Below are 144179 nucleotides of genomic sequence, written 5' to 3'. Positions count from 1 at the left end.
TTTGTAATATTCCTTGACCACATCTTTGGGGATGTGGACCTTCTGCTCCGCCGGTGGTGGCGCTCCCCGGTTCTCCGAGGGTCGAGCTTCTTCACTCCTTGCCTTGAGCTCGATTTCTTTCAAGCTGCGTTCGTGCTCCAGTTGAAGCTTTCGTCTTTCGTGCTCTCGTTGGAGTTTCTTCTCTTCCAGTTCGCCTTGTACTCGCATCTGTTCCACTGCTAGCTTCTTCTCAGCTAATTTTAACTCGCCCTCAATTTTCAGTTTGGCCAGTTCGAGTTCGTGATTACGACTTCTCTCTCTGTCTGCGAGTTCTTCCGGGGATAGACCCCCGTCTGGTACGTAGCTTCGTACCTGGTTGCTGCTGCTTTCTCTTGGGGAGAGTCCAGCTTCGTCATGGAGCTCCACCGCTCCTTCTGGGCGGGGGGCTCCGGATTCCACCCAAGCTTTCAGTGCCTTCTGCATATCTTCTTTGGTGTTGAGACCAGTGGTAGCGATTTTTAGTTCTTTGCAGAATTGCTTTAGTTCTTTGTGCGTGTACTCTTCCAGTTGTTCCGCCTGGAACACGGCACTCGCGTTGGTTTCTGTGAGACTCATGGCGTTTTCTTCTGCCGTCTTTGCCGGTAGTGCGTCAGCCGCTTACGGTACGATCTCTAGATGATGGGCCCGAATCCCGTCGCTGCCACCAATGTTAGAAGGCGATCCCAGGGGTGACGGGGAGGTCACCTGACCACCCTGAGACCTACCCTCGGGGTAATGTAGCCGGGCACTGGCGGGAGGCCCCTCAGAGGAAGAGTCTTGTATCTAGGATCGTACACACGGCACCACACGACAAAGAGACACCACACAGTAGGTTCTTGGGAACAGATCTTTTATCTACTCAACTACGTCGGATCTTTATGATCACCAAGATGGATATGTACAAATAGAGCACGGGCTCATAGAGTCTTGGTAGGGGAAAGGGGGTAGCGGGACAGTCTTTGGGGATCCGGATCAAATGCAGGGGCGTACCCAACGCACAGCTCACAATCCTCGAGCCGGGGGGATACGCTGCGGTCCAGCCGGACCAAGGGAGTCATTCGGAGCCGCGAGTCACTCAGCAGGGCCCAAGCACAAGTTCGGAGGTCTTACGATCTCCAGGGGAGCCGCGAGTCACTCAGCAGGGCTCAGCACCAGTTCGGAGGTCTTACGATCTTCAGGGGAGCCGCAAGTCACTCAGCAGGGCTCAGCACAAGTTCGGAGGTCTTACGATCTTCAGGGGAGCTGCGAGTCACTCAGCAGGGCTCAAGCACAAGTTCGGAGGTCTTACGATCTTCAGGGGAGCCGCGAGTCACTCAGCAGGGCTCAGGTGTTCCAAGGTTGCAAGGGAGCCGTGACCACGTCAGCAGGGCTCTCGTCGTTCCAGAGTCGAATCTGCCTGATAGTCCCAGAGCACCCCTTGTTATAGGTCCCCCCCTCTTTGATGTCCGGGGTCCGTGTAGGCAGGGGTCTTAGCGCCTGGGGGCCGCTCATTGGAGTTTCCTGCCGTTGTTCTTTGATCCTTTCAGGGCTGGGTCGGGAGGAGTCCCAGACACCCAGCAGGCATGGAGCCAGCCCTTAGGGAGGCCGGAGGGCCGATCGAAACCCATCTCCCGAGGGGAGGTCAGAGGTGCGATGGAAACTGCTCCTCCCTCTCTCACTCCATGGGAGCGCGATGTTCCCCAGCCGGGGCGGCGCCTCTAGGCCTGGGTTGTTCTGGGGCCGGGCGGCCATCGTAGGTGCATGAAGTGGGCACGCGGGCCCTGTGGTGCTGGGAAGATGGAGGGCACGGACAGGGAAGTCCGGGTCGGGTGTGTGTGGGCCCTGGCAGGCAGGACCGGCTAGGCCGGGTACTGAGGGACTGAATGAGGTGTACGGGTCAGGGGATGGGGCTAGGGGTCAGGGATGGCCATGCCATAAGGCCGGGTCTAACACGCGTCCCCCCCAGCTGAAAGCCGGAGAGAACTACCCATCCTCTTGGGGGTTCTCTTCGCTGAGGCGGAAGAACCGGGAGAGGCCGTCAGCGTTGGCGTGGTCAGTACCAGGGCGGTGCTCTACGGTGAAATCCATCCCCTGGAGGGAGATTGACCACCGCAATAGTTTGGGGTTTTCCCCTCGCATCTGCATGAGCCATCGCAGGGGGCGATGGTCGGTTTGGACTTTGAAATGGGTGCCGAACAGATAGGGTCGTAATTTCTTGAGGGCCCAGACTACAGCGAACGCCTCGCGCTCAATGGTGCTCCATTTCTGTTCTCTTGGTAACAGCCTTCGGCTGAGGAAGGCTACGGGCTGGTCTAGGCCTTGGTCATTCACCTGTGACAGGACTGCCCCAATGCCATGCTCGGAGGCATCCGTTTGTACCACAAACTCCTTGGAGTAGTCGGGGGCCTGGAGCACGGGGGCAGTACACATGGCCGCTTTCAGGGCATCGAACGCCTCCTGGCAGGCAGAGGTCCACTGCACCTTCTTGGGCTGTTTCTTGGACGTGAGTTCCGTGAGGGGACCGACAAGGCTGCCGTACCCCCGGATGAATCTCAAGTAGTAGCCGGTGAGGGCCAGAAAGGCTCGGACCTCCGTTTGGGTAGTGGGTGGTTCCCAGGCTAGGATGGCGTCGATCTTAGGCTGCAGAGGGGCGACCTGCCCGCTTCTGACCTGGTGCCCTAGGTAGACCACCGAACCTTGCCCAATCTGACACTTGCTGGCTTTTACTGTGAGGCCTGCCTGGCGCAGGGCCGTTAGCACCCTCCGGAGGTGCTGGAGGTGCTCACTCCATTCGGAACGGAAAACTGCCATATCGTCGAGATATGCGGCGCTGAACTTTTCTAGCCCGGCCAGGACTCTATTTACCAGTCGCTGGAAAGTGGCTGGGGCATTTTTCATCCCGAAGGGCATCACGCGAAAGCGATAGTGCCCATCCAGGGTGGAGAAGGCGGACCGCTCCTTGGCTCCTTCTGTGAGCGCAATTTGCCAGTACCCGGTGGTTAGATCGAATGTGCTGAGGAAATGAGCCGACCCGAGACGGTCAATGAGCTCGTCTGCTCGGGGAATGGGGTGAGCGTCAGCTCGGGTGACTTCATTGAGTCCCCGGTAGTCCACACAGAATCGGAGTTCTGGGGCGACACCGGGGGCCGCTGCTTTCGGGACCAGTACCACGGAGCTGGCCCAGGGGCTGTCTGAGGGTTTGATCACCCCCAAGATCAACATCTTCGAGACCTCGGCCTGGATGCAGGACCGGACTCGATCAGGTACTCGGTAGGCTCGTTGTTTCACCGGCGGGCTGTCTCCGGTGTCCACGTCATGGACACACCAGTCGGTGACTTTGGGGACGAGAGAGATTAAGTCAGGGAACTGCCCTAAGAGCTGGCGGCAGTCTTCGCGTTGCTGGGAAGTGAGGGATGGAGAGAGGTTCACTCCTTCCACGGAGCCATCCTTCTCCTCGGTACACAGGGGGTCAGGGAGGGGATCTGACTCCTCCTCGGCCCCGTCATCGGTGGCCAGCAGCAGACTCAGCTCCGTCCGCACGAAGTGGGGCTTGAGGCGGTTCACGTGAAGGACCCGAAGGGGGTCCCGAGGGGACTGGACGTCCACCAAGTATGTGACCTGGCTCTTCCGCTCAATGACTTTGAAGGGCCCGGTCCATTTATCCTGGAGGGCGCAAGGTTTCACGGGGGCCATGACCCATACCTGCTGGCCCGGCTGGAACTCGACCAGAGTGGCATTCTGGTCGTACCAGCGTTTCATTTCTTCCTGGCTCGCCTCCAGGTTGGCCTCGGCCATCTCTCGAAACTTCCTAGTCTTGTTTCGGAGGGTCAGAACATATCGGAACACATCTCGGGGGGGGCTCGTGGTGCCGCCTCCCACCCTTCCTTGACCAAGCTGAGGGGCCCCCGGACGGGGTGCCCGTAGAGTAACTCAAAGGGGCTGAGCCCCAGGGATTTCTGGGGGACTTCCCGGTAGGCGAACAAAAGGCAGGGGAGCAGGACGTCCCACTTGCGCCGGAGGGGCTCTTCCAGGCCCGCGATCATCCCCTTCAGAGGCCGGTTAAACCGCTCTACTAGGCCATTCCCTTGGGGGTGGTACGGTGTGGTGAACTTATAGGACACTCCACATTGTTGCCACAGGGACGTCATGTATTTAGAGATAAAGTTCGTCCCGCGGTCGCTTACGACCTCGCGTGGAAAACCCACACAGGAAAAGATCCCCATCAACGCCCGGCCCACCACGGGGGCGGTGATGGTGCATAGGGGAATGGCCTCCGGGTATCGGGTGGCATGGTCTACTAGGACGAGGATGAAGCGGTGACCTTGGGAGGTTGGGGGGTCCAGGGGCCCCACGATATTGATCCCGACCTGTTCGAACGGGGTATTGACGACAGGGAAGGGTTGGAGGGGAGCCTTGCGCTTTCCTCCACTTTTCCCACTAGCCTGGCACGTGGGACAGGACTTGCGGTGGGTTTCTACATCTGTTTTCATTTTCGGCCAGTAAAAGTGAGTCACTAGGCGACTGTATGTTTTGTCTTGGCCCAAGTGGCCTGCGAGGGGGACATCGTGGGCCAAGCCCAGGAGGAAGTCTCGGAAGCGTAGGGGTACCACCAGCACCCGGGCTGATCCAAGCTCCACCGACTTCTGCTCGCTGTACAAAAGGTCATTTTCCCAATATAGCCGGTGTGTTCCAGATTAGTCGCCCGTGGCTTGGGCCTCTGCTTGCTGCCGGGGTCCGACCAGGGAGGGACAGGTAGCTTGCTCTTGGCAGAACTCCTCTCGGGAGGGGCCCCCCGCGTGGCGCCACTGGGCAAACTCGGGCAGAACGCTCAACTCTGCGATCTGTGCGGGGTCGGGCGGTAGGAGTTCGTCGTTGGCGACAGATTCTCCACGTGGGGAGATGTGGGGGACCTCGGCTGGGACAATCCTGTCCTCGTTGGCAGGTGCGTCCTCGACTTCCCCAAGGGGGGGCAGTCGGGCCACCATGGATCGGGTGGTGGCGCACACCCACTCGGGGAGACCCATCATCCCTAGGTGGGCTTTGCGCTCGACTTGCTTCCAAGGGGAACATTCAAGGTCATTCCCCAGGAGACAGTCGACCGGCTGAGAGATTCTTACGGCTACTTTCAATTTACCGACCACTCCGCCCCATTCAAAAGGCACCAGGGCTACCTGACAGAGACTCTCTGTGTTGTCAGCTGCAATTACAGGGCAAAATATATTGGGGAGGATCTGGTCTTCGTGGACTAAGTGGCTGAGGACACCGGTGATGCTCGCCCCGGTGTCACGAAGGGCCTCTACCTGTTGGCCATTGATCGTCACTAGCTGTCCATATTTCTTCGTGTTGGAGGGCAGGAGGCTCCCAGGGACCATTTCTCTGTCTCCTAATGATACCAAGGCCATGGCGGCGGGTTCCCATTCTACGGTCTCCTCACTCTCCTCCCCTAGGGCTACATTGGCTATCTGTCTAGCTGGTGGGGCTGTAGAGGGGACGTGCAGGGCCATGGGGCATTCGGGGTCATTGGCGTAATGCCCGGGCTTCTGGCAACAGAAACAAGTGATGGTCACCCGGTGCCCCGTCTCACGGGTGGACCGGATACAGCTGGTGGGGGTGCCGGGAAGTGCAGAGGTTGGCTTTTCGGAGGACTGGACTGGGATTCCCTCTTCCCTCCCTGGTTCCCCCCCCCTCTCTGGCGGGGTGGTCCCTGACTGGTTCGGGGGTATTCTCCTACAGGGCCCCGTGAGACCCGGGTGTTGGTCCAGCGATCCGCCTCGACAGCCAGCTTCCTCGGATCCGTGAGCTTGCTTTCGAGCAGATGCTGGCGTTGCTCCACAAAGCAGTTCGCCGCCAGGTGTTCCCATAGCATAAGGTTGGTTAGTTCGTCCAGGGTGGTTACTTTGCTGCCCTTAATCCACCCGTCGAATGCACGGCTGAAAAAGTTCACATACTCCACCCATGTGGTGCCGGGGATCTTCTTGCAGTCCCGGAACCGCTGGCGGTACATCTCCGGGGTGAGGCCGTACCTTGTGAGGAGGGCCTCCTTCATGTGGCTATAGGAGGTCTGCATGGAGGATGGTAAGTCGAGCAGGGTGTCTCTCCCCTCGCTCAAAAATCGGCCCCACAACCCGGCCCCCCAATCTTTCTGCGGGACTCGGTGGGAGGTCATGGCGACCTCGTAGGCCTTGAACCATTGTTGAATGTCATCGTTTTTGTAATATTCCTTGACCACATCTTTGGGGATGTGGACCTTCTGCTCCGCCGGTGGTGGCGCCCCCGGTTCTCCGAGGGTCGAGCTTCTTCACTCCTTGCCTTGAGCTCGATTTCTTTCAAGCTGCGTTCGTGCTCCAGTTGAAGCTTTCGTCCTTCGTGCTCTCGTTGGAGTTTCTTCTCTTCCAGTTCGCCTTGTACTCGCATCTGTTCCACTGCTAGCTTCTTCTCAGCTAATTTCAACTCGCCCTCAATTTTCAGTTTGGCCAGTTCGAGTTCGTGATTAGGACTTCTCTCTCTGTCTGCGAGTTCTTCCGGGGATAGACCCCCGTCTGGTACGAAGCTTCGTACCTGGTTGCTGCTGCTTTCTCTTGGGGAGAGTCCAGCTTCGTCGTGGAGCTCCACCGCTCCGTCTGGGCGGGGGGCTCCGGATTCCACCCAAGCTTTCAGTGCATTCTGCATATCTTCTTTGGTGTTGAGACCAGCGGTAGCGATTTTTAGTTCTTTGCAGAATTGCTTTAGTTCTTTGTGCGTGTACTCTTCCAGTTCTTCCGCCTGGAACACGGCACTCGCGTTGGTTTCTGTGAGACTCATGGCGTTTTCTTCTGCCGTCTTTGCCGGTAGTGCGTCAGCCGCTTACGGTACGATCTCTAGATGATGGGCCCGAATCCCGTCGCTGCCACCAATGTTAGAAGGCGATCCCAGGGGTGACAGGGAAGTCACCTGACCACCCTGAGACCTACCCTCGGGGTAATGTAGCCGGGCACTGGCGGGAGACTCCTCAGAGGAAGAGTCTCGTATCTAGGATCGTACACACTGCACCACATGACAAAGAGACACCACACAGTAGGTTCTCGGGAACAGATCTTTTATCTACTCAACTACGTCAGATCTTTATGATCACCAAGATGGATATGTACAAATAGAGCACGGGCTCATAGAGTCTTGGTAGGGGAAAGGGGGTAGCGGGACAGTCTTTGGGGATCCGGATCAAATGCAGGGGCGTACCCAACGCACAGCTCACAATCCTCGAGCCGGGGGGATACGCTGCGGTCCAGCCGGACCAAGGGAGTCATTCAGAGCCGCGAGTCCCTCAGCAGAGCTCAAGCACAAGTTCAGAGGTCTTACGATCTCCAGGGGAGCCGCGAGTCACTCAGCAGGGCTCAGCACCAGTTCGGAGGTCTTACAATCTTCAGGTGAGCCGCAAGTCACTCAGCAGGGCTCAGCACAAGTTCGGAGGTCTTACGATCTTCAGGGGAGCTGCGAGTCATTCAGCAGGGCTCAAGCGCAAGTTCGGAGGTCTTACGATCTTCAGGGGAGCCGCGAGTCACTCAGCAGGGCTCAGGTGTTCCAAGGTTGCAAGGGAGCCGTGACCACATCAGCAGGGCTCTCGTCGTTCCAGAGTCGAATCTGCCTGATAGTCCCAGAGCACCCCTTGTTATAGGTCCCCCCCTCTTTGATGTCCGGGGTCCGTGTAGGCAGGGGTCTTAGCGCCTGGGGGCCGCTCATTTGAGTTTCCTGCCGTTGTTCTTTGATCCTTTCAGGGCTGGGTCGGGAGGAGTCCCAGACACCCAGCAGGCATGGAGCCAGCCCTCAGGGAGGCCGGAGGGCCGATCGAAACCCATCTCCCGAGGGGAGGTCAGAGGTGCGATGGAAACTGCTCCTCCCTCTCTCACTCCATGGGAGCGCGATGTTCCCCAGCCGGGGCGGCGCCTCTAGGCCTGGGTTGTTCTGGGGCCGGGCGGCCATCGTAGGTGCATGAAGTGGGCACGCGGGCCCTGTGGTGCTGGGAAGATGGAGGGCACGGACAAGGAAGTCCAGGTCGGGTGTGTGTGGGCCCTGGCGGGCAGGACCGGCTAGGCCGGGTACTGAGGGGCTGAATGAGGTGTACGGGTCAGGGGATGGGGCTAGGGGTCAGGGATGGCCATGCCACAAGCCGGGTCTAACACGCGTCCCCCCCAGCTGAAAGCCGGAGAGAACTACCCATCCTCTTGGGGGTTCTCTTCGCTGAGGCGGAAGAACCGGGAGAGGCCGTCAGCGTTGGCGTGGTCAGTACCAGGGCGGTGCTCTACGGTGAAATCCATCCCCTGGAGGGAGATTGACCACCGCAATAGTTTGGGGTTTTCCCCTCGCATCTGCATGAGCCATCGCAGGGGGCGATGGTCGGTTTGGACTTTGAAATGGGTGCCGAACAGATAGGGTCGTAATTTCTTGAGGGCCCAGACTACGGCGAACGCCTCGCGCTCAATGGTGCTCCATTTCTGTTCTCTTGGTAACAGCCTTCGGCTGAGGAAGGCTACGGGCTGGTCTAGGCCTTGGTCATTCACCTGTGACAGGACTGCCCCAATGCCATGCTCGGAGGCATCCGTTTGTACCACAAACTCCTTGGAGTAGTCGGGGGCCTGGAGCACGGGGGCAGTACACATGGCCGCGGATGTATGACGTTACAACGCATGCTTTTACACCGCATGCCGTTACAACGCATTTTTTACACCGCAAGATCTGTTACAACGCCAGCCTTTACAACGCATGCTTTTACAACGACGTACACTAGATGGAGTGCTGACATTAGAAATGTATAATTTACTATTCTAACTCCAGTCCACGTTGCAGTAGGGAAGGTGTTTGGATAGTAAAACTACACTATTTCTAATGTTAGCACGCCATCTAGTGCATTTCGTTGTAATGGCATGCGTTGTAATGGCATGCGTTGTAACAGATTTCGCGTTGTAATAGTTTCGTTGTAATGGTAGTGCGGTGTAAAAGTTGCGTTGTAAAGGTTGTTCACCCATGGCCGCTTTCAGGGCATCGAACGCCTCCTGGCAGGCAGAGGTCCACTGCACCTTCTTGGGCTGTTTCTTGGACGTGAGTTCCGTGAGGGGACCGACAAGGCTGCCGTACCCCCGGATGAATCTCCAGTAGTAGCCGGTGAGGCCCAGAAAGGCTCGGACCTCCGTTTGGGTAGTGGGTGGTTCCCAGGCTAGGATGGCGTCGATCTTAGGCTGCAGAGGGGCGACCTGCCCGCTTCCGACCTGGTGCCCTAGGTAGACCACCGAACCTTGCCCAATCTGACACTTGCTGGCTTTTACTGTGAGGCCTGCCTGGCACAGGGCCGTTAGCACCCTCCGGAGGTGCTGGAGGTGCTCACTCCATTCGGAACGGAAAACTGCCATATCGTCGAGATATGCGGCGCTGAACTTTTCTAGCCCGGCCAGGACTCTATTTACCAGTCGCTGGAAGGTGGCCGGGGCATTTTTCATCCCGAAGGGCATCACGCGAAAGCGATGGTGCCCATCCAGGGTGGAGAAGGCGGACTGCTCCTTGGCTCCTTCTGTGAGGGCAATTTGCTAGTACCCGCTGGTTAGATCGAATGTGCTGAGGAAATGAGCCGACCCGAGACGGTCAATGAGCTCGTCTGCTCGGGGAATGGGGTGAGCGTCGGCTCGGGTGACTTCATTGAGTCCCCAGTAGTCCACACAGAATCGGAGTTCTGGGGCGACACCGGGGGCCGCTGCTTTCGGGACCAGTACCACGGGGCTGGCCCAGGGGCTGTCTGAGGGTTCGATCACCCCCAAGGTCAACATCTTCGAGACCTCGGCCTGGATGCAGGACCGGACTCGATCAGGTACTCGGTAGGCTCGTTGTTTCACCGGCGGGCTGTCTCCGGTGTCCACGTCATGGACACACCAGTCGGTGACTTTGGGGACGAGAGAGAATAAGTCAGGGAACTGCCCTAAGAGCTGGCGACAGTCTTCGCATTGCTGGGAAGTGAGGGATGGAGAGAGGTTCACTCCTTCCACGGAGCTATCCTTCTCCTCGGTACACAGGAGGTCAGGGAGGAGATCTGACTCCTCCTCGGCCCCGTCATCGGTGGCCAGCAGCAGACTCAGCTCCATCCGCACAAAGTGGGGCTTGAGGCAGTTCACGTGAAGGACCCGAAGGGGGTCCCGAGGGGACTGGACGTCCACCAAGTACGTGACCTGGCTCTTCTGCTCAACGACTTTGAAGGGCGCGATCCATTTATCCTGGAGGTCGCAAGGTTTCACGGGGGCCATGACCCATACCTGCTGGCCCGGCTGGAACTCGACCAGAGTGGCATTCTTAGTCGTACCAGCGTTTCATTTCTTCCTGGCTCACCTCCAGGTTGGCCTCGGCCATCTCTCGAAACTTCCTAGTCTTGTTTCGGAGGGTCAGAACGTATCGGAACACATCTCGGGGGGGGCTCGTGGCGCCGCCTCCCACCCTTCCTTGACCAAGCTGAGGGGCCCCCGGACAGGGTGCCCGTAGAGTAACTCAAAGGGGCTGAGCCCCAGGGATTTCTGGGGGACTTCCCGGTAGGCGAACAAAAGGCAGGGGAGCAGGACGTCCCACTTGCGCCGGAGGGGCTCTTCCAGGCCCGCGATCATCCCCTTCAGAGTCCGGTTAAACCGCTCTACTAGGCCATTCCCTTGGGGGTGGTACGGTGTGGTGAACTTATAGGACACTCCACATTGTTGCCACAGGGACGTCATGTATTTAGAGATAAAGTTCGTCCCGCGGTCGCTTACGACCTCGCGGGGAAAACCCACACGGGAAAAGATCCCCATCAACGCCCGGCCCACCACGGGGGCGGTGATGGTGCATAGGGGAATGGCCTCCGGGTATCGGGTGGCATGGTCTACTAGGACGAGGATAAAGCGGTGACCTTGGGAGGTTGGGGGGTCCAGGGGCCCCACGATGTTGATCCCGACCTGTTCGAACGGGGTATTGACGACAGGGAAGGGTTGGAGGGGAGCCTTGCGCTTTCCTCCACTTTTCCCACTAGCCTGGCACGTGGGACAGGACTTGCGGTGGGTTTCTACATCTGTTTTCATTTTCGGCCAGTAAAAGTGAGTCACTAGGCGACTGTATGTTTTGTCTTGGCCCAAGTGGCCTGCGAGGGGGACATCGTGGGCCAAGCCCAGGAGGAAGTCTCGGAAGCGTAGGGGTACCACCAGCACCCGGGCTGATCCTAGCTCCACCGACTTCTGCTCGCTGTACAAAAGGTCATTTTTCCCAATATAGCCGGTGTGTTCCAGATTGGTGGCCCATGGCTTGGGCCTCTGCTTGCTGCCGGGGTCCGACCAGGGAGGGACAGGTAGCTTGCTCTTGGCAGAACTCCTCTCGGGAGGGGCCACCTGCGTGGCGCCACTGGGCCAACTCGGGCAGAACGCTCAACTCTGCGATCTGTGCGGGGTCAGACGGTAGGAGTTCGTCGTTGGCGACAGATTCTCCACGTGGGGAGATGTGGGGGACCTCGGCTGGGACAATCCTGTCCTCGTTGGCAGGTGCGTCCTCGACTTCCCCAAGGGGGGGCAGTCGGGCCGCCATGGATCGGGTGGTGGCGCACACCCACTCGGGGTGACCCATCATCCCTAGGTGGGCTTTGCGCTCGACTTGCTGCCAGGGGGAACATTCCAGGTCATTCCCCAGGAGACAGTCGACCGGCTGAGAGATTCTTACGGCTACTTTCAATTTACCGACCACTCCGCCCCATTCAAAAGGCACCAGGGCTACCTGACAGAGACTCTCTGTGTTGTCAGCTGCAATTACAGGGCAAAATATATTGGGGAGAATCTGGTCTTCGTGGACTAAGTGGCTGAGGACACCGGTGATGCTCGCCCTGGTGTCATGAAGGGCCTCTACCTGTTGGCCATTGATCATCACTAGCTGTCCATATTTCTTCGTGTTGGAGGGCAGGAGGCTCCCAGGGACCATTTCTCTGTCTCCTAATGATACCAAGGCCATGGTGGCGGGTTCCCATTCTACGGTCTCCTCACTCTCCTCCCCTAGGGCTACATTGGCTATCTGTCTGGCTGGTGGGGCTGTAGAGGGGACTCGCAAGGCCATGGGGCATTCGGGGTCATTGGCGTAATGCCCGGGCTTCTGGCACCGGAAACAAGTGATGGTCACCGGGTGCCCCGTCTCACGGGTGGACCGGATACAGCTGGTGGGGTTGCCGGGAAGTGCGGAGGTTGGCTTTTCGGAGGACTGGACTGGGATTCCCTCTGCCCTCCCTGGTTCCCCCCCCCCTCTCTGGCGGGGTGGTCCCTGACTGGTTTGGGGGTATTCTCCTACAGGGCCCCGGGAGACCCGGGTGTTGGTCCAGCGATCCGCCTCGACAGCCAGCTTCCTCGGATCCGTGAGCTTGCTTTCGAGCAGATGCTGGCGTAGCTCCACAAAGCAGTTCGCCGCCAGGTGTTCCCATAGCATAAGGTTGGTTAGTTCGTCCAGGGTGGTTACTTTGCTGCCCTTAATCCACCCGTCGAATGCACGGCTGAGAAAGTTCACATACTCCACCCATGTGGTGCCGGGGATCTTCTTGCAGTCCCGGAACCGCTGGTGGTACATCTCCGGGGTGAGGCCGTACCTTGTGAGGAGGTCCTCCTTCATGTGGCTATAGGAGGTCCGCATGGAGGATGGTAGGTCGAGCAGGGTGTCTCTTCCCTCGCTCAAAAATCGGCCCCACAACCCGCCCCCCCCCAAGCTTTCTGCGGGACTCGGTGGGAGGTCATGGCGACCTCGTAGGCCTTGAACCATTGTTGGATGTCATCGTTTTTGTAATATTCCTTGACCACATCTTTGGGGATGTGGACCTTCTGCTCCGCCGGTGGTGGCGCCCCCCGGTTCTCCGAGGGTCGAGCTTCTTCGCTCCTTGCCTTCAGCTCGATTTCTTTCAAGCTGCATTCGTGCTCCAGTTGAATCCTTCGTCCTTCGTGCTCTCGTTGGAGTTTCTTCTCTTCCAGTTTGCCTTGTACTCGCATCTGTTCCACTGCTAGCTTCTTCTCAGCTAATTTCAACTCGCCCTCAATTTTCAGTTTGGCCAGTTCGAGTTCGTGATTACGACTTCTCTCTCTGTCTGCGAGTTCTTCCGGGGATAGACCCCCGTCTGGTACGAAGCTTAGTACCTGGTTGCTGCTGCTTTCTCTTGGGGAGAGTCCAGCTTCGTCGTGGAGCTCCACCGCTCCTTCTGGGCGGGGGGCTCCGGATTCCACCCAAGCTTTCAGTGCCTTCTGCAGATCTTCTTTGGTGTTGAGACCAGTGGTAGCGATTTTTAGTTCTTTGCAGAATTGCTTTAGTTCTTTGTGCGTGTACTCTTCCAGTTGTTCCGCTTGGAACACGGCACTCGCGTTGGTTTCTGTGAGACTCATGGCGTTTTCTTCTGCCGTCTTTGCCGGTAGTGCATCAGCGTCTTACGGTACGATCTCTAGATGATGGGCCCGAATCCCGTCGCTGCCACCAATGTTAGAAGGCGATCCCAGGGGTGACAGGGAGGTCACCTGACCACCCTGAGACCTACCCTCGGGGTAATGTAGCCGGGCACTGGCGGGAGACTCCTCAGAGGAAGAGTCTCGTATCTAGGATCATACACACGGCACCACACGACAAAGAGACACCACACAGTAGGTTCTTGGGAACAGATCTTTTATCTACTCAACTACGTCGGATCTTTATTATCACCAAGATGGATATGTACAAATAGAGCACAGGCTCATAGAGTCTCGATAGGGGAAAGGGGGTAGCGGGACAGTCTTTGGGGATCCGGATCAAATGCAGGGGCGTACCCAACGCACAGCTCACAATCCTCGAGCCGGGGGGATACGCTGCGGTCCAGCCGGACCAAGGGAGTCGTTCGGAGCAGCGAGTCACTCAGCAGGGCTCAAGCACAAGTTCGGAGGTCTTACGATCTTCAGGGGAGCCGCGAGTCACTCAGCAGGGCTCAGCACCAGTTCGGAGGTCTTACGATCTTCAGGGGAGCCCCGAGTCACTCAGCAGGGCTCAGCACAAGTTCGGAGGTCTTACGATCTTCAGGGGAGCCGCGAGTCACTCAGCAGGGCTCAAGCACAAGTTCAGAGGTCTTACGGTCTTCAGGGGAGCCGCGAGTCACTCAGCAGGGCTCAGGTGTTCCAAGGTTGCAAGGGAGCCGTGACCACGTCAGCAGGGCTCTCGTCGTTCCAGAGGCGAATCTGCCTGATAGTCCCAGAGACCCCTTGTTATAGGTCCCCCCCTCTTTGATGTCCGGGGTCCGTGTAGGCAGGGGTCTTAGCGCCTGGGTGCCACTCATTGGAGTTTCCTGCCGTTGTTCTTTGATACTTTCAGGGCCGGGTCGGGAGGAGTCCCAGACACCCAGCAGGCATGGAGCCAGCCCTCAGATAGGTCGGAGTGCCGATCGAAACCCATCTCCCGAGGGGAGGTCAGAGGTGCGATGGAAACTGCTCCTCCCTCTCTCACTCCATGGGAGCGTGATGTTCCCCAGCCGGGGCGGCGCCTCTAGGCCTGGGTTGTTCTGGGGCTGGGCGGCCATCGTAGGTGCATGAAGTGGGCACGCGGGCCCTGTGGTGCTGGGAAGATGGAGGGCACAGACAGGGAAGTCCGGGTCGGGTGTGTGTGGGCCCTGGCGGGCAGGACTGGCTAGGCCGGGTACTGAGGGGCTGAATGAGGTGTACGGGTCAGGGGATGGGGCTAGGGGTCAGGGATGGCCATGCCACAAGGCCGGGTCTAACACCGACAATGGCAGTGTGGCGTTTCTGAGCAGCAGCACAGAGGGGGTGTGCAGCACCACCAGCTGCGCCCCGCATCTCAGACCGTGGTATGCCCACACCGTGCAGCCGATCGTGTCCACCCTAGATCGTGGTCTGGGCTGTGGTCTGCACAGGATTGTATTCAGCGTATATTGGGGCTGCTTGTTCGTGCTCCGGTGCCATATGTGCCATAAATTGCATTGGGTACATCCAGTGAAAACCAAATTGGGCTTCAGCACAGTTATAGTAAAGGTCCATGTCTGGAGTGCCCAATCCACGCTGTTCAATTGGTAGGGTTAAGGATTCCCAAGAGACCCTGGGTTGTTTTCCAGCCCAGGCGAGGGAGATCAAGTTCAAGCGCAATCTACGTATGAAGGCACTGCTGAGAGGGAGCAGAAGGTTAATGAACACATGAAGAACTTTGGGGAGGATTGCGGCCGCTTGAAGCGAGGGATCAATTCCGTGCATTGTGCAAAAAAGGTGCGCAAGTTGTGAGACGTAGGCCTACCAGGACAAAGCCACACTCGTCAGGCTGCATTATAAGGGGCATCATTGGGAGGAGTCCCGATGCAATGAGTTTAGCCAGGATTTTGTTGTCCAGATTAATCATAGACAACGGTCTATAGGAATCACATTTTAACTGATCTTTGACAGGTTTTAAGATCGTGATGATGAGCACTTCTCAAAGCGACATGTGAAGTACTCTCCTTTTCATCAATTCCTCATACATATTTATAAAGATGCAGTGCTAACAGTGATGCATATTCTTTGTAAATACAGGTGACAGGCCATCCAGGCCGGGGTCCTTATTCCCTGGGTAATGCGGGATGACCGTGACTGCTTCCTCCTCCGAGAACGGTTCGTCCAGATAATTTAAATGTCGGATCTTGAGCAACAGCAGCTGAGTTGAATCAAAAATATTGTTCATATCTGGAGGGGGCGTCTCTTTGACTCGCCCCATACAATGTGGAGTAAAAGGAGACTGGTTGCTGACTGACCAATCGCCACCTCGTTATCAGAGGTGCATGATTCACTGATATGATCTCTGGCCCAGGGCTTCCTGAGTGAACCTGCTAGTGTCCTACCAACTCGGTCACCCTCTCCATATCTTGTAGCACATGCCTTCTTCCTGAGGAAATGAGTCTCGCGTACGGCTGACTCCTCAAATTCCCCAATCTTGCCCCTGATGCTGCCAAGGATTTCATTATTGTTGGCGGCAAATAACTTGCTCTAAAGGCTTTGCATCTCCTCTTCCAGACACTTAGGTCCCCTGCAGTAAGCGTAGCACACCCGCCTGTTTTGCAAAGCATTCTCCCCGTATTACAGCTTTAAGCGCCTCCCAGAGCATGGAAGGGGACTCACCTGTGCCCATATTAAGCGTAAAGTACTCTATTATCACTGTCCTGACTGTTTCCCTGAATACCTGGTCTTGCAGTGTGCCCGGCGGAATACGCCAGCTGAACGCTCCACTCGGGTACTCCGGCAAAGCTAATTTGAACAGCAACGGGGCATGGCCAGACAGGGTTCTAGGTAGGCGTATGACAGTGGTAACCCAGGTGAGCGCCCCTCGGGGCAAGCCAATAAACAATTCTTGACCAGGAGGGGTGAGCGGAGGACACCCAAGTGCCCTCCTTGCTGTTTATGTTTCTACTGCACCAAATATCTACTAAGTCATTGTCAGCTATTATGGTGTGAAGCCGTGTCTGGTGGCTCAGTGGACTAATGCGTCTACTGCAGGGGCCTGTGTTCAACCTCATGGTCACAGGTTTAAATCCCGACGGGCCCACTCAGCCTTTCATTCATTTGAGGTCTATAAAATGAGTACCATTGAGTTGGATAACAAGAAACATCTATTATTCAGCACCAAGATACCCTTAGTAGTGAACGTGCACTCTACAAATACACATGTTATGTTAAGTTGTGCCACCACTCTTGGGTGAGGGCATCGTGCAGTACCCCATCTGTTTCTGCGTGGGTCCAAAACTACGTTATAGTCACCTCCCACAGAATTGCGCCCGGCCCTAAAGTGTCAATCAGCCTAGAAACCTCTCCAAAGAAGTCTGAGTCATGTACGTTGGGGCCATATATCAAGACCAACCTGAGTGGTTGTCCTCCCAGTGTTCCCACCAGCATGAGGTCTCTTCCCTGTGTATCTCAAAGAGCCTTTCGCATGTGCCACAGCAGCCCCTTCCATATAATAATGGCCAACCCAGCGCGTAGTTAGAATAGCATGCTATATGTTTTCCCCCAGTCATCCTGCCCGCAGGTGTGCACAAGTGTGTTCCATCAAGTGCAACTGCTGCAAGAAACAGAGGTCCGCTCCATGGCGGTGCAAATAGGCCACTACCAATCTCGCTTTCCATTTATCATTCAAGACCTGGACATTACAAGTTATTATTTTTAGTCGAGTCATTCTCTCACTTCGAATATCCAGATGCTCAAGAGCAATCTCTCATTCACACCTAAGAGCCAATCCCTAGGCACGTTAAGGCAGGAGGAGGCCAGCGGGATGGGGAGAAAGAAAGGGAAAGAACATCAAAAGAACATGTTAACCTCAATAAGAACCCCAGTATAAACCACCCCACTCCCACTACAGCTACACAAACCGGCTGAGTAATGATCCCTCAGCTCCAACACCACTGTCTGTGGCCAGCAATTAAACAAAAATTAGGAATCATCCCTGAGGGGGAACACTAGGTGCTCAGCCCATCCCAGCTATAGGTAGTTACGTGGCTGAACCAAGTGGAATCAGCAGGAAGACAGTTCCCCGCTGCGGATAAAGCAGACATCAACAGACATTTTAATAGCATTTAAGTAATGTGCTAAATAGTTACGTTTCTATGGATTGACAGTAGCCACCCCATGAGCACAGGTCTGGGCCCAAGTCTTTAAGGGGCTGGTGTGCTAGGTCCCTTTAGTTGTTGTCGATGATGTGGATATCAACCTCAATATCCTTCTCCGAACGCGGAGACAGTCCAGCTGTCAAATTTTGTGGCCATCTTTGGATCAGTAAAGTACAAGGTCTTGCTGGTGTGGAAAATGCGCAACTTCGAGGGGTATAGAAGAGAATATTTAATGTCCTATTTTTTGAAGTTGCCTCTTTACCAGCAGAAACTCTCGTCTAGCTGCCTGCACCGCCAGGGTGAAGTCAGGATAGAACAACACAGTGTTCCCTTGATAGACAACCACTTGCTAATCTCTCACCAACCGTCCCTATAGTTCCACGGGTGGTCAATTATCGGCCTGGCGGGAGTCCCCGGCAGGGGTCTCTGCCCCAATGTCCTGTGTGCCCTTTCCACAATGCGTACTGGCAACAATGAATTTCCATATAGGGATCTCAGCATTTCCTCTGCACAGTCCTCCACAGGTGTCATGGCGGTGGATTCTGGGATTCCCTTTAATACGCAGGTCGTTCCGCCTAGATTTGGCTTCTAAGTCTTTGTTTTTGTTTCGGATCACTTCCAGAACTTTTTCCATGCTGAACAGCTCTCATGTGTCCCTACTCCGTCATCCTCTAATTGAGAGGTGCGTTGTTCAAGTTGTTTGTTACGTTAATAATGACTGGCTATCTTGTATTTCAGTTGGCCAAGTCTATCCGAAAGGGAATCATTTTTATGGTGAATGGATGTGAGAGATTGCTTTGGGTCCTTAAACATCTCACGAATATCTGTCTCCTGTGAGGGCGCCCCTCCCGAGTCTGTCTCCTGCTGAGTCTCCTCCATAAGTGCTGTGCTTCTAGAAGGTTTGCGCTGTTCGAACACCAGCTTAGATTGTCGGGCGTCCGTCTTCCCCATGGTGGTCGAGTTCTCCTGCGCTCACCTCGGGCCACCCCGCAATAGTCAACCCGGTGCTCCTGCACTCTGTTATATCGGTTAGCTAGCTGGCTCCAGGTTCACCCCTCCAACACTTACACCCCTCCACGCACTGACCTGGCTCCCCAGTAGAGCGACGGGTCGGGCGCCGCCGCACAGATCTCCGTCAGTCAGACAAAGGGTCTCAGCTGCTGTTAGCCCTGCCTGCTTCTTCCCAGGCAGGGAGAAAAGCCTCAGCCCGCCAAGAGCTTAGGAGTCCTCTCAGTGAGGGTGGTACTCCACCCTGTTGTGGCGTTATGACATCAGGCCAAGGATGTCCTGTGTGGCTGCTCACCTGACCACCTCCAGCAGTTGACTGAGAATCTGAGGGCACTGACTCCAGCGTTGTTGGCATTTCTTTTCACGCTGGTCCTTTTTGGTACTCTGCATCCACCTCAGGAAGCCAGTGTGTCGCCAACTTCAGCAGGGTCATGGCTGCTGAGTTCTAAGGTCCATGTGCCGCTTTGATCCTTCACTTATACCTGCCGATGTGTCCTCTCATCTAGGCCTCTCTTCAGGTACCGCCTTCATGGACCCGGCCACCAATGTTCTCCTGCTGCTTTCCCTCTGGCCATGCCCCTTCTGATGGGTGCTCACACAGTGGTTATTTGCACTCTGTTGTGGGGTATTATTCCTGTCTAACTTTTATGTTGTTTTGGTGAGGCGGGTTAGGCTCTGCACAAGCGGTCCCGGCAATTGGGCCCGCTCCACTTGATCACCTGGAGTCTTCAGCAGGGGGAGGCTTATGGTTCTCTTCCACAGGCCTATTTACAGGTCAACTTGCAGCATCTCTCATTCTCCCATTTTGTTTTGGCCTGGCCTCAGCCAGCGTTTCTTGCTTCTCCAGTGAGCCTTGCAGCGCCTCCGATAATCAGAGTCTTCCTCTCCCGGTCCTTCATGCCTGCAGGGGAGGGTGTGTCACCAGTTATACCATCCCAGTTCTCATCACTCTGCCTGCACCCAGCCCGGGGCTTGCCGGCCGGTGCGTGGGCCCTCACAGATTCCCATATGGGTGCTCTCCTCCAGGTGTGAGCTACCTGCGGACTCAGCTCTGTGACGCAGTCCGCTTCATTGGCCCGGCGGTTCATCCCTTCAGGCCAGGTCACAGGTTCCCCTGTCTTGGGGTCCAGCTCACTCACTTCTTCAGCCTCCGCTCCCTCCCAGTTCCTCACTGCCTGCAAGGGGGATCTCACTATGCAATGGCGCCCAGGGTACTTTGCACGCTGTGCTCTTCCACCGACACAGGAAGTTCTGCCCGACGTCTTCCTCCGGTGCGGGGCTCACCGGCCTCTCTGCTCCACCTCGCTGGTTACTCGGTGGCCACCTCTAGAGCACAGACCTGCGGAGACGCCTTCTCTGGGGCTATTCTCCCCCTGGCACAGACTGCTTGCGGGTTCTGCTCCAGGCTCCAGTACACTTCGGTAAGCCTGTGGCTCCCCTCTACAGGCCGGGTCGCAGGTTACTGCTCCGCGGCAGCTGGTGCACTCGCTCCTCCAGCCTTTACTTCCCACAACTTCGTTCTGCTTTCAGGGGTGATCCCATTTCCCCCTGGCACTCAGGGTGCGCCGTTCGCAGGTCTCCACCACCATCATGGGAAAACCTACACAGCATATAACATCATAGGCCTCATTACTCCACCATGTTGGGTCATGGAGCTGCACAATTTCTTATCCCAGACCGGTGCTCAGCATCCCGGAGTCAGGCCCATCCGAGCCGCTGGTGTCAGCATAGCGTCCATCCTTCTGTTTGTGGCTGGAATGTCTGCCAGATGTGATGGATAAAATACGGATTGGCCGTCCAGCCCACAGAGCCTCCCAGAGTGGCGGCCATCTTGCGGCCAGGCTCTCTAGCAACCCCCCTGCAGAAGAAGCCTCTTAGCTACATTTTGAAGATTATTTAAATGCTGCTGTCACAGATTGACATAAAGAGCATTACAATAGTAAATTCTTGATAGTACTAAGGTAACTATTACTATTTGCTGCAGCGCAAAGGGAATTCAAGGAAAGACTTTCTTCAATGGTCTCAAGGTATAGAAGCAGGATAAAGTGACCTGAATAGTTTGGTCTCAAAAAGGTCAGCTTATCTTCTAACAGCACTCCTGAGTTTTTCTGCCATTCTAGGAGAGGCCTGAAGGGTTCATAAATTCTGAGGCACCCAGATAGGGGACAAGAGGAAGTATCATTACCAAACAGAAGAATTTCTATTTTTCCAGAATTAAGTTAATTAATTGAACCAGAACACAAGCAACCCAGAACTGGTTTTGCCCTAGTTATGGGCTCATCAGCCGGGTACAGCTTGGTTACAGTGACACAGTGAGCATGGGACCCATGTCTGGACATACTCATGCCACCTAGGGCGGTACATGAAACACACACAAGGTGATGGGAGGCTGCTTGCAATAAGCCTAACCAATGGCAATAGCTTGAGGTAGTACTCCAGCCCATCGTTCTTTTGCACTCCATGCAACCTCAGTTCGAGCTAGCCATATGCAAATCAGTCTTGACTGCTCCTCATGGACACATTCCAGCAGGGGCGGCTGGTTTATAGGGGCGAGATGGGCGTCGCCCTGCCACCCTGTGGGAGAGAACAAAATGCGAGATGGAACACCGAGCAGCTAGCAATTAATTGTGCTGGCTGCTCGGTGAACTAACATGTAAATCTGGGTTTTTGTTTGAGGGGGTGGGGGAGGATGACCCTTGGCTCTGTGCATATCTTGGCTGGGCGAAGATTTCTTCGACCTGCAGCCAGAAAGCAGGGCAGTGACGGTACACTGGTGGGCCTGGTCAGTGTATCACTGCCAGAATAATGTTTTAGTTTGGGCGTTATTCACGTAGCCAAGTGGGGGAGTCGAAAGATTACATTCATTTCAATGGCTGGGGGCCGGGCAGTCAGCTTAAACAATGTAGGAGGGGGGTGTGTCAGTGGCCTCCTTCTTCCACCAGCCCCAGCATTAGTTGTTCATTTGTAAAATGATTGGTGGGCTGGTGTCTGGGGGAGGAGTTCAAATCCAGTATTTTCCAGTTCCTTCCAGGCTTACGCCATGCTGTCTGCCGTCCAGTCATGCGAAGGAGCCTGGCACAAGAACGTTCCATTGGTGAGCAATTTATTTACTTACAGTACATTATATTGATTGAGAGAGACTGTTTTGAAATGACCGAGCCCTCTCCAAAGCTTTTATTCACCAACTGCTCTTGAGTGCTAGCTCTGCTGTCAGATCCCGAGATAAAGGTAATTTAGTTAAGACGCGTGTGTGTGAGGCCTTTCCTGTCAGAAAATTTGAAATGTTTAATTTGTGAGGCCTTTCCTGCCATGCGTCCTTGGGTTCTTTTTTGTGGTGTGTCTGTGCTGCATAGCCCCCCTCACATTTGCGTATTGAGCTTGTTTACATTATGTAAGTCAGAGCGCAGAAAACACTATGGGCATGACATAGGCATATATTCAATTAATGGAGAATATTTGCTGTAGGTCTTGATAATCCTTAACATCTTGGACCTTGACTTCTTTTGGCCAGGAGAAATGGCGCCCCCAGACCAGCATCATGCGGTAAGGCAGAGGGGTCGGGGAGGAGGCAGGGGCTGCCAGGGTCCCAGCACTGCAGGAGAGAGGGAGGAGGTGGGGGAGAGGAAGAGTATACAGACGGGAGACCAGCAGGAGAGACATAAATGTGGTAGTGAAAGAACACAAGAGTTTTGCAGAGAGCAGGCGAAACAGAGAGGCAGCGGAAGTGACTGAGAGAGAAGGAGAGTTGTAGGGCAGGGAGATTAAAACCAACAAGAGAGCGTGAGGGAGAGGAAAAAAGACGATAAAAGAGCACCTGACAGATAGGAAGAGAGGAGGAAATAGAGAGAGAGCGCAGGAGAGAGACAGGTACAATTGGGGTGAGAAGTGAGGGGACGGCGCGATAGAAGGAGAAAAAAGAGATAACAATTGAGGGAGTGCACGAGGGGGAGAGCGGGCAAGTAAAGAAGAAAACTGGAAAACAATATAGACAGAAAGGAATATATGGAGAGAGAAGAAGGAAGGCGGGTAAATCAGGAGAGAGATTAAAGAGCAGGAGAGTGCATGATAGAAAGAGGGATACAGAAACATCACAGCAAGAGCGTAGGAGAGGGAGCAGGGGCGAAAGAAGATAAGGCATGAGAGCGAGCAAGGGAGAGGTGGGATAACAGGATAATAACAAGAGGAGAAAGGACGCGAGATTGGTGAAAGAGAGGAAAGAAGAGGAGGAGAAAGTGGGAGATACGGCAGAACAGCCACTGAGGAGAGCAAGAGGGGGACAGGCTGCATGAGAGAGTGAACATGGTAAGAGATCACAAGAGAGCTGTGGAATGCAAAAAGACGGAGTGAGAACAGGGAGAGATTTGGGGGGATATTGTGGGCCATGCGTAGACCACAGGAGGGAGGCCGAGGGAGCATGTGGAATTGGTTTTGTTGACCTTATCATTAAAAGTTGTGTGGTAGAAGCTAGAAGGACAGGGGGAGGGTGTGGCCTAACAGCTAGAGTAATCAACCTTGAAGCTGGGGAACCAGGTTCGAATCTCGACAGGGACGCTCAGCATCCTGTGATTCTGGGCAAGTCACTTATTCTCCCCCTGCCTAACGAAAAAAAAGGAATGTGTCCATCTGTAACGCAACTGGTGTTCAGGTAAAGCACTCTGATACCTTTGGGTCTAGTTTGTGCTATTTAAAACCCTCCCACAAAAAGGGCATGGTTACTTTTATTCGCTCACAACATATGATAGACTTCTTACTTGGGATCAAATTTACATGCTATATCTAGAACTCTGGTGATGTAATGGGGATATGTGGATTTTCATTGTAGCCCGTCATCTAATGAGGAAAGGTGAGCCAGAGATGTGGACCACCCTCCATAAAACACTTATCTCCTTTGCTTTTCTTCGTGTTCCTGTGGATCTGTAAGATAGTGGCTTAATCAGAGTGGATGTGATTGGTACTGTTTTAAGTTCTTTCAGGCGGTAGCTGGGTCCTGGTCCTTTTGTTGGTGACTTAGAGAATCTTTAAGGTAATTTTGGCCTGTGACAAAAGCCATTGAAGGTTTCTGATTTGGAGGGAAGGCAAGTGCATGTTAGTGTGTCTGCTGTGGTCTATTGGAAAAACAAGCATTGGCAAAACAAACGTGTGGAAATGGCATCACCTGGGGTATTGATTTGTATTGATTGTATTAAAATATTTGTTTACAGCAAACTTCAGGATTACAAAACAATTTGGTTCATTTGTGCTTTGCTAATTCTGATATATTTGCAGAGTTCATTTACAGACATTTGAATTATGTTGTGTGTTAAAAGTATTTCCTTTCAAACCCTAGATTGAGTTTTCAGTTATTCTCTTTTAATATTTAAGTAATTTCATTTTGAGGTAAAACTCGAGACAAATGAAAAGCCACCATCCCTCAAACATTTTAAGAATGTGCCAGGTAAGCTCACAGTTTGACCTTGGCTGGTACACAGCTTTGCTTGCACACTGCTGTGCACACCATGTGCACAAATGCATTGCAATAATGTGCGGCCTGAAGGCGATCTTAGGTTCCTTCTTTGCAGTACCCTAATCTGCTGGGCCTGTCGGACCCATCGCAGCTTACCCTATCCCGCACTATTGTGACATAACCCAGAACGCATTGACTACAGTACCAGGAATTCAGAAAAACAGTACAGAGAAAAGACCGAATCTCCCCCATGTTTACCAGATGCATCCACGGGTCACAAGGGCGGCTACCCACCTTAGCTCATAAGGGTAGTGCCAAGTTCAAAACCTCTAAAGGGTCAGTATAGGGAAGAGCAATGTTTGGACCAGGCAGGTTGTTCAAAATAACTACCACCTCCAACACAAGAATTAGGAGAGCAAGTCAGGGCTGCAACCTCAGTAACTCCGACAGACTGTATGAAGTAAACAAAGGAGCTGAACCTGCCCGGGCTGTCAGAGGCACTGATCTGACAAATGACTGACACCATACCAACCCTGCCAGCGGCACAGCTCTGACATATGTCTGACACCATCTCATCCCTACCAGTCTATCAGAGGCACTGATCTGGCCACTGACTTTTGGTCTGTTCACCCTGCCTTCCCTAACGTCCTACAGTAGCCACACTGCACACATGGCATCAAGCAGTATAAGAGAGCCTCCACTTTTCATGCTGGCCTGTTTCCGTTGGTTGGGTGTGCTTGGCTTGGAGGTCATTTTGCAAGCAGACCAGTCTGAGCATTGGGCACATTTTTTATATGTCTAATATTTTCTTCACACTTGTGTTTTAAAATGCTATATTTGGATCCCTTTTTTAAACAATTTGCAGTAAAAATGTGGCGTAAAAGCCACAATTTTAATACATTTTTTTCAAAATTTCTTGCAGGAGCAGAACCCCTCCCCCGGAACCCTCCTTTTCAACTTTGAGCTCGCTCGCTCGTTATACTAGGGTACAAAAATTACGCCTTACCACTTCCAAAATCCACCAGCCGCCACTGCATTCCAGCCTAAACTGTCAAACCAGCTCCTCCCTGAACCAGAACACAAGCAACCCAGGACTGTTTTAGCCCTAGTTATGGGCTCATCAGCTGGGTACAGCTTGGTTCCAGTAACACAGTGAGCACGGGACGCACGTCTGGGTACACCTGTGCCACTTAGGGTGGTACACGAAACACACAAAAGGTGTTGGGAGGCTGCTTGCAGTAAGTCGAACCACTGACAATAGCTCGGGGTAACACTCTGACCCATTATTCTTTTGCTTGCCATGCCACCTCAGCTTGGACCCAGCACCATGCCAATCAGGCTTGACCCTGTTCCTCATGGAAACAGTCCAGCCCAAACTCCCAAGCCAGGTCCTCATGGAACTGGAACACAATCAACCCAGGACAGCTTTCTCCCTAATTATGCAAGACAGAGATGCGAATGGGTCTCATTACTGTAGGGGTGCCATTGTAGGATCAGCAGGGTCAGATCTATGCTATATTTTCAGGATATTCCGATGAAAAAATCGTATGTGTTTGGAATCTAAATGGTACTAATTTTCATTGCCAGTGGTTATTGTGACTATATGATGGGCCTGACTCACCTGTACCTATGTTGGACATCACAGTAGTACTGAATTAGCTGATGATGCTCAGGGAGTCAGTGCTGTTAAGTGTCAGTACAGTGTGTCAATAAGAGGAGGGTGAATATAGAAAGGGCTGCTACAAGTTAGGATTGTAGTTAGGTTTCCAGCTGTACCGATTTCCTTCGAATGGTTCTGCATTTCAGTGGTCTGTTGCCTGCCCCACACCCACCGGTGCGAGATACCAAATGACCATTTCTTTGATCCTCACTGATTGATGAATTCTAAATGAGGTGCAACACCCTCTCAGATGACAGATTTCTCTGCTCACATCAGCATAATTTTCAGGTGAACAGAAGCTAAGAGTAGTAAGCAATGGTGGGTGATGTCCCCCGGTACCTTCCAAAAAGATCACTACGCTCTGAGAAGAAACATCTCGCAATAGTTCCCAGAGTTAATCGAGTGCGGAGTGGTGGCCGTCGATTTTCCGCCATTGCGGCGAAATGTTGGAATCAGTAACCAGATCTTGTTCGACTGGAGCTTAACCACCATCGGTTCCGCAAACATCTGAAGACTCTGTTGTTCCCATAAATCTACTGGCTTGTTTCGATTTAGGCTCTGTTTCTAGCACAGGGAGGCCTTTGGTAGCCATGCGCTTTATAAGTGTATATTCATTCATTCATTCATTCATGTCATCTTGCTTGCAACCCCGTTGAAATGCCCACTTTGGTGGGTGTCTAGTCAGTGTTATTCTTAAAGCTGTCTTCACCTGAAATTAGTCTCTTCTAAGAGTTACTAACCCTTGAGATAAGGGAAAAAAGCAGAATGACATTACAGCCTTTTATAGGAATCCTGGGACAGTAGCAGGTTATTGTCTGGTATCCATGGTGAATACCATTATTTACCATTAATGTGCCATGGCCTCCAATAATATTTACTTCCAATTCAATAATCAAGGTACACCCTTTGTACTCTTGATCTCTCAGGGTATTGATAATGAGAAGCCGATGATGCTTCCAGACAGTAAATGGATTGTAATTTTAAAAAAATGATGTATAATGATCACACTTAATGAACTCAAATGTCCAGTCAGCTCTGTATCTTGTGAAGGGGCCAGTGGTCTGAAATGGAGAGGGATTTTAGGGAATGAAGCCACTCAAAACACTTAGTGACTCATGCCTCCCCTTCCCAAATAAATATCTTCAGATGTCTCCGCATGCACAACGCGTTTGTATGTATGTCAAGTGTCCTGTGAAGTGATAATGGAAAGCTAGCCACCCTTATTGTGGAGCATTACCGGTCAGCCTCTCTCCTGCATGACAAGCAATCTTATCAGGTGTCTTCAGCGGTGTGGACAGGAGCAGATCCTGGATGTGACAGGAAGACTTATGAGGTCTAATATTAAGACAGAGAGGCCTGGTGTCTGGAGATCGCTTGATAAAAATATATCAATTTAGCCTCTCAGGGTCTGGTGGTCAATATCCTTTTATCACTGCTGATTGATTTTCCCTTTTCTTTTAGTAAGGCTGGAATACCTTTCTCTTTTTCTCTTCTTCTTTCTCTCTCTCTTTCTTCTTATCCTTTTCTTTCCTTGTTCTCCTCTTCTTTCTCTCTTCGTTTTTCTTTTTTCTTGTGGGTCCTTTTATTTATCCTTTCTGTGATCAATTATTCTTACTTAAATGTAATACAAATGAAATGACATTATTAGGTTCTTATCTATCTGTTTTTATTAGGGTTTATCAATTATATATATTATTGCTTATATTTATTCTTTATATTAATTATTTATTGTTCAAGATGGTTTTTTTACGTATTACATGTTGTAATACCTTAATTTATACACTCTCTCTTAATTTCATTAAAAAAAATTATCAACAAAAAAAAAAGACAGAGAGGCCTGTGCCCAGACTCACTTTCAACCTCTGAATGTCTCAAATGAGTGCAAGGTCGAGTTGTCTCAGAGGGTGATCCCATTGAAATGTATGGGAGGCATCTTGCTTGTTTGGAGGGTGAAAATGAGTCCAAAGATTGTAACTTCCTCCTAATGGAGATGAGTGTAGAGGTATGGTGCTGACACCACCTACACATCGTCGGCCTCTGACTATTGCCTAAAAGGGTAAATTGATACAAGACAGGATTACAGTACCCTGAATTAATGTGTTTTTGAACAAAAGCACAGATCTGGATAGTTGATGTGTGTCATTGTGAGAAGGAGTCAGATCCTACCACGCTCTGTGTCTTGGTTCTGATATTACAGCATAGCCTGTGTTGGGAAGGACACATTTTTAGGTCGCGTTTACCAGACACCTTTTGCAAAAGACCTACTGTGGGGTTAACATAGAGCCGGGCACTGCTTACCATTGGTTGGCTTTATTATCACTCTCTGTTGCTTTCTTCTTACTAAATGGCTTTCCTTGTTCATCTTGTCGTTTTCCCTCCTGTGGAAAATAGCATCTTTAGCAGCCTCTTGACATGCTGGTTTGCGTCCTTCCACTGATCACTTTTAGGGAATTTATTTTTTATTTTGGGTTAAGCACTCCATCAAAGTGCATGAGTTTTCCCGCTTGCTCCCTCTTAGGTTTCTCCCCCCCCCCCGAAATACCTCCCATGCTCTGTGTTTGCTCTCTCTCTCTCCCTCTCTCTCTCTCTCCCTCTCTCTCTCTCTTTCTCGTGGCTCCTCGCTCTCTCCCCCAGCATCTTCCTCACCTCCATGTTGCTATATACTTCATGTGCTTCTCCTCGTTGCTTTCTCCCTCATGTGCTTGTCCCCAATCCCCGGTGTTGTTCTCTCTCCCATGCTCCATACCCACTATCCACTTCCCATTGTTTATTCCCAACCCACTTCCCCAGCCACCCCTACATTGCTCTATCACCTGGGGTATTCTTTTTCTAGATGTTTTTTAAATATTGTTTTTGATTGCTCAGGCAGCAAATTGCAACAAAAGTTATTTTTGTCTTTTTTATCGATCTATCTTAGTGGCATCCTTAATCTTAGATTGACCACTACAAAAAAAGAAAACGGTGCTCGTGTCATTTTGTAAAGCCATGCATGTGATGACCCATGTCTGCACCTACAGAATTATGCAACTGCCAAGTGAATGCATTGCAGCATTGCTAAAGCCTTGGCAAAGCCAATAGGCCCAGAAGGTGAGACTGTTAACTGTTAGCAGACTTTCTTGCTGTCTGTATTTGCTCTGTGCAGAGCCTTATAGCTGTCCAGATTCCCACCTATGTTGCAAAAAACATGACACTTCTTACCATCAGAACATCAATTCTATCACTGCTCTTTCATATCTGGGTTCCATCCTGAAGGCAGCAGTCTCAGTTAAAGCATTATGCACAGGTGCAGACCTACTTAGGCCAACCGTGGCAGTGTTCACTCTCTTTGTGGTTCCAACACAGACTAACATTCTAGGACATATGCTTGCAGTTTGCTGAATGATGGTAGTACTTGCCTCCTTGCCCTGTAGAACCTCTCAACTGCCTCTGGTACAGTAAATTATTAGGCCATTCTTAACATTCTTTTCTCAGTGATGCAGTTGGGAGATCTATTGAATAAGATGCAGTTTGTCATATGTTCAAATATGAATCTTCCCATATCCCTTGTCTTGTAACACACTGCTGTGCAGGTGATTCACCAAAACTCACTCCAGCGTGGGGGCAGACAGAGACCAAAGACACAATGGATAGTAGGATGCTATTAACCTGTTGGTCCGTCAAAAGTCTTCGCTCCGAATGGGGAGCTGGTCCATTCGTAATTCATCAATTACTGGCAATAGGAACCAGGCACGCCAATGGGTCCCCCCAAAGCGGTGCCCACATCTCGTAGGTGTAGAGTGGCATCAGCTATAGCTCCAGGTCTTAAAATCTCCGGGGCTCCAGGCGAGTCCCTCCTGCCGCCGCCATGCTGCACAGTTCTGACCCATCGGCCCTCCCTACACCAGAGGTCTCCCAGTACATAGGCCAATGTAGGCCACGGCAGGCACTGGGGAGAGTCAGGAAGCGTCTCTTGGTAGTGCAAGGTGTAAATAGGTGCTGAATAGCTCTGCCTCAGTCTTCTTATGGCCAATCCCCAGTACTCTGGCCTGGTCCGGCGAGGCAGCGCAGCTGTACCCAGTACTGGCACCTCTGGAAGAATCAGTCGTTTCAGGTCCCCAGAGGCCCTCCAGCAGTTGACCCAATGCGGGCCGTAGTAATGACCAGGAGGAGACGATCAGCGTCTCGGGGTGCCGCTGGCCATATCGCGTGGGCCCTGGTCTCCTTCCATCGACCTCACAGTGGTGTTTTTGCCGCTACCACTCCCCATGGCGGGCCATGATTGTTGGAGCAACTCTGACAGAAGGCCTGTCATGGCCACACTTCTTGATGTGCTCTATTGGAACATCCGTCTCACCAGATCTGCGCTGGTGTCGCACCATTCGCCTGCATTATCACGGGGGGACACCCACCGTTTTCTCACGTCCCAATGCTGGAACGTGCAGGATTCTGTAAGATGCTGTGTGCACCCATATCAAAACTTGCTACTGATAGCCTGTGGGTTACCAGCTCAGGTTAAACACACACATACCTAATACTCACCTGGGCCCAATCCATGCACACAAATGAGCTAGCAAATCCCGCTGATATCAATATTCGAGTTTTACCTGCAATTTAATTTCACTTTTACCAAGTCTTACCAATTTTTATCTCCTTAATAATCCTTTCTCGATGAATCAGGTTTCTGTGATAGTTTAAGGTAGAAAATGACATCTATCTAATACTCGAAATAATCACAACCTCAGAAAGTTTGAAAAACCTTTATCTAATTTAATAATTTTGGGAGTCAAAATCAATTACTGCTTAAACACATTATTACAAGAGGCAAAATGAAAGTTAAAATAAATATAGTCGTAATAATGATCAATGAAGACGGTACATGAAAAGGAAAAGAGAGAGAGAGAGAGCAGGTACAATGACAGTCTTCTCAAATTTATATTTACCTAAGGTGATAGATGAACCCAACTCTTTGATGATAAGCCAGATAGAATCTGCCAGGACACGATGCAGACAGACGATTTGGACAGATTCTAATCTGCGAAGGTGTCCTCTTCTAAGTGCAACGCCAGCGTCGCACCCCTCTCTGATACTACTCTCCTCGGGTGTCCCTCTTCCGAAGAAATTCCCTCTAGCTGATTAGATTAGCGATCAGTATCTCAAATTCTCGAGCAGAGTTTCTGGCAGCAGCAGGGTCTGAGACAGCGTCTCAGACAGAATAGCAGCATAAGCGTTGGGTCGGTGACAAGTCGGAATGGTGGATCTGACAAGTCTGACAAACTATCTAACTAACTTACCTTTTTTAAATTATTCTTTATTCATGTACCACCCCCAATGTATCCAAGTTTGTGTTTTCCCTTATTCTAATTTGTCAGGACGAGAGGTGAGTTCATCACACCATATTAAAAGCAATATTTTACTGTGGACTATTGTTCTATGTTTCCGCCCCTTAATTTACTTTCTCCTAGCTTTATTCCTTTCCGCATTTCACATTATGTTCAATAAGAATTTGCAACAATTATTTGTTTCAAGCTTTAGGTCCACAAGTTCAGCTTCCCAGGCAACTTCAGATTGAGGTGGCCTTGGATGTGATTCAAGTTCCTTCATGGGTTTCCGGCCAGTCTTTATGCGCGTGCGGGCTGGTCAGATGGGATAGGGATTTCAGTCACCCGTCGAGGCCCGAATAAGAACTAATAATAAAGTCAGAAAAAGACACGTCAGAATGAAACAATAAATGATTTTGTTGTATACCACTTATCTCTACTCTATTCCAATTTACTTATTTAAATCTTTCACATTAGTATTTAGTAGAACTTATGAGATTTAGTTCAAGCAGTAGCATATGCATTGATGTGTGAGTTTCAAGCAGCCATATTTAAAGCTATTGCGCAGCTGCCAAGTTTTCCCACCAAGCGACAGAATACATCATACTACGTAGGTGCAGTAGACGCATGCGCAATGAAGTTCCCGCGTTTTTGGCGGCCATATTAAGACACTTGGGTTACTTGTTAGTAATACACATAGAAAAGCTTTCCCTGGATACTGTATATCATGTTTAATGTTAAATTAGTATTCACAAAACAGGTTGATTATGCTGTTACACGTTATTTGAGAGGATTGTGTCTGAGTAAGTTTCTTTTATTACGAAACCTTGCTCCATTAATACAACAAGTCCTATGTGGCCACCATCTTGGCCGCAACCCCAGCACAGGTTGTTCTTAAGGTCTCTTCCCTTTGCACAGGCTGTATGCCTCAATTCCAATTATTTGATTAGTAATTAGGCCATTATTAGAAACTGGGTACGCCCCACCTCAAGGAATAATCACAACCCTTGTCAGGGTGAACACTTCAAATCATTAAATCAACCTGAGCTCGACCTAGCCTAGCCAAGGCTCATAGAATGCAGGCTTAACTTAGGGCAATGTGTAAAGTATTTATACAGTACCAAACCAATAATAAAGTCAAATGCAAAACAATTCAAATTAGAAAAATAGAGTAAAATGTAATGAACAAAATAACACCAAAATGGCAAACATTCAATAAGGGGAATTCAAGATATACATTTTTAAAGTTTGAAGTAGAAATAGAACCAAAAGGCACAAAAGGCCAATGATAGTCAATGGTTGCAGTAGATCATACCTAAGTGCCATTTAAGGCTAACTGTGATGCAGAGTGGGTCGGATACACCAACCAGGTTTGTCAGGGTCAGATATTTTACCTTCTGACATTGTCCTATAAGTACCGGCCACACAGGAGTACACTTCCAAAGGTTCCCAGGACCTCAGTGGAGGCATGTAGAGACTCACAGGGTGTCAGGCAGAGGCCAACAGCAGGGTCCAGTCAAAGTCCAGTTGCCACTGTTCAGCTGTGCATTTGCATAAATGGCATAGTGTAGCTTGTTATATCCCTGTTGCCTGACCAGGAGGTCAGCCAACTGACCCCTGCAGTACACTTCTTTGTCCTGGGTACAAGAGGGAGGAGGTCTAGTCCTTCAGGGTTCCTCTCAGTTCACAGGCAGCAGGACCAGTCCTTTTCTATTCTTCCTAAAGTCTACCAGTTTTCTGAAGTGGATGCCTGGGAATGCCACATTTATGCCTGACACTTGCTACTGGGTGAGGATTACTCCTGGCTCCTCCGTAAGCAATGGGGAAAGGTTGGTAGAAACAACCCTACTTATTATGTTCAGCTGTTCCTGTTTGCCCTGCTGCAAACAATCCCACAGTGCACCTGTTCCCTAAAATCCAAGGTGGGGAACCCTCCCTCCCTTATGCAGAGCCTTTGTGCCCACCCAGGGGTGTTGCCGGGGGTCCCTTCCTCTGTGAATACTCAAATCCAGTAGTGGGGGTAGTTTCCCTCCTAATGGGCTCAGTGCTAGCCATGCCCAATGTCTCTTCTTACATTTACTTGTGAAGCTGCAGCTCCTTTAAAAGTAAATGAAGTTCCTGGGCACAACCTAAATGGTCTTCCTACAAGGAGAAGAAAAACACATCCCCACACCAAAGCGATTGGCTCAGCTCTGGGAGCAGTTTTCATACCTCATTAAAGTCAAGTATTGCCTGGGCAGCTACAGTAGAGCTAATGCAAATTAGGCTACAGGAGCCTCAGCCAGAAAAATGAAACATTTCTCACATATATTACAAATCCAAATTTATGAATCAATTGGGCTTTTAAAAAATATAAATAATAGTATTTTAACGACCTCAGTAGCTGGTCCCAACCTAATAGCAAAATTAAAATTTAATATAGCTTTCCAGATTCGTCCATGGGCCAGCCACAGCCTTCCCCAGTGAAAGCAGTTTTTGGTCGCTAGTCACTATATGGGCATGTTAACCTTATATTTATGTATGTCCCTCTTTTAAACACCATGCACCCTACCCTGTAGGCTGCAAGGCCTACACACGGGGTGACATTAATACTTGAAAGGAAGTATTTTCTTCAGTCAAAGGTGAGAGGTGGGACTCTAGGTTTAAACTGCAGTAGTCAAGCTACAATGTTAGGTCTTAAGCCTGTTTTCCATGCCACACAACTGGATGGCACAATATGTGCAGTAGTCCACAGGTGACAAAAATGTTTCCATGCCATTGGTGTATTTCGGCAACATATACTATTGCCATATAGAAAAGTTAAATATATCAATTTGGAGTTAGCCAATGTTATTATGTGTTAGGGTTCAGTGTACATGTGCTGGGGTCTTATTAGCAGTGTCCCAGTACACAGAGTCTAAAACATCTGTAGTATCAGCCCCCAAAAATGGGGGTGACTGTCCAGAAAGAGGCGTTTTCTCATGGGCTGCAAGTGGCTTAATGTAGCAAAACAAGTAGTGCCAGAAATACATTTCAACCCATTGGAGCTTTTTGCAAAGATTAGAGAATGTACGTGCCTTCTAGTTGCAGGGTACCATAAGGGATTAAATAGTAAAGTCAGAAAAAAGGCATAAAGTGCTGGCAGTCTAAAAATACATTTCAATTCAGGTGCACTTTAAACAGATTAATAATTTAGAAGCAGGTGTATAACTAAGTAGACATGAGACCACTGGTGCAGGTTAACCCAGTCAACCGCACATCAGACACATTTTTAATTTCAGTGAACTTCAAACACAATCTATTGTGTAATGGGACTAGTACTGTAGTCCAGCAATTACATGGTGTCTCAGTTACAAGACCAAGCATCAAGCGCCTACTTCTGGAACAGCATAGCTACCTTTCTGAAAAGCAAACCTATCAATTTAGTTTTTATAAAAACACTTGTTATCATTATTTAAACCTGTTGGCACCAAATGCTTAGGTGATAAATTCACGCGGATTCCACCTGGTTCAGCTTCAGTTCATGGTCCCTTAATGTCTCTTCTAACTCGGTCTAGAACAAAAAAGTATAAACCAACAGCTTTTGTTCAAATGGGCATCTTTAAAATTCACTGCTATGGCATACCAGCAATGTTCTTTTTCAATTGCTCTCACAAGCTCAATTTTGTATAACTCATACATGCAAGTTATGCTACAAATGTACGGTTACTTCACGGGCACAACATTACATAAACTTTCAAAGTAGAAAGTCATGTCAGAAAATTTCTCGTTTTAAAATTGTTGTCTATTCTGTCATTATTATAAAATTCTGTTTCAAGCAAAGTTACCATTTTCAATGTATTTAGCTAATAAATCCATTGGTAACAATGGGATCCCAGATTACTCTGTCCTTTAAGGAGATTCACATGGTCTGCGAGTCAATAGCTTGGGAAAGTAAGAATCTCTACAGTATTTAATGTATTCACACGCTGGTATGTTAAACTCTTTTGTTAGATCTCAGGATTGACCAGTGCTTGGTAATGAGCTCTGACATTTCAAGGTGTTGAGGATTGCAGTGAATAATAATTCTGTTCAGCTCATTCCTAATTTCAACTTCTTTGTGATCAAACAGTAGTTTTTTTCCCTTGTTAATCCTTTCACTTTCTCAAATAGTTAATTGCTACTACAGATACATTTGGCCTTAGTTACCCATCAAATGAAAATGTTCATTATATGGGATGTCAAGACTGTACATATAACGTTTAATAAATAAATATTTCTTTGTGCAAGGTCTCTATAGCACTAACATGGCTGACTATGTGTGCTTGTCATTTCAGCCTCTTTTCTACTCCACAGCATTAGTTCACCCTAGAGACCATTGCTGCCCTCAGCCACAGCTTAAAGGTGGAGTAAATGTGAGTGAGACAAGAAAAGCCTTGAGCTAAATATCTGACTCTGAACTTAGGTTAAGCCCTTCCCTGTGAAGGAAGCAAAAGCTCTAAGCCATTTTCTTTTCGGTGAAGTGTGAAGTGATCGATCGAGTTTAAGCCACATTTCGAAATGGGAATTAAAATGTTTGTTTGTACCACAAATTTACTACTTGTTTCTTAGGATTTCAGTCCCTAAAAGGCTCAGTTGCATGGTGAACTGCAACAAGGCCTCTAACTCTTCTTAAAAAAAACACTATTTACAGATGACGCAGCTGGCAGCATGGGTTTCACAAAATATCTTGTCATCACAGTCCTAACACCTGAAAGGCGTGACGTGGCAAGTGTGAAAATTCATAGTTTTGCATATTTATTTACAGTAGCACTTCTAAATCCTTAGTTACAAGATAGAATAATTAAACCCCAAGTCACCTAATGCAGGGTGCAGTTGGTAAAACAGTGAGGGGCATATTTCTATTATATCACGCAGTGCAGCAAGTCACCTTGCTGGGCTGGGCTGTGTGATAGGGAAAGGGCAGGAATGCACTATACTCAGTGGCATAACGCAACTTGAGGGGGCCCCCCTGCAGGGTACATGGAGGGGCTCCCTCCGGAATCAAAATGGAGCTCTCCAGCCGAAGTGCAGTGCCCCCTGGAGGTTGCCCCCCCCACACCGCAGGGGCTGCGGGGGGCCTGTGTTACGCCCCTGGCTATACTTAACATTGTACAGCGCATTTCTGGCTTTTTCCTGCGCTGGCGCACAGTGTGCTGCCTAGCGCCAAAACGGGCATCCTTGCAACATGCAAGGTATGCCTACGTTGTAGGATGGTTTTCGTGCAGGAAGGGACACCTTCCTGCACAAAAGCAATCTGAGAGGCATTTTACTCCCTCTATGTGTGCTGAAGAATGCAGCACACATAAAAAGAGGAAGTAACAAGGAGAAATAAATATATTTCTCCTTGTTACGCCTCATTTGGTGAGGCATATGTTTTTGACACATTTCCAGGTGTACCCGTAATGGTAAATCTGGGAATGCATCAAAATCCATGGGAGGATGTGTGGGAACACCCACGCACCACCCATAGAACACCTTCCCAGGCCAGAGAAACGCAACTCAGCAATTTACTCTTTTTTTTGTGTTACTCTAGATGCATTAAGCCAGGCAAAGCTAAGCAAGGTGGCCTTGCCTGGTTGATAAATCTAATTTCAGAGTTGTGTCACTCCTGCACCACGTTGTGTGTTGCAAGGCGAGAGAACTCCTTCATAAATATGCTCCGAAGTGACCATTTTACATAAAATTTCATTGGTGCAAAATTGCACCCACATCCCTTTAGCATTGCTTTTTTTCTGCTTGCATAATATGGAATAAACAAAACTGATTGTAATTGAATTTCCAATGAATATACATTCACCTGTGTACATTTTGTAACAAATATACAACCCATCTTTTTCTTTTAAATAATTTTAGGTTTTTTATTACAGTTTTCCCTCACCAGAAAGCAATTCTAATTGAAGAATATATTTTACTGAAAAAAAGCAGCATCGTTTTCCCTAGTTCTTTACTTTATTCTTCTAAAACATAATGAACTTAATTTTCGTTAAACATAGTTTCATCTTCTTCATTTTCAAAGTTGAGGTAAATGCATCTGTTTTATCTGATAACTAAACTCACCAAAACAGAACACATTCAACTTGCTTCATTTTTTGAGGTGAAATACACATTTTTGTAATATGTCTTTCCTATTACTCACTCAGAAAATAACGCTGAAAAAGCTCACTTGCTTCATTTGTGCACAAGCAGAAAATTAATTTAGTCCGGCCGCCAGGGCTGATTGAAAGCTTCCCTCAAGGAATGGGGCACTTGAGGGCAATGGACAAGAAACAAACCTGTGCTAATCAACGCAGGTCTGCTGCAGATATCACTCTGCAAGCTGGGGGCTGTGAGCTATACCTGGCTGTGGCTCTTTTTCAATACTTTATATGAAGGAAGTTCTTGATTGACAGCGGAAATGTTTGATTTGTAGGCCCTATTGCCATGTGAAAATAAATTCAGCAAAATGCCTCTACCAAAAATAGAGCACACAGAGAAAACAGCTGCAGGGCTTTCATACCAACTCTTTATGAGCTTTTCAATATCTTCAATAATTTCCTGACTAGAGGCCTGCCTAAGATGAGAAAAAAGATACATTTGCAAGAACCTTACAGGGCCTTAAAATGCCAAATTTGTGGATTCCTATATGTTGTATCTACTAGAAATAAAACATTTTTATAGAAAGGAAAATTAATGTTGACGTGTATTATGAAAATGTCAAAGGAAAGTTAAAAGTTTTCAATGATCTGGTGCCAATCTTCCTCTAAGGAAATTATCATTTGAGTGGTCATGACATTGTTCCCTACAGTTTGGGCCTGAAGCTAGGAGGCAGGTAGTGCTGGAAATGAATGCAATATTCGGGCAGAAATTAGGGCTTCAGCCAGAGGGCAGCATCTTGATGACTTTATGTTTGCTGACAGTGCAGTAAATGAGGGGGGTTGAGCTAGATCTGGAACCTCTTATTAAACTGGACCTGGTATTCGGACGGCATCAGTGAAATGCCATACCTGCCCACCTTGTAATAATTCCCACAGTGTGATGGAGCACCTACGCGGGAGCTGGAAACCCACTCTGTTCAAGAGCTTCCAGCTCAACTTGCTTCTCACTGCATTACACTTCTTCTTCACAGGGTGGACCTGTGAAGAGTGCTGAACCCATATCGCACACAGAGGTAGGGTGGGACCTGCAAGAAATGAAATATGCTGACTTTTCTTTGCCAACCCGGACTTCTTCAGGGGCACCCACATATTGTCTGCTTTGCGGTCAGTACAACTATCTGCTGAGCACTGTAGTGCGGAGGATGGTCGGGCTTCCCAGTGCTCGCATGCACTCTTCAATGAAGAACAACACAGGAGACTGGGGTTGGGGGTGGGGGCAGACGACCACAGAGAACTCTGCCCCCTGGGGATAGTGGGAGGGTTAGCAGTCCAGCAACTGCCTCCTGGGGTTTGGGCTACATTAGAGCCCAGGGTAGCCCAAAAAGGTTTTATTAGGGGCAGTGGCTCTTTTTGGGCTCTCTGCCACCTTTTTTTGGTACAGATGACATGGTGGTTGGTGGCAGGGAGCCCATAGTTTTTGCTTTTTCTGTAGGCGAGGTTTTTCTTGGTTCCCCATTTGGTAGTGTTTCGGGGCTTTTCAGGATGGCAACAGCAGCGGAAAAAGTAGAAGAAGCCATATGGCTCCTGTGCGAAGCAGGGCACATGGACCTTGTGATACGTGTGGAAGAGGTCGAGAGTTCTCCCCGCCCGGCCCACCAGGTGTCCCAGCAGGTGGCCAAAGCAATTTTAGCCTGCTCCTCGCCCAGGAAAATGCATGCTGCAGCATCGCAGGAGAAACAGGTGAGTGTGAGGGGACACTTTGCTATGAAACACAACAAGGAGCGAGTCCACAGGGCACAAAGAATATGGAGGCAAGTGCAGGGGATGGCAGCAATGTGGCTCTGTCAGCTGCCGCATCCCTGGATGTGGGGGAGAAGAGAGCAACCTGACCGCACAGGATACATGTCCACGAGCTGCTCTAAGATTAAAGAACATGATGAGAGGCAGCCCCTCCCGCTGAGATATATGAAAGCAGTGGGGGCACTGGGGGCAGCCAGGGGATCATGAATATAATGGAGGAGGGCCCCAGTGAGCCTGGCCCCTACAGGCGAAATGGGGCCAAAGGGCCCAGCATACACAAAAATACAGGGGGTCTAACCTGGGACGGTGGGATTGGTTACAGCGTGCCCACAGGGGCTTTAGGCCCGGTGGGCGAGTGCAGGTCCTTGGGGGCTGAGGGGGTCTGATGTGAGGGGCTTCAGGGAAAGGAGCAGCCACAGTTTGAAGGAGGTAGTGGTGGGCAGGAGGGACACATGTCCGGGCCCCCCAATCAGGAAAGGACTGGCGTCTGCCCTGTTGGTGGCCATGCTGGAGTAGGGTGGCAAAGAAGATGAATAAAAGTCTGGGGCCTAAAGCGAGGCTGGCTGCAGTGGCGAGGTAGGTCAGCAGGGTGGAGGCCTTGGCAAAATGGGATGATACCTGGGGGGGTGCAGGCAGCAGTATGGAGTAGATGGGATGTCCATGGGTCCCTGAAGGAGACATAGACGGGGTCAGGTGGGTGAGGGGCATCAGCACACCAGACCTGTCATCTTTTTTGCAGGTTTCCGTATTTGGGAGACATGGGGTTTGCTCATATGCACTGAGGTGAATTGATGGCTGGGCCAGGTCGGTTCACCGGACATCAGCGGGGGAACCCTACGCAGCTGGCAGAAGTAGGTACGGCGGGTACTCCTCAGTTCCACCAGCACCAAGGGCACAGATGGTCTCCAGCACCTTCAGGACGACAGACAAATGAGTTGCATCAGCAGAGCTTTATGGTGTGGTCATAACAGCTCTTCTGAATGCCAGATGTCAGCCCACACATACGGCGAGTGCAACGGCAACACAAAGGAATATGAGTGCTGGCCCAAGTTGGAGAGGGATCGAAGACACCATGGGTGTGTTTATTTTGGATTATGAGGAGGATAGCCTTGAATAAGGCAGGCTGCAAGATGGGTAAGAGCAAGGGGGGATATGGGATAGAGACCGGGTGAAGAGATCAGCTAATGTGCTTGTCTAGGGTGTTACAGACAAATTAAACTATGTAAAGTAGGGAGTTGGGGACACGGTGGCCACTGGTGAGGCAGCAAGCATCTTCACAAGCACCAACCTTGGGTCCATTTAAGGGCCAGGAACCTGGAGGGGGTCTAGTTAATGTGTCCACAGGTGTGGCCGAGGGTTGCGGAACTGGGGGGGGGGGGGGGGTAGGCGAGTGGAAGCGAAAGGGTAGTTATGTGACCGATGTAGGGGAGGGTACGGATGAGACAGAAGGCAGCAAGACTAGTGAACAGGGGAAAAGGATTAAAGGTAGTGGGGGCTGCACAGACAAGTCAATAGTAGGGTGAGCAACAAGGACAAAGGCAAGAAACACACAGAGAACAAGGGTGACTGAAAGGAAGGGCTTGAGAGCAAGGGGCTCAAAGTTAAGAATCTGCCAAACATGGGGATGACACAGCCATTGGGGCGCACTTGATATTGGCAACGAAAGAGAAAATGTGGAAGGGAGAATATGTGGAGATGTTTAAGCTCCTACATCAGGAGCTGTGATCCAAGGAAGGGTCAAAGGAAGTGGAGTATGAGCTGGTCAAGTGGCCGAGGGTTGCCCTAACAATTGAGAAACTGGACCGCTGTAATTTTAATTTACACCAGTGTCTATTGTGAGAAGTTCTCAGAGCACTGGGTAGCGTTGTTTAAATACATGGACACAATGAGCAACTGACTTTTTTGGGGTATGCCAGGGCTCAATACGATGAGGAACTCTGCACGCACCTGGCATGGGATCCTGAGGCGAAGTGGGGGGGAACTTGATACAGACCTCTGACAACACACCATGGGCCACCTAAATTGGGAAAGATGATTTTCATAGCCAGTGGCTTGCTGATAGTGTATAGGCCTTTTCAGTTGCACCCCACATGGGGAGGGATGAGAATGATATCAAAAGGTCAAAGCAGGTCAGGGGGAGCATGCTGGGACTACAACAAAGGCATATGCATGCAGGAGTATTGCAAGTTTAGGCGAAAGTGCTTCAAGAGCAAGGGCAGGCATGCACTCATCTATTGTTTTGGAGCCGCAGGAGCGTACCAGAGGCAGAACACGGGACAGTGGCAGCCATATGTGGCCAGCCAAGGGCCACAGCAATACGCTTACAGTAATAGAGGGGGGCACAAGGACCTGGTGTGAAAAGTGCATACTCCAGTTAAGTTGTACAGATTGGAGTACCGAATGGATTTCTATAACTGACTGGAGGAGGCGAGGGTATTGCAGAGGGTTTCAGATGGTGGTTTTCAGTTGGGGGGCAAGGGCCCTCAGGTTCTAAGGTGGGCAGACAATTTGCAGTCTGCTAGGGGACACAGGCAGGCAATGCAGGAAAAACTGGATAAGGAGGTGGCGGAGGGCAGGATAGTAGACCCCTTTGATGAATGGCCAATGGCAGACTTGATTGTGTTGCCAATTGGTGTGGTGCCCAAGAAAGAGCAAGGACAATTTTGGTTGATCCAACATTTGTCTTGGCCCGAAGGCAGGTCAATAAATGATTTCATCTCCAAAGACATGGCAACGGTATCATACTCATCAGTGGACGTAGCAAAGTCCCTTGAGGTGGTGGCAGGACGGGGAGCACAAACAGCAAAATGCGATGTGAAATCGGCCTTTCAGCAGCTTCTGGTTCATTCAGACAATGCCCAGCTCCTGGGTATGAACTTTGAGGGGAGATGGTATGTGGACAAGGCTCTGCCAATGGATTGCTCAATATCCTGCATGCATTTTGAGGTTTTCAGCTCCTTTCTGCAGTGGGTGTTTACATGGCGTATGGGCAACACACTGATATATTACCTGGATGACTTCATTTTTGTGGGGAGATCCGACACGGCAGACTGCCAGCAAGTGCTGGTGAGATTCCAGGAGCTCATGGGTGACATAGATGCTCCATTAGCTCCAGAGACGACAGTGGGCCCAGGCACGGTGCTATCTTTCTTTGGGATTGAACTTGATTCTGAAAAAATGAAGGCGAGATTGCTACAGGGCAAAAAGGAAACAATGCAGGCATTGCTGGTGAGCATGCTGGCGAAAGAAAAAGTGAACTTAGGGAGATTCAAGTTTTGTTGCGACACCTCAATTTTGCATGTAGGGTGGTCAGGATGTTTTGTAGGAGGCTAGGCCTGGCACTCGCTGGTGCATTAATGCCACATCACCATTTTCACATTTCAGCGGGGTCACAGAGGACCTCAGGATGTAGAGGTTTTTCTTGAATTCCTTCAATTGGATTCTTTTGACCAGGCAAGAGGATCTGGTTTGAGAAGTGCAGATATTCTTAGATGCAGCAGGAGGCTTGGGATTCAGCTTGTTCTGGCAAGGTCATTGGTGTGTGGAGGAATGTCCAGCAGTCTGGAACACAGGGGGCTGGCAAGGTCATTGGTGTGTGGAGGAATGTCCAGCAGTCTGGAACACAGGGGGCAGGAGCATGGCGTTTCTGGAACTTTTTCTATTGCTGGTGGCAGTCACACTGTGAGAACAGAGTGCCGGGGTGGGAAAGGACAGTGGACATGGCAGAAAGGGGTCTGTCGTGAGTCACGATTGCAGGAAAACTAGCAGGGCTCGCCTTCATGGGAAAACTGTTGTGGGGATACACACCGTCAGCAGGGGCATTGGGACAGTGGATGATCAAAGTTTGGGCCAGGGAATGGAGTCTCTCGGGGTGCCTACAGAGACCTTTAACGTGGAGACTTTTTTGTGGCATGTTACACAGATTGCTTGTGATCTGCAGGGGAGCTGAGGAGACTTGTTTGTTCTCTCTTCTAATGTCCTGTATGTTCTTTGAAGTCTTTTGGTTGTTGGAGCTGTTGGTATGCAGGGGCTGGGGCTGGGTAATGTAGGGAGGGGTCTCAAGATGCAGGGACAGGGTGGAAGTATGATTGCGCAAATCCAAGACTAATCAAAGTGTGCAAGGGAAGAATGAGGTTCTTCAGGCTGTACCAGCAAAGAGCCATTGGCCAGTGGGTTGGTGCGATTTGTGGGCAGCGCACGCAAGGACGACCAGCAGTAAAGTGTTCAGGTGGCAGCCTGGCGCAAAAGTCACAGCTTTCCAACAACTGGCGTCATTGTGAAAAGCACTGGTGGCGCTAGGGATCACTCTAAGTGATTATGGGACCCACTCATTCATCATCGGCTACTGCAACTGAGGGGGGATTGCGGCTGGGCGTGGGAGGACATCATGCGATTGAGGCGCTGGTCATCCAATTGCTTTCAGTGTTATGTGCATGCAGTTGGGGAGGAGCGCTGTGCTGCAGGGCATCCTGTTTGAATATTTACTGCTGTTTTTCGTATAAGGCTTGGTTTTGGGTCCGGTAAAAAAAGAAGTGGCCATTTGGGTAGTGGGGCATTCGTTCATCAAATGGGCAGAGCGACAAGTGGCTCAGAGGGGTTATGCGGCTCAATTGGTTTTCATCTGGGAATGTTTCTGGTTACATGGCTGAGTAAAGGGGGCATGCAATGCTGTGATCTGACCAAGTGTTTAATGGCATGTTGGAAGGTGGCAAATGCTCGGATGTGTCAGTTCTTCACTTGGGGGAGAATTATCTTGTTTCTGAAAAGGGGTGTTGATGAGGGCTATGAAGTAAGACTTGTTGCAGATCAAGGCCCAGTCTTCAGGCTCTTATGTTGTTTGGACAGAGTCTGTTCCTCTCAGGCATTGAAGGGGTGCGCAGAAATAGTCAGCAGTGGACAGGATGCACAGGAAGATAACAGAGATGAGCCGGTCTTGCAGGGAAATTGGTTTTGGCTGCATCTGCCATGCGGATACAAGATACAACTATGCAGTTTGTCATGCATCTTTCAAGAATTGAAATGGAACCATACTTGTTGGAGTTGAAGGAAGTGTTGTCTAGAACTTTAAACATTCATAGGTAGAGTTAAGGGCATCACATAGACTGTCAAGGGGGGCAGAAAAAGTCAGCAGGCAGATTTTTTTCTGGGTGGCGGTGGCCTGAAAAGTTTGGCATGAATTTTGCATGAGTTGACAGAAGTTTGATTGCCATTGCCATACAGTAAACCACATGGAAAATGAGGGTAGGCAAAAAGTTCAAGTGCAGGGGTAGGACATTTAGTTGTTTAAGGGTTAATATAGGCATTTATAAGCTTTCGGGGGAAAGTTAAGGTTGGAAATGTTGAAATGAAATAAAATAGGAATTAGATAATTGAGGAGGGGCTTGTAGGTGTGACAGTAGGGGCCAGGGTAGGATATTGGATAGTTCATTTGATGTATAGCGAGGTTGTAGTTTTGTAAGGCAGTTTGCCTGGTATAAGTTGCAATGCGCACCTATTCCAATAAAGCAGCCCTTTTTCACACTACACAAGTGGTAAGTAATCTTTACTGCACCCTTCTCTCCCAATGCAGGTGCTTTCAAATAGGCAATGCAATACTCACACGAGCTGGGGCATTTCCCTTTTATTAATTCACCCTTGATATTCAACGTGAGGCGATAGCATGCCTTGGTGTGTGCACTAGGTCGTTGGGCATGCCCTTTTGCCATATTACATGCCTCCAAAACCTTCAAAGAAATAAGTAACTGACAACATTGACAACTGCAGTTCAACAAAGAGTTCAGGCTGTGGCCAGTACCGTCATGGGCAATGCTCTCCCTTGGTCAAACACATTGTCCTCGAGTTTCTTGGGCTTCATGATGGCAGGTCTTAGCTGGTAGGAATGACCTCAGGCAGCCAGGGGTGCAAATGGGGACTCAGATATCTTGCAGAGTCTGATGTCTCCCGGTTGAAGCGGCGTCACCATCTGTGGAGATGGGGTGGGCTTGAGAGTGCCTTCAGTCCGGGCAAGGTCGATACCATCTTCTGGTCAGGGTGTTTGGGTGTTTTGCTCACTCATTCTGGTTGGCATGGGGGTGCCACTTGGTGAAGGCAGACATATTCCTCATGGCAGATTCAGAGTCATTATTTGCTGTGACCATGGTGTCTTTTCTGGCAATGACTTGGAGGGCAGTCGAAACCTCCCTCCTGGGCGTCAGTCCTGGATGAGGACCCAGTATCCTAGATTGATGTCAGATTCTTTAGCTTTATGGGCATGGCTGGCTTTGTTATTGTTCTACATTCACCTTCGTTGCATGGGAACAGCATCCACAGGTTCAGAAGCCCAGACTGCAGCATGGGGTATGTTGTCTCGCGCAGCCCTCCCGTACAGTGCATCCACTGGTGCTCGCAGGGTCTTGCTGTGTGGAATGCGCCTCCATGCACCTAGGGTCTTATGAATGGCATTTTCTACATCGACGTGCTGCTCGCATGCAATTTTGATGGTCTTACTGAGCGGGCGTATTAGTCTCTCGACCTCCCTGTTGGCTTGGAGCCAGCAAGACGTGATCTTCCTATGGGATTGCAAGGGATTGCAGGTATTGTCTGAATTCCTGGTCATGAAAGGGGGGGTCCATTGTCACTCTTGAGAGTATTTGGGACTCCAAATGTTGCAGCTATCTTGTCGAGGCACTTTTTGGTGTGTTCAAACATGGCCACTTACAGTGCCTCCACTATGGGAAATTTTGAGAATGCATCTGAGACAACAAGCATATGTCGCCCATCTGGCACCGTCATTATTGTCATCTGCACCTGTCCCAGGAATACTGCGGAACAGTTTAAAACGTCCTTTCCCTCGTAGTGCAGAAGCAAGGAGCATTTGATTTCACTGTCAGTCTTTTTGGTGGCCTTCAAATCGTTTTTACCGTGAGCCACTCATGTGGGCCAATGGGGGTGACTGTCACAGAATCAGCAATTTTGCTGAAGGGAAGCAACAGATTTGAGGTGCCGCCAACAGTGTGAGCAGGCATGAGGTGCTGTGGTGGAGTCGAGGGAGGACCTTGAGATGTTGGAAGCATCTTGTGCGTTCTCATGCTGATTGGTGAGCCTGGCTTCGGGCAGTATGATGAGGGAGGCTGGCGGAGTCGAGGTGCCGAAGACATGTATGCACCATGCAGGAGCGTATGATCCTAGCACAGTTCCAAGTGATCAGGTCAGGAAAAATGGGCATGCATCAGGCTGGAGGGCGTGATCCTGGCATAGTTCCAGGTGGACAAAGCAAAACCAAAGGGGATGATGGACGGAATGTTGAACATTGCAAGCACTCACCCCCAGTCAACTGATTTGGGTTTAATCCATCATCGTTCTTTAGCTCACTCCGCCACCCCAGTTCAGACATGGCCATATGCAAATCAGTCTGACCCTGTGCCTCATAGGAACAGTCCAGCCCGAACTGCCAAACCATGTCTTCCCTGGACCGGAAACAAGCATCCTGGGACCGGTTTCTGGCTAATCAGCCGTCATCAGCCAGGCTAGCTTCAATACAGTGGCAAAGTGAGCAAGGGACCCACGTCTGGGCATACCCTGCCAACTTAGGGCGAACAAAGCAAAACCAAAGGGGATGATGCACGGAGTGTTGAACATTGCAAGCACTCACCCCCAGTCAACTGATCTGGGTTTAATCAGTTCCGGGTGGCTCATGTGGGGTTGGAAAGCAGGGGCTCGGGCTGGGTGAATGCTGCTGTCAATTGCTACTCCATGCCAGAGTGGGGGAGAGCCAAAACTGAGCCAGCAAAGGGGTCATGGTCGCTGAGGGCTGATTGATCTACAACTTTATATTTTTATAATAAAAAACAAAAGAATGTTATAGCAGACTGTTTCTCTTCTGTGGGTTTGAGAGGTTATCTTCCTAATAGGGGTTCTTCTCTCGTTTTTTGAAACGCTGAGGGCTGAGGGGACAGACAAAGGCCCAGCCGTTGAAAACAGGCACAGGAGAAGGCCTCACAGGTCTCGCAAGCAGGGCCGAAAGCCAAAGAGCTTTGGGGTGTGGTGTCCTCGTAGGCAGCATAATAGCAGGCAAGGCGTCGCTCATCCGGGGTGCTTAAGAGAGAAACTATGATTTGGAGGCAGGTTTTTGACTTTTCGAATCACTCCTACCCAATGCAAGACATATATGTGCGTTGAAAGAATGTCATTTGAATCTGTCTGTGTGAGTAAACAAACTAATAACCATATATATGACACTTGCTAATTAACTTTCCTTTATTTCATTTATTTTTCATCACTGCTCATCCTAATGTAGGGTGTCAGAGAGCTTTGCATCACACAGATAATCTACTGAGGCAATGAATCACAAGGTACGTAAGTCAATGTACAGGCAATTTTACATAAGGCAATGAGGGTTACAAGGTGTAGAAGTCACTTATCATCCTTATTGAGAGGCAATGCATTCTAAGAGTGCCTGTGTGAGGAATCACAAAATCAGACTTTAAAACGTCTGTAGGGTCTACAGAACACAGTGGTTAGGATTATCGACACTAAGAACTCTTTATCACAACCCAGAGCAATCTTTCTTTAGCACCCTTAGAATAATAACAGATTGGGGAAAAAGCAACAAGGGTCTCGCAGTTTGCATGCAGCTCCTTCATACCGGTTCACAACTCGCTCTGCTATATTACAATGACTGTAATTATGACCAGCAGGCAGCACAAGGATCTGCGCATTAAAAGCAGTAACCTACTGAGCTATCGACATAAAACACAAATCAGTGACCTGCATATTACACGTTGTTCTTCCAAACAGGCACATTAACACTCTATGTTATTGTATGATGAGTCAAACCTGTAACAAGTCTTCACACGGATCTCAGTAAAGGCATTAGCCACCATAGTTATCTTACCCTGATACTCTGGAATTTTTTGGCAACACAAAGATCTCTGCAGTAGGTGCCTTAAATCAATCCAAAAAGAAAGTTTATAATGCAGCCTGTCTGTGACAAATTAAGCAAATCAGAACACGTTTACTGTCACAATGTCCTGGTTGCCAATTTCTTTGGGACAGAGTTTTTTTTATTTTTTATAAATGTATAAGTTCACTGTCAGGCTCAGCTCCTCATGACTTCGCCCCTCGTGACTCTACCCTTTTTCTCCTCCACACCTTGACCTGCCATATATGGAATCCCCTAGTTCTGTTTTCATTTCTAACCTGGTTTGTTGGTGATTGAGGTAACAGGCAGCATCTCATAAGAATTAATGAAATATGCTATTGAAATCTGCTGTTGGGTAAGTGCTTCCCATTTCAAGTACACGTTTTGTTTGATTCTATAGAGAATGAAGCAGGAACATGCATCTGATGTCAGTTATGAATATATGACATCAACTGAACTGCATATTTTAGACCAAACTCCTTTTACCTAGTTACAACCTGACAAATGAAATATGGGTTCGTGGCTCAACTGATCAGGCTAAATCTAAGGGCAGATGTACAACTGTTTTTTGCAGTCGCAAACGGGAAATCGGCCCATTGCGACCGTAAAATTGGTCTGCCCCATGTACAAACCCTATTTTGCAAGTCTGTAACGTATTACTGACTCACAAAATAGGGCTTACGACTCACTATTAGGAAGGGGCGTGCCAAGGGCGTCCCTTCCTAATAGCGACTCGCACTGCAATGTAAGATTGTTTACCACCTGCTTCAAGTAGGTGGTAAGCCACTCACAAATGGGAATGGATTCCCAGGGGACCTCTTCCCCTTTGTGAATGGATGTGAGAATATTTTTTAAGAACAGACAGTGGTCCCACGGATCACTGCCTGCTCTTAAAAAAAATTCAACACAAACATTTCTTTTTTCTTTTTTAAATGCATCCTCTTTTTCTTTAAGGAAAATGGGCTGCATTTTTTTTTTTTTTAAAACCTGCTTTATTTAAAAAGCAGTCACAGACAGGGTGGTCTGCTGACCCGATCAGGCCACCATCCCTAGGAGTGCTAGCCATTCCCAATGGGGTCGCAAATTGAACCTGCCTCATGAATATTAATGAGGCATCCAGTTTGCAACCCCATTAGGAATCACAAAGAGTGTCTGTGACATTACATTTTGTTAGTCGCAAATTGAGAGTCGCAAAACAATGCAACTTGCGACTTGCAAATTGTAAGGGTCATACATCTGGCCCTAAATACATAATGCAATTTACAGCTGAACTCTAGTATCTGTCTAGAATGCTGATTAGGTAAGCAAGTAAAGTGTAAACGTCTCCCTCCACCTGAAAGTATTTGCATTCCTAATTGTCAAGTGCATAATATCCTTTTAGCAGCAACGACAGTCTTTGCCACTACTACTTGCCCGTTTCCACAGGTATACACAGAGCATGACTATCTTGCAACAGACTGTGAATGATACGCTTCCATCATCACATGAAGGAATGTCTTTCTTAGCTGTATTTATAGTGATGTCACTTACACCCAGTGGTAGAAGTGGGCAGGATCGGAAGGGTATGGCGTGCCCCTACTTTTAAAAATTATTTCAGTGTGTTTCCCTACTTCTTTCTTTTTAAAAAGCGTCCCGGGACGGCAAGAATAGTCCTACTTAAAAATTATAACTTTTTCATTCAGCTTGTGTGGTGCACAATGCACATCGAGAAATGCCTGTGCAGTGCCCACGACCTCCTCCCCTTCCCCTCTGTATCTAGGGGCCTGCAAAGCAACACTGAAAGGGCCATCAGTCTCAGGTTAGCGCAAACCGCTACCTCTGATGGCCCTGCTGCCGCTGTGATTCACACTTCATTTAGTGAGGACGCTGCCTGCCTGCCCCCACTGTGACCATTTCAATGGTCACATCAGGATGCTTTGGTGACCCCGCCCTTGACCTCCTTTGCCCTTCATCTTCGGGCTCAGGCAGACTGACGGACGCCACTTGGAAAAGAAGAAGAGGGATAAATCTGCTATCCACCCAGCCAGAACTGGAAAATAGGAGGATGGTGGCTGCTGTAGCAGTGGCCCTCCGCTGGTCGATGTACCCACAGTTGGACCCAGCCCCACTAGCCTCTACTGGAAATTCGTCTGCGTGCCTGCCCAGAAGTCCCCAGCCCCTCCTTTACAGCTCTGCTCTTTTCCCTACACTGGGTCCTGCAAGAGGAGCCTGGACTACCCCAGACCTACATGCTCTTAAATAAATATCAAGTAAGTTGAGAAAAAGAAAAAATACCCAGTGCATTTTTTTTTAAACAACTGAAAAATGTCAAATGTCTTATCAGCTGTTTTTCTTATGTTCTTTTTTTAATGTGTACCACTGCTTTGTCTGTGTTCAGGGATTTGATCTTTTAAAACAAGCATTCACAATGCAATAGGTCTCGCATTACTGAAAGTTTAATCTATTGGCGTTGCAAATAATAATGCACGCCAAAAGCTCAAACTTTCAGTAATGGGAGGCCTATTGCATTGCACATACTTGCTTTTCTAGGCACCTGAGGAGACTAAGTGATTTGCCCAGAATCATAGGATGCTTGAGCCTCCTGTCAGACACAAACCTGGTTCCCCAGCTTCAGTCTTGTAGGGCACCAAAATGGCTACTTCTAGAGTTGCTCCTCAGTAGCAGCCTCGTTCACTCTGAAGCAGGGTAGAGGTCAGATAGACAAATACTGTAAATACGAAAAATAATCAGTTTCCCAGCACGTGAGCTGTGCTATAGCAAAGCCAGCGTTGCAGCACCAGCCTTTGCTTCGTTGGTAAATTGCAACATCAGTTCAACTTGACTCGGGTACAAGTCAATATTAGTTGCAAAGCGCTTTATAACACTTCTGCCGTTTCTAAGCATTATGGGGCAGATTTATGACGACTGGCGCATCCCTGCATATCAGCAGGGATGCGCCAGTTATTATGCGCCACTGCTGCGCCACCATGGATGCGCCGCATTTATAATGCGGCGCACCATGGAGCAAAAACGGCACAGATGCGTGACGCATCTGTGCCGAAAAGTGGCGCATTGCTGTAGTTGCGTCGCAAGCGCGACGCAGCTCCAGCAATGATCTGGGGGGCCCTATTTTTACAATGCTGCGTCAATCCTTACGCCTGCTTCAAGCAGGCGCAGGGTTTTGACGCAGCATGGGCCTAAAAGTGACTGAGTGAAATCTTGTAGATTTCACTCAGCCACTTTTAGGAGGCGTTCCTGCGCCGGAACGCCCCCACCTGCCCTGGAACGCCTACATGTGGCGCAGGGCTTTATAACGTGACGCATCTCCCAGATGCGTCACGTTGTAAATACCCCGCACCATGGCGCAGGATTTGCGCCGCTGATGCGTCACAAAAGTGACGCAACGGCGGCGCAAAAGTGGCGCAAGTGCAACATAAATCTGCCCCTATGTATCCAATCTAGCAATACTCAAATAACCGACCTGGGAAGGATTAATTGGTTTTGCCCGCGTGATCCATACACATGAGACGTCAATGACGAGTATTAATTCACTGAGGTACGTTGGCACCTTAGAAATACTATTCATAGTGCCTGCTAGTTGTTTCAGTGCGCTTTGTATTGGTTACAAGGTGGAAGACATGCGTGGCACACCCTACCACAAGGGTTGCAAAGATACAGAAGAGCACATTTACTCAGGTAGAGAGGGGCACAGGGGTGGAGCTTTATTGAGAACCAGGTCAAGTGCCAAATCATGTGTAATTAACCTGCTGGACAATTGTGTACAGGCTTTGACAACATTTTACAGTGAACGATGCAGTGACGATCAGTTACAAATCCAAATTTGCACTAATAAATCAACTAAACATAACATTTTATTTTCTACTTTCTACCAGTGGTAGGGTCCAAATATTGGTACAAAAATTCCCAGCAAAACTACATGCCACTTGTGAAGATCACGAGGCCTGGTCCATAGTGTTTCGCACCTGTGCCTCTGCATTCAAGACAGCCAGTAAAGTGACTGTGCTGCCCCAGCTCAGGCCTGCAGCCAGTGCTTAATTTGAGCTGGTGGTTGCAGGTGCGGATACTCGGCAGGGTGGTTCCATGAGTTAAACACTCACCGCTGAGATCTGCGGGCCATTAGTCGGAACCACAGAAAGGCTAACTGAGACCTCAATCCTTCAGAGGATGGTAAATTAAATATCATTTCACAGGGTTACAGTAACATATACTGTTTACAATACTTGGAAGGGTGGGTTGAAACTTGCTATGAAACGGGTCATTACCCTTAAAATATGGACAATTATAGCACGGGATGTGATGAAGGCAGAGGAGAGTCGAAGCCACCTGCCTAATGTTAACTTCATTTTAAGAGCGACTCGTGGCTGAGAACGCTGAGGGGGTCCATTGAGACCCACCCCCACCCCCAAAAGGAAGAGTCTTGCCCATTTTATTGACCCCCTCCCCCGTTACCCACTCAATTCTCAGCGGCCTCGATGCCCTCACAGTCTCAATTAAGAGTCCTTCCCATGTGTGAATGGAGCCCTGAATAGTGAAGGGTGGCACACATAGAAGCAGTGTTTCCTTCTGCTTCCCCGTCACCCCTCTTCGCTTATGTTCTCTCTTGCATACCTACACTTAATTCTCCTCCTCTCCATCAGTGCTTCGAAGTGGCATAGTCAGCCATAAAGCTCATTCCCGCCACCAACTCCATACAGCCCTCGCCTATCCCCTTGAAGTGCTCTGAAGCGGCTAGCAGATGACTTTTACTTCTATGAGCTAGTGCATACGATGGCTCTTGAACGCCGTGATGCTACCCCAACGATCAATTTATTGTTTTACAAAACGCAAACTCCGCACAAGCAGGTCTCAGAGTGCTGTGCACAAGAGGGTGTTCGAACATAAGACAACTGTGAATTAACTGGTGACACAACAGAGCAGAGGGGATTGTTGACAATGCAATATCGGCCTTTGAGAAGCAGTGGATTCCAGAACAATGAGTGTAAAATCCTCTGTGTAGAGGATGCTGTGGTGCAGGGAGGGCAAACAAACTAGTTTATTTTAACAAACTGACTACACTGAACGGGGTACCTGTGCACCCTAAACTGGTAACACAGTGAATAACACAAGAGATGTGGGGTTAGACAGTGCCGCCGAATCTGGGACTAATAGAAAGGCCACGAAGAGGCAGAACACACAGCTCCTACTCTGTACAGCTGGGTGATCCTCTACCTTGACAAAGCACCGTATGGGTCATGCAGCTTCCAATCCATTTATGGCAAGCGTGTCTCTGAACCAGCGAGAGGAGAGCTTAGCCTCTGGCACAACACAGGAACCATTGCCTCAGCAAGGGTTCGGCTGCAAGTTACTCCAGCCTGGACCCAAACCCATCTCTGCACAATACAACTTCTCTTCAGCTCAAAGTCACAGGACTGCAGATCCGATGACTGCATTCTGCCTTTATTTCTATTCTGTACATCATGGCCCTAAACAATTTACAAAATTGTCTAGAAGTTAAAAAAACATTATTATATTGCTTGCTAGAAAGATTATGTTACAGGTGCCAACTTTAAAACATCTGCCAAAAGATTATGCATAGTAAAGCACAGGCAGGAATTGTACAGGAAGGTCAAAAGGGTAAGTGGCCCTGTGTGAGGGTCCTTATGAATAACATTAATGTGCTTACCTCAGAGGTCTACCCAGATGCCTTCTTTTGTGTACCAAACATGCTCATGTGTATCATTCAGGCAGGAACCCAATTCAAAGGATATTCAGGAAGAATCTGTATCTTACACTAACAGTGATCCATGACGTTTACATCAAATAAGCATACATAGCTGCAGAATTGCATTGTAAAAGGCTTTAAAGTAACTAGGCTGGACTGGCTGTTCCAGGCATCAGGTGTTTCCCAGGGGGACTAGAAGGGTAGGGGGTCAGTTTAATTAGTTGGGGGCCGGTTTTGTACAAGTGCAGGAGTTTTAAAAACCCTGCAAAGTTCTTTGTATATTCAGCAGATTTCGGTCAACAACAAAAGTGCCAAGATAACTCTGGTGATCAATGTATCTGCTGGAGAGAGATGGGAGCGTGTTTTGTCTAGTGGCTGTTTTGACTCATCTAAGGTAGCGCACTGGGGTAATATACCTACTGTAAAGAACTTGTACCATGCATATCAAAGAGTAATATTTTATGTGCATAGTTCAGTGGGTACTGCTTTGTGTTCACTTCCCGAATGAAAGAACACTTGAATACATAAGTACTATATTATGATTGAGCAGATAGCTGGCTGACATGAATATGAAGGAGTCCTTGTGGGTTTCCGTGAGTCTAGATTATCCTGAAGAGTCCCTTTCTCTTCTGAGCCCTGCTTAATACACATGTACAGGAAGGGCCCTGTATTCATGTCCTCAATGTTTGAGACAAAAAATACTCATGGATTTCTGAACAATGAGAGTAAAAGCATTAAGGTAACTTGTTGTTCCTGCTTATATTTCGTACGCTTTACATAAACCTGCATTCCCTATAAGTGTTTGCTTTTTCCTGAATTAAACCTCAAATAAACTTGTTTATCCATTGTTTGAATTAAATAACGTTATAAGCTGTAACTGGTCAGTGAAATGCCAAACGAACTAAAAATTGTTATGTTTTGCAATTTCTAGCCACACCCCTGACTCCGCCCACTCATCCACTCCTCGGATAGTCCAGCCCCCTGATTCTCCACCCACAGTTCCCCTACTTTTTTTTCCCCACTTCAACCACTGCTTACACTCTTGAGTTAAAACCAAAAGCAAAAAAATAATGTTTGAAATTATATTTGCACCAGTTTTTAGTGTGCAATTGTGCCCAACTAACACATTAATGTGTTTAAATAAGGGAGGTAAGCTGGCACTAATAGGTTGTGGAAGCACCCAGGTGCATATGTACAAGCCCCATCGCCATCACAATGTCACTTTCAGTGACGTTGTGGTGGCGATAGGGGCCTCGCCTTATTTACAAGGCATTGTTAAGCCACTTAACGTAGCTTAATGCTGCCTTTTAAATAAGGCAACCCTTTCACGCTATGCTTAGCGTAAAAGGGGTGGTCAGTGGGTGTTGCGGTGGTCGTTCCACCGCAACACCCATTGGTTTTGACGCTGCCCTCTGTTTCTAAGGGCAGCGTAAATAGGAGGCAGCGAAAAAATTAAGACCAGGGAATATCTGGTCTTATTCACAGGGACGGCTCCTCCATTAGGGCGGAGTGGCATCGCCCCACTGCTTTCTCGCAGTGTGAGAAGCAGAAACATAAAGTGGTATATCAAATACCATTTTATGTTCCTGCATCTCGAATTGCGAGAAAGCAGAAGAGTATGCCTGGTTGGGGACGGGCCGGTGGGCAGCTCAAGGAGAAGTGAGAAGAAGGGTATGCCTGGTTGGGGACGAGTGGCTTGCCCACTGTTGTGGGCCCGGACTGTTTGGTCGGCCCTTTGGGGCCGACCAAACCAGTCATGCACACTCTCCCTTTTTTCTATGTAGGCTGCATGCAGCCTACATAGAGAAAATGGCCCCCTACAGGCGCCCGGCTGGCCGCTGTCTGCACCATTCACAACGCTGCCATTGTAACATTGTGATTGGCTTAGGGCAGGGGAGGGAGGCTGCCTGTGGCTGCTTCCTGTTGGGAAAAAACGTCGGGACCCGGCCAGGAGTGCTGAAGCGGCATGGAGCAGGGCCAGTTAAAGTAAGTTTTAAAAAAACAAGCATTGGCATAGCCAATAGGTCTCGCCTTTGGGACCTTATAAGTGTTTAGCCATGCAGCAGTTGCATAACTAAATACTTACAAGGTCCCAAAAGCGAGACCTATTGGCTATCCCAAGCGGCCGTGCGGCCGCGAAAGTGATCGCGATCGTGTTCAAACATCAAAGCGGCCGCGAAAGTGAAAGTAATCGCGGAAAATCACGGCGCGCGCGCCCACACACATGCACTGTCGCTCTAGGCTGGCCTGGTAGCACTTTTTGGAGCCCTCTCAAAAAGTCTCGCCAGACCAGCGCATGCGCTGGGTCAGGCGAGACCTAAAAATGTTTAATTATTACACCCCCCCACTGCATCCCCCACTCCCCCCCCCACGCGACCCCTACCGGCGAGTCATGCCTGGACATTGAATGAGTAGCAGGGGTTGTTCCGGTTTGGGTGTGTGGTTGAACATTCAAACAAACCCTTAAACTCCCCAAAAATGATGTGCAGCTGGTTCATCTGGACAATTGTGTTACTGCCGCAGAAGAATAGAACTGCTTTGCTGAAGACCAACTGACTTTAAAAGCAATTGAGTGGAAGAGAAGGAATACAAGATTGGGTTTCCAGGTGGGGGTCAGTCCAGAGCATTGAAGCAGGATCCCGCGCAATGAATACTCTTAATTAATTGACAATGATTTTTAAAAAAAATACTCGTTCTTCAATTAAATGATTCCCTTCTAGTGATTCTTCAGTGGTGTGCGCAGCACGCTATCCGACTCAGTTTATAAAGCCTTAATAAATGGAGTCGGGCAGCGTGTTGCTTGCGCCACTGAAGAATCAGTCAAATGAAATCATTTAATTCTAGAATGATTTTATTTTAATCATGGTTAATTATTTAAATGTGAACGGGAGTGCACGACAGTAACTAATACAGGGTCGGACGCGATGAGGTGTTCTAAGTGCGTGCATGAATAACTAGGACATTTGGTGGTGTGTGAGCAATACAGCTCCAAGGGCCTCATGTAGGTAGCGAAATACCGGTCGGTAACGGCCGATTTTCGGTAAATATGCCGTTACCGACCGGTATACAGACAAGTGAGATGTAGGAGTCCAAAAACCACTTTTCGGTAAATATGAGGCGGTAAATACCGATTCATAGTTACCGAATTCTAAAATACCGATTCATATTTACCGAATACAGAATTAACGAATCGGTAAACATGAAGTGGTAAATATGAAGTGGTAAAAATTTAAAATGACATGTAGGAGCAGTCGGTAATTAAGAAATCCATTAAAATCGGTAATTAAGAGTCGGTAATTAACACGGACTAAAAGCAGGTGGTAACCATCAACAATGGATAAAAGCAAACCCAAAATTCAACAGCGTGGACAACATGGCCGCTATGTACGTCATTGCAAGGCGCCTACGTCTACAGGCAGCAGGACTGAGGGTGTGGCGACGGGAGGAACAAATCTACAGACAGCGCATCACACTATTCCAGCTGACTGATGCAGAGATACATGAGAGGTACAGGCTACACCCCGAAACAATCATGGACTTAATCAGGGACCTACACCCACTCCTGGACCAGCCAGTTAGAAGGGCGCACGCCATACCCCCACATGTGCAGGTGCTCTGCAGCCTACATCTGTTGGCATCCGGCAGTTATCAGGTGGTGATAGCTGCGGTGGGTGGGGTATCCCAAAGTTGCCTGTCCCGTTTCTTCAGGAAGTTCCTGGATGCCATGATGCAGAGAATGCACCACTACATAAGCTTCCCGAACTCACAGGCTGCACTGCAGAAAACAAAAACTGACTTTTATCACATGGCACAGTTCCCCCATGTCCTCGGCTGTATTGATGGTACCCACATCCCAATCTGTCCACCAGCAGATACAGAGCACATCTACAGGAACAGGAAGTCCACCCACTCCATCAACGTGCAGGTGATCTGTGATGCAGGGAACATCATCACAGATATTGTTGCAAAGTTTCCTGGGAGCACCCACGACTCTTACATCTTCCAGAATAGTGGGATATACACACGACTGAGTGCCGGAGAATTCGGAGAGGGATACCTGCTAGGTAAGTAACAGTGACGCCCCTTGAAACATGCAAACATAGTGTATAGAGGCATGTTACTGATGGTTCCCTTTCACCCATCCAGGCGACAGTGCATATGCATGCCGGTCATTCATCCTCACTCCCTACCTACACCCAGCTACCCAGAGTGAGAGACGATACAACGTGGCACACAAAACAACACGCAATGTGGTGGAGCGCACGTTTGGACTACTGAAGAGCAGGTTCCGCTGCCTGCACAAGAGCGGAGGCGCACGCCAGTACAAACCCATCACCTGCTGCAAGATCATTGCCACTTGTGCAATGCTGCACAACCTTGCCACGAAAAAAGGTACAGATGTGGAACTAACATATTTTGAGGACAACGAGGATGAGTCAGGCCAGCCAGAGGGCAACGCAGCTAGAGTGCCAACTGCAATCGATGGGAGAGAGAGACGAGCAGAGATCACATCCAACTATTTCTGAGTAAGTAAGGGGACACAGCGAGTTGTGAGCAGTCATGACGTAGTTTAATGTGGCACCACGCCATGAACACATGATCAGGCCAATCTGGCAATATATCATCTATACAAGGAGTATGTCCAGGGTTACGTCACCCATTGTGAAGTGGCTAGGCAGGGCGACATCAATGTTTGCGCATACGCGCTGCAGTGGTGGATTGCACGGCCTGTGCATCCTCACTAGAGCCAACCCCAAGCCGCCTGCTGCTCCTGCGTGTTTCTGGGACGGGGGGTGTGATGCTGCTGGTGGTGTCGATGCTCTCCGCAGGATCCCCTGCAGCAGTTGTCGACGCCTGACTCGTCAATAGCACCCCTAGTGCACTTGTCACCTGCACCATCCCCCGAGACAGGTCGCTGCAGCACTGTGTTAGGCCCTCCTGCATCGTCACAGAGCGCCGGCACAGTAGGGAAGTGGCAGTTGCCAGACGGTTGAGTGCCCTGCTGGTAGTGTCCCTTCTCTGGCGTTCCCGGCGCCGTGCTTCGATGTCAGCATCTAATTTGCTGCACAACTGCTGGATAGACTGGGACATGTCCCGAATGCCCGCAGCCATGCCGCCAATGTTTGTGTCCATGTTGACTAAGCTTGTCTTCATCACCCGCATGTGCCTCTGGACTGACATAACTGCCTTTGATTGCAGGCGCTGTTGCTTTAACATTTGGCCCTCGAGCCCCAAGAAGACACCATGGCCGTCAGTGGGTGCTGGTGGACTCTGGACACGCGACCTGCGGCGCCCTCTTGTTTCCGTCTGTGCTGCCTGTGAGGTGTGGGGCACAGTGGCATGGCTCCCTTCCTGGGGCCCGGTGCGGTCTTCAGGGCCCATGCTGTCGTCTGACGAGGTGTCCAAGGCTCGTAGCCTGGCTGCTGGACGCCTCCTCTGTCTCACGCATGCAAGCGGAGATGTGGCCGGTGAATCGAACATGAGTGGCGAGGCTGGCTCTGGTGGTGGTGATGCTGGCTCACGGTGAGGTGATGCTGGCTCTGTGTGCGGCGATGCTGGCTGTGTTGGTGGTGCGGCTGCCAGTGGGCCTGCTCCCCGGTCTGTACTTGTGCTGGCTGGAGGTGTTTGATGTTGCCGTGGTGCCGTCTCTCCTGCAGCATGCCCTGTCCTGCATGATGTCACATCTGTGGACAGAAATACAACATTGGCTCAGTGTCCCCGAAGGGCTGCATTGCAAGCGGCACAATAAATAATTTCACATTCCAACATGTCCCCTGTCTCCTTGTGCCTCGAGTGCGTGACATGCCTTGTTGCCCTGTAACATTTACGTCATGGTTAGTGTTGCCCTGACTACATCTCCCGAAATGCATTGCCTGTCTGCACTGACACGTGTGGACTGCAGTGTGATTCTCGTTTCACATTTGGGGGATGTGGGATGGGGTAGGGGGGGATACATTGCTGTGCTTTCGTCTTACCTTGGTGTGTTGCGGCTCTGGCAGAGCTGTCGGCGTCCCCAAGACCCACGACGCTCTCTTGCTCGATTGTGGCCGCCACCAGCTCCTCCAGTTCGGTGAGGGCAGGTGCCCTGTTGGTTCCACCTCCGGTCTGGCTGGCCTCCTTCTGGATGTCGCCCATCTTCCTCTTGGTTACAATCCTCAGGTCATACCAGCGCTTTTTGAGGACCTCAATGTCCCTGTGGGTCACTCCCACAGCATTGACCTGCGCCTGGATGGCCAGCCATATGTTGCGCTTTTCCACCTCAGGCACTTGCAGGGATTGCCTGCCGAACAGCTTCTGGTGCTGCTTCACGACCTCCTCCACCAGCACCTGGAGTTCCTTGGGGCTAAATTTCAGCTTCCTCCTCCTTTCCCCTCCGTCTTTCTGTGTTCTCTGGCTGGACATGCTGTTCGTTTACCCGCTCGCACATGCAACTGCTCCCTGCCTCTCCTCTGCACTCCAAGCCTCTCCAGGGTCGGCTAATTATGTCCACCTGCCTGGGTGTGGCCACTTCGGCTAATTGAGTACACCTGCCTGGGTGTGGGCAGTTCCAGGTTGGGTGGGCTGTCGTTGCACTGGATTCGCTGTTTCGTCAAGTCATGTGATTTTCTTTACCGACTCCGTACATACCGAATCGGTATTTTCCGAATCGGTAACTACCACCTCGGTATTTTGCGATTCGGTAACTTCCACCTCGGTATTTTCCGATTCGGTAAATACCACCTCGGTATTTACCGATTCGGTGAATTCCGATTCGTGATTACCGAATGTTACCGAATCGGTAACTGTTACCGAATTTTTACCTACATATAACTTACCGATTCTAATTTACCGATTCGGTACGGCTCGGTATTTTAGAACCGGTAAAATTTATTTACCTACATGAGGCCCCAAATGTTTTCGTTTTTCAAAGCCCACACTCTATACGTATTGCACTCTGGAGAGTGAGATTAGAATGAGTTTTAGTGGTGACCGGAGCAATACTGCGAGAGTGCGGGCATGATAAACTAAAGTATTTAAGGGCATATTATCAAGCACGGCGTTAAAATTATCGCCGCTTTAGAGGCAGAAAACTGCAGCTAAAGCGGTGATAATAGGCTTGATAATGTGCCGCAGAGAATTCCAATAGAAGCCCAGGTTGACACCAGAACATGGGCTTCTATGGGAATTCTCAAGGGAATACTAACAAGCCCATTATCTGCCGCTAAAGTGGTGATAATTTTAACGCCGTGTCTTGATAATATGCCCCTTTGTGGTATATTATCACCCCCCCCCCCCCCCACTGTTTTCGTTTTTCACAGAGTCACTCGTCTTGGAAGAGGTGTCAGTTCACACAGGAAGACGCATATAGCCCGAGGACTTCCTTTAATTAATTACTATTGTAAAGTAGACTCCCATGTTTGTGTTTTTCCCTGCACATTGGGGGATCTTTATTTGTTTCTCTTCCTTGGGTGGCCAGCATGGCGCTGCAGCCCCTTTGGCTGACGGGCCTCCATGTTTGCTAATGGGCCTAGTAGTAGTTGGTGGAAATAAAATCATTGCGATTGACGGATGAATGCAGGGAACGAGATAGAAGACGAGGGAGTCAACGACAGGATAGAGAGAGAAAAGAGACCCTCGCGGACTGATGCTTGTGTAGCACTTATGCCTAAAAATCAGGTGTTCCTAAGTGCTGACCGGGAACTTGGGGAAAAGAGGACATGAAAGTGAAGAAGTAAGGACAATAAAGGAAGAGGGAAGAGGCAGGATACTCTCATGTTGGTTGCTTGTCTAGCACTTATGCTAAAGCAAGGGCTGTTTCAAGGCGCTGAGGTAAAGCATAAGTGGAAAAGAGAGACCATGAGAGTGAAGGCAGGAATCATGTGGATAGCGACTGAGGATGGAAATAAGAACAAGCATTGGCAATGCCAAGGAACATGAGAACAAGCATTAGTAGTCATTGGCGTCACTCAGAGAGCAAGGGCTGTATAAGTTTGACAGAGCAGCCAACTAAAGCTGCCTGCCATCTCACTCCATTTCAATAGAGCGTCACTTCTCTAGTTCTGTTCTTTTAATTGACATAGGGGGATATTCTCAATAACGAGTGATAACCATCGCAAATGTTACTTAATGCAACCTTCAACATCGCAGTCCATCGCGGGAAATTTATGACGTGTTAACCAAGTATTCACAACACGGCGGTACCATGCGATAGTCTCCAGATAACATGTCAACAGACCGCGTTAAAATCAATGCCGCGCCGCAAAAATGCGAAACACGAACGCAAAAAAAGCATCGATGCCCCAAGCGCGATACCAAAATCAGCGAAAACCAGCGACAGGCCTGCAATTCCCACGCGTCATGTGGGAAAATGCACTATAAAAGCAAAAAAACAAAAAAACAATACAAACTGCGTAGCACCATGGATGCACCCGGACCGAGTGCAGAGGACAAGCCAAACTCCACAAGTCCCTCGGAGGACCAGCCAGGTGTTCAGGGAAGGGCAAGGAGAAGAGGAAGAGGAAGACGGGGATCAGTCCTCAGAAAGACCGGATCATCGTCACGGAGGTGATAGAACACCATCAACAACTGTTCGTCACCTCCACTGTGGCACTGGCAACCCCAACGGAAATATGGCAGTCCATCCTCACCAACGTCAATGCAGTCGGAGTGTCGAGGAGGTCAATGGAGAAGGTGAAGAGGCGCTGGCATGGAGTGCACAGCCAAACCGAGGAAAGCTCGCTGCTAACAGGAAGACAGCAAGGGCGACTGGAGGTTGGAGTCCTGCGCCACAGGAGGAGCTGGATGAGCTGGAGGAAATGGTGGCCACAGTCATCAGTGTGGAGACGGTGGCAGGAGTAGGGGGCATGGACACAGCTCGAAATGACCTGACCCAAAAGCAACAGGGTGAGTAACCACCAGGGACTGAGGGACGGGGGGAGATGGGCACAATGGCACACATGCACAATCATGTTGTGACGGTGTGAGGTGGGACCACGGACCAAACAATAGTCGGTCACCACTTTCTTCTCTCTCCCCACAGCCTCACGGGGACCAGACATCCAGCAGGTATTTGAGAGACGAGCCTGAGGCAAGCAAAGGGGACTGTTTCTTTAACTGGGCTGAGTTCAACCCAGGACCCGCTCCCTTCGGTGACGTCGGCCGTTTCACCGTCTGGGTCGCGTAGAAAGAGCACCGTGTGATTCCTCACACCCTTTTCCCTTTAGTGTACGCCTATTGTCCCTCCACCTGATTCCCCCCTATCTTCTCTTTTTCCCTGGGCCCTACCCGGCACCGGAGACGCCCTCGGAGACCGGACAAACTGTAGAAGACCCGGACCAACAGGGAGAGACGAAGCCGCTCCAGCCTGGATCCACGCCTCCCCGAACTCCCCCTACCGTACTACAGGAGTACCCCGACACACAGACGTTCCTTAAAAACAATAAAAGCCTACTTGAAAACCAGCCGTGTCCCCGTGCTTCACTCTGACCCGCTACACATGTGTAGCACACTGCACACGCACAATGACTGTGGAACATGTCCCTGATACACTTGCAACACTGCAGCACACATACAAACACCAAGTAGGCCCCCGTCCACCATGTGCCCATATGGGCCCCCTCCAAATCACCAACGACACAACCGAGCCATGCACATGTGATGAATCCAGAAAAGCAGCGGCTGTGTGAGTCACACTGACTATGCAAGTGACACTGCATGACCGATAGCATGGCAGCAGCCAAAATACATGACATGGTGCACGATTCGACATGGAGATGGCCCAGTGCGGATCACATCCATAAAGGAGCAGGTTGCACTCTGACATATCCACGTGCACCCACAACCGATGCCGTCCAATACACGCAGCAGACGAACAATTCACAAGGACACAAAATCTGCCCAAGAGCACATATGACCGCAAACATTTCAGCCCCCGAAAAGCACACAATTCAAAGGCACACCGCCTCAAAGGAATAAGGGTACACAAAATCAGAGCTGCAGGGGCAACTCCCCCACAATGCAACACACACACATAGCAATTACAGAACATCAGCAATGACGGCAATGTGGTACAAAGTGCAACACCTACACCACAGGAGAGAGGACACAACAGGTTCTGCTTGTGCGTAGTAACGTTCCACTCACATCTGGCATTGCCTGACACTGTGTGATGAAAATGTACGGGTACTACCACACATCCGTCATGTCTTCTAAAATCCTACTGTCTGCCATCAAATAGCCATATTCAACAAAACAGTCACAATGTGCCTTGTCATGCAGTCTGAATGTAAACATCTGCAAAGCGTCAACATACATGGAACACACTGTTAACCTGCATCTCCCCTTAACATTGCAGAGAGACAATCAATGCTTACAGCAGAGCAGAACACAAATCCCATCATTGACGATGTAGAGGACAACCTGCACATATGTCAAGACACCCTCCAACAGATAATGGACAGCTTCCGCACCCCACCCCCAGGAGCAGGAAAGGCCAGCTGCCTCAAGGTGACCCCACCACCTGCACAGACAACACAGCAGGAAACACACACCACCACAGCTGTCTTCCAGGACCCCCACGAACAATACATGGAATGTCAACGCCGTGTGTTGGGTTGCCAGGTGGAGTTGACGGACCGGCTACGGGTGGGTTTCAAGCTCGTGGCAGCCAAGCTCAGTGCCATACGTGGGTGTGTTAGTCCCATCAGGGACCACGTACAGTCCCTAACGGACACCCCCTGTCCGTACCATGCTCACCGACAAACCTTGGCTGACCTCGCTGGGGCCAGTACTCAGATACAGGAACTGTCTAGTCAGACAGGCGCCAGCGATGACAGCACAGAGTTGGCACAGATGCGGAGGACAATGGAGACCATGGAGCAGATTCAGGCTGGAAGTATGGCTGCCACGGCTGAACACCAGCGAGATGTAGCTGGGATCTTCCATGGCCTGCAGTTCATCATCTTGCCATTGCTGCCACTGAGCCAGTCCCAGATAACTGCAGCGGGAACTTTGACACACATATCTCCGACCTCTAATGTGTTAGTGGCACACAGTGATGCAGCCCCATCATCTTCGCACCCTGATGTGTCAGTGGCATACAGTGATGCAGCCCCATCACCTTCGCACCCTGATGTGTCAGTGGCACCCAGTAGTGCAGCCATTACACCACCACAGACACCGGACACACCGGACACAGAAGAAGTATCAGAGGAGTAAGATGTGGATGGTAATTACTGTGTGAGAATGGAGGTAGTAGCATCCATCACCGCCAGATGGCCTGTCCCTGCCTGGTTCTGCCCTATGCATCATGCCCTGGGACAACACCTTCCACTTACCCCCAGAACACCCTGCGACATCCACCCGGATCCCGACATGGACTGCAGCATCTTCACTGCTTGACAATTACACAGAAATCCTGCTGCCGACTGCAATCTCCCTCTTCCAAATCACTTTTCAATCCCCAAAGGACTCTGGTTGGCCCACCACTGGGCTTCCATGTTATGTGTGCGTGGATGGCCATGTACAGGTCCAGCTCCGTAATTCACCAGAATGTGAATAAAACATTTGAAATCACACAGATGTGTCATGACTATGTTGAATTGAATTGAAATTAAATTTATAAAGCGCAGCTCATGCCCGGAGGCGTCTTGGCACTACAAACAATCTAAGAACAGTAGAAACACTAGTACAGACGGCAATCAGTTTAGTTCATTCAGAGGGTTTGTGTGAGAAGCCAAGTTTTCAAACCTTTCCTGAAACTAATCAAGGAGGGTGCGATTTTTAAAGTAATGGGTAATGTATTCCACACCATTGCTGCTGTTCACTCATGTATGAAAGTATGGCTGGATGTAGGGACTATGATTGCACAATAAGGTACACCCTAGTGAATGACATCAAAGCGCATGTTTATCCCTGAGACACATGGCCAATTGGATGACTGTGAAGGTGATTACTAGCTGTGTCCCCATTGCACATTAACATCTATCTCACAACCCCCCAACGTGGGCACACGTCCATGTATTGAATATGGCTGTGTATAGGAATGACCAAATCGGTAGCAAGCCAGGAGTGGTGTCCTACATCACATGTGACAACAGAACTTCACGTCGCAAACCTACTCACACACATCTGTGTGGACACATTCTGTTATGATTTATGACATTGCTCCACATGGTCAGAAGTTGGACACCATACTCACATTGCTGAAGACAAGTACGTGCACAGGTCTGCCAGCAAGTATCCCAAGACAATGTCTAGCTCACAGAGGTGGAGCTGTCAAGAGGGACCCACCCCCATTGTACATCCATCAGTAAGACCCTGCCTGTGTGGGGACGATGCTCATTGTTGCACATGAGTGGTCAATCTATCAACACTCATCACAGTTAGACTCCAGTGAATTTGCGTAGACTTTATTTACATGTGCGTGTCAGTACGGACAAGGCAACGGCCGCAACATGCAGGGACATGCTTAAGACACTTACACGCGGCATGGGAACATGTCGAGGTGCAGGAAATGGGGAGGCAGAAATTAACACCAATCATTACGGATGGCAACGGTCTCAACCCACCTTGCCTTGCTGGATGAGTCATGTGTTGTTTGGCGTCTGCCCATTGCCCCATGTGAGGGGGCACGACTTACAGCCCATGGGGCCTACATAGTGCTCTGCCACCGGACTGTGTCTGCTCTGCTGACAGTGATCAGGTGAAAGGGTCCGACAAGGTCACATGTCGTGCTACATTTCCATGTGTGTGCTCTCCCCCCAGCAGTGTGTCCGAATTGGTAACGTTGCCAAATGATGCTCTGGTGGTCCGACCATGGAACTGCATCACCTTGCACAGGTGTGTGTACACGCGCGTAGTCCCACGCACATGCATTCAGAGTCCAGACAAAGGCAGGAATGTCCTCTGTTGTGGTGGGATAAGTGAGCATTCCCCACGATGCAACAAGGGTTTGGGACCTGTGCTGTGGGTGACAATCCGATGTGGCTGCAGAAACATAGTTACTCGTCCATGAATGCCAGCGCAGCTTCATGTGCAATGTGTTCCAATAGTATGTCGTTGTGGGGTTCAAGGAACACCAGGGTGAGCCAATCCATTAACTGGTCCGTGCAGATGTGCTCGTTCCATGCCGTTTCCCCAATCCGCAGCACGGCCCAATAGGGGAGCGCCTCGATGTGGTCACTGCACACAAGGAGTTGTGCAATCTCCCATGCGCAACTGCCAGCACATACGCCAAAGATCAGTGCATCCCATGCACGGCTAGCCCGGTGAAACTCCTATTCATGGGCCAACAGGGGTACACTGCCAGGTCATGATCCAATTCAGCTACCGTTGCGTTGGATAGGCAGACCTCCATGGGTCATTCGAATGTGTATGATAGACAGTGGAACCAGGGCTGGACGCAGGTGATGTAGGCAAGAAGGAAACTCAAACGGAAACTGATTTGACACACTGCCATTGGCAGGGATCCCAACAGATGCAGCATTCGTGCACGGTACAGTTCCACGTGACAGGGGTTGTGCATGTGCCTGGGAATGCCTGCCATTGCGTTTGTTGGGCTCGTGGCACTGGCACTCCTCAGACCGGCGGCAATTCGGTGGACGATATGCCACAGCTCTGGGCAATGAGTCGTATGTGTGTGCAACGTTTGGACGTATGGGTAGTTTTTAGCCAATGCGTGAAGGGCATCCCTTGCAGGTGTAGGTCGTGCAGGGACAAGTGTGTGTGGGGTGTGGGCACATTGGTGTTTCATTAGTGCAGTTCGTGGTGTTGTAGTCGTCAGAGGCTGGTATGGTATCTCACGCAGGGTGTGCGAGCCGCATTCAGGACCAAGGTCGGGGGTTCGATTGGCCCTCAGCCTTGTGTGTTGAGACAGAGGGGCTTTCATTCCTGATTTCAGTCTGGCTACTGCTTGCATTTCCTAAATGTGATGTGGAGTTCGCGCTGACTTTGATGCCAGGCCTGTGATTTTGGGTGCACAGATTTCGAGACACACGCAGCTGTTGGCATGTTTGCATGAGCCAAGGGCCCGATGAGCCTTGCGCTCCTTGTTTAATCTCTCTCTATCTCTCTCTCTCTTTCTTTCTCTCTCTCTCTTTCTCTCTCTCCCTGTCCTTTGATGAGTGCCTGACACACCTTCTTATCTTGGATATTGTCTTGCAGGCTGTGAGTCACGGATTGTCTAGGGATGCCCCGCCATGACTCTTCAAAATAGTTGTTTGGTGACAAAGTAGGATGTGATATTTTGTTTGGTCTTTCAATGGTGAATGTGTGGATCAGGGTGTCAGTGCTCACATGTATGTTGATTGTTGTGATGTGCGACATCAGGCGGGTGCTTTTGTTCATGTTTTCCTGCCGTTGTTGTGCAGTGTCTTGGTCCGGGGGAGGTGGGAGGTACCCGGGGTGGGGCCCGGGGGGTGTGGTCCTGAGGATGGTGGCGGTGGGTGTTGTGGCCCTCTTGGGTGTCCGACACGCATGTTCAGTGGCTCCATGGCATCTGTTGTTCTTCAGGTGTGGCTGTGGTCTGGGCTCCCTTTTCTGTTGCAGGCTGTCATCCGACTTTGCACCAGGTCAGAGCAGGTGTTAATTTGCTGCAACTAACCCGCCTTATCGCATGTTTCATGGTCTTTTCGCCGATGTGGCTGGTCGTTGAGAATGTTGTGGAGTGGTGTTGTTGTGGCTTTTTGCTCGAGAACGCCTGCTCTGCATCTCATTAGCGATAGTTGCCAGGGTCATCTGTGGTAATGTTTTTTGCGGCTGCTATTGCGGGTAAACTGGTTTTATGGGCTGTTCACATCAGCTTGTGAATGGGGTAAAAAATGTATCGTGACTTTGGCTGCGATACAGTGCCGTTAACTCGGCGATAGCTCCTTGAGAACATGCCCCTCTGTGTGTTATCATGGTGCTTGTAGTCCCGGTTTGGTTCCATTTACTTAGATGGACTGACACACACTCTCTAGAGTTGTGAGTGAAACATGCTCCCTTTGTTATTTTAACATTGTTTTCACATCATAGACAGGCGCTAAATCCTGAAGCATGCTTACAAATTGAGTTTCAAAACACATGCCTTCTCATAGGGTGCCCTACTGCCTTTTTATGTTTATTCCTTGCTGTCTCATAGTGTCCAGTCCAACAAATCACAATAACTTGTAACTTGTATTTCCTTAGTAGATTTCATTTTAAAGGTATATCAATAAATAAGGAAATATGTGAGGTACTCAGCATTCTTATCTCAAAGTTTGTTTTGAAGTTATGTGGTTTTACTAAATGAGCAGCTACCTACATCATTATCATATGAAATCTCTTTATTGATGTCATAACTGCACTTTCACAATTTTCTTTTAACCTTTCTGCTTTCTTCAATTTGCTTGAAAATACACAAATTGCCCACCCTTTTTTCAAAGTTTTGTCAGGGAAGAATCCCCGAACCCTCCTTATAGCGGTCATGCTCGTTCGCTACGCTCACTCGCCAAAGGTCACTCATCCAGAAATTTTACGCCTCACCACTTTCAAATGTCACCAGCTGCCTCTGGGTCTTAAGTTGGCGAAACAAGGAGAAATGCTTTATTTCTCCTCGTTTTTGCTGTTTCCATATGCTAAGTATAGCGCCAGCGCAGGGGTAAATGTAAGGCTGCACCATATTCTCGTAACTATGGTGCAGCCTTGCGTTTCTGAAGTGGCAGAGTGAGGCGTTAAGCCATGATGGCTTACACCTCACTCCAACACTTCAGTTGTAAATATCCCCCCCAGTCTGGTCCCTAGCCCTACCCCCCCCCCCCCACCCCAATCGAGTCTTTGACGTGGACTATAACATGTTGCGTTAATTACAAAAAAATTAATAAAAACATATACAGCAAACACAGAACTCAGTATTTTGACATTAAGTACAGCCAAAAATTAGGGCATCTGTGATTGAAAAACACTCGGGTACAGTGTTACATTTCCACTCCATCCTTCCACATTGCAGGCAAAACCACCTGCATGTTGGGGGAGGATGTCAGGTCACTGCCCAACAGGGCGCATGTGCTGGGTCCGCCCTCCATCCACCAGGTTAGGATTCCAAGCCGCTCACACTAATACCAGAAGCTAAAGACCCGTGCCCTAGCCACCCAGTGAGCCGTGCCTTCGACCAGCACACCTGTGGAGAAGTTTACACACAATGAAAATGCATGCTAACTTTGAAAAACGGCACGAGAGCAACTTATAGAGCTACATTTAAACCCAGGTAAACACAGTTTGTGCCTACTACACTCGAGTCTAAATTACCTGTACAGTGATAATGTACAAAGTCACCCTTACCTTAATCCTAATGTGCTATGCAAGCATCCATGGATTGCATCAAAAATAATTTACGCCTGCACAAAAATTAGTTTGCATACATTTTAGCACTTCAGTTTACACATGCACATCCACGTTTCTGTGATTTACAGGCCTAATCATCAGTTTGTGCACATGGCCTTTATTATGATTGTTACAGGTGAGACTTTTAAAGTTTTTATCAGTCAGTTCACATTTAATGAAGTTGCTCCTAATTAAGGATCTGTCTTGCACTAGATGAAAGTCGTTTTTACACCAACGGGCCGAGGCACAGAGTGAAACGGGAGCATAGTGGTGGAAGGGATCCACTGGTCTACTGATGATAGTGAAGCAGGAAGTGCTGCAAATAAAGGCAGCTGTGCCTGCGTGCGTCACGTCCCTTGAAGCAGCTGAAGTCAAGAAGAACAAAATTGCTGAATGGAGAGCTGTGTCCTGTGTCCAACCCAGGGGCCTACGCAAGCTAATGCGGGCCATTGGTCGATGCATGTCACAGCTGCTTCATGCGGAGACCTACGGGGTGACTGAAAGTAAGAAAGGAAGTGTGGTGTATGGAAGTCCACAAAGGAAGCGCATTAAAACTGTATAAAGTGCTGTCCACAAGCTGCGAATTGTCTTCAGAAGAAAATTTGTCACCGAGGGTGTCTAAATGAAGACAACAGTCCCGAAGGGGTGCATGTCACGTAGTGAGGTGTGGGGGAACCCACATGGGGAGCGCATTAACAATGGCGCATGCACGGGCTTGAGGCCACCAATAAACACAACAATTCTAAACCACAAGGTGAGGCAAAAGAGAAAGTACTGTGCTGAAACTAACATATATGGCCGATCGTGAGATGACCCATGTAACAGGGCTAGTCTCCAGGGCGTGCCCAAAATAGCAAAAGGAGGGACAAATGCAGTGACGGCCTGTGTAGTGCGTTTTACCGGGGAGGTGACGTGGCGCAGAGGAGGGGCAGGGTGGGGGGTTGCAAAATGCGGCAAACGGCCGAGTTCAGGCAAGCTACGAAAAAAATTAATAAAACGAATTTCGTTTTATTATTTTTTTTCGTAACTTACCTGAAATCGTCCGTTTGCCGCATTTTGCAACCCCCCACCCTGCCCCTCCTCTGCGCCACGTCACCGCCCCGGTAAAACGCCCTACGCGGGCCGTCACTGGACAAATGTAACCTATTCACCAACAAAAACAAGGACATTTCAAAAAGCACATGAAGGAACCAATCACAAGCGATGGGTGTGCTGAAACCCCATACAATAGATACAGCATGTCAAGACAGCACATGCGCTGCCTAGGCTCGATCTAAAAATATACATATAAAATGTAGTGTTTAAGAACCTTTCCCTGTGGAGCAGTTTACCAGATATGCATTTGACACATTAAAAATTATCCTGAATGTAAACATGCATAATTTGATCGCATTAAAAAGCACTACTTTATATTACTTGTACGTGAATAGCTCACAACTAAACTTTATACTTACACTATTTTGATAGCTGTCTCCACCCGTCATTAGGAAATTTCTTTGTAAGGCAACCCGTTTCATCGAGACCTGTGTATCTAAAATTTTATTAACTTTGTATTCTATAGTAGCAAATCCCGTTCCCTCATTTCTATACTAAAGTCCCAACTTTGTATAAGGCTTAATTTTTCAGATCTTTCTTTCATTAACAAACTTCTCCTATGTCACTAATCAGCTCCTTTAAGTAAGACTTGTTTTATAAGTGCTACTGAAATGATGTAGTTTGCCTTGTCTTGATGAAGTCCTGTGTACTGATTACCATATAGTCAATGTTGGACCTCGCTCTATCTGCAGGGTCACCCCCAAACTTTTTTGCTGGCTTTTAGGACTCTGTTGACTTTACCACTGCTAACCAGTCTAAAAAGTGCTTGTGCTTGCTCCTTTAATTATGGTGAAAATGGCTTACACCCAATTGGTTGATTTAATTTACTTGTACATACCTAGTAAAGTGGTACTACATGTACCCAGAGCCTGCAAACGTAAATACTACAAGTAGGCCTGCAGCACTTTTTGTGCCAACCACTTAAGTAGCCTTTTTGAACATGTTTTAGATATGCCATTGCAGCATGTGTGTGCAGTTTTAAAATGCCAGTTTGACCTGGCAATATACCCTTTTTGCTAGTCCTAACCCTTGCTTTTTAATACATATGTCACCTCTAATGTAGGCCCTAAGCAACCCACAGGGCAGGGTGTATTGTATTAAAAAAAGTTGCACATGTACTTTTAAGCTTTACATGTCCTGGTAGTGAAAAACACACAAATTCATTTTTGACTATTAAAAGGCCTGGTCTACCTTTCCTATAGGATAACATTGGGTTACCTTATAACTGACAACTATTGTTTGGGAGCAGGTAGGAATGTTATGTTGTGTTTCCGAGGAATTGTAATTCAAAACCCTATTTAATTTCCTGAGTCACATGATTAGAAATAGTTGACAGTTGGCTGTTGTTTATTCCTCTCAGATCGCATCACAATGGAGGGCCTGGGTGTTGGCACAATGGACCATCCTAACTTGACGGGGGGCGGAGCTTTCACCTACCAGACCTGCACTTCTAAGGCAGTGGTACCAGTTCACACACAGACAAACTGGGACCAGGGCAGGGGGGCAGGAAATTCCAGAAACCTCTGTAGAGGAAAAGCTCTAGAGGTTTCTCCCATTTCAAAGGGGGCACCAGGTATAATTATGGGACCATCAGACCCACTCTTCAGTGCACTCCTGGACTTGTGGATACTACAGAAGAAGGACTACCCTGCTGCTAATGGACTACCTTGCAGCGTGAGGCCTGTCCTGCTTTCTGAGAAGGAAGGCTGCACCTGCATCCTTCTTGTCAGGCTAAAGTGACTCCAAGGGTCAGTGGACTGGCCTCCTGTTTTGTGCTACAGACTTCTAGAGGCCTCTCTGCAACTGTCCAGCTGACACGCTGCAACTGGATCTGCCTGTGTCCTGTTGGTCTGTGCTGGAGTGAATTCCCGATTCCTAAGAGGTGCCTCTCAGATCCTGGACCCTTGGTGTGGCTCCCACTTGAAGAAAATGAGAAATCCTAAAGGTTTGGGCTCTGTGGGACTGTGAAAGGGTCTGTTCATGCCAAGAGCTATCTGCTCACACTGCTGCTAACTCAAAGCTCCGGTAAACCCAACGCTTCATGCTACAGCAACCAACAGCAATGACCAGCAACCCAAGATCTGCATATCACGCTAAAGCATTGACAGCCTGTGGTTATTCTAACATACACAAGAAGAACCCCGTCTAACCTTCCCAATTAATTGGCATGCATCCTAGAATCACATGAATGTGCAATAGGCTCAGAACAGTTTGTGTTTGAAGTATCAATTCATAGTTTTTATAACTTATTTCTCTATAATGGGGGAAACATCTCCCTTTATTATCATTCAAGAATTATCACATGAACAAACAGGTATCTAGAATGGTACAAACAATGTTAAAAATACACATACATATCTCTCACACTCTCAGAATTCTGTGGCTCTATATATAAAAAAGCAGCTTTTAATCAATCTCTAAGGTCTTGTTTAACACAAATGCTGTTATAAATAGAAGTAGTGATACTCAGTATTACATTTTTCTTATATCCTCATACATTACATAGATTGATACATCAAATCATCATATCTGATATAGACTCATGCAGTTTTAAATTGATCTTTTCAGTTCTTTTCCTTTGGGTTGTTCCGTAGAGAGAGTATTATTTTCTTTATTATATCACAATGTGGCTTAATAAATTATCATCAAGACTTTCCTCATGAGTGTCACATATTAGACCCCACTTAACATTCAAATACCGATGGGAAATGGAAGCCGACCCATGGCTATAAAGCAGAAAATAGCTAACAATCATGCAGCCGAAAAGAGCAGATGTAATCTCACTCAAAAGAGACTGAATTCACTGAATTTCTAATGATACACTTTATGCTTGCAGGTTCATAAATTCCAAGAACCTGAAAGGAGGACATGAGTGGGTGGGGGTGGTTGTCAACCTCCTCCACGTATATTCTGCAACACACTCTTTTTCTGAACTCTGTGATAACTGCCAAAGCTCACCTGCAGTTATTGCCAATGCTAACTTTCTAGTGAACATCTGCAACACCTGGCAATATCTTCTCGCTACAGCGACGACCATCCACGATGCCCGGCCTGCTTTTAATGCTACAGTGACGACTATCCACGATGCTGTCCATGCTCCTTGGGAGCTCCTCCACCTTGAATAGTACTCTTTGTGCTAGACTTTAGAATATAACTCTTCAGAAGGATAAAGTTGGTCTCTGTATCCGTCTCATGCTTTATCACCTTAAATCTTTAAAATGTCATATCACTGTTTCTACGGATTGGATTTTTGTTTTTTTGGTGTCAAATTATTTATTACATTTTGCTCAATATTGCTAGATTGGTGTATGATTTTTCTTCTGTTGTATTTTCAATTTATTGCTGTTTTTGGGTAGCATAAATAGTTTGCACATGGACTCTAAATTAAGCTAACTGTTTTTGTACCAAACTACCAGAGGGTTAAGCACAGGTTAATTCGGTGACTGTGGTTCATCCTTACAGGGATTGTGCCTGTTGTTAACACCCCCACCCCCAACCCCAACCAATAACCTAATTTCTCACAGTCATAATGTCAATTGTACCCCATTTGGGCTGAAATCCATTGGATCTTTTTGGGCCCTAAAGCACATAATCCAGGTGCTTGAATTATTTTCTTCTATACCAACCAAACTCTCTTTCTTCATTTTCTGCTTTGCAAATAATTGTTGAAAGATTTTCTCTAGCACTAGTGATGACTGGGTGCTGAGATGCATACATCTGTTGTTGTAGCACCTGTTAAAGCAAAATAAAACATTGTGGTAAATGTATTTCGAGACTGCCTGGTTCGATGGTTATTTTCAAATACATATCCTGTACATGTAATTTATCAGATGTGCCTCATGTACCTGAGAGTTTAGACGTGTAACAAGCCAGCTGTCAAAAATCTAACATACTTTCAAAATAATTGTGGAGTAATACATTTCTCCCCTTTAGTATATTCTTCAATTTTCCTTTTATATGGAACTTTGGAAGGTCTTGTTTTCTTCTTTCACTTCACATAATCAACAGTGATGGGGTATCCACATTACACTGAAATGCCTGATGCAGAAAAGTCAATGCGGCAGTTTATTGTAATTCCCACCATACCCCTTTTTGACGGTTCGATGGGCTTATAGCGATCATAAGTATGTTACTTATAGTGAATTGCTCCACTGCTGGATGTATAATTTGAGCATTCCCATACAAGCAGAGCCTGTCATTCCTGTACTAAAAGACTCTGGGCATATTTACAATGAAATGGCACAGTGCGCCGCTGCAAACAATTTAGCTGCGCTGAGTCATTTAAAAAATGCAGCGGTGCTCCATATTTACAAGAATATGGCGCAGCCCTGTGTTTTCTGTTGCGCCGGCGCTAAAAAGCTGCCTATCGCCAGCACATGCCCCCTCCACCTTGGTGAAAGGGTGCCTGCTTTGCAGGGATGATTGTGTTAGCCCAGGAAGGGACACCTTCTTGCACAAAAACAATCATTTTTGCCATTTTGCTCCACCGGAATTTCAGAAAACGGGATGCTTCGATGGTGCAATGGTCCTTTAAACACGCCCCTCTGAGTTTTTACTCATTACAGAGCCTTCCCAAGCTTATCAACTGAAACCGTTCAGTGATATGACTTTTTTCTTAATATAGTATAAGAAATGATAGATATTGTTCAGTAGTGTGATAAATAAAATGCTGCATTATCAAATACCCTATGCCAAAGCCTCCAACAAACTCAAGGGCTTGTTTATGGGATTTTGGCATAGGCAGCGCAGCACGACACCTTGCAGCGCTGCCCTATGCCATACAGAAAGGGCAGGAATGCACCGTACTTTAGCAATACAGTGCAGTCCTGTCGTTTCTCCCTGCGCTACCACCATTTCAGAAGCATAGTGTTAATGTAGGCACTCTTGCACCATGGTGCATTGGTGCCTCTGTTGCATACAGGATTGTTTTTGTCCAGGAAGGAGCACCTACCTGTACAAAAACAATACTAAGAGGCATTTTCCTCTTGCTGTGTGTACTGGAGAATGCAGCACATATGGAAGGAGTGAAAAACGAGAAGAAATAAACATATTTCTCTCTGTTATGCCTCATCTCAGGAGGCCTATGGATTTATCGCCTCTCCAGGGTTACATGTTTTTTCTAATTTGGGACAGCGTCAAATTCCATGGGTGTTGCATGGGAAAACCCACTGCAATGCCCATGGAAAGTCTCTCGGGAGCAGAGTAAGGCAATGCAGCGATTTGTGCTGCGTTGCCTGACTCATGATTTATGAGGCCACTGAAAGCCACACAGGGTGGCTTTGCATGGCTTCGTAAATCAGAATGAGAGCCCTGCATCATGCGTGTACCACTTTATGTGGTGCAAAAGTGACGTGGGCCCTTTATAGATAGGAATGTGCCCAGTTTCAAAGCCAGTCCACCAGTAACTTCACAATTTTTTTATGAAAATAAAGAAAGTAAAGGCGCTATGATGCAGTGAACGCTGGCCACGTCATAGCTCTTTTTTTTAACTTTACTTTAAGCCATGTTGCACAGCAGCCCGTGCTGCTGTGCAACATGTCTCGAAAGATTGATAAACCAATAGATCGCACATAAGCATAATCTAATGGCCTTGCAAATGCCTGGTATATTTCCTATTATCTTTTGGAGAAAAAAAAAGGAAACAGGTTCACAATACATGTGGCCATAACTTTTGGATCAAAAGTTGGCCTGCAGTTTACACTGGGCAAAAAGAAAAGTCTTGCTCTATGACAGACATGGGGGATCCTGTCAAAGACATATCGGTGTCAAGCTGCTGCGAGCTGGCACTGATGGGCTGCACTGGTTCAAGGCCTCCTTTTTTCGACTGTCCCCTGTAGCCAGGGAGCAGGGGGGTGGAGGGAGGGTGCAAAGGAGTGAGGCAGAGAACCAGATCAGTGGCAATGAGGACCCTGTTCCCAGACAACACCCCAGAACAGATTTATCAAAATGTCACACAACACAGCGCAGCAGTATACCTTTCTGCGCTAAGTTGCTTGACAGGAAGGCTCCATATTTAACATTAATGTCCCATTCCTGTCCTCTCCTTGCGCTGGCGTGCAATGTGCTGCCTAGCACCAACACATGTACCCTTGCACCATGGTGTAAGGGTGCCTGAGTTGCAGGCATAATTGTTTTTGTTCAGGAAGGGACACTTCCCTACATAAAAACAATCTTTAGAGATTTTTTTTCTATGCATGATACAGAATGCAGCACATGTAGAACGAGGAAAAACAAGGAGAAATAAAGATATTTTTCCTCATTAAGCCTTTCCTGGGGAGGCGTAGCATTTTGACTCATTCCCAGGTCTGCTACTTATGGTAAATTTGGGAATGCACCAAAATCCGCGGGTAGATGCAGGGAAACACTCATGCACCACCCATGGAATGCCTTCCTGGGGCAGAGTAGCCAAGGCTGCGACTTGTGCTGTGCTGCTTTACTTCTGATTTACCAAGTCACACAGAGCCATGCAAGGTGGCCTTGCATGGCTTGGAAAAAATCATTCTAGGTTTTGTGTCACCCTGCCTCCCTTTGCATGGCAGTGGTGCAGGGAGATTTGGGGCGCTGCCCCACGACAATTCCTCATAAATAAGGCCCTTAATGTGCTATATGGAAAGCATAGTCTTTGCAGATGCCATTGTGAGTTCCTGCATTCCTATTTACTTTTGAATTGGTATTAATAAAGTTTGAGTAATCAAATCATTTCATGCTTATGTGGTCACTAAATGAAATGGCTTGCATGTGTGGCTAGGCTCCTTCCTTCCAGGCATTTATTCTGTGTGTTTGGCAGCAGCCTGTCTAGCGCAGCTCTTCATCCTAGGCACATTACCACCCCTCCCACAAACACCCACCCACCCACAGGAAGGCCCTATCTTTCACTGACTCCAGCGATGTCTGTTCCGGTCTGTGTCCAACCTCCCTAAAAACAGATTCTGACAAGTACATCCATATACGCGGAGTCTGTAAATTATTCAGCTCTCACAGACAGAAGTGAAGCAATTCACGCTCATTAATTATGGAGGAACTCGAATCGATGATGCACCAGGTAAGCGTTTCCTGGCGTTGAAGGAGTGACTCTAGAAATGGACTTGCACGCCCGAGAAAAGCCTATTCTTCAAAACCTGCCATGCCACGGAAGTGTTTCACGCTGTGCTTAATTTGTAAAATATTAAGTGCCAGGGCTCTGACCAGGATGCCACTGCAGCTTGCACCACCCCTCGCCCCTGTCAACGCTGCCAAAACAACTACTAACCAGCTCTCTCACGTGTAAATGCGACAGTTCAGATTATTCCAGGTCCCCAAAGCTAAAGGAATGGCTGGGGAGACAGCTATTTGCAATTTTTAATGTACATTGTTTTCCTAAACTGTTACACTGCTCATCTCTAAATTACATGAGCAGCGCCACCTTGTGGCAGACTGCCCTAAGTGTGGTGTTGACAATTAGGTGCGGGTGCGAGCACCAGAAACCAATTAAGTGCCGGTGCTCAGCACCGGAAAGCACCGGCTCAAATTAAGCACTGGTTTCACGCAGCTCTACAGATGACTAGCAGCAAGAGACATCAACATAGCGTTCAGAGGCTTCAAGTGTGCTTACCGCCCACACATGAGACGCTGAATTTATTAGCATATGCTACCTTGACAACACAATCCCAGTGGTGCTGATGCCATTTTCAAAGTAGGGATGCTGGCCAGAAGCATTAGCTCATTTAAATCATAGGCGTTTTTCGGGAAAACCCTGCTGTTGGGGAACAAATGAACAGAACTCCTTCAGCAGGTGAGTGTGAGTAAAGCCCCCTATCGATTTCTGTAAAAATGTGACCCAGTCGCGCATTTTCGAGCACATATTTCTAAATTCAGGGCTAGAGGTTTTAGACAGTGGTGTGTAAGTGCATGAGGATCATGTAAATGGTATTGTGGTGCTAATAAATCATCAGAAAAAACACTGGAAACACAGCTTAGATTCTTACTTGGGAGGAATTCCATAGGACCATCTGAAACCTTGAATTGGGCTAATAGTAATTATTTCAAATAAATTCCAGCGCATGATTCCCCTTCAAAAATACATCAAAATTATTTTGGAGTATTTTGTTATACTTATGCAATAATAAATGTAACAATTTATTTTTCCAAAAACTTACTTCCATCCTTTATTTAAAAACATTAAGCACAGTGTATTCTCCGTTTCTTATCGTGTAACAAGTATTTAGTTTGCGTCAAATATTCTTCACTCTATTCAATATTACAATAGCAGCCAAATGGGTGCATTCAAATCTGCATAGCTTCATTTTTTGCACCAATGCAACGTTCCCGTAATAAGGGCAAAAAGATTAATCTTATTAAATTGTTAAAAATACCAACAATCGCAGGAGTACACCTTATGGATTATTACTGCAAACCTAAACAATTGTATAAAGCAATAAAAAAAAGGTTAGGGCCCAGACACTGGACACAGCTTTTTATCCTACTCAAACTGGCGCAGATCTCTCCCTATGATGGCACTCAGATTCATGCTCCCAGAGCTGTGAGCTTTAAAATGTACAGATTCATTTCAAGCCCTGCTCTCTATCAAACTTGGTTATTATGACCTCTGCATGCTATATTGCAGAGAATACCCTCAGAAACCTTTGCTTTATAAAATCCTGATTCTATTATTAGCTGAGTGTTTTTCAGAGAAAAATGATGTTGTGCCATTGACAGGTCAAACTAGAGTTGCTGTTCACGGAATCGGAGAGGGTATAAGACTCAGTTGAAAAAGACTGGAGTGACTGCTAGGTACAATTCATCAGTTTGATGTTGTGAAAATTCCACAAATGCTCAAAATGTTGTCTGTGAAAAATGTTGAGAGGTTTTGGGCCGTAGGGCACTGGTTTGAGCTGTAAATGTTTGGGGTAGGCATTTTCTCTTAGAGCCGGGCACCTTGCGGGTATTTAGCGTGACATTTGAATTTGACAGATACTCTAACATTGAGTTGTCATGCAAGGTATTTTAAAGTGAAATTTGTGAGGTTTCACGGTATTACACAACAGTTTTGTAAAATTTTGGTAAAAAATATACATAATTTTGTACACACTAGATGCCTCCTCTGCTTTTGTCTGTCACCCACTGCTGTTATCCGTTCAGGGTATATCCTTCACACCAGCTCAAGATTATATAGTAATATTCTGTGAGGGTTTGAGGAATTCATTTTTGCCCCCCTCCCACTAGAATAATAGAGGAGGGGCGTGAGTATGCACTTTATTTCGAATTAGCGTTGACTATTCTTAGGGGCTCATTTACAAGCCCTATGTGCAGCCGTAACATTACTTTTAATGACACTACAGCGGTTCACACTGCAGAGCCAGTGGTGGCTCCTAGGGAACGAGAGTGGGGGGTGGAGGGGGGTTAGAAAAAACAAACAAGAAAAGAAAACTTACCTTCAGAACACTGGCCTCCGCCTCTCTTCCATTCTCCCTCGGCTCCTGGCTCCCGGAAGCACCCAGGGTCTCAGACTCCTCTGACCAATCACAACGCTGCCTTACAGGTCTGAGCGCCGTGGTTCGGTGCTCAGAGAGGGACTGGAGGACTGGGCTTGTTCTCCACCCAGGCTGTAATGCAGCCTGGGTGGAGAACATGCAAAGTGCGCATGACGTTTTGGCCAGCCTAGGAGGGCCAGCCAAACTGTCATGCTCACTTAATTGCCCACCACTTCTCCCATTACTGGCTGTGACGACAGCCTAGCCCCACCCCACAAAACTGCAGCATTACAGAAAAATAAAATGATAATAGCGTAGAGTTATTATCATTTTATTTTTCCTTTCTTCACTGCTCGAAAAGAAGTGAGGCTACGCTCCTCTGCCTTAGCAGATGAGCCGCCACTGTGCAGAGCCATATCTACTAGGCCATGTAAAGCCTCCCTGCGTGGCTTTTCATGGCCTCGTAGATATGATGTGAGGCAAGGCAGCACAAGTCACTGCATTTCCTCACACTGAGATAAGGAGGCGGGCATATGTGCATTAAGGTGGGTGTTCCCACATAACACCCATTGCATTTGACACATTCCCAGATTTACAACCTCCTGTAAACCTGGAAATCAATCAATCAATCAGTTCTTGTAAAGTGCAATTTATCACCTGTGTGGGTATCCAGGGGCTGGGCTGAAGATCTCAGTCGAAGAGCCAGTCTTGAGTCCCTTCCTGAAATCTGCCAGTGATGCTGATGCCCGAAGGTGGAGAGGAAGGGCATTCCAGGATTTGGCAGAGAGGTGGGAGGAGGATCGTCCTCCTGTGCTGCAGTGGCGGATGTGTGATATTTGTGCGAGGGTGAGGTGAGTGGAGAGGAGACTTCTGGTTGGTTGGTGAAACTTCAGGTGGTGGTTCATGTATGCTGGTCCTTGGTCATGGAGGGCCTTGTAGATGTGGGTCAGAAGCTTGAATTGGCATATTTACTGGATGGGGAGCTAATTGAGGTCTCTCAGTTGCTGGGTGATGTGGGTCCTTTCAGGCAGGTTGTGGAGCAGTCTGGCTGCTCCGTTCTGGATCATCTGGAGTTTTCTTGTGAGTTTGCTGGTGGTGCCTGCATAGAGTGTGTTGACGTAGTCTAGTTGGCTGGAAATGAGGGCCTGCGTCACTGTTTTTCTGATGCTGATGGGAAGCCCTTTTAAGATTCTGCATAGCGTGCGGAGAGTGTGGAAGCACGCTGAGGAGATGGCATTGACCTCTTGTGTCATTGAGATTTCGCTGTCTAGGATGATGCCGAGGTTACGTGCATGGTCTTTCGGTGTAGGGGTAGGTCCGAGTTCCGATGACCATCAGGAGTCATTCCAGAGGGAGCTGTGGCTGCGGAAAATCAGCACTTAGGTTTTGTCTGTATTGTCTTTGGCTGAGATGTTCTTCATGTAGCTGCGGAAGTTGGCTTTAATCATGGTGGGCACAGCCGAGAGCGAGAGGACTAGCTGGGTGCACTCCGCACAGGAAATTATGTTGATGTTGTGGGTTCTGACAATGTCTGCTAGCGGCTTCATGTAGATGTTGAAGAGAGTGGGACTGAGGGATGAACCTTGTGGGATGCCGCAAATGATGATCTTGGTCTGTGAGGTGAAGTTAAGGGAGGCAGATGCTCTGTGTGTATCCCGTGAAGAAAGATGCCACCCATCGCCTTTACTCTCGACCTATTGTAGTCGGCTGAGAAGAGTGTGGTGGGAGACGGTGTCGAAGGCTGCAGAGAGGTCAAGAAGGATCAAGGCGGTTGATTCTCCTCTGTCGAGTAGGGTGTCGATGTTGTCTGTCGCGGAGCTCGGGGAATTCTCAGTGCTGTGCTTGGCTCTGAATCCTGATTGGAAGGGGTCTAGCAGGTTGTTTGTCTCCGGGTGTTCGGTGAGTTGAAGGTTGATGGCTTTCTCCAAGACTTTGGCGGCAAACGGAAGCAGCAAGATTGGGCGATAGTTCTGGAGGTCACTGGGGTCTGAAGAGGGTTTCTTGAGGAGGGGTGTCAACTCTGCGTGATTCCAGGTATCAGGGAAGGCGGCTGTGGTGATCAATGCATTGATGATGGTCGTGAGCTGGTAGGTGATTGTGTCACTTCCGAGGTTGAAGAGTCGATGGAGGCATGGGTCGGTGGGCACTCCCTAGTGGTGTTTATTAAGGCTGTAGTGTTTGATGTGCTGAGTTGTTCCCATGTGGTGAGATGGTGGTTGGCGGCTGTTTTTGTGGGAGTGTGGAGGCTGAGGATGTCGGTAGGTTGGGGCTCGAAGTTTATATATATGGTGGAGATCTTGTTGTGGAAGTGGTCTGCAGGAGAGCTGCAGAGTTCCTGTGACAAGGGGATCGAGTTTTTGGTGGTTGATGGGCAGCTGAACTCTCTGACGATGGCGAAGAGTTCCTTGGTCCGGTTGGAGTGGGCCTGATGCAGTATGTCAGGGCCTCCTTTTTCGTGACTTTGAGTTGGTGGTAATAGTTGTTGAAGGCAGACTTGAAGGTTGTTCGACCAGTGATGTTTCTTGTTGGTGCGGCATCTTCTTTCCTGTAGCTTGCATCTGCATTTTGTCACGCTGAGTTCTGGTCTGTACCAGCTGGCTCATTTGGGGGGTCCATATGTTCTAGCTGGTTTGGTGGGGGCGACTCGGTCGGAGGTGCTGGTGATCCAGGTGTTGAAGTTCTCTACTTCCTGGTTCCGGTTGTTTGAGACGTCGGGCTGGTTGTGCTGAGTGTGTTGGTCCATTGGTGCGGAGTGATCTTGGTCCAGCTGTGGGAGGGGGTGCAGTGGCGGTTGGGAGTTGTGCAGGGGAATCCAGCGATGGTGAAGTGTACGATGGAATGGTCCGACTAAGTGAGTTCAGTGGTGTGGCTGTATCTGATCCAGTTGCTAGACATGAAGATGGGGTCCAGCATGTGTCTTGCGCTGTGTGTGGGGTCTGAGACTAGCTGCGTGAGGCCGGAGGTTGTCCATTCGTCCCAGTAGGTATGTGAAATTGATGTCTGTGTGGTCATCCTGGTGAAAGTTTAAGTCTCCCAAGAAGATGTAGTGTTCGGATTTGATGGCAAGCGGAGTGATGAATTCTGTGATTGATTAGCTGAGGCCAATTCATGGTCCTGAGGGTCTGTATGTGACGGTGCCTTTGATGGTATTTTTGTCATCCCTGTGGAATTGGAAATTCAGGTGTTCCATGATTGACAAAGTTTTGTCTTCAGTGGATAGGAAGATGATTGATTCCTTGTGTACGATGGCGATGCTACCTCCATGTCTGCCTTTGGCATGCTCACTGTACACATCCACTGCACCGCCATGTGGCTGCCTCCATTAAATAGGTTGTGGGAGGGGTGCTGGGGAGGTGGGAGTCAAGAAGCAGGAAAGTGGGAATAGCGAGGGAGCAAAATTGGCGAGGGCAGAGGCTGTAGGGTTGAAGAGGCTAGGGCTCAGGGCCTGGTACACAGGGACCTGGGCTGTCGGTTAAATCTGCTGTCTGGCGTGGCTGTCTCCAGAAGTAGGAGCAGCCCGGCAGTCAGCTGTGCAGTGGAGGAGCAGGCAGAGACCATCAAAAGTCTACACCTCCCTGGGGTAGTGTAATGGTTGTTTTTGTGAAGAAAGGTGTCCCTTCTTGCACAAAAGCAACCTGATTTCAATACAGACACCCTTGCACCATGGTGCAAGCGTGCCTGCATTGGCCCTAGGCAGCCATTTGTGCGCAAGCACAGTAAAAAAGGTCAGCAATGCGCTGTATTCCATAGATGTGGTGTATTCCTTCCCTTTTCTTTTGACGTACGTCTGTGCAGCAGGAAAGATTGCTGAACTTCCCTAAGCCAAAACTAGGCAAATGAGGCCCTTAGGCTTTTTAAAAACCAACAGAAAGTACTAATTTTTCAAGACTTGAAATGGGTTTGGTGACCTACAGAATGTATTAACTACCTGACAGAGAAGTGCCCTTTGGTCACTTTTTTGGTGCGCCCCTAAGGCCTCCTTCTCCACAGATTCCCTCCCTAACACCTTCCAACAGTTCCACTAATCTCTCCACAGCGGCTCTCTCACATGCATCTCTTTTGTTTTATAGCACTACTCATATCAAGCCCAGGGTGTCAGAGCACTTTACATCACAAACGTTATACAGAGACAATGAATCTTAGTGTGTAAATCAGTCTATAGGAAATGTAACGAAAAGCAATGAGGAGTACCGTTCTGTGGTCTGCATGGAAACTTTCTTTGCAGCAGGCACATACTTTATGATGAGTCAAAACTGTCACTAGATAAAGCTTTGATCTCTCTCCAGCAGAAACATTAACTGCCTGAGCTATCTTGACATTTTTATGCTGGTGGCAAGGAAATAGCAGGTGATTTAAAAAAAGCAAAAGTAATTTCTGCACACAGTGCCTCTCCCGAAATCAGCGCCAGGCGCGACTGCACCGGTCGCACCGCCCTAAAGCCGGCCCTGACTGTGTCAACGCAACTCTCTGCAAGCAGATTCTGAAGAAATGGTGCTCTATGGATCTGAAGAATATCAATGTTCCGTTGCAGTGAAGATAGACAATACATTGACAAGTGATCTGCTGGTTCACCCAAGCACTGGTGCTTATTTCTCCAACAATCTCCTGTATGGTCAATTCTCTCTGAGTATGTGTAATAACTTCACAGGTGAGCACACACAGATACAACGAGAGGATCCATTAGAGGCCATTTTGTTTTCCTGAAAGCCCTGAGCAATCGCTAAACTTTTACCAAGATTGAAATGCTTTTTAGGTCTCGCCTGACCCAGCGCATGCGCTGGTCTGTCGAGACTTATTGAGAGGGCTCCAAAAAGTGCTGCCAGACCAGCCTGGAGTTACAGTGCATGTGCGTGGGTGCCGCGCTTTACCGGGATTACTTTCACTTTCGCGGCCGCACGCCCGCTTTGATGTTTGATCGTGATCGCGATCGTGATCACTTTCACTATCGCTGCCTCACGACCGCTTTGCATAGCCAATAGGTCTCGCTTTTAGGACCTTATAAGTATTTAGTTATGCAACTGTTGCTAAACACTTATAAGGTCCCAAAGGCGAGACCTATTGGCTATGCCAATGCTTGTTGAGTTTGAGCGTGAAAAAGGCAGGCCTCGTCAACAGCTAGCATTGCAGACAGCTGCCTTGGGCTAAGCCAGTCGCTAAGGTGCATTACCTGATAATAGGACTAAGCTTCAGGCGAGGGTCTCTGATGAGGAAGGAGGCCCTTTAAGGAAAGACATGTCCCAAGACAGAAGAGTTTCAATGTTATTAAAAAAGTCCACGTACCGATAGGAGAATTTTTTTTAATGTAATAGTGAGGATCTGTAATAGCAGCAATAGAACTGCTTCCCATGAAATTGCTTCCTACGAGAATTGTTTCTGTGTTTTTTCAGTTCTATCGGTTCCGTTCACACTCGATCTTTTAACAGACTTTAAGCTAAAGATACATTGGTATAACAGGATAAATGTCATTACTTTCAGTGTTTTAATCATTTTAAACGGACACTGACAAAGTCAACAGGTTTGGTTTTTGTAAAGTGCACCAGGAGGGGAGGGCCTACGGGCATCCTTCTGCCTCAGTGGCATACCTCTTAGTGCTCCCAGTGCAGCCACGCCAGAATGTGCCCGCCTAATGAATTGTGGCTTTGGGTATTCCAAGGGCCTCATTTATGGCATTTTGGTGTAGGGAAGTGCAGCAAGGAACCTTGCTGCACTGCCCTACGCTAAAGTGAAAGGACAGCAATGCACCCTATTTAAGCAATACCGTGCATTCCTGTCCTTTCTGCCTGCGCTGGCGTTTTGGCAGCCTAGTGCCAACGTAGGCAGCAGGCAGGATTGTAATAGTTGTCTTACGAGACGTTTTCCTCTTACTATGTGTGCTGCAAAGTGCAGCACAAATAAAAAGAGGAAAAAACAAGGAGAAATAAACATTTCTCCTCATTACGCCTCACCTAAGGAGGCATACAGATTTGGTGCTTCCCCAGGTTTTCATGATTTTGTCAATTTGGGGCAGCGTCAAATTCCATGGGTGTTGCGTGGAAAAAGCCAGCACAATGCCCATGGAGCGTCTCCCGGGCGCAGAAGAAGGGGACGTATTGATTTGCGCTGTGTTGCCTTACTCATGATTTATGAGGCCACTATAAGCCATGCAGGGGGGTATTGCATGACTTCATAAATCAAATTGAGAGCCCTGCGTCATGCATGTACCAATTTAAGTTGTGCAAAGATGATGCAGGGCTTTCATTGTTCCTGGTCCAACATTGTGTCTATTATTTCTGGAAGCCTGCTCTCGATTTCTCTATAAACACCATGAAAACCATGAAAGCGTTCTGGCGCATCTGACATGTACATTTCCCACGCGGTTCAGGGATGGTGGACGCATGCACACCGGTATGTTTTTATGTTCCTAGTTGCTTTGCCAACTTTACTCTTGGTCAGTTTGTCATTAGTTTGGGTCCCCTACTCAGGTTTGACTTAATTTTTAGGTATTTGGGGCAGATATTCAAGAGACCCTTGGTTTGTCTAAAATCTCTCGTATCACATAGTCTCTGATTTACTTTGAACTTGGGATTTACCCTGCATGCTCCTGTGATGTGGTGACTGTGTCACTTTCAGTTTTTTTTTAGCAGACTGTGGGGATACAGTGATATAAATTGAGGTCCTGGTTGACTGGGCTACAAGCCCTGGTCAAACAGTAACCACAATCCTAGTCAGGGTAAGTCACAAACACGCAGTAAATTAACCTATGCTCACCCTTTGGTAGCTTGGCACAGAGCAGTCAGGCTTAACTTAAGAAGCAATGTGGAAATTATTTGTTCAACACTTCAAGCAGTAAAACAGTGAAGGCATCACGCAAAAAGATTCCATAATAGGTTAGAGAAATAGAGCCTAATTAAAGAAATAAACAAGACCAAAATGACTAAAATTGAAGACGTTGAGATATGAACTTTGAAAGAAAAACTGAAAAATAGCACTTAGAAGCAATAAGCAATTACTTGGGATAGCTGGTTGCGTCAGACCAGGACAAAGTTAAAAGTTCAGGCTGACTCCGATGGAGCGTGGGCCAGATACAGGGAACCAGGTAGGCCCACTGAACAAAAGCACTTTGATCCTGACAGCATCGATGTTGAAGAAGATGCAGGGAGCAGCTGAAGCAATGAGTCAGTGTTGATCCTTGCAAACGTGGTGGTGCGCTGGTCCTGGGCTGTGCAACAGCTGTAATGCGTTGACTCTGATTAGCGCAGGGACTGCGATGCGGAGGTCTCGTCATTGTCAGCGCTGTCATTGACGGTGTTACGAAGACCTTGCATAGAGTGTTGTGCAGTTCTGGTTTAGAAGGCGATGCACCGGGTCGATTCACACAACAGAGGCAATGCACCTGCTCTGGTCACACAACAGAGGCAATGAGCTGGTTCTGATCCATGCAACAGTGTTGATGTTCTGGTTCGAAGTGTCCCGGACTGGGGTGTCACCACTTGGTAGGACAGACTCACAGATGGCAGAGTCCAGGTGCCTCAGCTGAAGAGTTGGAAGTATTTATACCCCTGAGACTTCAGATTAGGAGGCAAGCCTGCAAGCCCTTGGAGTCACTCTGGTTTCAAGTGATGCAAGTCAATCCCTTCTCACCCAGGCAGATGAACGGCAGGCAACAGGGCAGCACAGCAAGGCAGGAGTTGAGCAAAGCAGCAGACCGGCAGAGTGGCAATACTTCAGCAGCACAGCAGTCCTTCTTCCTGACGGAGTCTTCACAGGTCCAGAAGTGTACTGAAGGTATGGTGTCAGAGGTCCAGTACTTATATCCAGTGGTACATTTGAAGTGGGGTACACTATAAAAGAAGAGCTTTCAAGGGCACAGAAGTCCCCCCTTTGGCCCTGGCTCCAAACTCACTACAGGGGTGTGTGTGTGTGTGTTCACAGGACATAGCCATTTCAAGTGTAAGTTTGATGCTGTGTCCAGCTCCTCCCTCCCAGGATGACCCATCAAGTCACACCTAAGCTCCCTTTGTGTGTAGCTGTCTAGAGGGAATAAACAAAACAAAACCCAGCTCTAACCCAACCCAGACTGAACAGAAACAGGCAGCAGGCACCAAATGGTGAAAGTAAGAAAATGCCAGCTGTCTAAAAGTGCAAAAACAACAGCTGATGGACAGAATGTAGAACAATGTCATACTTTCACCCCAGTACAGAGATCTGGGCCTAAATCCATCGTTTGTTTGCTCACCATGCCATTCCAGTTTGAACCCAGCCATATGCAAATCAGTCTTGACCCTGTGCCTAACGGGAACAGTCCAGCCCGAACTGCCGAGCCAGGTCCTCCCTGGACTGGAAACAAGCATCCTAGGACCGGTTTCGGGGTTTCATCCCTCTTCAGCCAGGATAGCTTGATTCCAGTGGCATGGAGAGCACAGGACTCACGTCTGAGCATACCCGTCCCACTCGGGGTGACAAATGCAAAAACAACAGTTTGATGGACAGAATGTAGAACAATGTCATACCACACCCCAGTACAGAGCTCTGGGCCTAAATCCATTGTTTTTTTGCTCACCATGCCATTCCAGTTTGAACCCAGCCATATGCAAATCAGTCGTGACCCTGTGCCTCATGGGAACAGTCCAGCCCGAACTGCCAAGCCAGGTCCTCCCTGGACTGGAGACAAGCATCCTAGGACCGGTTTCGGGATTTCACCCCTCTTCAGCCAGGATAGGTTGATTGCAGTGGCATGGAGAGCACGGGACTCACGTTTGAGCATACCCGTCCCACTCGGGGTGACAAATGCAAAAACAACAGTTGATGGACAGAATGTAGAACAATGTCAAAAAGTGGCATTTTCAGAATTGCAATGTAAAATCTGGCTTCACCATAAGGTGTGATTTTAAATTGTGATTCCAGAGACACCAGACTCGGGGGTCTTATCTCTTCCCAATTGGAAATTACTCTTATGCAATGTAATAGGATAATCCGAATGTTATCCTCTGAGAGATATAGGCCTTGCAATAGTGAAAAACAACTGTGGGAGTTTTTAACTACCAAGACATAAAAAACTTAAAAGTACTCGTCCTGTCTTTTAAATACATCACACCCTGCCCTGTAGGTTATACAGGGCCTAACTTATGGGTGACCTATATGTATAAAAAGGGAGGGTTTGGGGCTGTCATAAGGGTTGTTTTGCCAGGTCAATATGGCAGTGTAAACTGCACACACAGTCTCTGCAGTGGAAGGCCTAGGGCATGGTAATATGGGCTACTTAAGTGGGTGGAACAATCAGTGCTGCAGCCCCACTAGTACCATCTAATTTACAGGCCATGGGTACTAGAGGTACTGCTTTACCAGGGACATATAGGTAAATTAAGTATGATAGCTGGGGATGAACCATTGTTACCATGTTTAGGGGAACGAGCACAAGCACTTTAGCACTGGTTAGCAGTAATAAATTGAACAGAGTCCTAAAGCTAGCAAAACAAGGATAGAGAGTGGAGGAGGTAGGCAAAATGCTGGCGGAAACACCACCCTAAGGCTGTCAGGTCTGTCATACAGGTTTGTGAATTGCACAGGACACTTTCAGAGTTTTCATTGATGCCTTACTTTATTTTTTTTATTTTTTTTAAATTCTTTTTATTTGCATTTTCAACAACAAAAACAATAAAATTCACTGCAGTATTCATAGGATATTGCATTGACGATTCAGCTCCCCGCCAACAGAACAACATCAATAGGATTGACAGATGCCAGCCCACTAGTGCTTGGTAAGATTCGCCTGGCCCATACGTCTCCGACCCACCTCCGTCCCGCGCAATTTCCATATCACAGTTGTCAACCTCCGTGTCTCATGCTCTATCTGGTTGCTGTCTTCGCCTAGTCATACTTAGTAAACAGCCCTGTGTTACAGTGCTTGAAGCGTTGTTTGCGCCAACCAGTGTGTGAAGGTTTCCCATATGTCCCTCGGCCGTGAGCGCACCGGCAAGAGCTCCCAGTATAAAGCGAGCTGTGTCTGGCAGTATACAGCGCTTTTAATCCATTCCCTAACGCTAGGTGACGTAACTGCTCCCCAGTGTATCGCGACCTGTCTTTTGGCAAGCAAACAGAGCATGGCCGGCAGCTTACGGTGTTTAGGCTTGATCATGTGTAAGATGCCCAATAGTGTAGTCTGCGGAGTGCATGGGATCAGTAGGCCAGTGATCGTACAAACTATCTCCATCACACTAGCCCAGAAGCAGGCCACTGTGGGACAGTCCCACGCCATATGCAAAAAAGTAGCTTCGCGCACATTGCAGCGCCAACAATTGTCAGTGTCCCTTAAGCCCATGCGATGAAGCCGGCCAGGGGTGCGATATGTCATATGTATGTATTTGAAATGTATCAGTCGGAGCCTATAATTGGGGGATAAGGTCTCAAGAAGTCTACAGCATATGTCCCAGCGATCATCAGTGATTTCGGCCCCCAATTCCGCAACCCACATACCGCGCGCCGTTTGGACAACGACGGGATGGCTACTTTGCATGCGCACGTACAAGCGGGAGATTAGTTTACGCCCCGAGTCTACAGTTAGCACATTTTCCAGGGCCAGCAAATCCGGCGGCGGTGCCGGAAACGTAGGAAACAGCTTTTGACATGTGTGGCGCAGCTGATAGTAAAGCAGCATGTCCAGCATTGTCGGGCCCTCCGCACCACACATCTGTTCTGGCGTGATGAAGGTATCGCCCGGGAAGAGGTCCCCTCCCGTGTGAAGGCCGCGTGAAGCCGCTTGCTCCCCGGTTTTCATGTGTTGCAGCGGGGTCCACATGGGATTACCGCGCAGGGGTATCGATTTGGTGTAAAGGAGGTCCAATTTGGCTCGACGTCGCAGCCCATCCCAGGCCCACTTAAGCGCATGTACCGGGTCTATTTCTGTACATCTCCTCTTGTGTGGCGTGTACAGGGCCGTGGCGAGCGGCAACGGGGCCGCCCTATCCGCCTCTATCGCCACATGTGGCTGAAACGGCGTGGGGTGTGCCCAGTAGTGCAAGAACTGCGCCTGTGCGCAGTAGGCATACAGCATGAAATCCGGCGCCGCCATGCCACCCTGTCGCTGTGGGAGAGTAAGGGTCTCCCAGGCTACCCTCGGCTGCCTTCCACCCCATGCCAGTTCTATCATCTGTGAGCGCACTTGGTGCAGATAACGCGCAGTTAGGGGAAGCGGGATGTTGACAAATAAGTATAGGAGCTTAGGTAGGATAACCATTTTGGCCACAGCTATTCTGCCCGCCAATGATAGGGGCAAGTGCTTCCAACGGCTGACTTTTTCCTCTATCCAGCTCTGCACCCGCCCATAATTTTCTGCCCATATTTGCTGCATGTCTGCGCTTATCCATATCCCCAGGTATCGCACCGGTCCGGTCGCCCACTTCAGCGGGCAGTCCGGAGTAAAATGAGGTGTCCCGGACGTCAGAGGCAGAATGACCGACTTCTCCCAGTTTATGGTCACTCCCGACAGCAGGCCATAGTTTATCAACTCTCTCGTCATGGGAGAGAGATTTTCCTGTGGGTCTACCATATATAGTGTAATATCATCTGCATACATAGAGACGGTCAGTGCCCGTGACGAAAAACCAATGCCCCTGGCCGCATGGTGCTGTCTAATACGGGCTGCCAGGGGTTCGGTGGCGATAGCAAATAGCAGGGGTGACAGGGGGCAACCCTGCCTCGTTCCCCTTCCAATGGCAAAAGGCACAGAGATAAGCTCATTTACTCTCACCCGGGCAGTTATAGTAGTGTAGAGCAATCTAATATAGCTAATAAAAGCCTCACTCACCCCCATACGTTGCAGCAAAGGAAACAGGCACCCCCACTCCAGGGAATCGAACGCTTTTGTGGCGTCCAGCAGCACCGCTGCGGCCCGTACGTGTGGGGCCTAATAGTGCAGAACCCCAAATAGGGTTCGAAGGTTGTGAGACGTGGAGCGGCCTGGTACAAATCCCGACTGGTCCGGGCGGATCATGAGGGGCAGCACTGGCTGTAGCCGCACCGCAAGCATCTTAGCAAAAATGTTCGCATCAAAGTTAATTAGAGACAATGGCCTATAGGAGTCGCACTTCTGAGCATCTTTATCCGGCTTTAAGAGGGCAATGATGATAGCCTCTCTCATCGACTCAGGGAGTATACCCGCTTCTACTGCCTCAGCATACACTTCTAATAGTCTGGGGACCAGGATATCCGCGTATTCCTTATAAAACTGCGCTGGCAGGCCATCGGGCCCCGGCGCTTTTCCAGCTGCCAAGGACCCTATTGCTTCCTTGACATCCTCTATCGCGAAGGGACGATCAAAATAACCTTTCTAGTGTGCATTGAACCAGATCAGCTGTACCGTGTCAAAGTAACTAGACGAGTCTTCCAATGGAGGTGCTCCCCGGGAACGGTACAGGTCTTTATAAAAAGTCCGAAACATATCTAGGATATCTGGAGGTGTGTATGCATGGTCTCCCTGCGGTGTTTCGACTGAGGTGATGTAGGGGGCAGGTCTTTGCGATCGCAGCAGGTGGGCAAGCGTTTTGCCCGGGCGATCTCCTTCCCCATATCGGCGGGCTGTCGCATGTTTATGCAAAAATTTAAGCTCCCTATCCGCCTCGGCCTGGTAGGCCGTGAGTTTGGTGCGCGTTTCTGCCAACACTGTCGCCGAGGGGTCCGAGCAGTACTGCACCTCCAGGGCATGTAGGCGGTCTTCCAGCCCCTTGAGCGTATTTCTGATGTCCTTCAATACTCTGGCCTGCCCCGCGATGCAGTGACCTCTGATCACTACCTTGAACGAATCCCACAGGGTGCCCACCGACGTCACAGAGTTCGTGTTCAGCTCAAAATAGTCGAGAATGTGTTGGTGTACTTCCTCGCGAAATACCTGGTCCATCAGGGCCTGCTCCGGCAGACGCCACGTGAAAGGTGTAATATATGGTTTGGGGACTTGCAGTACCAGTTCAACTGGGGAGTGGTCGGATAGGGTGCGCGCTCTGTGATGTACCCCAGACACCCATGCATGAACCTGCGGGGTTAAGAGCCAAAAGTCCAGTCTGGACCAGGCCCCCCTGTGCGGGGTGAAGCAGGTACCTTCCCTTACCGCAGGGTGTAACACTCGCCACAAGTCTAACAGATTATAGTCCTCCATTAGGCTACGGAGAAGACCCGCCGCGTGTGGGTGATGTGTGCGAGCAGCCCCCTCTCTGTCAAGCTCCAGTGAAAGCACCGCATTGAAATCTCCACCCCAAATGTATGCCCCCTCGCCCATTGATTGCGCCTTATGCCAGACGTGCCGGAAAAAATCCGGGTCGTCCGTGTTGGGGCCATAAGTGTTGATAAGTGTTAGCGGCATGTGAAATAGTTTCCCCAGCAGTATGATGTATCGCCCCTCTGAGTCGGCGTGTACCTTAAATATTTGCCAGGGCAGGCCCCTTCGAATCAGTACAGCCACTCCACGGGAGTAGCTAGAGCATCCGGAGGTGTGTATTTCGCCCCATCTGGCATTCCGGAGCCTCTCCCCAGCCACCTTCGTCAAATGGGTCTCCTGTAGGAAACATATGTCAATATGGTGTCTTGTCAAGTGCGCGTGGGTCAAGCGTATCTTGCGGTGATCATTGAGACCGCGAATATTCCATGTCAGGCGACGCAGCGCGGTCAGGAAAGTGTATATAGATGTATCCTACGCAGCGGAGTGGCTAACTGCGGCACCAGGGGTGGGGCACGGGTTAAGGGCCCTCGTGTAGTGTGTCTCGCACCTAACAGCAACATAGCGTCGGCTGGCGATAGCGCGGCATCATCATTTAGTTGTGTAGGAAAATGCTGCAGTGAAACAATGCAAGCCAATAATAAACATACCCCCCACCTCCCACTCCAACCCCCCAATCAGGTTGAGATCCATTAAGGTTCTGGTATCAGTATCATGGGAATTATCCCTGTGAGGGCGTAGGGTCACCGGCACACTTCCCCATCGTAAAAGGACAGGGTGGCCGAACAAGTACGCCTTCCGTGTTCGCAATCTGTCTAAGTACAGCAGGTCAGACCCCGCGCCTCTCCCCGTATATTTCTGGTGCTTCGACTAGGATCAGAAATAGGTTCTGCACCGTGTACAATTACCCCTGCCGGCCCTTCCCTGCATCACCTGTATGCTCCAGTCCCCAGGACAACAAAAGTCATTGAAATGTCATATACTCATCAGTCGAGCTGCCTGGTGTCCCTCTGCGCCGCAGGCGAGCATACTCCACAGAATGGTGCGCTGCTCTATTCAATGTTACTCAGCTGGCCCGCCGGGGGTGTCCCTCGATCGTCGCGCCTCTCACGCTGCGCCCGCTCTGTCTGTCGTGCAAATTTTAGCGCTTCCGTGGCCTCCGTGAAGATCATCGGTTTCCCCTTGTGCTGAATCCTCAACTTGGCAGGGTATAGCATGGCGTATTTAGTACCCACTTTTTGGAAGATCTTTTTAGCCGGTAGGAATTCACGCCTTGCAGCCTGTACAGCTTGTGTAAAGTCAGGATACAGAGAGATGGTCATGTTTTGGAAAGTGAGCTCACCTTTTTCACGGGACAGCCTCAAGATTGTGTCTCTGTAATTTAGAATGCGGGCAAGGATCGGGCGCGGCGGCGCCCCCGGCACTGGGCGCGGGCCCAGCGTTCGGTGTGCGCGCTCGACCAGGAACATGGCCGATAGGTCCGTTCCAAACAATTCTCGGAACATCCCCTCCACGAACTGCTCCATAGTACCAATGTTGGTGGATTCCGCAATCCCAATAATGCGAACGTTATCTCTGCGGGAGCGGGCTTCCAAATCTTCATTGCGGCCCCGTATCACTTCCAGGACCTTATCCATGCGGAGCAATGTTTCCTGGGTGTCGCTGTGGCTTTCTTCCCATTCAGCAATCCGCGCCTCCGCCGCTGCAAGTCTTTCCTCGTGCTGATCGACTTTGTGCGAGATGCCGTCCATTCGCTGAGCCATGGAGTCAAGTTTGCTGTCAATCTCCTTAAGGCAGCCCTTAAGGTCTCGAAACATGCTTTTTATGTCGTCTTCCTGCGTGGGTTCCATCTGCGTTTCAGGAACCACCGTCTGCGACGCCGTTTCCATCGCAGTTTTCTGGGCACTCTGTTTCTCAAAATGCAGTCTTCGCTGCTTGGCGTCCGGCTTCCCCATGCTTCCGCGGGGGAATCACCTCAGGAGGGTCCCAAGGGGGGGGATGGACTCGATGTGTCGCTTCAGGCTCCGGCCCTACACCAAATCCGCGAGCCGCGCAGGCCCTCGATTTGCACCTTCACGTGGCCATCCGTGCAGCCCTCGCCGTGGGCGCAGAGCCCCCCAGCCGGACAGGCCCAGCAGGACAGCTGCGCGCTCGGCCCGCCGGCACAGGCTGGCTCCTTTGCCCCCGGTATGGAAACAAGTTCAGTGCGGCAGACGGGCAGTCCCTGCGCGGATGTTCCTTCGCCCCCGTCCCGCAGCAACAGCGCCCTTCTCCCCGTCAGCAGATGCCCGTGTCCCAGGACGGGTACTTTCGTGGGTGGTCAGCCAGGTTCCGCTCGCAAGTAGGGGCCGATCGCTTCTTACCCCCAGAGTGTTGTATTCACTTTCTCCCGTCAGCGGGAGTGTCCGTGGAGTCAGCAGAGCAGGGTGCCTCACCGTCCGCCAGGCCCCCTCCGCTCGGTATGCATCTTAACACTCTCCCTCGTCGAATTCATGCGTCAGCCAGCTCTCAGCTTGTGAGGAGTCTCGTCGCAGCCGCTCGATCAGTACAGGCAGGCCAGTCCCAACTCCGCCAGTCGTCACGGCTGCTCCTCCTCGCGCACCAGGCCCCCGGCCTCCGACCGGGGACTCGCGTAGCGGAGGTGGCTGCCCAGCGCGGCGCAGGAAGACCGCAGGCACAGCGAGGGGCTACCGCGCCGGAACTCCGCCACCAATCGCGGCCGCGAAAGCTGTCATCGGGTCACAAGCGGCCGGGCTCCTCCCGCCGCATCTCTCCTGCACGGAAAAAGAAGGCATGATACGGATGGGCCGACGGATTCTGTGCTCGGCCGGCAGAGCCCCGTTATACGGCGGCCATCTTGCGGCTCGGCTTGGCCACGCCCCCCGATGCCTTACTTTATTTAATTTATTTTTGGCACAGTTTTTGTCTCACGCTTGCCCTTATGGACTAACCTTTGGTGTTGCAATATACTTAACCCCTTACAATTTGTATGTAAACCCATTTGGAATTTTTTACGCACTTGGGTTTGTTGACCCATTTTTTTCCTCTTTAAGTGATATATGTTTCAGTTTCTTTCCTAGGTGTTTATAATTTTGTAAGACATTGATTGTCTGTTCCCTTGTGGCATTAATTGCTGTGGTTCCCTGTTGCGTAAGGTGAACTTAAGTATGGGATCTAAGATGGTTTTCTTATCCTCTATCTATCTCTGTTACATTCTGGCAATCCTTATTTAATTTAAGTTGTTGAATTTTCTGTCCTGAGGAAGACCCCATCAAAAAACCTTTTAAGGTCAAAACATTGACTTGTGCATCCTAACCACTCTTGCATTAAGTATCTGGACCTTGTGAAACAGTTTCAGTCTCTTATTTCTTGATAGGGTTGTTAACCCTGTAATTCATTTCCAGTTGGCTTAGATATTTTTCTTCTTTTGTTATGTGCACTGATGTTTTATAACACATCTTTGCACCTAGTCACTTTCACTGCACTGTCACTTGTAGCACCTTCTCATGCTTTGGAATTGCCACCTTCTTCATGCAATGCTATGAATATTTCAATCAAATTGTTATATCATTTGTTGTCTTAGCAGGTTTTTGATTTGGTTACTCCCTGTGTATGTATTTAATATCTTTAAATGATTCCCAATGGAGTATTGTTCTACTTTCGTGCTGATTTATCAGCGCTACGGGCACTAAATTGCAGATAAAGTGCATATTTTGTTGGCGGAACTTCATGGTATCTTATAGAGTTTATATGCAGCTCCACGGAATGTTCTATTTATGTTAGGTGAAAATGAAGATCTCCACCTGCCATCAATTGTCACATCTAAATGTGTGAGGAATACATGATGATTTTGTAACCTGTAATAAATACTTAACTCTTTAAAGAAATCATGGGCCCAATTCACAAAGGTAAACTTAGACCTGAAGGCTAAGTTTAGACCTGAAGTCTAATTTTAAACCTGAAATCTAAGGTCCCGATTCACAGAGGTAAACTTAGATCTGAAGTCTAAATTTAGACTTCAGGTCTAAGTCTCCCTTTGTGAATTAGGCCCTAAGTCTTGACAAAAGATTGTTGTCACTATAATACCAAAATACTTGCCTGTTTGAGAAACTGATTTCCGGTCAAACATGCATCATGAAAATTGTGCTTAATGGTTAAATATTTACTGTACCCAGAAGGAGGTTTATGTGGCAGTTTTTTCTTTCCTTCAGAAACCAAATCAAATAGAATCAAATTTTATTATGCGTAATTAGTAAAATCATTGCATATAGTACCGCCTCTCTACACAGGAGAAAAAAAAATGAGAAAGTTTAAAAAATACAAATAAATCTTGCATAGAGTAAAAAACTTGTAGCTTAAAAAGAAATGTGTAGCAGAATAAAATCACAGTTATACAAGGCGTCAAGGGTACTAACATTAGAGTGTTACAGTTTCTTTAATTTCTGGTCGGTACTTAAGAATTTAGTAAACTGAATAGTTCAGGATCATGTCCACAGGGTTAAAAAACAGGTAAGGACTGCTTGTCTGAATGAGCGACTGCTGCGTTGGTGAAAAGCACTTCTGTGGAGCTCTCTCCTGTCCTTCAAAAGGTCTGGGTAAATACAGAGCAGATGAACCGAATGCAGTTTGGCAGACCTGCATAAACAACATTTGCTGCCTTCTGTTTTCAGAAACCATGGCAAGTTGTGCGCGAGTGCAGGCAAGTATTCAAAAGAATAAGTCATTACGTTTTATTTTATTGACACAGAGTATCCAGAGTCAAGATATTGCTGTGGGTTAAGGATTTTATACTTGTTTAATACCATCCAGTCATGCAGTGGTGGCTCCTCCGCTAAGGCGGAGGAGCGTCGCCCCAATGCTCAAAAGGAAAAATAAAATGATAATAACGTATCGGTATTATCAATTTATTTTCCCTATTGCAGTCAGTGGTAGGGCGGGGCTGGCCAGAGCAGGGGAGGAGTGGTGTGTACTCCCTAAGTGCACATGAACTGTTTGGCCAGCCCTCTTGGGCCGACCCAACTGTTCATGCGCACTTTGTGTGTTCCTACCAGGCTGCATTACACAGCCTGTTCAGGAACATGCACAGGCTCCCTGTTCCAGTTTGGGTGCTGATCCATGGTGCTCAGGCCCATCACAACGCTGCATTGCAGGGTTGTGATTGGCTCTGGGGAGCCTGTCTGCCCGGGTGCTTCTTGCTGCCGCCGGCCGGGACAGGAACATGAAGAGGATGAGGACGGAGGAGAGGCGGTTGCCGGCCGTTAAAGGTAAGTCCTTTTTTTTGTACATTCATCCCCCGCCGCACCACCCCTGTCTGGTAGCAGCCGCTACTGCAGTCATGCAACCCGTTTAATAATGCTGCCTTGTCCTCAGCAACAGACATCTTCTTCAATAAGCTATTAATGGTTTTTTAAAAGCAGTGTAGGACATTGATAGTGCCCAGAATGGTTGCATCCGAAGATCTTGTATAGCAGAATCTAAGTAACGCATTGCGCGTGTGCTTGGGCCATTTGCTGCCTCTACCTATAACATTTTGTTTAAGGAGTTGTCATTTGGCATCTTCAGTCTGTAGCAGTATTTAATGTAGGGACCTTGGCTGACAATGTTTGTTTTGTTAGCCTGAATTCCAGGCGTATCTGGGATCGAGTAGCATTTTTCGGTAAGTTAAAAGGGTATCTGTAGGTTTACGAGGAGATTAGGGCTCCACGTCCCGGCCAGGGAGGACTTCCCTGCCATATTTTGAAGTTGGGAGGAATTTAGCTGAAATAATGTTTTGCAGAGGTGCCAGACTTGGGCCTCTCAGGATTGTCTGCAAAGTGTGGAAGGCTGATGTTAATGCGTTTGCCTTTCCATAACAGCTCTTGCTTCCGGTGTTGAAAGGAGCCTTTTGCGCCAAATAATACTCTATTTATACTCGATCACAGTTTCTAGTGGTTGGCCATCCAGGTTCCAGGTGTAATTTCCCTTTGTTTTGTTGTTGATGGCCATGATCCTAGTTTTTTCTGGTTGATACCATGTTGTTTGCTATTGTATAAGGATGAACGTCATCGATCAGATTCTGGATACCTAAAGAGGATTACATCATCTGCATGCGCAAGATTTTAAATGTGCAGCCCTTATAATTTTGTCGGGTGTGAATTTACTGCATCCAGTGCCAGGGTTCTGTCGGCCAGAAATAGATTGAATATGTAGGGTGCCAGGACACACCCTTGGTTCAGTCCCTACTGTGTAGTGATTTTTCTTGACAGGCAGAAGCCATCTCCTATCTTAATTCTAAGCCAAATGTTAGTATATAGTAACTGGTTTGCTTTTAGCAGGTAAGGTGGAATATGCCATTGTGCTACTTTGTTCCACAAGATGTTACCCTGCACACCGTTGAAAGCCGACTTGAAGTCAATGAAGCAGAGACACAGCGGCTGTTTCTTTTTTTGCATTTGGTCAGATATGAGAGTGAGCGCCATGATTTTGGTTGTTTTACCAATTCTTCGGGTAAAGCTTGTTTGATTCATCGGTATAATTGTTTTGCCCTCCGCCCATTTTGTTAGTTCCCCTAATAAAATTCCAGCAAAGTACTTAGTTTTAATATCCAGTACGACTATAAGATGATAGTTGGCAGGTAGCTACCAATCACTTTCTTTATAGATTGCGTTGACTATTGATCTGCGCCAGGGTTCGGAATGACCTGTGTCTGTATGATATTGAGCCATTTTGGCAGCCCAGTGCTCAGAGTTGATTTTGTAAATGGCCTGCAGGATTCCATTAGGCCCTGGTGCCCCATCTCAGTGGCCCATCTGCATTACTTTAACTATATGTGGCAGTGGAAAAAAGGCAGACCTCCATTGTCTATGGGGTTGTTATTCCCTGGATATGTCAGAAATAAGTATCTTCAATGAGTGGTGTGCTGTCTTCATAGTTTTTAGGTCTCACCTACGTAGCGTGCATTGCAATCGCTTCGGCTTTTCAGCCGAAAACGTGCACGCATTGCATTGCCTTTAATGGCAACGTGTGCACGTGTGGCTATTACCTTACGGGAGCGAGCTTCACACCATATGTTTGTAATTAACTTACAAACACATGGTGCCCCTGGCTCGCTCCCGCAAGGGAAATTCTTTGTGTGCTGTCGCACTCCCCCATCCCTCCCACTTTTAGCACGAGGCGCTCAAGCGCGCTTGTTTTTATTTGTTATTCACTAATTTCTTGGGATAAGAGGCTGCGGAAAGGTCTACCAGTTTTGGTCACAGTGGACCATTTCAACATCTCATTAACTCTGGGTCCGAACAACACAGACACCAATCTTTGGGCATTTGGAGCACATTCTCTTATCTCCGGACAAACCAACCCCCATTATGAGCATTCCCTGCTTTCCCAGCCCCAGCGGCGCCCCTCCCCGCAAACCAAGCTAAACTCCTTCTTCTAAGTCTCGCAGGGCCCAGGACGTGACTGAGGAAAAAGCTTGCTAAGACTGGATTTCTAGGCATGTTTTAAATGCAAAATATATTTGTTAGGTAATCATTTTTTATGCTTCTTTTGCTCCAAACATATGGCTATCCGTGCCAGCAATCACACCGCAAGTTTATTGGCACTGGCATTGCACGCCGTTCCTGGTGTTTGAGGTCATTGCAGGAGGGATGAAGGGGCCATGCTCTGCTCTCATACAGCTTAGCTGCCTTCTGAGGGGTGTCTGCAGCCCTTCGCATGATGCCTGTTTTCTGCATCACGTTTATCATGTTGTCTGAATTGGAAAGTTAGAGAGTGTCCCTAATAGAAGCAGCCTTTTGTGAAGTGGAAGGGCCTCCTCATTAAAAGTATTGTATTTTACGCTATTTACTTGCATTTTGCATAGCACTTTTAGGTCCGATGAGGCACTGACTCACGTGCACTCCTCACGAGTAGTAGCAGTCCTGTTACTGTCCTACCTTGGTAATTACGGAAATGCAGAAGTTCCTGTAGTTTCAAGAAGTATTACTTGCTGCCCTGCACAGAAGTGCCGGGTCTGTTGCCTTAGGAGCAATCTAGCCTATAAGTGGTATGTTTTACCCATCACCTGTCTTGCGGGATAGTGTGAGCCTAGACCCTAACCCTGAAGTGATCAGCGTGGCCAAGAGCCAGTGCCCTTCCTTCCCTTAGGAGCACGGTGTGTATAGGTAGCAACAGCACACACTCCATGCCTCTGCTCCAGATCGCTTGACCATTCTTCCACAGGAACAGTGAGGAGCCTGAGGTGTTAGACGAGCATCTCGCCAGGATGCTTTCGGGCTGCTAAGAGGTAGGAGATAGTAGTGGCAGCGCATAAACGAGAGAGCAGGAGTACTTGCCAGCTCCGTCACTGACACCTCGTATGATTTGAGAGCCTGACACATTTGCATCTGCAGTCATCCAAAATGCTGATTTTGTTCCTTGTATGCCCACAAATGCTTCTCTTTTAAAATTATTTTCCTTCTCATCTATAAAACACCATGTGGAGCCTCAGAACCACAACTACTGCCTGTTAATACTACGCAGGAAAGAGAAGTTCCTTCTCCTACCATCAGAAAGGTGGGTGGGTGAGCATTGTTTACCACCAAGTGCTTTTGTGGGTGGTAAATAAGGCAATGTTTCATTTTCGAAAGTAGAGGCGGTTGTCTGTCCCTGGCCAAGGCATCTTCCTCCTCCGTGCACAGAAGGAGATAAATGCCCTTTTAAGCGTCGGCTGTCTCCGCCTCCTCCCACACCTCCTGCGTGAGGAATTCTTCATATTTCTGTAATCTGCTACCAGGCAGCTGTTACTTGTCGGGGTGTACAGACATGCAGAAAATGCAGTGCAGAGCGGCGTTATTACATCTCCTCCCACTAAAGACCAAGGGATAAAGGGTCGAACTGTCAAAGATCAACTCTAGATTAAGAAGTACCTCTTGAATCTCTTGAGTGGGGCCTTTCTCTGGACATGGGTGCAACTTCAATAAGTGAAAAACAAAAGATCCTATTTTTCTAATAAGGAAATAACATCTGTTTCCTCATTGCCATGGCATCCTCTAGGCACTTGTAAACTGTTTTCGCACTTCAGTGTTGACGCAACATTGGTTACTCCATCTGCACCTGGCTGTCCAGGAAAGCACCCCCTGTGTTTCCGGTCTGATAGAATGCTAAGGGAGTAGACCTACATCAGGGCTGATGGCACAGCAAGCGGGGGCTCCTACATCAGGGCTGATGGCACAGCAAGGGGTGGCTCCTACATCAGGACTGATGGCACAGCAAGGGGGGGCTCCTACATTCAGGGCTGATGGCACAGCAAAGGGGGGCTCCTACATTCAGGGCTGATGGCACAGCAAGGGGGTCGCCTACATTCAGGGCTGATGGCACGGCAAGGGGGGGCTCCTACATTCAGGGCTGATGGCACACCAAGGGGGGGCTCCTACATTCAGGGCTGATGGCACAGCAAGGGGGGGCTCCCACATTCAGGGCTGATGGCACAGCAAGGGGGTAGCACCTGCATTTTAAGTATTGATGCAGAACAGCTGACAGCTCCTGCATATTAAAATCCCAAACTAGGATTGTAGATGGCTTTCAGTAGTGACTGCACACACATAGGGACAGTACCCTCATTTTAGCATTGATGCCCGATCAAAGGACCACGCTTGTATTTAATTCTGAAATTAAGGGAAGTATACATGGTCCCAGGACTGGTCACACAAAAAGTTGTAGTGCTAGCATTCCAGTATAAATGACACATGAAATGACAGCCCCTACCTTTAGTACTGAGTGCATGGGGATTGTAGATGAACTTTACAGTTGATAACATGCCAGTATCGTCCCTAAGTATATTCCATTACTAAAGACTCATTAAGTAATGACCTTGCTTTATAGTGCTGAAGAATTAATTAAACTTCAGTATTTATGGTATCCCCATTTAACTTGTAATGCAGTCATATAATTTGTGCCTCCGCTACTATGATTTCTCAGTAATGTTTCAGACACTCCCCACACACCTTCCTCTCTTGCTCAAAATCAGAAGTGGACCACTCCTGTGGTTTGTGCTTTACAATGACCCCTGATCGCTAGACTTGTCCTTTTGCTTATCTGTACGCTACCACTGCGTAGTTCCTATGAGCATACTTGTGTGTAATTCCATCGGTCAGTTCTGGCTTAACTTCAGATTGCATTATGGGACTTGCAGTTCACATTTTAGGCATGCGATTCCTGGCCTGAAAGAGCTGATGGCTAAAATGTCAGGACAGGCTGCCACATAATTCCACACCACACAATTTAACGCCACACAAATCCACAGCTAACTAATCCAATCCAACCCACATAATTCAACTACACACCACATACATACACTTCATAACACATAAGTAAAAGACATTGCCATTGACAATGCCAACAGCTCTAAAACAAACAAATGCAAGACCGATTGCATTTCCAATGCTTGTTTTTTATTTATGCTGATGCAGCAGTGACATTTAGCATTGAAGAAGAACAACTTTCATACCTCCATAAATAATGAATCAAAGAGGTGTGCATTGTAGAAAAACAACGAGGGTCGACAATCATTGAAGTTTTATATAGGGAACAATCAATCTCCTTTCTGATGAATTTCGAAAAGAGCATTACCACATAATATAACAAGCATTGGCATAGCCAATAGGTCTCGCTTTTGGGACCTTATAAGTATTTAGTTATGCAGCACAATATCCTTGGCGCAACAACATCAACTGTTGCATGGCTAAATGGCTAAAAACGTATAAGGTCCCAAATGCGAGATTATTTGCTATGCCAATGCTTGTTATATTGGGTATTGCCGGTGGCAAGGAAGCTTGCAGGGGTCTGCATGGCCCAATCCCAGAAGTTTCATTGAAATGTTAGGTTAGATGGTCCGCCCAGTGAGCCTCAGAGATGTTAGAAGTGTTTATGGAGTTAGGGGCTCTATTTATAACACTCACCAGCCTCCAGAAGACCTTTAGTCTTAATTTTGTTGCAGTGAAAGCAGTCTTTAGCCCAAAGGCCTACTTCATCATTGTCCTTTCGTTCCATTGCTGTCTTTTAAATGAAATTGTTATGTTGCGCAGGTTAGTAAGTTGTTCGGGTTGTTTGGGCATTTGCTCAATATAGGCAATACTTGATTAAGTTTCTTTTTTGCAGACATACAGGTAGCTACAGCTTTTTGTCCATGGCCCTGACTCTGCTGACGGGGGTCTAATGGTCCTTGGTCTTGCTTAACTTGTATTCCTATCTAGGAGTTGGTTCATGAATAGTTTACAGTTTTCAAAGGTGATAGCTCCTCTCTTTTTGGGCAGGTTTCTATGGCCTGTACTGCTGTTGTTTCTATAGACTAAATTGTGGCTTCAGTCCATTTTAGTTTCTTATAGTTTACTGAGTACATGATGCTAGGTTAGTTATTTTTCTGGCAGTGCAAAATTGGCTTGACTGCCACCTCGGTTACCTGCAGAAAGTGATCGCTTACCAACCTATCTCTAATTTAAAAATTACTTGACTTAAAGAATTAGCGCCAGTGTGACTATTGGAGAATCTAGAATCGAATGCGAGGTTGATGGGTGATGAGACCGTGCGAGGGCATGTCAGCCTGGGTTCTGCTGTTTATTACTCTCAACCCGAGATGTTCTTTTTCATTTTCGAGGTGTTTGCCCTTTATGTCTCCTGGCTTAGCTTGCCAAGTGCCCTGTATGGAGATACCCCATTGCTGGCCCTGGCTGGAGTGTTAGAAATTAGAATGGCGTCAGGTTCTGTATTGTTAATCAATTACGTTGAAGTCCCCCATGATTCCGATTGCTGGCGCTTGTGTTTCCTTGCTCTGTTCCATACTTAATGAGATTAATGTATTTGTAAATTCTTGTTTGGACACAGTGTCTGGTTGAATGCAAACGTTGATAAGTGATAGGGTGGACTTTTTTTCTTGCTTTAAGTTCCTGAGAGATACCGTCAGTATGTTTGGATCATCTTCAAGCAAGATTGCGCTGTCAGTTTTTAATGCAAATGCTATGTGGGTGGAGAGACCCCCCTGTGGGCCGGCGTACGTCTGTGTCTTACCTGCTGTTTTATGGAATTTAAAGAATCCTGGCAAAGGGAGTGATACAGTTCACCAGGGGGCATATTATCAACGGCCAGCGATAATTATCGCTGGCCGTGCTTAGCGATAATAATATGATCGCAGGCTATCTCTGGAATGTATCGCCCTGGTAGCGCGTTATTAACAACGCGTTTCTCCAGGGCGATAAAAATTCCTGAGATAGCGAGGTTATCACCCTTTTGCAGGGAACATCGCTGGTTTTCCAGCGATGTTCCCTGCAAAACGGCAATAACCTTGCTGATACGACCCACAGTGTCGCATCAGCATAATCCACCCCCTATGTTAGGGATGGCTAAGTCAGGATTTTAGCAGACGTTAGATTTTGGCGCAAAAAAAATCTAACGTCTGCTAAAATTATGTAGGCTGCCTTGTAAATATTGCGATGTAAACATCAGCGATATTTGCAAGGTAGTCCATCCAGGGTACGCCCAGTAATGCCCACTTTGCATCTCATTGGAGATGCAAAGGGAGGCGTTGGGAAAAAGGGTGCTAACATGCGAATATGCATGTTAGCACCCTCTTGTAAATAGGGCACTGGTTTTATCTCTGCCTTGTAAATATGCCCCCAGGTTCCTTACAAGAGCAGTCGCGGCTCCTGGAGAGAGTGCTGCAGGGCGGTGGGGCGGGGGAGGGGCAGGGTGGGGGGTTGTAAACTCCAGCATAGGGCCGACCGGAGTTAAGTACATAAATAAAATAAAACAAATTACATTGCGCACGCTACAACGCCATTTGAGTTGCAACGCACGCATGTAATTCGTTTTATTTATTTATTTATGTACTTATCTCCGGTCGGCCATATGCCGGAGTTTACTACCCTCCTCCCTGCCCCTCCCCCGCCTCGTCCCACCACCCAGCACCACTTCCTCCAGGAGCTGCGACTGTGCAAGAATACTATGCACAACTTCTTCCAGTAGTTTATTAGTTCGGTGTCACCAAATTTTGTTGCATAGGCCGCCTATGTTCCAAGAGCAGATTCTCATTTGATTCTGGAATTAGGTGCTTGGGGCAGAGACTGAGGGTCATATTTGGGAGCCCCTTGCGCCACCAAAGTGTCACTTTTTGTGATGCTCTGGTGGCGCAAACCTTGAAATCATATCTAGGAGGCCATGCAAAGTCAATTTGCTTGGCTTTGAATGACCTCATTCATATGGAGTAAGGTAATGCAGTGCAAATAGCTGTGTTGCCTTACTCTGCGCTCGAGAAGCATTCCAAGGGTGTTGGAATGTAAACCTGGGGATGCGCCAAAACCTTACACCTCCAGAGGTGAGGCGTAACAAGAAGAAATAACTTTTTTTCTACTCGTTTATTCCTCTTTCCCATGTGTGCTGCAGCAGCACACATAGAAAAGCAGCACACATAGAAAGAGGAAAACACCTCTCAAGATTGCTGACAACACAGGCACTCTTGTACCGTGGTGCAAGGCTGCCTGCAATGGTGCTAGGCTGCCGAAACTGCGAAAGCAATAGGGGAATCGACAGGAATGCACCATATTGGATAAATACAGTGAATTCATTTCATTTCACTTTGACTTAGGGTAGCTACGAGAGTAGACTCATTCAAATGGCTTGAGTTGGGAGGCAAAAATTTAACCAATTCGATGTGAAGGAAGCTAGTTTTAAAAGTAATGGCATTGCGTGATGCAACCTCAGTATGTTGCCTCGATTTAATGTGTCAAAGCGATCTCCCTCTGGATTGGAATTCAGTACTAAAAATGGTGCTGCCCTGGTTAGGTTCTGGCTGTGTGTCTGTCGGAACCTTTTTGAATTTAGTTTCATCCTTGGGTCCTTCTTCATTACAAATATTCTGTGGGTTTCCCTTAATGCTATACCTTGGTGTTTTGTCATGCTGTGCGGACAATAGAGTGCAGTTTGCCAGCTGAATTCCTGAAGGTGATAGGGACACGCATTTACCTGGGACCACTAAACTGACAGATTGAATATGATTTATTTTTGTACTGTCCTTTAGATTACATCCATTCCCAGGCCAGATGGTTCTCTCCTCCACACACTCCCCTGGGTGGAAAATGGGAGCATTCAAGGGCAGTGCCTAGAAAACTTAACTCCGTCAACTTACTGGTAGATTGTGTTGGGAGGTGTATTTCTGGGTGCTTCTATCAATCAATCAGGATTTGTAGAGCAAGGTTGCTTCACCCGTCTCGAAGCGCTGCGGGATCATGCTGCCTGTTCCTATTGGTTGAACAGCCAGGCCTTGAGGTCCTTCCTGAACTACTGGAGCAATGATGAGGCGCTGAGGCTCTTCTACAGTCATGCGAGGCTTCCCTAGTCATTGCTATGGCCTGATCCAGTATTTGCACAATGTCTTTCTTCACAAATATTGGAACGAGCTCTCTGTTCAGTGAGTCTATGCCTCTGTCTTAGTCATATGACACTCTGCGATGAGGAACCACATTCATTGTCCAAGTGCGGCTTTATTTCCCTTGTTGCCTGGTCCAGTTTCTATCAGTTTGACAGTTGAGGTGTACAAATTGTTTGTGACATGAAGATTGTTATTATTCTCGCTTTTCGTTGCCTTGTTTTGCCTTTTGGTTATTAACCTGATAAATGGCGAATTAGGTGATTCCAATTCGTGATCTTTTCGTCCTTGTTTGGTGGGGCCAAATGCAGTTGAGAAGCCTCCTTGTTATGTTCAGGGATGTGAAGGGGATGTTTTTCAATAGGAGGGCAACATCTTATCTGTTTGTTTATCAGAAAATCCAGGTTTCTAGTATTTATAGCTGTAATCACTTTCAATCCATGTGTTCTAATCTTGTGTGAAGTCTTTCTTTGTTATCGATGAATCTCCAAATGCTTGTACTTTTTCCATACAAAATTCTTTATTATTTCTGTTTCCAATCACCTCTTTTGAAAGACCCAGCCAAAGCATTTCGTCCCTCAAAGGTACTTCATCGGGGCATTTACACGCGGTTTCATTTTCATGGTGTTATTCCTTCTGAGTACATAATTTCCCATTCATAAATCACGTCACTTTTCTCTCCTGTCGGCTAGCGTGTCTTCCGCTGTTCTTTCGAATCGGAAATATTTTGGAAACTAAGGGGCAGATTTATGTTGGACTTGCGCCACTTTTACGCCGCCGTTGCATCACTTTTGTGACGCAGCGGCGGCGTAAACCCTGCGCCACGTTGCGCCCTATTTACATCATGACGCAGCTATGGAGATGCGTCACGGTGTAAAGCCCTTCGCCACATGAAACCTGCGTCAGGTTTCATGTGGGTGTTTCTACGCAGGGGGGGCGTTCTGTCGCAGGAACGCCCCTGAAAAGTTTCTCACTGAGTCACTTTTCCAACGCTGATGCGTCAAAACCCTGCGCCTGCTTGAAGCAGGCGTAAGGCTTGACGCACCACGTTACAGATAGGGCAAGTTGGAAGAGTGCTGGAGTTGCGTGTTGCACGCAACACTACTCCAGCACTGCGCCAACTTTACACCCCAGATGCGACACGCATCTGTTTATTCCTGAGCCATGATGCGCCGCATTATAAATGTGGCGCATCATGGGTGGCGCAAGGGTAAACTTGTGTGTCGCATCTTTCCTGGCGCATCCCTGCTGATTTGCAGAGATGCGCCAGGCAACATAAATCTGCCCCTATGTGTCATTTTTGCACCGCCGGTGCGTCACTTTTTGTGACGCACTAGTGGCGTAAAAAGTCAGCCTTGTTGCACCATATTTACAAAGTGACGCATCTACCTAGATGCGTCACTTTGTAAACCCCTGCGTCACATTATACCTGCACCAGGTATAATGTATTCAGGGGGGGGCGTTCCCACGTAAGTAAGCCTCGTAGAAGTGACGCAGTGAGATCTACGAGATTTCACTGCGCCACTTCTAGGGTACAAATGCGTCAATATCTTACGCCTGCCTCATGGCAGGCGTTAGACTGATGCAGGCCCTTTCACATGGGGCTTGCCCCATGTGAAAGGACACATTGCTGGAGTTGCTTCACTTTTCTGACACACTCCAGCAATGCGTCACTTTTGCGCCTATAGATACGTCAGAAATACTGACGTATCTAACTCCTTGCGACATGATGCGTCATACTGTAAATATGATGCAATCATCATGTCGCAAGGAGGGCGCACTGAGAAGTGAGGCATCGCTGCTTTCACGCAGCGATGCGTCACTTCTCATAAATGAGGCCCTATGTTTGAAGAGAAGTTTCATTTGTTTTTGTACAGTTCTATTTGGTTACAAGTTGTGTCCTTAATAGAGGAGGTCCAGGTCGTGGCTGGTGTTTTTTCTGTCTGTCCTCTGCTATTTTACGTAAGGGTCTATTTTAGGCCTGGTTTCCAATGTCTTTGGAGGGAGATATTGCGTGAAGAGTTGAACCATGAACCATGAACCAATTAGCATTGGACTTAGATATTATCTGACCAGCTGATATGACCTGAAGGACATAGACAGTGCAGGTTTATTTTATCTTTTTGATTAAGGCCTCAAAAGATGGAGGTAACGTGCATAATTGATCAATTGCAGGTGAACAGGAACACTCTGGCTGGTTGACTTCAGCATCAACCTGTGCATGGCTTATTATCTTGTTCAGATCTTCTAGCTTTGATTCGATCTCTGAGCCAAAGACAGCTAATGTGCTTAGGAGACCTACATGCGAATCTATGTTTTTTAGGATTGGTAGTTCAAGGTGTCAACAGACAAGTGGAAAGATTTTAACAGGATGCTCCAGGTGTCTCTGGCCATGTTAGTTGAGCCACTCACTTGGCTTTGAGTTGTTTTAGTATCCGTGGGCCCAGAGGAAACCTTTTTGTAAGCCTTTTCGAGGGCCTGGGGTTATCACAACGTCTGTGGAAGTTGTGGTGCTTGCTGGATTGGCAACCCAAGACTCGGCTCCCCAACTGTGGATCCCAAGAAGAGGTGGGGGAAGGGGTGGCCCAGCCAACTCTATGCTGTGGGTGAAAATAATTGGCTGCAGCTTTCTCATTGACCATCACAATGTAATCTCTCGAGGAAAGCTCTGGTGGGTTTTCCTTGCGTTTGAAGTTAATTTTCAGGTTCTCACTATCTGCCCTTTCATCTTCCAATTGGCTTGGCTCTATTTGTTCCTGCTCTTCTTCTCTAGCATTAAATTGTGATGGGGCTAGGTCCATGGTTTGAGATGGATGCCTTTTATGTTTGATTGCTGACACAGGTTCACCCGAAGTATCAGGCACATGCATCAAAGTAAAAACCGTTCGCAAAGGGGCAGATTCTCAGAATCTGCCCCTTTGCGAACGGTATTTTTGCATTTGGGTTGCATCATCCCAAATGCAAAAATCGCAATTTAAGGAATCTCTAAATTGCGATTCCTTAAATGGCGATTGCATTTAAGGAATCCCAAATTGAGATTCCTTAAATGCAATGCATTAAAGTTAAAAAATTTGCGATTTCGCTAATAGGGGGAGCAAATTACCATGAAGTTGAACTTCATGGTAATTTGCAAAAACTTTGAAAAATGCACTTTTGTGCATTTTTCAAAGTTTCATGTTGAGCACACACATGCCCTTAGAGCATGTGTGTGTGCAACATATGTGCACAGATCAATTTCAGGGGTGCAATAGGGTGTCATTTTGACACCCTTGCACCCTTGAAATTGCATGAGCAATTTGCGAGTACCTACTGGTACTCGCAAATTGCTCATGCAATCTCCAATTCATTCCTATGGGCCTGGAAGCCCATAGGAATGAATGGGACGGCATTCCTTAATTGCGACTCGCAATTTTCGAGTCGCAAGCAAGGAATTTGTAGGAATCGCTATTTTTATAGCGATTCCTACATGCATAGGCTTTTGCAATTCCTTAATTGCGATTCCTTAAAAATCGCAATTAAGGAATCGTAAAAGTCTTTGTTGATACATGTGCCAGTACGTGTTGAAACCATTTCAATTGATTTCTGCACCACACCGGATGACTGTAGATTTTCCATGAACGTTTTCCTCTGGATACTTAGACTCAGCAATTGATTCAATTGGCAACATGTAGTGAGCGGAATGAGCGATTACTGGTTTTGATCTGGTTGAGTTTGGGTCAGTTAGAGTGGCCCAGTCATTCGGCATGGTATTAGCTGTGCACGCAATGCTCGGGTTCGGGTGTCCATTTGTGATGGGGCTGATTGGTGAAATCCCATAATTGGATGAGAAAATAAATGTCAGAGACAGGCTCCTGACAAAAGATGTACTTTGAGGGGGGTCTAGCATTTTTTTCAAACATCTGGACTAGGGGTGAGACCGCCAGCAACACCTATAACATAGCAAACACAACTACTAACCATGAAATCCTACAAGTGTGAAAATTCAGACTATTCCAGGCACCCAAAGCAGTAGGAATGGCTTGGAAGGCAGGTAATAGCCATTTTACGTTATATTGAATTAATAAACAACTGTTGTTGTTCTTATCTCTATATTAGACAATCAGTGCCGCCATGTTGGAGACCGTTATAAGCACCAGTGTTGACAATTAAGTACCAGTGCCAAGCACCGGAAACCACTGACTTAAATTAAGCACCAAGTTTTTGTCCTTGCTTGCTACTTGCCGGCCGCTTCGGCCTGTTCCCCTGCGTTGCGGTGTTCCTCCCACGCTCCAAAACTCGACCCCATACCAAATGTTTCAACAAGCATTCCAATATAAAATACTGAACGCCGTCTAGCCAAAAAAGTTTAAAGGTGTATTTTTCTCCCCAGGAAACTTGAACTCCTGTGACAGTCCAAGCCGGCAATCCGCCCCTACTGTTCAGGATCGTGTTCCTGTTTTTTCCCACAGGGCTGTTACTCACCTGCTGACAGTGATAGTTGGTCTTCACTCATCAATCACAAAAAAGAACCAGAGAGGGAAAACATGGCGGCCGGCGATTAGCAGGTCGCGGGTGCACTCCCGGGACGTCCGTGAAAACTTTCACCTTAAACATGGGATTGTGAGCTGAGCTTTGCCTTTAGAAAAAAGATGTCTTACTTTGTCGGCTAAAATACTGCAGAATTAGTTTTTACCTTGCTAGTGTCCGGATTAAAGTTTCTAAAGCTCCTGGGTCCTTGACGTGTGAGGCGGCGTCTCCTGCATTAACACGGCGCCGGAGCGGGTGTGGCGTATAGCGGCCCTGGAGCTCCGTAAGGGGAGAGGAGCCGTGGTGAAAATCTCCATCCGGAGGATCGGCGGCGAAGGCTTGCGCGGCGCAGAGGACAGCGGCGTCAGTAAAGGGGGAAATGTCTCCTCGGCTAAGGTGGGCCCCACAATTGATTACGCGCCCAGTCAAGTTCCCAGCGGAGTGAAAGTCTCTGCGCTCCAGCGCCAGCTCACCAAAGGCATCGCCAAGATAACCAGTGGAAGGAGGAAAGGGGCTTTCGAGGGACACAGATACGCCCTACGAAGTACAATAAAAACGGAGGTTAAGGAGGAGAGCTGTGTGGCAGGTGGAGCCCAGCAAGATAGGGGGACATCCTGTACATGAGGTAGGGAGGAAAAGTGCGAGATAGGTGGAAAGGGGGAGAAGGGGAAGGAGGCGGGGAAGGCTGAGAAAGTGGAGGAAATAAAAAAAAAAGGAGCAATGGAAGGGGTTTGTGAAACCACACTCAATACTGTTAATAAAACGATTTCCCTCCCCCATGTCAAAACATAGGAGAACATCACAAGATCCCCTTCAAAATAAAAAATTACAAAGTCGCAAGGTTAAAATAACTCCCTCGCTTAGAACCTACTTTAGTGTTCTTCCAATTTTTTTTATTTTGGGCGAGAACTCCATGGCGGGGTCAAAGAATAACCTGGTGAAGCAAGTTGAGAGTCATTCAACCTTCTCAGAACAGCCCTGTTTAGAGGGGAAAAAGCACGAAGTAGGTGGGCTGCAAGGAAACTTTGAAAATGATCTGAATAGGCCAGCTACTATTCCTGATCAGGGCTCTAATACCCCGGGTAAGGGTAAGGAGGATCTATCAGTGGGCGCGCTTTTAGCTGCACTATCGGACGAAATTAGAACCAGATTTGAAACATCTGAGTCTAATCAGCTAGAGATAAAAAAAGCTTGCGAAGTGATGGAGAAGAAGATCGACGATCTCAGCTGCAGAACAACAACCCTAGAGAAGGAGGTCAAAGACCTTAGAGAATTAATGCAGGCAAACGTCGCGGAGATCGTCAAACTAAAATCTGTCGAAAAGGAGAATATGGACAGAGTGGAAAGGTTGGAAAATTTCCAGAGACGGAATAACTTAAAGATTTTGAAGGTACCTGAAGGTAGAGAAGGGGACGATATTAAATCATATGTTGTAAAGCTGATCAAGAACAAACTCCAGCTGGAAGAGTCAGAGGAGGAAATAGCAAGAGACCTTCAACGAGTCCATAGGGATCCCTTCAGACTCAATCCAAACAGGGTAAAGCCCAGAAAAATCCTACTAAACTTTAAAACCTATACATTAAAAGAGAAAATCCTCTCCAAAGCCCTGGGGTTGAAATCAATGGAGGTGGATGGAGTTAGGTGTGAGATAAGATCAGATGTTTCTGCTACCACCTCAAATAGACAATGGGAGATGGGACAAAGGATAGATAGTTTGAAACGCCTGGGTGCGTCAGTGCAGTTAAGATTCCCTGCCTACCTAAAGGTTATGCTTAATAACAAGATGCATATCTTTCATTCCGTAGACAAATTAGATGACTTTATCAAAAGCTTCCAATCAGGGAGTTAGGTTGTTTTTTCCTTATATACTGCGATATTCCGATAGGAGCCACGCTTATGGGTACAAGCTAAGGTGATTTAAGTTTATAAATTTGCAAATTTTTAGGCAATCTCCATGTCTCTGAAATAATTATGTAATTTTTTTCTTTTCTTGTTCATTTCCCTTATACTCATTCGTCCCCGGGGGATCACCCATATGGCCATGAGCCATGCAATAGTTGGGGTGGGTTTTCCAGGAGGGGGGGTGGTTTGGGGGATGCAAGGGGTGGGGAGCAGTGGTTAAAAAATAAAAAAATAAAGATCCTCAGACGCCTCAAAAAAAAAAAAAAATGTGTTCTTTAGAATTGATTATTCTTGCCCTTGTGATTCCTTTTCTTTCTTCTTTCTTAACTTAGATGGGTGATAAAAGAGGAGAATTAGTAAAAATTCTTTCATGGAACATCAATGGTCTCAGGGTACGAGGGAGAAGGAATAAGCTACTACAGTATCTTAAAGACTGCCCAGCTCAGATTATTATCCTACAGAAGACACACTTACCTCATGGAGAAGGTTTAGATCTCTTTGGGCGCCAAAGCTGGATTTCTCAAGTAGCTTGCACATCGCACTCAGCAGTGACAAAAGGGGTTGCTATTTTAGCAAAAAGAGGGTCGCAAGTGGTGTTTGATTCCCATATTTCAGACAAAGCCGGAAGATGGCTTCTGGTTAAGGCAAAGGTTTCAGGCTACCCTTTTACTTTAGTGGGATATTATGGCCCCAATCAGGATGATGTCTCCCCTTTGGGAGAGCTATTAGCTGAGTTAGTGGATTCTTTGGATCCTATCATTATGGCGGGAGACTTCAACGCAGTTTTAGATCATAAGCTAGATAGGACTTCATGTAGAAGAGCTCGTGTTAATCTAAAAATGTCAGCCCTTATTAAGCAAATAATGTCCCAATTGGGACTTTGTGATATTTGGAGGCAGAGGGCGGGGCAAAGAAAGGGTTATACATTCTATAACCAAAAATACAGGCATCAGTCTAGGATAGACTATTTCCTTATTGATAATAATCTGTCTAAATTGATAAATAAGGTTGAACATGTGGGTGCTCATCTGTCCGATCACTCGGCTGTGATTCTACATCTAGAATTACATGAGAAAGCCTCTCAATCCAGGTGGACTCTGGACCGTACTATTTTACAGGACGAAGGTATAATAGCAGCACTGTCCAGAGAAACGGAAGAATTTTTTCAATTTAATCAGGGGTCTGCCGCACACGGAATAATTTGGGACGCTTATAAAGCCTTTCTCAGAGGCAGATTAGGTGCAATAGCGGCTGGAAGAAGGCGTTGTTATTTTCCGGAGGTAGCAGCATTAGAGGAACAGCTTCGCTCTCTAGAGAAAGGTCTGACAGATCCTAGGACAGATGAAGAAGCTCGGGAGACGTCATCACAAAAAGTGCAGATAGTTAAATGTGAAATAGCGATAATTTTACATGAAAGGGTGAGAAGAAAGTGGGAGGCAAGTAAGCTAGCTCATTTTGAATACAGCGAAGGCTGCAGCAAGCTGCTGGCCTGGAAAACTAAAAAAGATCTGGCAAGGAGTAGAATTGATCAGATCAAATGTGATAGTACAGACGGCCTCATTAATGATAATAAAGGGATTGAACAGGCTTTTCCCAAATATTACAGTAAGGTATATCAAGAGGATGCGAAACCTACTTGAGAGGAGGTTGGTGGTTGGTTGGGTCAGAGCTCGAGAGTGATCCTTACAGAGGAAAAGAATAGGATTTTAAATCAGGAAATTAAGGAAGGGGAGATTAAACTGGTATTAAAACAAGGAAAGAAAGGGAAAGCTCCAGGCCAAGATGGCCTCCCCCTTGAAGTTTATTAAGTATTGGCAAACACACTAATAACCATTCTTTTGGGTCTTTTTAATGATTTTTTTGTCAATGGGGCAGTTATGCCTCCTTCTTGGAATGAGGCAATTATTTCCCTGATTTTGAAGCCCGGCAAATGTTCAAATAGCTGCGATTCGTATCGGCCGATATCTTTATTAAATTGCGATTAAAAGATCTTCGCCAAGATACTGGCCGATAGGTTGAATGGCTCCATTGTTGAATTGATTCATCCAGACCAAAAGGGTTTTGTACGAGGAAGGTTTTTAAAGGAATTAACTTTTTCTCTGATAGGTTCAATAGATCTGGCATCTACCTATGGTTTACCACTCGCGGTTATAGCTTTAGATGCTACTAAAGCTTTCGACCGAGTTAATTGGGTCTTTTTGCAGTCTGTGGCTGAATCAGTGAACCTGGGCAGAAATTCCTGCAGTGTTGGAAGCCATATATAGGTCCCCCAAAGCAAGAGTATTGGTTAATGGCTCCCTGACGGACCCAGTTTTGATTAGCAGAGGCACGAGGCAGGGGTGTCCCTTATCTCCACTCCTATTTAACTTATATATAGAGCCTTTGGCTACGAAAATCAGGAATGACCCCGAGATTATACCTTTCCTTTTCTCAGGGTGGAGCAGGAAACTGGGTCTATACGCAGATGATATTCTTATTTATACAATCAACCTTCAAAACACCTTAAGTCGCGTCCTGGAATTAACAGCAGATTTTGGGAAAGTGTCGGGGTACGATATAAATAACAGCAAGACTGAAATCATGTCCTGGAATTTAGAATCCAGGGAAGTTCCTATAAAAGAAGCAATGAGATATCTTGGAGTTATAATCCCACACGATATTTCAAAACTAATGAAAATTAATTTGGAAAAGGCAAAAAAAGATATTACTGGGCTTTTAAAAATGTGGTCACATCTCCAGCTTACACTACTAGGCCGAATTAATCTAATAAAAATGATGATAGTCCCCAAGCTAACCTTCTTGTTTGACACTATTCCTCTCCCCTTCGATAATGAGTTGCTTAAAAAACTGCAAGGTCAAATTAGTAGTTTTATATGGGCAAGTAAAGGACCAAGAATAGCCTGGATGAAACTAAGAAGGAGGGTAGAGAAAGGGGGCCTAACATTGCCGGACCTGCTTTTTTATTCCTGGGCTTTCTTACTAAAAAATGGGAGAATGCTATTAAATACACCTACACAATCAGAAATAGGGAGATTGTTGGGTGTTATGTCAAGACAAGAGCTAGGAGGCAGCCAAGGGTTTATGTGCAAGTATGCAGACCCTAAATACTTCAAGAAGGTTAGGTTGAAGATCCTTAGAGGCCTGGCTGAGACCTGGTATAGGGTCAGAAGAGCTCTTAAGATCCCATACTATAGCTCTAGGGCTCTTATCTGGGACTCACCAGGCTCACCGGGATGGACAAAAGATGCTTTGGCGAGGCCTTTGAGAGAGGCAGGCTTAACAAGCTGGAACCATATTATATTGAAATCGCAACTGATAAGCTGGGAAATGTGTAATCTTTTGTCGAACCAACAAGTATCCAGATTTAAATATATACAAATACAGAGCTGGTTCCAAGATGTAAGCACGGGGATAGGAAATACCAATGAACTGGAGGACAGACTTTTGGACGAGACAATTACTAAAAAAGAAGTGGCGATGATTTATTGGCTGCTGGTTGAGATGGAGGATGGTGTTTTTACATTACCCACAGAGCTTTGGGGAGGATGCTTGCAGGAATCTTCGTTGGAGAAAAAGTGGCAAGTATCTATGTCTATGCTTTTTAAACTTGTAAAACCCGCACACCTAAGGAGAAATCCTATTTTCTCCATCCACATAGCTTATTGGTCGCCACAGAGGCTGTCAAAAGTTGGGAGAGGAGGTGTTGTTGCCTGCCCAAAGTGTGGAAGTCTGAAAGGAGATGACGTGCATATGTTTGTGGACTGTCCAGAGATTCAAAGATTCTGGGCTGACATGAGTAAGGCTCTATCTACTATGATCGGCTTTGACATCAAGGTAAGCGTTCTGTCGATTATATTTGGCAGTGAAACCGCTCTCGATGGAGCCTCAGGGGATAAGGCAAGGCTGTTTTTTTATTCCATGCTACTAGCACGCAGAGAAATATGCGTCCCCTCCCAGGTTTTTTGATTGGCTATCTTCCGTCAAATATGTGGCCAGCCTATTTATGAATGTGTTTAAAAAACATAAATTTTGGACCCCTGTTTTTGAGTGATGCGAACAACAAACAAATGCTGTTATCCAATGATTATGCCTATCTGCCGGTACGGCTGGCTTGGGTGTTTTCTCTCTTTCTTCCTGGCTGCCCAATCAGTGCTTTGGCATATGGGGGCGACAGAGGAGTGATAACAAAGGAGATGTGGCAGGAGGATGGCTCTTCTTCTTAAACCAGGGCGGAAACAATTATGAAGCAGGCGTCTCCTCCCTCCCCTCCTTCCAGCATAATTGTACAAAAGGGCAAGATATTCTCCATTTTACTGGTGCAAGTGGAATGTTGCCTTTTCTTGTTTTAAGAGGCAAATGAGGATAATAAAAAAAAAAAAAAAAAAGAACCAGAGATGCAGGTTCATGGTGCAATATTCTAATGCTGCCAACGCACCTCAGAATCTGCCAGGGTAGTTCCAGGCATTTAAACAGCTCACCAGACTATTCGTTCGCGGAAGGAGATGTCCAATGACAGCTTATGCTGCCTTGTTTTTGTAGGAGTGTGCAGCAGCTTGGTATGCCATGAAGAAACTGACTGGCACAATCTATCTATAGCTTTTTGTACCCTGCTGCGGTGGTATTCCATCACCAGAAACATGTTTTGCATGCTAATCTGGCATACTATCCGCTGCAACACTTTTTCAAACATGTTCTCAGTAACAATATCTTCCTAGAAAAAAGACTTAGTTATGCTTAAAATTTTAAAAAAAATTATATTCTAAAGGATAATGTCCTTTTTATGTAGCATTAAAACCTTGGGCCATTATAAGAGTGCAACAGTATTAATGTCATCAACTTAAGCAGGATGAAACGTTGAGTGAGCCCAGCCGGGTTTCAAATATGTCAACAGTCGAGCAAGAGGTAAAGTGATGTAAAAGTTAGGGGTTAATATCACCTAAGGCAATGGGATTCCATTTAAAGGACTTCGGAATGATGAAAGGTTGAAGCGCTTGCCTGAAGTTGAACCTGTGACCTGATGGTTGAAAACTAAGAGACTTATTTACAAGAGGCCTGAGCCACAGGAGCGTCACTTTTTTTGACCCTTCGGAGGCGCAAGCATCTCAATCATATCTATGACACGACGCAAAGCCACCCTGTGTGGCTTTGCATGGGCTCATAGATATGGAGTAAGGCAACGCAGTGCAAAGTGCTGTGTTGCTTACCTCTGCGTCAAGGAGGCATTCCATGGGCACTGCGATGGGTGGTACCACACAACACCCATGGATTTTGCATTTGCACTAGATTTAAAAAATCACATAAACCTGGGGCAGCACCAAAACCATACGTCTCCCTTGAGCAGGCGTAATGAGGACATTTATTTCCATTTCTCCCCGTTTTTTCCTCTTTCCATGTGTGCTGCATTCTGTAACACACATAGAATGAGGAAAACGCCTCTCTGGATTGTTTTTGTGCAGGAAGGTGCCTGTTCCTGCTCAAAAACAATCTTGCCTGCACCATGGTGCAAAGGTGCTTATGTTGGAGCTAGGCAGCAAATCGTGCACCGGCGCTGGGGTAAAGGACAAGAATGCATCGTATTTCATAAATACTGTGCATTCCTGCTCTTTCACATCGGCGTTGGGCAGCGCACTAAGGAGCATATCAGCAACACCCGGCGATAATTATCGCTCAGCGTTCTTAGCGTGAGGATAATTATCGCCGGCTAGCGTGGATTTTTATCACTGAGATAGCGTGCTATTAGCAACGCATATCTCCTCAGCGATAAAAATCCTAGCGCTAACTGCCTAACGTGAGTTTATCGCTGGAAACCCAGCGATAATCTCACGTAGTGTGGCATTAGCTTGCTGATAGGGACTCACAAACTTAGCCATGATATCCGCCTTCCATAGGATATCATGGCTAAATCAGTCCTGAAGCAGGAGTAAGGAAAGTAGCGATAACAGGGGTTATCGCTACTTTTCCTGCCGCTATGCTTCATAGCGTGGGGCTTGCTGATAGGAGAAATGTCGCTTTGCATCTCATTAGAGATGCAAAACTGGGCGTTAGGAATCCCCACGCTTAAGCAAGGTTTCACGCGGTTAGCGTGGCCTTGCTAATTAGGCGGTAAAATTATCGCCGCTTTTCGGCCAAAAACGGCCGCAAAAGCAGCGATAATTTTTTATCGCCAGCTTGTAAATATGCCCCCATATGAGGCCCTAAGATCTTAGCAGTGACCGCATAAATAGCAAAGCTGGGAACCCAGCAGAACCACATGAAGGCAAAGATATATCTGTGTAGCAGGCTCATTCAATCACTGTTGAATCAGGTAGCCTCAACAATGCAAACAATCTTATATTATAAGATGTATGACTGGTCCCCAAACTTCAGATAAACTTGTGTTAAATACTTCACCACAACCTGCTTTTAAAGCACACTGCAGGATCCAGTAACAGTAGTCAAGTGTTTCTCCGATTCTCTTGTGGCTGAAGAGGTCAGTGCCCAACACAAAGCGATCAGTGAGCCGAAGCTGTGGTTAAAGTTTCTGAAATGCATCCTCGCCTGCCTCCATCTGACAGGGCGAGCCACAGACAGCGGCGAGGTCACAGGTCCGAGCAAGCAAGGGGAGCAGAGCTGCGGGCAAACTGAGATTATAAAGGAGGCGATCTGACCCTTCCCATAAATGAGAGCTGCTGTGCAACATGCCTTGAAGAAGAAAAAATATTATCAACGCAACAATGTTCCAAGGAGATTATTAACAAAGGAAAAATGTATCAGAGCACAACCCATGCATACAACAAAAGAAAATGTAACCCAACTTGGATTTAAAAAAAAATCTTTTTCTTTTGGTCTATCCATGGGTTGTGCTTTGATACATTTTGCCTTTGTTAATTTTCTCCTAAAAACATTGTTGCGTTAATATTATTTATTGGCCCCAGGTTCTGGGGAGTAGAGCTGCCCCTGTTTGTTTCAATTATTGAAGAAAAAAAGGCACTGTGATGCAGCCAGTGTTTACCTCGTCATAGCGCTTTTTTTGAAGTCATGTTGCACAGCAGCCGGCGCTGCTGTGCAATATGTTGAAAAAAATCGGGGCAGGGAAGCAACATGAGGGAAGTGCGGGGGAGTGGGGAGTGGGAGTGGGAAGGGAGCACCAGATGAGGGCAGCAACATGGAGAAGAAATGGGTTGGAGGGGAAAGAAGAAATAGTACCTTAATCACATGGCAAGCAGCAGATGGACACAGATTAAGTTCAACCAACCTGTTCTTTTGCCATGTTCCACACAAAGGAATGGAAGTGATGCTTGGCCTGTGCTGGCCAATTAGGAGACTTCAAAAAAGAGTGACACTGAAGTCAACAAATGGTAAGCAATGGGAGGGCTCCAAGCCTTTTATTATAAACAATCGTGTTTCGCAAGCGAGAGTGCATGCGCTGTTGCAGGCTCAACATTAAAACACAAGACTCAGGCTTGCAATCTCCATGTACTAGGCTGATGCATTATAGAATAATTATAATGCTTCACATTCCACCTAAACAATGTTAGGTGTCAGGAATTGTACGCCACACCTAGGACCTAGATTGCAAAATAGTCAGCGCTACAAAGACAACATGCAACAGATGCTAAAGGGGAGTGGGCAAAGGGACAAGCCTTAGATAAGTGACAGAGCTATTAGAAAAGAACAAGATTAAAATATGTGTATTCAGCTCTTTATGGGTGAATTTAGGTATTTCCAGGACACATTGCAACTGTACTCAGGTGCAGATTTATCAGTGTCATGCAGCACAGCAAGACACCTAGCTGCGCTGTGATGCGTGACAGTGAGAAGGCAGGAATACTCTAAATTTTACATTATACGGCACATTCCTTTCTACGCGCTGGCGCACTATGTGCTGACTAGCTTTAACGCAGGCACCCTTGCACCATGATGCAAAGGTGTCTGTGTTGCAGGCAGGATTGTTTTTTTGTGCAAGAAGCTACACCTTTCTGCACACAAAAATTATTTGAGGCTTTCTCCTCTTTCTATGTGTGCGGCAGAATGCAGCACACGAAGAGAGAGGAAAAAACAAGGAGAGATAAGGATATATCTCCTCGTTACGCCTCCTCTGGAAAGGTATAGCATTCCAAGGTCTACCACTCATGGTAAATCTGGGAATGCACCAAAATCCATTGGTTGATGCATGGGAACACCAACGCTTCACCCATGGAACGTCTCCCTGGGGCAGAGCAACGCAAGGCAGCGACTTGTGCTGCCTTGTGTTGCTCTGGATATACCATGCTGTGCAGGGCCATGCATAGTGCCATTGCGTGGCTTGGTAAATCTCATTCTGGGTTTAGCATCGCCCTGCATTATCTTGCCTAGTGCAAAACCTTTGATGAATACGCCCCTCAGTTCTTTTGAATCACTTTTTTTATGTAAAAGAGACAAGACATGACTATCAAAATATCTCAGAGCATGCATGGCCAATTGATTCTGAAAGAAGTTTGGGGCACAGAAACTGCATGATGAGGAACTTTAAACACTGTGCTTGGTGAGTGTAGGGTGACGTAGACATATATATAGGGTGAATGTGGTTAAGATAAACTGTGCGCTATACATGTAGGCACTGGGGTACAAGAACTGGTAGAGGAGACGATTCAAGATTTTGAACATGGCCGTGGGTGAGGGAGGGATCCTAAGTCACACATGAAACTTGGATGATGGTATCCCTTCTGAGTAGATCAGACTTTCATCACCACCGTCTGATAAAAAGAAAGGCATTACAAGCTTAAAAAGATTAAAAAACAACTATTGCCAGCACCAGTTCAGAACTATCTGCAGTTTCAGGACTGCTCATCTGACAGGCAAGTATCAGGTAGATTGCTGTAGTCAAGGGACAACCATCACAGTGCTGGTTACATAATAAAGTTCAGAATGGTAGCCATACAAAGTGTCAGATTGTATGTATATTTTTAGACCAACAGCACAAGTGGTGTGCTTGCAATAGAATGCAAAAAGATCAATTGATGGACAGAATGCTGAACAAAGTCATACATTCATCCCACTACAGAGATCTGGGCCTAAATCCATCCTTTTTTGCTCCCCATGCCATTCCAGATTGGACCCAGAATGCAATAGAATGGCATCCTAGAAACTTCAGGCAGTTGCTTTAATTCTTCCTGCATTGATGTCCCATCCACAATGCATAGCAGCCAATGTAAACCTTGCTACATTGCGTCACCATCTCCCTAGAGCTTTCTCAAAGTATGTCATGGCAGCCCACTTTCCCTTAGAAAGATGACATAAGTGATGGAACTTGGAAGGCATAATTAGTAAAACTGATCTGGATAGAGCAACACATAATTCCCTTTGAGCTGGCATTCTGTAACTTTTTCCAATTAGTGTCAGCCATCAGGTTACTGGCACAGGGAGACCTTCTGGAATTATTTCGTTTTGAAATATATCCATTTAGATGAATTTAAAGATTGATTATTCTGTTTTCCTTTCACAATAACGTCGTGCTCCCTGGCCGCTGAACTTCCTGTTTCAAGCCCACTGATTTGTCCAAGGTCTAGTCGGCATCTGCAGATCTTCCAACGTGTCCAGCATGTCACTATAAAAGGTCAATTTCACGAGGAGAGGGTCCCAAGCAAGGACATGGCATAGCCAGTGCTTCATTTGTAAAATATTAAGTGCCAGGGCTCTGACTAGGAGGCCACTGCAGCTTGCACCACCCCCCGCCCCTGTCAACGCTGCCAAAACAACTACTAACCAGCTCTCTCACGTGTAAATGCGACAGTTCAAATTATTCCAGGTCCCCAAAGCTAAAGGAATGGCTGGAGAGGCAGCTATTTGCAATTTTTAATGTACATTGTTTTCCTAAACTGTTACACTGCGCATCTCTAAATTACATGAGCAGCGCCACCATGTGGCAGACTGCCCTAAGTGTGGTGTTCACAATTAGGTGCGGGTGCGAGCACCAGAAACCAATTAAGTGTCGGTGCTCAGCACCGGAAAGCACCGGCTCAAATTAAGCACTGGGCATAGCCACCCCGAAGTTTAGATTGTGCAGGATCGCATGCTGGAGTATCAAGTTTTAGGATTCAGCGGACTATTTTTGGCAAGATCTGACTTTGTATCCATCTACAAGATGTTTCTTGGGGGTCATTCATGACTGCATGGGCACGGTAGTGATGAGAATCCAGTGTAACGTGTGCCATTACCTGCTGACTTTTCAATTGGCTACTGGGAGCCACTCTGAAGCCAACATGCCGATGGCCACCAGCACGCTAACCACGGGGGACATTCTGCTATGTGGATAAACAATGTAAAGAAAATGGGAGGGCACCTTGGCCCGGACTGCAGAAGATCCAGGCTAATTCGTGTGTGTCTGTTTAATGTGTGAGCTAAGACGAAACGAACCCAAATACACAATGAATACACAAAGGTAGCACCACGCACAGAAGGAGGGGGAATCTGTGCTGTCACTCTCGCTCTATGTTAGATGTGTGAGCAAGGTTGTTCCACCTGCAATGTCGGAGTGAGCCTATAGAATGCTTATGTGACCTTGGCTTTTATCCTAAAAGCCACAGATTGTTTGTTTGAAATTCCGAGGCTGTAATTGAAGGATTAAATTGAATCCCAGCGTGAGGCGAGAGAGAGGGAAAAGATCTGATACTTATCTCTGCCTTGGATTCATGAAATTGGGTAAAAAGCAAAATGTAATGTAGAAGACTTGCCATCAAATGTTTCTTTAATGAAGGTTTTTCGCGCTTTGTGGCCTGTAATTAATGTACGTGACCTAAAAGAAAATGATGCAAAGTGTTAGAAGTAAAAAGTAAGGTTTACCTTTTGACCTTCCGACTCACCTTGGTCACTTTGGAACTCTCAATACTTTTCCTTTGACTAATAAGATTTACAGAAACAACTCCACTTCTAAGAATTCCGAAGTCCTTTCTATTGACTGCCAAGCAACGCTTCTGCTGGCCCTTGCTTTTTCCATCCTTTACTTCCGCTCAACAAGACCCTGGTGCCTGTCACGGCCTCCACGTTGCACCTCCTGCAATAGTTCCATTATAGCAAATATAGGATTATGAAACTCACAAAAGGTGATGGGAGGAATGATTGTAATTTGTCTACCCACTGGCAATCGCCTGGGGTATCACCCCAACCCATTGTTCTTGTGCTCACCATGCCACCTCAGTTTGGACCCAGCCATGTGAAAATCAGTCTTGACCCTTCTCCTCATGGCAACAGTAAAGTCCGAACTGCCAGGTCAGGTCCTTCCTGAACCGGAACACCACCAACCCAGGACTGCTTTCCCCTAGTTATGGACTTATCAACTGGGTACAGCTTGGTTTCAATGGCACAGCAAGCATGGGACCCATGTCTAGGCATACCCTTGCCTCTTAGGGAGGTTCATGAAACATGCAAAAGGTGATGGAAGGAATGCTTGGAATTTATCTAACCATTGCAATCGCTTTTGGTAGCATTCTAACCCATTGTTGTTATGCTCACCATGTCACCACTGTTTGTACCCAGCTATATGCAAATCAGTCTTGACCCTGCTCCTCGTGGGACCAGTCCACCCTGAAATGCCACACTATGTCCTCCCTGAACCGGAACACAAGCAACCCAGGACCAGGTTTGCCCTTGTTAAGGGCTCATCAGGTGGGCACAAAATGGTTCCAATGACACAGTGAGCACGCGGCTCACGTCTGGGCATACCCATGTCATTTAGGGCGGTACATGAAAGACACAAAAGGTGATAGGAGGAATGCTGGCAATTTGTCCAACCACAGGCAATCACTCTGGGTAGCTGTAAGAAAGTGGTTCTGTATATACTGCACCAAAGTAAGGTTCAGTGTGTACAGAGTCCAACAGTCCCCAGAGGTTTGGCAGAGGTTAAAGTTAGATATAACCTTACTCTCTAAAGTGGTAGCTTGGCAGAGCAGTAAGTCAGTATCAGAGGACAGTGTAAAGCATTTGTTGTACACACTCAGTCAGCAAATGGTCTCACACACTCAAGAACTGAAGTCTAGGCCAACTGTTTTGTATAAAAAAATATACTCTTGTTTTATTTCTAGAACCAAGCAAGCCTGGTACAGGTAAGCATATAAATACTTTGCAGTAGTGATTGTCTTGTTTGAACACAGTTCAGAATTGCAGTATAACTGGTACTGGTTTTGATTACAGGTTTAAGAAAGCAGATTGCAACACATTGCAGGTATAGTATATTCAATTGAATGGGCTTTTTCAGTAAAATGCAGTTAATTACTTTTTAGATTACTTTTCTAACCACAGGACTGGATCCTAGATTCAGCCCTGGGACATTTCCTGGAAACAGGTGAGTAAATGTGTTTTGGTTAAAGGTATGATTTTTTAGGAATATTATTGTATTTCAAGAGTTGACACAAACTTTTTCACATAGAATCACCAATGTTATCCTATGGGAGGAAATTCACTTAGCAGGTAAGTTAGGTTATTGTTACTTTTTCATACTCATTGCTGGATCCTGGATTCAGCACTGGGACATTTCCTGAAAACAGTTGACAGAAATCGTTTTTGTTAAACAGGTGAGTTTTAAGGAATATTTGCATGTTGCAAAAAATCGACAGAAGAATTTCTGGTGAAAACCAGGCAATGTTATCCTATGGGGGAAAAACAAGTAATCTGAAAATCACAGTTGTAATTACTTTTTAGGGTCAGTGCTGGGCACCAAGATCCAGCACTGGGATCTCTCCTGGAAACAGGTGAGTAATTTAGTTTTTGTTGATCGGATAATTTTTAGCGAATATTTTAAATTATCAAAACTTGACACTTAGATGAATTTCCAAGTGAAACCAGTCAATGTTACCCTATGGAGAAAATGTGAGTTATTGGCTTTCAGGTAAGTACTCGACTGGCAGAGTTAAGGTCTGGGGAAAGACTCAGGGGTCTCCCAGGTTCGGGTAGGTACAGAAGTTACACCCTCAGTGGCACAGGGGCAGCCGGGTGCAGAGAGCGTAGGCCCAATGTTAGCCTATGGTGGGCAGGGGGCCTTTGGTTGGTGGCTGCTAGCAGGCAAGCCACACAGCTGTGGGAGCTGAGCTCCTGGTCACTTACACAGGGCAAGTGGGGAAGTAGAACAGATGCTGCACTTCCAGGGGCACTCGGGCGGCTGTTTGCAGGGTGCTTTTGGGCCTTCGGGCACCCAATGGATTTCAATGGGAAAGCTGCGAGACGAACAAAGGCTGCAAGCTCGGGGACGGAGATTCTTCAGGTGCAACCACCACTTCGAGAGGTAAGTTGAGGAGCAGTAGGGTAGGTAGGCACCCAGGAGTTGGGCACAGGGGGCTGCAGGGCGCCGGGTGCAGGGGTGTCTTTTGGCATCTGGAAATCTTACCCTCTGCTGGTCGCGGTTGGCGGGGTCCCTGGAGTTGAGGCTGCAGACGTCGTCAGGAGCGTCGAGGAGGGTCCTTGGGTGCTGGATTCTTGGTCGCAGTCGCCAGGGGGACATCCTCATTGTCTTTGTTCACTCAGGCACAGGCCAAGCTTGGCGGGTGCAGATTTTGCTGAATTTGCGGTTCCTGGCTGGCACCAAGGGTTGTTGCTGTTTGAGCAGAACCACTGCTCGTGGGAGTCACAGTCTCTTAGATGAGCAAGGCAGTCAGGTCCTCTGGGTTTTTGAGGTTGCTGACCACTGGAGACGCCAGGGTTTAGCAGGAGAAGGTTCAAGGGTCGAGGCCGGTAGGGCTGGGGCCAAGTCAGTTGGTGTCGCCCTCTTCTTAGCAGCTGCACGGCAGGTCTTCTTTCTTCTTGTTCTTCTTTGTAGTTTCAGAATCGGGATCTGAGGAAGGAAGGTTCAGGGTGCCCCTAAATACTAAATTTAGGGGCGTTACAGGTAGGGAAAGGTCAGGGACCAATGGGCCCCTTTCCTGGGGTGAGTACACCCCCTATCCTGCCACTCTCCAGTGGGAGGGGGGCAAGAGCCTAGTCCTGATTGGGTAGTGCTCCCCATCCTCAAGATGGCGACAGCCCGGAGTTGTGCTTCACCTCGCCTCCCCCACGTGAGGGGTGGGGTTGGCAGAGACTGGCACACCCCCTTTCCTCACTTGGGTTTTCCCGCCAGTCTTCTCGCCAGAGTGGGGGTCAGAACCGGTGGGGACCAGTTGCTGAGTACAGCAAGTGGTCTGGAGAGGCTCACAAAGGCAGCATGCCTTTGAAGCTTCCCCTGCCCATCCTGGGGGAGGAGACCTAGCACCTCGCCCCAGGATGTGCATTGTTGCAGGCCCACAAGAGCGGGTGGCTCTCTTCCCAGGGGTCCAGAAACAGGTCTGCTGGGTGGCAGCCTAGGCAGCCTCTCAGTCAGGACGTGGGCTGTGGGTTAGTTTCAGGGGGCAACTCTAAGTTGCCCTTTGTCATGCATTTTACATTAAATCCCACATTGGCATCAGTGTGGATTTAATGTGCTGAGAAGTTTGATACCAAACTTCTCAGTCTTCAGTGTAGCCATCATGGTGCTGTGGAGTTCGTGATGACGACCTCCCAGCACCATATACTCTTAATGGCAGCACTGCACTTAACGTGGCCAGGAATGGACCTGGGTACTGTAGGGGTACAGGGCTCATGCACCTGTACCCACACCACTGGCATAGGGCACCCAGCTAGAGGGGTGACTAAGGTATGCCAGGGCAGTGTGTTGTGGGCATGGCACACAAGGATGTGTGCCATGTCGACTCTTTGTTTTGTTCTGTGCCAAGACACTCAGCCTGCAAAGGCAGGGTGTATGTGTCATGGTACAGGGCCTCTAAGGGCGGCACAATGAGTGTTGCAACCCTTAGGAGCCTTCACTGGTCACAGTGCCCTGGGTACCTAGGGTACCATTTACCAGGGGCTGACATGTGGCCAGAGATGCCAATTGGGTTTAGGTTTCAACACAGTTTTAGGGAAGGAACACAGGCCCTGGGCACCCGATTGTCAGGAGCCCAGGGCACACTCAGTCAAAGTACATCAACAATTCAGCAAAAAGTGGGGGCATACCATGCACGAAAGATGGCACTTTCTCACAGTAGCATCAAAACCAATTATTCTTTTGCTCACCATGCCTCCTCAGTTTGGATTCAGCCATATACAAATCAGTCTTGACCCTTCTCATCATGGGAATACGCCAGCCCAAACTGCCAGGTCAGGTCCACCCTGAAGAAGAACACAAGCAACACACGACCTAGTTATGGCTTCTTAGCTGAATACAGCTCGGTTCCAGTGACACAGTGAGTATGGGCGCCGCGTCTGGGCAGACCCATGCAACTTTGGGTGGTACATGAAACACACAAAAGGAGATGGGAGGCATGCTTGCAATTTGTCTAACCAATGCCAATCGCTCTGGGTAGCATTCCAATCCATCATTCTTTTGCTCACCATGCCTCCTCAGTTTGAACCCATCCGTATTTCAATCAGTCTTGACCCTGCTCCTCATGGCATCAGTCAAGCCCAAGCTGCCAGGTCATGCCCTCCCCGAACCGGAACACTAGCAACCTAGGACTACTTTTGCCCAAGCTATGGACTCATTAGTTGGGTACAGCTTGGTTCCAGTGGCACAGTGAGTACGGGACCCACATCTGTGCATACCCATGCCACATGCTGTACATGGAACATAGAAATGTTAATGGGAGGAATGCTTGCAATTTGTCTAATGACTGGCAATTACTTGAGCAGCATCCCAACCCATAATTCCTTTGTCACTATGCCACCTCAGTTTGGACCCCATCATATGCAAATCAGTCTTGACCCTGATCCTCATCACAAGGGTCCAGCCCAATCTACCGGGCCAGATCCTCCCTGAACTGGAACACAATCAACCCAGGACTGCTTTCACCTTAGATTTGGGGCCATCATCTTGGTTCCAGTGACATAGTGTGCACAGGACCTATGTCTGGGCATACCCATGCCACTTTGGGCGTGGGTTCCATACACACTGTTGCACTGGAGCCAAGCTATACCCTGCTGATGAACCCTTAGTCCTGGGTTGCTTGTGTTCCGGTTCAGGGAGGGCTTGGCTTGACAGTTCAGGCTGGACTGTGAAGGAAGTGGCCCTTAAGGGCCACTCGGGTTACTCACAACCAACTGCTATGCCTTCCTAAGAATGAAAAGTCGGTCAGACAGTAGAGAATACAAGCTTACATGTTTATTGTCAATACTCTGCAGAGGAGTTCATCATGACCTGAACCCTAAGATGCCTGCCGAGGGACTGGCCCCCCCAACCGTCTACAGTGAGCAATAATTCCTCCCGAGAAGCCTCCAGACACGCCCCCAATGGAAAACTACCAGCCTGAGCCGAACATGAACAACGAGGCACAGTAGGATGAAGTAACACCTACCAGATGGGTACATATTATCAGGAATCCAAGGCCACGGCGCTGGGTCTCAGCTTCTCCTAACGTGGGGGCAGAAACTACACATTCAGATAGGCCTATTCATTAGTAAGTGGGGAAGCAGCCTTGGACAAGAGAAAAAATAATAATGAAATACAGTGTTCTTCTGAGGCAAGCAATACTGAATAATGAGGCCTAACTAAGCAGCCTAATAGGGATTACGAAATGCAAAATGGAGTCACACTCGCTAACTGAAGCCTGCACATTACTCAGTGGGTTGCATAACGTGAATATAAATGGTATCTATTTAGCCACACATTTCTAACGTAATATAGCATGAAACGAGCGTGTTGCAGGGATGGAAATTTGAAACCTAACAACTGTTCCCATTGGAGCAGGGTCAAAACTGATTTGCATATTGCTGGGTCCAAACTGAGGTGGCTAGGTCTGCAAAATAACGATGGACTAGGATGCAGTCCAATCTGTCTCTCTGCTTGTACCCCAAGCCTTCCAGGTGGGAGTAGTGTCTGCTGCTGCACTTCTTATCCCAGGCTATACTTCTGTCAGTCTGTCTGTTCCTCTGTCTCTACACTTGTAACTCTGGCTACGTAGCTGTGAACAGCATCTTCTACTGAACTTTTTAAACCAAGCTCTGACCCATCTTCCTGAATCCTGACCTGATCCAAGGAAGCTTTAGCGTAATATTTATGAGACTGCATTTCCATTAAAGGGCAAACCACCTGCATCCATTTCATGCACTCCCATCAGAGGTACATATAGTACATTTTGAGGGGGTGCAAAATTAAATTGTTCACTGTTAGATGGGAGATAGGCAGCCAGTCTTGTCATCATAGTTCAAACCTCTGTGCATGCTGAGACGTGCAATAATAAGCTTATAATGGCACACACAGGATTTCAGGAACCGAAATACAAAGCTTTGTGAGTGAAAAACGAATTCTCCGCTAAAATGGCCACTAATCTTAGTACCTTGATTCCACTGTTCATATTGTTCAAGAAGTGGATGTTTATTGTTGTGCTGTGTTATGTTACGTTATGAATGAATAATAAGTGCTTCTATAGCGAACGGCTACTCAGAAAAAGTGTCCCAGTGCTTTTAGGCAAGTGAAGATTGAGCAAATCATAAGAATCACTGGCATCCTGACATCGCTATAATTTGAATAAAAGAGTTTTCAGCTCATTTCTAAATTTGGCTTCCTCCTTAATGGCCCTCAAATGTTTAGAAAGCTGATTCCATAATCCAGCCACCTTAACAGTAAAGGTGGAGACTCCCCTGCATTGCCTCTTAAAATGGAGCACCACATTTAAGCTGGCGTTACTTGAACACAGGGGCCTCCTTGGGCTTTATTCTTTGATTCTCTCATTGAGGTAAGTATGTCCCTTATTATGGAGGAATTGATGCGTCAAGGGCAAAGCCTTGTACATTATGCATTGTAGGACTGGCAGCCAATGACGTCTCACCTGAAATAATGACACTGATGAATATTTAGGTATTTTATACAATAGGCGGACTGCCATGTTGTGCATAACTTGTAGCCAATGGGTCCGATACTCCGGAAGACCCAGGTACAGAGCATTGGCATTATCTAGCCTAGACAGAATCAGTGTCTTGACCACTGTAACTTGAGCCTCATGTGGAGGCAGGTGAAGAAACTACATCAGCATGTGAAAAATCCAAAAGCATGCTTTCACAACTGCTGAAACCTGTGCCCTGAATGACAGTTGAGCGTCAACCATAATGCCTGAAATTCTGGCCACCGCCGTTGGATGGGGCATTGGGGGAACACTGGTAGGCCACCCACCTACCTGTCCTGGAAGGGGATTCCACCCAAAGAGTAACATTTTTACACTGTAATTTATTGGCCTTCAGCCAATCGAGCAATGCTGTCATAGAGCGAGCGAATGTAACCTTTGCAACTGTGCCAACATTTCCTCGATGTCGTTCATGGCCAATTTAATTGTCTGTTGTCGCAGACACTCCAGAATGACAATTGTTGTTCCTTGTAGAATAATACCTTCCTGAGTAATGTATAGTTCATCCTTAACATTCTTATACTTTTGTTATTTACTGTGGCTGGTAAGAGGTTGAAGACACTGGTATCAAGACTGATGTGTGATAATGTCCTTAACTTTCAGCATGTCACTATCTTGTGGCAGTGACAGTTTGTGCTATTGAAATGGCAGCCAAAGTGCTTGATTTCACTATGAAATGTATGTAATTTTCAGCCACCTTAGAAAGGGTGCCAGGGCACTGTAGAGGCACGTGTGAGAAGAAGTCTGCAGGGTTCTGCTCTTTCCCTGAATGATGCACAATGGTGTAGTTGTACTCTTACAATCACAGACCCCAACATTCAAAGAGAGGAGGGATTTTTACATTTGGATTTCCAAAGATAGTCAATAATGTTTGATGATCAGTTACAAGCATGAAGGGCTTCCCACACAATATGTGGAAATGTTCATAAGCCCACACCACTGCCAAGCTCTCTTTCTCAGGTAAGTCCGTTCAGCTTGGAATAAACTTCAGCTGGCGTACTCCACAATACGTCTTCGAGCATTTGGGTGTCCACTGTGCTGTGTAAAGATGGCGCCCAACCCGACAAGGCTAGCATCAACAATAACCTCAGTCTGAAGCTTTAGATCAAAATATGCCATTTTAGTAGTGTTCTCAATAGCTTGCCTGATTTTCCAGAAGCTTTAATCGCATTCATGTGACCAAAGAAAATAAATATTCTTTTTAGTCATGTCTCTTAATGGCACACTAACAGTGGCAAAGTCTCAGATATATCTAGAGCAATAGCTGGCCATGCCAAGAGAAAAACAAAACATGGAAACATCTTGTGAGGGACTGGCACTTGCACTTGCACTTTAGCAGGCTCGGGTGTCATGCCCCCATCAGAAAAGATATAGCCAAAGAATTCTCACTTTGTCTTATGGGACTCACATTTCTTGGCATTCAAAGTGAAACAGGCACCAGTGAGCTAATGGCGCACTTGAGTGAGAGCTTTGTCATGCTCTCTCTGTGTAGCTCCGAATATCAATATGTCATCACTGGAATTGAAATCATTCATGACAAGCTGTATGAGGTGTCAAATGACATCTTGGAATAGCTCTGTAGCTGATGACACCAAAATGCAGTCTCTTGTAACGGAATAGCCCAACGTGTAGAAAAGGTTGTAATGGGCCTGGTCTTCTCCTCGAGTTCCATCTGATGATATATTTTATTCAGATCCTGGCGAGAGAATGCCTTTGCCCCATTCAATTATGTTATCATGTTGGCAATGTGCGGACCTGGATGTCATTCTCTTTCAATGGCCTTGTTTTCTTCATGGATATCCACACAGATGTTTACAGCTCCTTCACTGTTCTTTTTGAGTACTACCACTATGGGAGAAACCCATGGAGGTGGACCTGTAGAACTGTCAGTGATATTGTACTTGAGAAAAAATTCAAGTTCCTTTTCAACAGCTTCCTGTAAGTGAAAGGCAATTCATCTCTGTCTTTGAGCAGTAGGATGGACGTCCTCATTAATGTGTAATTTGACTTTCGTAGTCTTGAGTTTTCTCAACCCATGAAACAACTAAGGGAATTGACTTACTATTTCCTGAGGCAGTTCATTATATTTCTCCTCAGGCATGATATTTATTGATGCACCACTATCGATAATGAACAACCATTAACTTTTTGTATGATCTTCGGATAATGTTTAATTGACTTTGGTGCTTTGTTATGTCTGTTTCTCTTAGACCCGTGTTTTTCCTCACAGGCAGCCAGTCCAAAATACGCACGTTTCTCAGAGGTGAACATGGACGTGGCACATTCATCTTCTTCACTTTCCTTTGATATTTACACGGAAGAACTATTGGACGAAGATTTAGATGTCGATCGACTTCATTTGGTGTTGACTTGCCTTAGCTGATGTGGTCGCTTGGTCTTTGGGCGTGTGTCGAACATAGCTTCTGGAACGTTTGAGCAGCTATTTTGTCTTTGCGCCATGACACACCTACTGTTTCCTTCACTGTGCACACCATTACAAAATGGTTCTCCTTTCCACAGCCCTTGCAGATCTGCCCAATGACAGGACATTTACCACACCTGAAGCACAACTTCTTTTTTTGTGGAGAATTCACTCTGTGCCTTTCGGCCTTATGCTTTGACTTTTTTTCTCACATTCATGACTGACTCATTCTGGGCACCTCCAGCGTCCATGTCAGCAGTGTTTCTATCAGCAGGCTCTTCACCTCTGACAGCCGTGAGAACTCGCTCCAGACTAAGAGTTTCGCTCAGCATTCGTCATCTGAATGAATATGACACAAATCCATCAATCACTTTGAGGTCTATAGCTTCCTCATCATTAAATTCATTGAACTTACAGTTTTTGATGAACGTATCCAATCTTTCAACAAATTTGTGTATGGTCTCACCAGCTTTCTGCCTTTCTTTTTTTTTGTCCTCATACGCCAATATATATAACCTAGATCAGCTTTCCTCTCTCTGCGGCCAGCCCTGTGATATATACCGCCAGCAGAAAGCAAGTGTTGATCTGGTCTTAATGGATGCTGTAGTGTCCTGTTTGATGATTTGTTTATACAGGTTCTCTATGGTTATGCCTATCTGTCATACAAAATGTTTCTATGGTTTTGATGTAGTCAGAAATAGAATGTATATAGGTCATAAGGGAGTTTGGGACAGTTGACTAGGAGCTGTTGCTGTACTGGTGAACTTGTATGGATGGGATTTTATCTTGAAGATTAAACTCTTTTTTCAAATCAACTTTAAACTGGATCTCGACATTTTCATTGAAATATAACACTGGCGTAGTCGGCAGTCTTCAAGAAGATCTCAACAACAAGTATTAAACTGATTCTGGTGAGATACAAACATTTTTATATTAGAGGGTTGGGAGCATTTCGCCACATTTCCACGGTGATTTGAGGGGTTTAACTCGATGTGGGCTCACTCTCTTAGTAGTGGAAGGTACAACATACTCTTAAGCAATTTATGTCTCAATCGCGAATTGCTTTAATTTACGAATTTTCATTGGATCAGCTGGATTGTACGTCTTTTCTCATGAGCTTCAAATGTTTTAGTGGCTCGGTCAAAGATGCTGTACTGGTGAACCACGGTCAGAGAGGCTGGTGAAAATTCGATGTGATTGAAAATTATTACAATTCAAGCGTGAGAGGATCTTCGAAAGTTTATTTTTTTTTTCCCTATGTCATGGTTTTCGCGATGAATTAACTTTGCGTTAACTTTTACTGGACGTTACTGGAATACGTTGAGAAGGAGTCTCGCGCTCTGTTTTAAATGCTAACATTTTATAGAACTCGTACCTTCAAGCTTCGTTTTGGATTGTTCATCTTCGAATTTTCAAGTGTTCTTTCGGAGTCGACTTCTTTTTGAGGCTTTCTTCACGCTCTGACTGCGGAATTGCATGCTGGGACAGCGTCATTACGTCGCACGTTCCTGCGGCCATTTTGGATTGGGATGAGTTCGGTGAACTACGTGAACTAACATCACATCTTGTACGTTTGCACGTTTTGTTTCTATTTCGGATTCCTCATCCGTGACTCGTACATCAGCTTGGCAAAGTGAGCTTCGAATCCATTTGTTGTGGTGCGATAAATTCCTCCTCTCAGTCAATTTGAATTCCTCATCGGTGACTCGCACACCAGTGATCTAAAGCGAGTCTCAATTCCAGTATGGTACAGTAATTCTACTCATGTCAGTTAAGAGGTATTTTTGACAGAAAGTTACACGCTGGTATTTAAAGCGTTCCAGGAAAGAAATTACAAACAGTTTCGACAGCGATATGCACGCTAATGTATGTGCATATTAGGGTTTAATCTCCATGATATAGATGTTAATTGTATGTCATAAGACCATCATTTAGGTTACAACGCACAGTTCCATTGTCCTAAAAATTTATTTTAGTTTCTTCTTATTTATCATATATTTTATTTTTTTTTAAAAAAGGGTTCACTTTATGTTTGGTGCAATGCAGAATGTTACTGCAGCACCTTTCTTTTTTTCCCAACCTGGTGAACCTCCTATCAAATGGAAAAAATGGAAGAGTGTATTCGAAAGATATGCTAGGGTGTGTGGCGCTTCGTTGAGTGCTGAAAGGAAAACATCTCTTTTGCTTCATTGCCTGGGCTCAGAAGGACAAGACGTGTTCGATCATCTCCCTGAATTGGCAACTTCTGAGTCAGATGGTTTAAATGATTATGAAATATGCATATCTAAGTTAGACAAGCATTATCTTCCAAAAGTAAGCACGATATTGGAGAGGTATCATTTTGGGAAGAGACTGCAGAATGAGGGTGAATCTATTGAAAATTATTTGACAAGTTTACGGAAACTTGCTTCATCTTGTAAATTTGAAAACCTGACGGATGAACATGTGCGTGATCAATTCATGTTAGGCTGTAATATGGATAAAGTAAGAGAAGAATTGTGGTTACGAGATGACCCTACTCTAGATGAGGTCATTGTTGTAGCTAAAAAGATAGAACATTCATTAAAGTGTGTTGCCATCATAAAAAAGGATAATGTTAAGGAGGCCAAGGTACAAGTGGTTAAAGAGCAAAGTGATGTCAAGTTTAAAACAAAAGACAAAGGTCAAGTGGATAGGAGCAAAATAAGTAATACTTTATCTGATAAGTCAATGTCTTTTAAATGTTACAGATGTGATACGTTAGGGCATCTTGCTAATGATAAAAGGTGTCCTGCTCTTAGTCATATGTGCTTGAAGTGTAAAAAGAAGGGTCATTTTGAATTTGTGTGTAAGACTAAGCTTAATTCAAAAGTTAAAATGGTAGAGGTTTATGAAGATGAGCATTCAAGAGAGATGTACAAAGATTTTGAGTGTGGTCAAATAATTTTAGAGATAGGAAGTGATAACAACATGAAAATGTGTCCTACGGATGAAATTTTAGTTGATGGGGAGTTAACTCAGGTCTTGTTTGATTCAGGAGCAAAAATTACTATAATTTCGAATGATTTTTACAACAAGAAATTGAAGCAAAAAGTTGTTTTGTTGAAAGCTGACATAATTCCATTGGCGTATGGGGGAGAACCCATTAAATTACATGGGTACTTTCTGGGATTGATTGAGTACAAGGGAAGATTTGTATCGGGGAAAATTTATGTTTCAAAAAAGGGTGACAGTATAATTAGCTGGATTCATCAGGGAGATTTGGGGGTTTATCTTGATCCAAATTCTGATCCACCCATTTTGTTAAGAGATGTATGTACGGTAGAATCTGTACAAGATGAGAAATTGGTCAATGAATTGATGTGTGATTTTCCAAAGGTGTTCAAAAAAGATTTGGGTTGCATGAGAGGTTATCAGCATAAGATAATGTTAAAGGAGAATTCTGTACCGGTTGCCTGTAAAGTCAGGAATGTCCCGTTGGCTGTTAGGTCTGACATGGAAAAGGAGATCATCAAGCTTAAAAATGGTGGTATCATTGAAGAGGTTGAGGGAACGGAGTGGATGGCTCCGGTGGTCGCTGCGCGCAAACCGAACGGTGATTTGCGTCTTTGCATAGATTTACGCCAATTAAATAAGAGTGTGGTTGTGGATGGATATCCTCTTCCTAATATTTCGGAACTCTTAGTTCTTCTGGGTGGTGCTAAGGTTTTTAGCACCCTTGATTTAACTTCAGCTTATCATCAAATTGAATTGGAGCAATCTTGCAGGGACCTTACTGCTTTCATCACGCCGTTTGGTACATTTAGATTTAAAAGAATGCCATTCGGTTTGGTATCAGCTTCTTCTGTTTTCCAGCGTGCAATGGAGAAGGTTTTGAAAGGTTTACCGGGTGTCTGCATCTATCAGGATGACATACTTATTTTTGGTGATAATGATAATGAACATGATGACCGCCTCAGATCTGTTCTGTCTAGGTTATCTGATGCTAATCTCACCATTAAAATTGAGAAGTGTAAGTTCCGATCAAATTCTATTGATTATCTTGGGCACAATATTTCAGGTAGTGGGGTCAAACCCAAAGATGATTTGTTGTCTTCTATACGTGGTATGCATTCCCCTACTTCAAAGGAAGAATTGATGAGTTTTTTTGGTTTAATAGAATACTATGGGAAATTCATCATGAATTTTTCTGAGTTAACTGTCAATATGAGAAGTTTGTTAAAGAAGGGTGTTAGTTTCAGATGGACGGATATATGTGAAAGAGAGTTTTCTGATGTTAAGAAGAAGTTAAGTGATGCACCATTTTTGCAAAGTTTTGATACCAAGCTTAAGTCAATTCTTACAACTGATGCTAGTGAGAAGGGGTTAGGTGCGGTTTTGCAACAGGAGAGTCCTCAAGGAATTAAAACCATCTTGTTTCTTTCTAGAGCTTTGAAAGACCCTGAGACAAGGTATTCTGTGGTTGAAAGGGAATCCCTTGCAGTTTTTTGGGCAATCAGAAAACTGAAGAAATTTTTGTGGGGAGTGAATTTCGAGGTGAGAACTGATCATAAACCTTTAGTGGAAATTTTTGAGAAGAAAGGTTTGGATGCTATTTCTAGTCGCATAACAAAATGGATTATAAGCTTGCAAGAATATTCTTTTTCAATCAAGTACATTCCAGGAGTTAACAATAGAATAGCGGATGTCTTTTCACGTTTGGTGTCAAGTAACACTTGTGATGGGGATATTAATGATTTAAGTTATGAGTGGGTGTGTGCTTTGGATGCGGATCATATATCTGAAGAGAAGTGGCGAAAAGAAATGGAACTGGATGTAACTCTTAAAGAGGTTGTGTCTCTTTTATTGGGAAATTGGTCTAGTATTAAAAATGGATCAGAAGATACAAGACCTTTTTGGTATGTGAAAAATGAACTTTCTGTGGATAAGGAGATGTTGTTTCGTGGTACTAAGTTAGTTCCTCCAGTAAGTCTTAGAAAGGACTTGATAGATTTGGCACATGCTACTCATTCTGGTATCTCTAAAACAAAGGAGAGATTACGATTGTCTTATTGGTGGCCAGGAATGGATAAGTTGGTGGAACGAGAAATACGTGAGTGTGTTGCTTGTAATTTGAGTGATAAGTCTAAAATTACTAGAGTACAACCTATGATTTTGAGAAGGAGACCAAAGCAACCATGGGAGGATATCGCTTTAGATATTTTAGGTCCTGTGTATAGTAATGGTTCTCAAGTATTTTTATTGGTTGTGATTGACATGTATTCTCGCTGGCCTGAGGTTTTCTTTTTGTACACTGTGGATTCAATTAATGTCATCAAGTGCCTTAAACAGTTGTTTGCAAAGGAAGGATTTCCTAAGAGTATTTTGACGGATAATGGCGTACAACTAGTTTCTAAAGAGATGGAACAGTATTTGTCATCCTGTGGAATCATTCATAAAACATGTTCTCTCTATCATCCCGAAGCTAATGGGATGGTAGAGAGACTCAACAGGGTTTTGAAAGAAACCATTACTTTGGCTAAATCTTTATCTATTGGATGGAAGGAGGAAGTACTTAAGAAATTAGAGGATTATAGGTTGACTCCTCACTCTACTACAGGGAAATCTCCCTTTCTTTTGTTTCGTGGTAGGGTTCCGAATACACACTTGGAACCATTTTGGGTGAATGATTATTGTTTCAATAAGGGGAAAGAACGAGTCTGTGATGAAGAACTGGTTGGAAAAAGAGAAGAAGAGAAAGCATTATTAAGAAAAAATTATTTTGACAAAAAGAATTCAGTCAAAAAGTTGGAAGTGAATGTTGGTGATGTGGTGGTGGTAAAACGTCCTGGTCATGTGAGGAGTGGTAATTCAAAATATTTTGATCCTATGATGGTCATTAAAGTGTTTAAGAATGCGGTTAGAACAGAAGACCATTGGGTGTGGAATCTTAATAGAGTGGTTGTTGTAAGGAGAGAAGGGGTCACCAAGACTGTAAAGGAAAATGCTCAAACTAGTGATTGTTCTACACGTCAGTCTTCAAGATTGGTGAAGAGACCAAGTTATCTTGAAGATTATGTGTAGTGTATAGGTACATATATAAATGTATATGGAAATGCTCAAACTAGTGACTGTTCTACACGTCAGTCTTCAAGATTGGTGAAGAGACCAGGTTAACTTGAAGATTATGTGTAGTGTGCAGTTACATATACAAATGTATTTAATTTGTTGGGGAAGGGAGATGGTGTAGTGTCCTGTTTGATGATTTGTTTATACAGGTTCTCTATGGTTATGCCTATCTGTCATACAAAATGTTTCTATGGTTTTGATGTAGTCAGAAATAGAATGTATATAGGTCATAAGGGAGTTTGGGACAGTTGACTAGGAGCTGTTGCTGTACTGGTGAACTTGTATGGATGGGATTTTATCTTGAAGATTAAACTCTTTTTTCAAATCAACTTTAAACTGGATCTCGACATTTTCATTGAAATATAACAGATGCACTTTGCACTAAACCTCTCCTAGGTAGTCAGTTCAGTTTTTCTAACTGGGTGACCCTTGAAACTGATCTAAGAGGTATTGCAACTGTACAAAGGCAAAATCATAGGACATATAGATCTCTATAATCATAGCCCGTCAAGCCAGCCCATACATGGCAACCAGAAATCTTTCTTCCTTTTCCAGATTGCTCTATCTAATTTTATTGTAAATTTGATGGCATTTACCCAATCTAGAAAGGTCGGAGGTGTTTTCTTGAGCCAAGATTTGCAAATTTCTCTACGCGCCAGGAGAACCAAGTAGAAAGACAATTTGTTTGTGTCCCAGGGTAGCGAGTCATAGTTTGGAAAAATACCAGAAAGATGCTTACCTGGCAGTCACAGTTCAGCATTACCTTCATACCTTCCATAACCTCTCCCCAGAAAATATGCAACATCGGGCACCCCAAGAACATATGAATGTCATCTGCTTTTTCCTGCTGACATTTCGGGCAGCTGGGAATGGGACCCTTGGAGAATTTAGACAGCCTGAGGGGAGACCAGTATACTCTGTGGAGAGAGAAGAGATGGTTCCTCTTTAAATTGGCAGGTGACACAACAGAATGTAGTAAATCAAAGGATACTTGCCAAATATCAGTTGGACTGTGTTCCAGCGAGAAATCTCCCCAGAGCTGAAGTGGTAGGGTAAAGTCTTCGTCTGTAGTATCGATCAGTAACCAATAGAGAGTCGCTGTTTCCATCTCATTTTGAGAATCTGTGAGTAGTGCTGACTCCAGGTCATTTGAGATGCCTACCGCAAAACCGATTGCCTGGCTCCAGCTCTTTATTTGTAGGTATTTAAATTTTGAAACTCTACAGTCCAGCATACTGTTCAACTCATCCCAAGAGATCAGGGAGCCCTCCGGAAAGAGTGTTTCCCATTGATCAAACCCCGCTTTTTTCAGAGGAGCTGCCAATACGTCTTTTGTCCACTCCGGTGATCCTGGGGAGTCCCATATCGGAGACAGAGCACTGTAGTAGCTGATTTTCGCACTCTTTCTGATCTTATACCAGGTAGACGCCATATCTCTTAGGATCTTGAGCCGAACCTTTTTGAAGAAAAGTGGGTCTCCAAACTTAAACAAAAAAGCTTGATCAGCTCCTTTTTCCTCACTTAGCAAGACTTTAAACATTCTACCTATGTCTGTGTCATCTGGCTGGCTCAAGAGCATCTTCCCCGTCCTTGTCAAAATCACCCATGTGTAAAAGATTAAATCTGGTGCACATAATCCCCCTTTATTTTTCTTCCTTCGTAACTTTTTCCAGGAAATTCTTATGCCTTTGCAAGCCCAAATAAAATAATTCATTTTAGCCTGTGTTTTCCTTAGAGCCTCCTCCTTAAATGCTAAGGGAATATTCTGGAATAAAAAAATGAGTTTAGGTAACAGCATAATTTTTACTATGTTAACTCTACCTATGAGGGTCAAAGGGAGAAACGCCCAATTTTTTAAAGAAACTGCAATTTCTTTGTCTACCCTGCGTAAATTTGTTTCAGGGATTTGATCTATGTTTTGAGTGATTCTGATACCCAGGTATCTTATCTCATTTTTCAAAATTGGAAGGTGGACATTCATATTCCATGCCATACATTCTGTCTTAGACTGATTAATCTGATACCCTGAAATTTGACCAAACTGTGAGGCTATGTTGTAATTTATGGGGATAGATACTGCCGCATCTGACGTATAGATCATCATATCGTCAGCATAAAGTGATACTTTCTTTTCCCAGTTTCTGAACCTAAAGGGGATTATACAAGATTGTGTCCTGATCCTTTCCGCAAATGGTTCTATATAGAGGTTAAATAACAGCGGTGACAGAGGACACCCCTGCCTTGTCCCTCTTCTTATGGTTACAGCCGGCGACAGGTTGCCATTAACCAGAATTCTGGCAATGGGGTTTTGATAAATTGACAAGATTGTGCTGCAAAAATGTTTGCCCAGATTACAGCTGTCTAGAACCTTGGCTAAATACCCCCAGTTAACCCGATCAAATGCCTTAGTGGCGTCTAGAGTAACAATAGCCAGAGGCAACTTGTGTAGTGTCGCCAGATCGATGGCCCCCACCAAATTATAGGTCAGATCCTGTATGCTCCTACCTTTAACAAAGCCTTTTTGATCACTATGTAATAGATCTCCTATGACCCTATTCAGTCTATCAGCCAAAATCTTAGCAAAGATCTTGTAATCAAGATTAAGTAGAGAAATAGGCCTATATGAATCACATTGATTCGGAGGCTTGAATGGTTTTAAAATCAAAGCCACCGTGGCTTCATTCCATGACGGTGGAACCTTCCCTTCATTCTCAAATATATGAAGAAACAATCTGTACAGCACTGGGGCAAGGGTTCCCGCCAGCACTCTATATAATTCCGCTGGGAGGCCGTCTGGTCCTGGTGCCTTCGCCTTTTTACCAGACTCAATTGCTTTGATTATCTCAGTGAGACTGATTGTTTTATTAAGGTAAATGGACTCAACCATTTTAATTTTATTTAGAGGCCATTGTTTGAGCCAAGAATGGATCGAGTCCTCTTGAGGTGCAAGATCTTCACCAAAAACCTGTTCAAAATGCTTGAAAAAGGCCACCGCAATGTCCTCAGAATTATCCAATAACTTGCCAGAAGATTCACATACTATTTCCTTTATACAGTTCTTATTCAAGTCCTGTTTAGTTTTCCAGGCCAAAAGCTTGCTACAGGATTCCCCATAATCGAAATGAGCCATTTTACTGGCCTCCCACCTTTTCCTCACCCTGGAATCCAAAACCCCCATCAGCTCTAGTTTACAAGCAGCTAATGTCCCAGCAGAAGCCCCTTGAGCTGAATCCGCCTGGGTCATAAGGTCGCGCTCTATGCTGCGAATTTTAGCCTCTATTTCAGCTATCTCAGCCTTAAATTTTCGTTGCCTAGCGATTTGTATAGATGTAATCTGGCCTCTCAAAAACGTCTTATACGCATCCCACACTATTTCTATTGGGGCGGTCTCTTGATTGTTAAAAAAAAAGTTCTCTGTTTCAAGCACCAATCTCTGGACCACGTCTTCCTCCAAGAGGATAGTTCTGTCCAGGGACCATCTTTTAGTGGTCTGCCTTATGGGGAGATTTAAGGCAAG

Source organism: Triturus cristatus, chromosome 11 (assembly GCF_964204655.1).
Source record: "Triturus cristatus chromosome 11, aTriCri1.1, whole genome shotgun sequence".
In the NCBI taxonomy this organism is placed as follows: Eukaryota; Metazoa; Chordata; class Amphibia; order Caudata; family Salamandridae; genus Triturus; species Triturus cristatus.
The sequence above is the reverse complement of the archived record's forward strand: the minus strand, read 5'-3'. Positions refer to the sequence as shown.